The sequence below is a fragment of the Tenrec ecaudatus genome, chromosome 1 (genome assembly GCF_050624435.1).
Source record: "Tenrec ecaudatus isolate mTenEca1 chromosome 1, mTenEca1.hap1, whole genome shotgun sequence".
Classification (NCBI taxonomy): Eukaryota; Metazoa; Chordata; class Mammalia; order Afrosoricida; family Tenrecidae; genus Tenrec; species Tenrec ecaudatus.
Window position 1 is genome coordinate 322,006,557 of NC_134530.1, and position 144,179 is coordinate 322,150,735.

Sequence of the window (144,179 nt, forward strand, 5' to 3'; positions counted from 1 at the left end):
AATTGTGGTGTTGGTGAAGAACATTGACAGCCCTATGGACTGCCAAAAGGACAAACATATCTGTCTTGGAAGAAGTACAGCCAAGATGCTCTTCTACTTCATCACTGTGGTAATTACATAATCTGGTGTCAACTTGCAGAGGGGTGGAGTCCAGCCTGTCAATCAGGTCGCAGATTGATGACCTCATTTGGAGGCACCACAGAGATAAATAGCTCACTGGAGGCCAGATACACACAGACTCTCTGCTACACATTCCTGTTGACAGGCCACATGGAGACACACTGATGGCAGCCAGAGCCCTGAAGTTGGAGGAGTCATGTGGAGACCCATACCAGTGCTGAGATCTTTCCACTGCCACTGGATCCAGAAGACTTTCCACCCACTGGCCTGTGAGCTTCCTGAATTTGGCGTCATTGCATGTGTTATGTGAGTCTAAAGAGGACTTTATAGATTGGTATCAGACATATATATGGCCTAATATCAGACTTATGGACTTGCTCTAGACTGGGCTGGGATGTTTTCTCAATATCCAATTGCTCTTTATACAAAACTCTTCCTTATACACATATGAGCATCTCTGAATTTGTTTCTCCAGTCAACCCAGTCTAACACAATCTCATGTACTTTGGACATGTTGTCAGATCAGTCCCTGTAGAAAGACATCATGTTTGGTAAAGTGGAGGGCCAGCAGAAAAGAGGAAGGCCCTCGACAAGATGGACGGACACAGTGGCTACAACAATGGGCCCGAACCTAACAATTATGAGGAAGGTGCAGGACTGGGTAGGGTTTTGTTTTGTTATACTTCGGACCACTATGAGTTGGAACCAACTCGACTGCAGCTAACAACAACAATAACAACATGTTTTTAAAATTTTTTAATGTTTTTTGTCTTAAATATTATTTTATAGAACACATGAGAACATAGTTAATGAGAGTGTAATGCTTTGTATCCTTCAAAATACTACCATGGCTATGTCTCCTTTCCCCTAAAATATCAACAAACAGTGAAAAAACACATTAACTTTTTAGAATTTCGACCCTATTTTAGGCTGCTTTATTCTCATGGACTTTTTCCCATTGAGAATGAAGTGTGGAGTAGATTGAAAATATACAGACAAAAACTCCTATTAGATTCACATTGAACGATTCACCGTGGACTGCTAAAACCATAAACAAACTGGTCTTGGATGGAGTGCAACCAGACTGCTCCTGAGAAGTGAAGATGGCAAAATGTGTGCTACGTAGTTGGACGTGCTAAAAGGAATGTTAGCATTCTTGCAGAACGATATCTTGCTTGGAAAAGTAGAGGGGCCGTGACAGAGAGAATGACCCTTCACAGATGGGCTGACACAGTGGCTGCAACAATGGGTTCAAACGTAGCCACAATTATGAGACTGGCGTAGGACTGGGCAGTGTTTCCTTCTGTTGTGTATGGGGTCGCCGTTAGATGGAACCAGCTTGATGGCACCCATCCAGATCAAGAGCAACAACAATTTCATATTATATTTCCAGTGAAATTCTTGGTAATAATTATGTGAAAAAATATATGGAAAACTATGGAGCACTATCCCTCGTTATTTAATAAAATCGTAATGTGCTTGAAGAAACATCATAGCAGCTTCATCACTGTGTGTTGGTAAAGCAAAATAGACAAATGCCATTTCTAAGTTCTTGGCAGACGAGGCCTGGTGGGCTGCTAACGGCAAGGGCAACATTTTGCAGTCCCCAGGGGAACTGTGGGAGAAAGACAGGCTTTCTACTCCTGTAAACAGCGACAGTCTCGTGAACCCACAGGGGCAATTCTCCTCTGCCCTGTAGGTCGCTGAGTCAGCATTGACTTGGTGACCGTGAGTCTAGTTGTTTTAATTTCTTGGAATCATCACCTTTAACTATTCCTTTGGTCAGGATTTTCTTGCCATTTGAAGGCATATGAAGGCTATTTTTCTTTTTCATAAGTTTTGTTGGCACATCATGTACATACCATACAATTCAATAGTTCAGTCGTTCTGAAGGCTGTTTTCCCACCCAAGTTAGGCTTAGACTGAATTACATTCCATTTTGTAGTCCGTGACTATCCCTCATCTGCTAGAGAAGGATCAGCAGCCTGTGTATTGTCTAATTTATAATTGGCAAATAGAAAACAACACAATTTCTTGGGGTTGAAAATAGCGAAACTTCCAGCAGTTGCAAAGACTGGCTTTAAGTTCAAGAAAGGAGAAGTTGACTGAAGCTTGTTTTTCAACCTTGGGTATTTAAAGGAGGGATTCCTTTTTTTTGCACCATTTCTGCACCTCAGTCTTGTACCATTTCTGCCACTTGCTAGGTCCTCAGAGGATTCTTTTTTCCTCTGCTAGTGGAATTGTACTGTTTTTGTTAACATGGCTTCTCCCTGACTTCCCTACACCTAAGGGTCATGCTGGGGTACCCTTCTTCCTACAAAGCACCCTCTTAGCTCCATGCGAAGATGGAATTCCCTGCTTTCTCAAGTGACCCGGATTGAGCTCTTGGAGTCTGATCGCTGTAATGACTATAGCATCACAGGCAAGCCAATTTCCATTCTTGCTAGCGATACGGTTTGACCAAGAGCTGAACACTGTAGTCTGTGTGGAGGCTATCAGAGAGCAAAAGATGTTTCTATAATTCAGAATTCTTAGTTGAATTGAAAAAAAAACATCTTTCCAATAAAAAGTACTGTAGCACGGGGCTTCTTCAATTAACTATCAAAGTGGCAGAGTGATGGCAAAGCAAGCGATGGGCTTTGGGTTAAAGAGTAGAGAAATCATTTCAACAATCGGTCTGACCTTCATTAGTGCTGTAATTGTTTTAAAATCACCTATGTGCCCCGGCTTCAGGATTCTTCTCAGGCTTGGTAGTATAATATGAACATCTCTATCACATAATCACTTTCATAGGGATTTACTCCTGATGTTCAGGAAGGCCTTGTGAATTTGCACTAAATACATTTGAGCAAACTAGTTTCTGAAATTAAGTTGTTATGCCCCCATAGAAAACAAATGCATTCAGGTCAGACCAGGTTATAGAAACTGGCTTAGTTGTAACCATTGCATAGCCAGTCAGGAAATGACAGGCTACAGAGATTGCCACAGGTCAGCTCTGTTCTATGTTACCCAAATCTCTGCTATCAAGTTGACTCTGACTCTCATCGTTTATGATCCCATGGGATACAAAGAGTAATGTCTCATACAGATGTTAGGGGATTACCTTTCATCAAGTATGTAGAGTGCTTGATTGTAAGCACTAAGTACTACTTACCTCCTCTTCAGACACCTGTTAATTCCTAATATGGCGGGAAGGAATTAGTGATCCTTCTATGCCACTTGACGTATTCCCTGTGGTAGTTACAAAACTTCGTGTCAACTTGTAGATATAGAAAAGTGTCAGGGTGGAGTTTAGCCTGTCAATTAGACCACCGCTGATGACCTCTCTTGGAATTGCAAATAAGCCAGTCTCTCCTTTCTCCTCTCCTCTCCCCACCTCTCTTTTCCCCCCACCCTCCTCTATCTTCCCCCACCCCCTGCTTCTTTCTCTCTTCACCTTCCTGTTGGTGCCTGAGACCTGCCAGAGCCCTGTGATGCCACCTTCATTGGATCCACACAACTTTGCACCCACTGGCCTGTGATCTTACTGCATTCTGCATCATTGCATGTGGCTGTGTGAGTCTGAAGAGGGATTTATGGAGTAGTATTGGACTTAGGGACTTGAGTTGGACTGGGCTGGGCCATTTTCTTGATATATAGTTACTTCTTGATATAACGCTTTCATACATATATGAGTGTCAACCTAGCCTAACACATTCCCCCAGTTTATACATAGTATCTCTTAGAGAAATGCTCGATATTTATTTGTTTGCAGGTCTGAATGGAAGCAGATCCTTTCTTATCATTTTCCTTAAAGTTTTAAAATAAAAATAATTTATGACAACCCATTCTATTATTAATTTCTAATTGAAGGATGCATTCCAAAAATGGGTGAGGGGGTGGTTTGGAACTCTACATTTCAGAATGGAAAGAAGCACGCATAAGGAGTTACCTTATCTCATATTGTGTCTGATACTCTGGGCAGGGGGCAGATTTGAACCCAGCTCCCCTTCCGTCCCATATTCTGTGCCTCCTTTCAAACTGCCAGTGGGAAGTGTCCGAAATCGCAGCCACGTGAGTGTGGGACTAATGCCTATGGTTACCCAGGTGCTGCTTGACATCAGTGGGGTAATGTGAAGGTGAACCAGGTGAAACAGCAGAAATGAATTTGGATTTCTCATCATACCTCCTCAAATCGTACTCATCTTCTCGTGTGAAGTTTGATTTACGTTTGGAGCAACTCTTCTGCACAGTCTCTGCTTTCAAATCCTGATGTGAAAGCTGTTCTGCATGTCAATGAACAGCTTCCAAGAAAGACCTCATTTTTGAGCCCCAGCCAGGCCACAGAGCCAGGTAGAGGGAAAGGTAAAAATAGGATGTACAATGTTCTTTATTATGTAGCCTGATTAAGAGATTCATGTAGAGCTTCTCCATGTGAATTGGTGTTAAGAAGTACTTCACCCTGGTTTGTCAAATAAGTAGTGAAGGCTGAGGAAAGAAGAGGACTTCAGCATAGGAAGGGAAGGCACCTGAGAGAAGCCATTAGCCGTAGGAAGGTTGAGGCGCCGAGCAGGCAGACCTGGAGAGTCTAGCAGACAGTTAGGGGCACTGAAAAAGCGGAAGATCCTTGAGGAGATGGGTAGACTGCAGTGGCTGCAACAAAGCGCTCAAACATCCGAGCAATTGTGAGGATGACGCAGGACCAGACCCTCATACGTTGGGTTACTATGACTCAGAAGCGACCGGATGGCACCTAACAACATCATCATCAGTCAGGCTGCTAAATACAAACACTGAACTCTGAGCTTTTTTAACAATCTCCATCACATAGTTGTAGCATTCTATGTACATCACAGAAGCGAGATTGTAAAATTAAATGTATAATTGTAGTAGGTTTTAGCACTTACAAGAACTGTACTGTGCAGGCATAGGTTTGTAAAGCAAATGGATTTCAGGGGTGGGGGGGCTCCAACAGAAATAGCCAAGACTCAAAAAAAATTGCCGAACACTAAAACCTCAACATTTAATCTACTTCCCTGTCCTAGCCACATGCTCCCAAGCCATGCAGTCTAAAAAAAAAAACACCAAAAAACAGGCTCCAAAACACACTGCCAGCGAGTCAGTTACAACTCACAGCGACCCAATGGGACAGAATAAAATGATGCTCCTCAAGGGATTTCCAAGATCGTAACCCTTTCTCCTGCAAAGACACTCGAGGTTTCAAGCTGTTGACCTCGAGTTAGCTGCCCACCTCATGACTCCATCTGCTACCAGTGCTCCTTCTGTCCAGCAGTTACTACAAACTAGCTATTATACACATAGAAACTCCTTTACCATAACCACCATCTTGTGGAAGTGAACATTCATTCTAGCTGCCAGAGAGGAAACAGGCATATACAGTAGCTACAAAAGCAGATGCCTACACTTTATTCTATGGAGTCCTGGTGGTGTAGTGGTTCCGCTCTGAGCTTCAGTCTGGGTGGTCTGCAGTTCAAAACCACCAGTAGCTCTGCATGGGACAGACTGGGCTTTCAATTCCCATAAACAGTTTCAGTCTCGGGAACCCACAGGGGTGGCTATAAGTCAGCATTGACTCCATGGCAGTTAGTGCACTTTCTCTTGGATTATGAGCTCTAGGACAAACTTTTCTATTGTTAGCTTGGCAGCACTATTTTTTTTTTCCTGAAAGGGGTGATAGGTCAAATAAATTTGAGAACTTACAGGGTAGATTTAAAATGAAGACAAATTGACTTCAAAGTATGTAAGCTTTACAATAAATCACTTGTATCAAAATGGAAAACCAAGTCAAACGTTTTTTCACCATAGAAAAGCTGCTTTTAAATCATCGATTACCCTCCAATCTTATAGAAAAGGTAGGTTAGAGTTCTGACTTGGACTGCCCAGCTTCATGACCTTGAATGTAACGCCTGCTTTCTTGTGGCTCTGTGGTGTCCATTAATAGGGATGATGGCCCGCAGGATCATCAATGCCCTTCTAAGTACCCTTTTAACCCTCACCTCTTAGACTCTCTACACTGGTATGAACTCAATCTTGGGCCTCTTTACTTACGTTCCTGAGGGTTAGCTTTATTTGGAGTACATACTTTTATTACTGGAAAGATCTCGTGTACTTTCAATGGGAGCTGGGTCGGTAATAATAGCTACCACATTGTAGCTCTAAAAGTTCAAAGCCATCAAGAGGAAGCCGAGGCTCAGAGGTTCAGATTCGCCCAAGGTCAAACAGCTGGGGTGGAGTTGTCAGTGACAGTTCAAGCCCTCGGGTTGTTGACATCAGTGCCCCATGTTGTGGACTGGAACCTCAATGAAGCTGTCTGTCTTTTCCAATTCTGCTTTCGGCCTACAAATCATGGACAGGGCTATTTCCACCGCAGGGCTTTTTGCTGTTGATGAGAGATCCTGGCTCCCGTCCCTGATTTCATCCTGTTTACTTTCTGCCGGACGAGGAGAAGCTGGGCTGAAAGGTGGTTAGTGTTTTACAGTTAAGCGAAGGGCAAACACTGAAGCAGAAGCGCTCGCTTTGTGCCTCTGCGGAGCTCTGCAGGTCCGCGGTGGGCCGCCTTTCCCAGAACCCGCGTTGTCCCGCGGAACTACGTTTCCCAGCGGGCCGTTCGGCCGAGAGCGCGGGCTCGGCCGGCTCTTCCTTCCTCCCCGCCTCTCAACTGGTCGCCGGAGATGACGATGCACTCGCGTCGGGCGCCGGGGAGTGACGGCGGTCGGGCTCGCGACCGCGGCGGCCTTAGCAGCGGCAATAGGCGCAACAGCGGCGGCGACTGCAGGGACGACGACGGTGGGGCGGGCTCTGTGCGCCGAGGGGAGGGGTGGGCGGGCGGCGCCGGCGGCCTCAGCTGCGGCAGCGACGGAAGAAGAACCTCTCCCAGCCGGCGGTCGAGTTAGGCCTCAGCCGCGGCCGGAGCCGCTCGCACTGGCCTCCGCGGGAGATCTCCATAGAGACCGTGACACACACAGAGACGAGGGTCCGCGGAAGGCTGCCGGACCAGAGCCAGCTCCGCGGCGTCTTCCCCCGCCACCCCCTCCCCCTCCCGCCACCGCGCACCGCCTCTCGGCTCCAGCCCGCAGCCTCGCGGGCCCCGGCGTGCCTGCGCCCCACCGTGTGGGCACCGCGGGCGGACTTCGGGGCTGGGACCGGGCGGGGGGGGCTCTAAGGCCGTTGCCGCTGCCTCTCCCGCCCCCCTTCCCCGCCCAGGAGCGGGAATCCGCGGAGGCTCCGCCATGGCCTCAGGAGCCGGAGGAGTAGGAGGGGGCGGCGGCGGCGGCAAGATCCGGACGCGGCGTTGCCACCAAGGGCCAGTTAAGCCTTACGCGCAGGGGCGACAACAGCACCAGGTACTGGACTCCGTGCCGTGATGGCCTAGCGGGTCGGGGACTCCTGGCCGCCGCCGCACGTGGATCGGATGGGAGGGCCAGAGGAAGGCCCGGTCGAGGCGGCGGGAGTTCAGGCCGCCGGGGTGGCGACGGGAAGTGGACTGATAGGCCCCGCCGTGCTGCGCACACGTGTGGCTCGGACGCCTCTCCCCGAAGCGTCGGGCCCGGGGGCTTCCCCCGGCAGGCTCAGGGCGGGAAAAGACATTCTAGGCCCACGGTGCGCGCGTTTCTTTCTCCTTTTTTTTTTTTTGGCGGGGATTGGGGATATTACTCATGGTCGCTCGGGGAGAAAGGAAAAGAAGCGGCCGGAGCCCCTTAACGCGTGTTGAGCGCTTTCTAGTCTCCCGCGGTCCTGTGTGGGGAGGGGCTGCCCGGAGGCATCGGTCTCCGGGGTGCACGGAGAAGGCGGGGGGCGCTGTAACCCGGAGATTGGAATACTTTAGACTCAATCGATTAATTTCCCATCTCCTGCGCCCTTGCCCGTCACATTCTGAGCGCATTGGTGTATTTATTTTTTGATAACCCAGCTATAGTGACCGTGCCACTGGGTCATTTTGAAAGTCCCTCTCCACCCTGACGCCTTTTCTCCGCTACCCTGCACGCCCCTCCCCACCTGTTCTCTACGCCCCCCCCCCCCCGCCCCCCATCCTTTTATTTTGGAAGCTAGGTTTGGTTATTCTCCACAGTTGACCAGGATTCCAGCGCATGCACAAAATATTTTAATATTATGGGGCGTATTCTGAAAGTTTAAGGTCTTTTGACACGCGAGGAAGGAATGTTTGTGGTCATACAATTTAACCACCATCTTCATTCGTAAATGTTAAAAGTTATAAAAAGGAGCTTCGTGTAAACAGGTATGAGACTTGGACTCTTGCGAAAGTTTTATTTTTAAATGTTGGTCGAGCGGGGAAATTGTTAAAAGTCCCGTTTTACTAAAGCTTTTCAAACGCAGTGAGACTATGGTGGGAAGTGTGTGTCTTAAAACTTGTCTGAAAACAAAACAAAAACAACGGTAAAGCCAAAGAGTGCTAACTTGTTGCATACTGTCAATGATAGGCTTCCTAGATTGCTTTATTTTGCTTGGTGGTGATTATTAAACCTTCTCATGTTATTTGTTATTGCTGTTAAATTGTATCATTAAGAACTAAGTTGATTAAAAGTACTGCTTGCAGGAGAACTTTGAACCCTGGCAAAAACAAAACTGGCTTATGTATCAAGTAGTTCTCTCTGAAGGCTTGCCATTGCTAAATATATGCAGAAAGTGTTTGGTTTTTGAATTTCTCTGTAGGGTGCAGGGATACTTGCAGATTTCAGATTAGAATTCAGGTCACAAAGTCTGACCACTGAACCAGTTTAACAGAGTGAAAGTTAGACACATACTTTCTGTATCTCCTCCTGAAGGATATATGCCATCCACGTGGGCTGCTATCTTCTTGGAGGAAAATTATGTATAGGAATTTTGTAGGAAAATAAAATGTGTTGAATACAGATCAATATATGGTTTGTACAGAGTTGAAGGAAGTTAATGGATCCAGTGGCAAAATTATCAGTGTATTTTTAAGTTTACTTAGGTGAAAGTTGAGGGGAGATGTCTCAGCAATTTAACACCTATGAACCAAATTAGCTTAGAAGTGATTTAATTTCAGGCTGTATCTTTTAAAGTTCAAGGTTTCATCAATTTTCAGTGTTCCCCTCCCTATAATACTTTAAGATTCATGCTCCATCTGAATGTAAAGATGTATTTTTAGATTTTGAATTTGGATGAAAGATGTTTGGGGGTTTCTTGATCAACACTCAGTATTATTACATCTTGGCAGAAGCTACCAAAGATAAGTGTTGCTATATGTCACCCTAAGACTGCTTTCTCGTCTGTCGTGTTTTTTGAATCTTACCCTAAGGTCCTTCCTAGAACTAATGTTGACTGCCTGTTTGCTGTCTCTGCCCTAAACTGTCAATAGGATGTTTTTTGGCTGTTGCTGAGTCATCATGAATAGCCAGGAAGTTCATGACATAGCATGTTTTATACCAATATTTTTTAAGTGTTCACGGGCTTATGGGCAAAACGGAAGTTCGATGTGTAGTGGAAGGCAGCAACGAGGAGAGGACTGGCACAGTTAGTGACTGTTTGCTGTTGCCTGTCAGGCCAGTTAGCACTCCCGCATGTGTTCATTTGGCTCATAATTTCCTGTTTTGATCTGGTTAAGTGCTTCTGGGAAACACCTTGGTGGTGCAGTGAATTAAGTGCTGACTTTCTCATCCAAAGGGTGGCTTGACTCCACCAGCCCAGACCCTCTGCTAGACAAAGATGAGGGATGGGCTTTGGTAGATTCACACCTTGGAACTCCTTTGCAACACAGGTAGTTAAGGTTTTTTGTTTTGTTTTGCAGGTGGGTGGGAAAGTGGTTCTCCCCCCCTTTTTAACTTCTGATCTTTAAAATATCTTGTTTGAAGTTGAGACAAATCCACTGAGTCTTGATTAAGTTTATTATTTTTTTCATAGCCTTTTTTTTTTTTTTTTAAGTTGAGAAAGATTTTATTGAGGCAGAGAAAGAACTCCCGGTGGGAAGGGAGAGCAGAGAAGGACGGGGCATCTTGAGCTCCCGGGCGGATTCCGAGATCCGAGGAGTTAGGTCCGGGAAATCGCCTTTCATAACCTTTTGACTGCACCGGAAGACATGTACAATTAAACCGTTTCTCTACATATAATTTAGTGACATTGATGAGATTCCAGTTATGTGATTATTTTAACCTTCACTCTTACCTTGATTTTTAAAAAATCATTGGGGGCTTGTACTATTCTTATCACAATCCATACATACATCCATTGTGACAAGCACATAGGTGCATTTGTTGCCATCATCATTCTCAAAACATTTGCCTTCTACTTAAGTCTTTAATATCGGCTGCTCGCTCTTACCTTATTATCATAAACTGACTGCCCTCCAAGGCACCTGTCGTTTTTAGTTGCTTTTGTCAATACAGTCCCACAGACTAGTTCTTAAGAGCATACAGATTGGGGCTGACCTTTTTGCTAGTTAAATTCAACGATTGTTAGGTTTTAAGATGACTGCAGAGTATATTTTTGGTTTAAGGTTTAAGGATTTATCTCAGGGCAAGAGTTTTCAGAGGTACACCTACCTATCATATTTCCAAAACATGCAGAGATCATGAGGCTATGCGATTCTAAATTGATCATTTTATTGGCCTTCTCCCCCCAATCTTCCCTCTAAACTCTTAACCCAGCGGAGTTTAGGAAATAGTGGTTTTTGTTAGGAGTGAACAGGTCCCCAAAGAGGATGTGGTTATAGCGTTCTTGTTGCCTTTTCAGTCTCCTTTCCCATTTTCTTTTGGTGCAGATTGTCAGTCCCTGAGAGTCAGCTCTGAGGGGAGGTCAAGCTACTTCTCTTAGTAGCCACTACAAAAAAAAAAAACAAAAACGAGCTGGTGGGCAAACCAGACATTGTCTCTTGAAGAATCTACTGCCACCTTGTGGCGAGAGGGAACTACTTACTTTGCCCTTTTTTGGTGGGTATGCTGCAGCAGTGCTGTGTTCTGGTTTGCAATGAAAGGAATCTATTTGATCTCATATAGTTTGTGACTGCAAGTCAGTTGCTTGTGTCGATTTTTTAATGGGGATACCAATAGCTTAAATTAAGGTTCAGCCTTATTTCTTTATTTTTTCATTAAAGATCAGATAGTAAATATCTTAGGCTCTGACAACATAATCTTGGTTACATTTTTTTCAATACTTAAAAAAAAAAGTAAGACCACTATTAACCCAAGACAGGTTGAGGGCTACATTTGATCTACTGACCATGATCCAGCTCACATCTGGACAAGTTCTAAGAGTAAGTTATGTAATTGAAGGGAAGAAATTAAGAGACAGACAAAAGTTTTGGGGTGCTCCCCTCTATGTTATCTGGAACCAGGTCCAGGAGAGAGAGAAAATATGGTCTTACATCAACTTACATAGTCTCAGAGCATGCAAGCCGCCAAAATTACAGGTAACCACATATGAAACAAATTGGCTGTACCTTAACCCTAGGAGGTCCCTGAGTTCATTGGAGGAGTAACAACAGCGGTGCTGGGGGAATATGAGGGAGTGACTCCCCTGAGAAGGGAGAGCAATAGCAATCAATGTCTGTTCCTATAGATAAAGCTGCCGGCTGTATAGCAATCAGCCATGTGCTTTTTTTTTTAAACATTTAGCCATGTGCTTTTAAGAGGTAATTTTAAGCTAGCACTGTTTGGGGAGCATATTGTCAGGAGTAATCTTAATTATGAGAATGTGATTGGTACTCATCTCTTAACACAAGTGTGATGACCTCTCTCCTCCAGAACCCTGGCCTCCCAGGCTTCTTAAATAAGGAATTAGCTCACATACACTCTCTTACCGTTCCTCAGTTTCCCACAATGATGGTTTGCCTAAACCCTGTTTTTATGAGTATGTAGTTTGTTGATTTGTTTGGGTAGCTTCTGTATGATATTTTGTCCAAAATAAGTAAGTCTTTCCACTCCAGTGAAGAGTTACAGTCTGGGAAACCCAAGAAGGCAGTTCTACCCTGTCCTAGGGTTGTGATGAGTCAGAATTGACTCGATGTCAGTGAGTTTTTTAGTTATTCTCTGATGCTGCAGTGCCCTTAGTTTTAAAAAGAAGAGATCTTTAGGGGTTAGATATTTAACTCACTCCAGAAGTTACTAAGAAGTTTTCACGTTTATTTTTGTCTTTTCTTTTTTCTAGCCGTATAATGCTTATAATACCAGTTGAGATAGAAATGGAAATAGTGGGTAGGCAAACTGCACAATACTGTAGTCAGACTTTGAAAATTTGAATCACTGTTCTGTGATTTGGACAAGTTATTCAAATCCTACTTACATAAATTACTCCTTGTTAGGTGGACGTTGTTGTGAAGGTTAAGTGAGATACTCTAAGGAACACTCTTAAGAACCTGATCTGGCATGTATGAGAGCATATTTAAAATTGTAATGACATAGAACTGCCTGATTTAAATGTCTTTAAGTTGTTTCTGGAGAAAGCATTGTTTCCTTTTAATAAAGATTTTGTTTTGCTTTTTCCTTGTATGTATCAAAGCTCAATCCTTTCAGGCACATTTTGGATTTAAGGAATTTCTCTATTGAATAATGAAGGCAAACTTTAAACTATTACTGACCTCTTAAATATTTTTTAATTAAGATGATTTCTTCACAGGACTGTTAGTCATAAAGTGGATGGGGAGGGCCCTCTCCAAGTATTTCTCCCCGCCCACCAAGTATTAAATTGTTAATGCAAAGTAGATTTTTTTGGTTTGTTTGTGATGACAAGCCCTTATGGTGTTTTGGTCTATTTAGCAATCCGATTTTCTAATCAATTAAATGGTATAAAAATGCCCAACCAAGTGGTGTCTCTGTTTCCTGGAAAGTCTCTTGGTAAGGTAGTTTTCTATTAGCTTGAAATATAATGAAGACTTTGGTCTAATGTCACTAATTTTAGTCATTTTCAGTTGGTACAGAAGATTATGTGATTTCCCATCTAATGACCATATTTTTGTTGATATTTAACTTTTGGTCATGATTTTTTCTTTTTGTATCTGCACTCCTTCCCCCATCTGTGTTGGGAAGCCAGGATTAGAGTCTTGCCACAAGAGTTAGATGTTTTGATAGAATCATTGTCATGATGGAATCATTGTCATGGATTGGGCTTACTGTCAAACAGGAGAATAGAATGCCTTTCCTATGTAGACATTTCACTTTGCTTGAGTATCTTTTTCATAATGTGGTTGTTAGACTGTGTTGGCTAGAGAAACAAATTGATTGACATATATACATTATATCAAAGAATAATTGTATATCAAGAAAACATCCCAGCCCAGTCCAGATCAAGCACATAAGTCTGATACTAGTCCAAAAATCTTCAGACCTATGCAGTAACGTGCAATGATGCAAAATACAGGAAAATCACAGCTGGTAGGTGCTAAGTCCTGTGAATCTGAAGACGGTTGAAGCATCTCAGCACTGGTTCAGGCCTCCACTTGGCTCCTCTAGCTCTCTGAGTATGGCTCTTCAGCAGGAAGGTGAAGCAGAAGGGGGGAGAAGTTCCCAGAATCCTCATGAGAAGGCCACACCCACAAGGAGGCATCATCAGATTGTGACCTGATTGACAGACTAGACTCCACCCTTAGACTTCAAGTTGACATGAAATTCTGTAACTACCACAGTGATCTAAGAGGTAAACAATATTTTCGAATACTTGTGAATATGTATATATATATATTATACCTTTTAGGTTAAACTTCTTTGGACTTTCACCAGGTTTTATATTGCATTTTCTTGTCCTTGTTTGGTTCCTAGCATTTATTAATACTTCTACTTTAGAACTGGTAGCTAGAAATAGGAGAAACTAAATCTGGTCATGTTTCTCTTTACTGTATTTGTGGCCAAAAGCTTTGAAGACACTGAAGAAGTTGAAATTGTGTTACCAGTGTAGGTTTTTCATTGTTCAGCTTGACATCTTTTTATGATCATGGTTTTGGCTAGGCTTCTTGAAGTGGGCAAAGGCAATGAAAAGAGTAGATTTTAAGTGCATGGGGAGGACACGGTCTCCATGGATAGTGAACCTGCTAAATGGCAATATATGCAGCTTGTAAAGTGTAACACAGTCAGGATTTATAAAGTGTGACATCAAGATTTGGAAGTTAAATTCAGATTACGGAAACTGGTACAATCTAAGTGCATTAAAATCTGAACCCCAATTTTTTTTTTCTCTCCTGAAAATAACTGAAGGCTGGAGATGCATTGTTAAATAATAGTAGAATGGATGTGGGGGATCTGTCATTGAAAGATTAGAATGACATCTAGGTTTTTAATATTTAGTGTTGGCCAGCTGACAAGAGATCTGTATTTGTACACTTTCCAAAGAAAGGTGACCCAACAGAATGTTCAAATTATAGACAAATATTGATATGCAAGTAAAATCTTGCTGATGAGCGTATAACAGTGGCTGCAGCAACCCATTGGCAGGGAGCTGCCAGAGGTTCAGGCTTGATTCAGAAAAGGACGTGGAACAAGGGGTATCATTGCTGATATGAGATGGATCTTGACTGAAAGCAGAGAATACCAGAAAGATGTTTACTTGTGACTGAACACATTTTGATTGTTTGGAAAGCAAACTGAATACCCTGAGAAGAATGGGAATTCCAAAACACTTCATCGTGCTCCTGTGCATGAGGTACAGTTCTGGGAAAGGAACACGGGAAGACTGCGTGGTTTAAAATCAGGAAAGGTGCTTCAGAGGTGTATCTTCTCACTGTATTTATTTAATCTGTAGGCTGAGCAAATAATCAGAGATGGTAGTTTATATGAAGAAGCATATGGCATCAGGATTGGAGGATGCCTTAGTAACAACCTGCAATGTGCAGATGACATCACTTGCTGAAAGTGAGAACTTACTGATAAGATCAAAGATTGCAACCTTTAGTATAGATTACAGCTCAATGTACAGAAGACCCAAAGCCTCGCAAGTGTACCATTGGATAACATGATAAATGGAAAAAAGGTTGAAAGTTGTTAACGGATTTTGTCTTGCTTAGATTCCATGATCAGTGCCCATGGAAACAGCAGTCAAGTCAAATGACTGGTTGAATTTGGTAAATCTGCACAAGATCTCTTTAGAATATTGAAAATCAAGGATGTTACTTTGAGGACTAAGGTGTACCTGACCTAAACCAAGGTGTTTTCAGGTGCCTCATATGCATGTGAAAGTTGGACGTTGAGGGAAGAAGACCGAAGAAGAATCAATGCATTTGAATTTTGGTGCTGGAGAAGAGTATTGAAAGCGCCATGATTACTAAAAGGACAGAATGATCTCCCCTGGAAGAAGTCATGTTAGAGTGCTCCTTAGAGGCAAGAATGGTGAAACTTTGACATACTTTGGACATGTTGTCAGGAAAAACCAGTCCCTAGAAAATGATATCATATTTGATAAAGTAGAGGGGCAGCGAGAAAAGAATCTGCTCTAGGAGATAGATTGATAACTTGGCTACAACAATGGGATCAAGCATGGCAACATTTGAGAGGATCGTATAGGAAGGAGCAGTGTTTTGTTCTGTTGTGTATGAGGTTGCTATGGGTCGATGGCACTTAACAGCGTTCCATATAGTTTTGTAATTGCATATTCTTTTAAGTCTTACCTTCAGTCTTCTTAGTCCTTTCATTTCTTCACTTGGGCTGGAGGGAGCAAGGACGAAAACTCGTTAAGCAAACAATTGGAAATAAGGTTTTCCCTGTGGTTAGCAAAGAAGAACATAAGGGCATGAGAGATTAGTGAGTTAGGGGAGTGCCTAGAATCCTGGGGGAAGCAGAAAGGGACCCAGTTTGTGAGGCTAGGCCTAGAATCTTTATGGGACCTCTACCTAATTCACAATAACAAATTCATTTAAAAAACAAAACCCCAAAACTTGATGGGAGCAGAGAGCCTCATTGTTTCCCCAGGAGTGGCTTATGGTTTTGAACTGCTGAGCTTGGGGTTAGCAGCCCAAGACTTACTCCACTGTGGCACCCAGGACTCCTAATAGAAATAGAGAGCAGAAGGAAGGGAAGATGGCCATATTGAAAAATTGTGTGGTTACTCTGAGGTGACACATTTGCAAAATGTTTGTAGGCAATCCCAAGCCAGGCACATCACAGTTGATTTTGATTCATAATTGACCCTATAGGACAGCAGAATTTCTCCATAGGATTTCTGAGACTAACTATGGAAGCAGTCTCATCTTTCTCCCATGGAGTGACTGATGAACTTAAACTTGTGGTTAGACACAAAATGCTGAAAGCACTGTGCCCCCAAATCCCCTTTTATAGGGAAATGATGTCTTTGTAAGTCAGCCTTGAGTTACTGTTACAGAATACTTCCCCTCCCCTCAGGACTATTCCCTTAATTCTTGAACTCAAATCCAGTAGAATTTGTAAAGCTAATATATTCATGGGGCCTTAACACTGAATATGGTTGGTATTGAATGTACTTCTGACCATCCATTTGTGTACTTAGCCATTCTAAATCTCAGCATTTTTGCCACGTTTTGCCATGTGGAATTAATTACCTTACCCATAGTTCTTGGCTCCTATAGTAATCAAATAGAATTGACATGGGGGGCAATGAGTTTTTATTCCCTTTTTTGTTGTTGTTCTTGAAAGGAGTAAACACAATTGTTGAAATTTAAAATTTTCTTTCCCTTAATACTTGGAAGTTAACTTCCTTGTCTGATGTGTAAAGGTTGCTCTATGGCTACAGGGAACATTTATCCTGTTGACTTTTCTAAGCCGCATGTTAATTGTTGGCGACCTTTCTACTTCTCATTTAGTTTGCTTTGTGCTATTGGTAATTCGAGAGGATGGCTTTAAGTTCTTGTTCTTGGAAAGCTCTACAAGTTATTTTTGGGGATAAAAGTGTGTTTGTTTAAGGTCAAACTATCACTTCAGGAAAGCTATTAAATTTTGAGTTTCAGAACTATCGATGCCCCTTTTAGAAGCAATTGTCACAAAACATCTATACGTGGGACCAAGGTGCACACTACAGACCAGGCCCTGCCTTTAACAGAGCTCTGTGCTTCGCGAGACCACATACTGATAACCAGTATGTGGGAAATGTAGGTACTCTTGGTGTAGGAGTGACTGTCCTAGTCTTAGATGATCGGAGAGTGCTTTCTGTATGAATAATGGCTGATGAGTTACAGTGAGGGAAGCTATGCTTGCTCTGAAAGCTCTGAAGAGTAGGGAGGAGGTTATCTAGTAAGTACCCCAGAAACTCACCTCCATTGAGTCAATTCCGACTCATAATGATTCTGTAGAACAGAGTAAAACTGCCCTTGCGGATTTCTTTTTTATTATTTTTTTTGTTTTAATCATTTTATTAGAGGCTCATACAACTGTTATCACAGTCCATACATAACATCAATTGTGTAAAGCACATTTGTACATTCATTGCCCTCATCATTCTCAAAACATTTGCTCTCCACTTAAGCCCTTGGCATCAACTCCTCATTTTATCCTCTTCCTCCCCGCTCCCCTCTCCCTCATGAGCCCTTGATAATTTATAAATTATTATCTTGTCATATGTTGCCCTGTCCTACGTCTCCCTTCACCCACTTTTCTGTTGTCCGTGCCCCTGTGGGTTTTCTAAGATGAAATCTTTTAAGAGAGCAGAAAGCCTGATCTTTCTCCCATGGAGCAGCTGGTGGTGTGAAATTGCTGACCTTGCAGCTAGCAGCCCAGCACATAAGCTACTATGCCCACTATCTGTTGAGTCACGCTCTCACTGCCATTGAGGGAATTCTGATTCATAGCAACCCTATAAGGCAGACTGGAGCTCTGTCCCCTTGAGTTTCCAGGGCTATAAATCTTTGCGGGAAAAGAAAGGCTCCTTCTGCTGGGGAGCAGCTGTTAGTTTCAAGCCACAGGCCTTGCAATTAGCTGCCCAGTGAGTAGCCCACGGTGCCACCTGGACTCTTAGCTATCTCCTAAGTAGGATTTGAGTATTCACACCCATACAGACCTTGGGAACCCTCCACCCCCTCACCCCCACTCCCCAAGCAGGGTTAGAAAGACCCTGCTTTTATTGTGATACTTACCCTCCAGCAATACCCCCAGGTCTACTAGCTTCCTAAACTAAAAAGATGGAGATCAGGTTCATGGAAAACTTCTGGTATCGTTTAATTCTGTTTCCCCATGAACTTTCAGCCCCCCTCAAAATGAGTCTTTTCTGTTTTGTTGGAAGTTTTTCTTCTGCAGTAGCACTGGATAGCTGAGACAAGGGGAAAATGGCGCAGGGTTCTGTGAGCTGCACCGGTGTCAGTGCAGTCCAATCTTCGCTTCCCAGGACTGTGGGGAGCCACAGAGAGGGCGGTTTAAAACCACAGAAATGAATTTTTTTCACGGCAGTGCCTGGATGCTCTGTTTGAATCCAGGTGTTGGCAGGGCCATGCTCTCTCAGAAGAGTCCAGAGGCAGATCTGTCCGTTTCTAGCTTGTCCCTAGGAATTTCTTAGTGGTGGTCTTCATATGGAATCTTTCTGCCCCCAGTGTGACTGTCTCTGTTCTCTTTATACGCCATCCCCCTGAGGGCTTAGGACCTTACTTTATGCCAGTGTAACTTCCTCAGTGGCGCTGATAACTTCCAAACACACCTTTTTTCCAAGCAAGGTCGCTTTCACAAAGGACCTAAGCCTTCACGATATCTCTGTGTGGGGAGTGGGGCACCCAGTGCCAGTGCCAGTCCATTCAGCTGCTGTAGCATTAAATTCATGAGAATTTTTATTATAATGCATTTTAATTATTGTTTGGACAGTGTTCAGATGTTTTCCAGACAAATGAAGCTTAAACCTTTCAAGTATGCACAATTTCATGTACCTATTTCAGATGGACTTTTTCTTAAAAGTGTTGTCTAATTTCCTGATCTCTAACTAGAGCACTGGTCTCAATAATCAAACTCACTTGAGAGGGAGGGTGGAGGGTTTATAATTCATTTACTCAAAGAATTTGTCTCTAAAACCTTAAGAGATTTCTTCAGTGATTGAAGTCTCTTTGTTATCTAAGAAGACTCCAGACCTGACACTTTATGTTTATGAGGTGACTCTTGGGTTAGGGACTTGTCAGGCAAAGAAAACTTAACACTGGGGACTAAGACAGCAGGAAGGTAAAAGCGCAGGACAAGAAAACGCCTTGAGCTTCCTAGTTGGTGGTAGGCCTTGGTGCACATGGAAGTGTGGTTAGTTGTATTTGAGTCAATTGCAAATCACACCTACAGCACAACTCCATGTGGTGTTCAAAGACTGACCCTTCGGAAGCAAATTTCCACGCCTGTCTACTGAGGTCCTTCTGGGTGAACTCAAACTGCCAGCCTTTGCTCTAGTAGTCTAGCCAAGTGTTTGCACCACACAGGGGCTTCTGTGGGTGAACAGTGCATCACTTTGTGTGACTTTTTGGGAGTGCTCCCAGATCTGGCCTTACACATCTCTTCATTTTGTTTTCGGTTGCTATAATAAAACTGTAATCATAAGTACAGAGCGTTCCTGCATTTGGTGGGTTCTGGCAAATTCTCAAACAGTAGTGGGTTGTAGGAAACCCCTATATGTGTAGATACGAAGTGAGAATGTCAGGGTTACCCCCCTAGCTGTGAGACTGGAATCTGGGCTGTTGGCAGACCTAATCCTTTCAAGTCTAAAAGATACATTGGAGAACTGTGCCCTGGTGGATAGGATCAGAGAAGGAAATACTAGTAATGAACAGCAGGTGTCAAAAAATTAGGACAGAAGTGAATTGGATTGATTTGATGGGTCTGATTCAAAGGGCTTGTTAAAACAGATGGTGCCTGGACTGAGTTTCTTGTTTCACAGGGCTTGAATAGGGTCTGAGATGTTGCTGTCAGTGGTATTGATAATGCTCTAGTACAGGAAGCTGCTAGAACTAGAATGTCCAAACCCCAAAACAACTCATTGCTGGCTCTGATTAATGACCCTGTCCTACAGTTTCCAAGACTGTAAATCTGAGGTAGTGTATTGTGCTGACCTGGCTGATAAACACATGGGGTTGGTTAATTGAAGGGTGGAGAGATAGATGACTCGGTAAGCCTTGCCTTTCTAGTTTTCGGGTCTCGCTTTCTGATGGTCGGACCAGGGTGCAGCTGCTTTATCCAGTTCCCTGCTTCGGCTGGCCAGGCTCATTTCCTGCCAGACATCCCCAAGGAGAAACCGCGTGGACCTACCCTGATGCAGCCCTGGGTGCTGGAGCAGCCATGTGGAGACCCCTGCCAACGCTGAGATGCTTACACATTCACTGATTCGGCTTTCCTCAGCAGTTGGTGTCAAAGTGTGTGTTTTGTGAGATGGAGGAGGACTTTCGGGCAATATGGCTTAATGTTGGACTTGTGGGCTTGGGCAGCACTGGGTTGGGATGTTTTCTTGATGTGCACTTACCCTTTATATAAAACTCTCTTATACATGAGTGTCTTATACATTTGTTTCTCTAAAGTACCCAGACTAACACAAAATCCTTGTAAAAGCAGACTATCACATCATTCTTCCAGGGAGTGGCTGCTGGGCTTAAACCCTTTACCCTTTGTTTAGCAGCCTAGCTAGCACTTAACCATTTGCACTCCCAGAGCTTCCGAACTAAAGATACATGAGAACCAAAAGCCAAATGAAGCTCACTGCCGTTGAGTTGATGCTGACTCACGGTGACCCCATAGAACAGGGTATAACTGCCACTGTAAGTTTCCAAGACTTAACTTCCCCCTCCCCTAACATGTTTATTGGCATATAATGCACATTTCTTACAATTTAATAGTTCAATCACATGAAGAGGAGTTGTATAATCACTACAATCAGCTTTAGAACATTTTCTTCATTATTGCACATCTTACCATTAACTCCCCATTTCCTCCTCAACCTTCCCTGCTATACCCACAAAGAGCCATTAATCCAGTTACTGTGTGTAGATTTACCTAACCTGGATTTTATGTAAAGAAAAACAAAGAATAGAAAAGTAAAACATAAAAAACCTCAATTGAAAATAAACCAGAAAATATTGAAAACTAGAACAAATTTAAATCGATCACAAGAGATCAGCTGAGAAGAGTGGTTTTAAGCTAACTGCACCCTGTGCAACAATCCACTTTTCCATGCATTCTCCATGGTTCCCATCCCTGTTCCATGGTCAGAGGGGATTCACCAAGGGCTTAAATCCAGATGTATTTTCCCTTCAGATTTTTTTTTTTAACTGAGCTTTAAAATGGGCCAAAGGGGAGATCAAGCCATAAGATACATTTTGTCTTAATTACATTTACCATAATGGACTTTACAGTGCTCTCTGTCTGATAACAGGGCTTTTCCACATTCCTCAACATGATTGGAGGGGATTCACAGGAGACTTAATCCATGTGTGGAACTTGCAAGTGGATTGTGGAGTTCCACTGTCATCCACAACCTTCTGCAAACCAGGTGTTCACAATTTTAAGTTCTGATACCATTATCCTTAGATGTGGATTAGGTTATTTACAGTCCTGGAATCACAAAGGCTGGTGTGCTTCCTCTATGTCTTGTCGACCCAGTAGACATCTACTTAGTAGGCTGTTTGAAAACAAGCCTTTATTGTACTCATAGCTGGGCACCATCTAGTTTCTTCACTATGCTTTGTGATAGCATCCATACCTTTACTGACCATTTCATTTCATGATCATCTTATCAAGTAGGGCTATCAAGACTAACTCTACAGGAATAGAAAGCCCCATCTTTCATGGAGTGGCTGGTGGTTTTGAACTACTGACCACTCTGTCACCAAGGCGCCTAGGTATATGAGAGGGTGCCAGAAATCATAGAAAAATTCAGTTACAGTTATCTGTTAGTTCCATTTACCCAGGAACTTCCAGGTCCTCTCATACTGGGCTTAATTTAACTATTTTCATGACTTAGAATTATTTCACCACTACTATTGCTGTAAAGATAATTTAGCTACTGATGTGTAAGAATGTTTATTTTTCATATGGTTCCAAATTTTGGGACTTTTAAAATAGTTTGGGCCAGTTTTATATTCCATATTTATTTTCTGAATGTCATCCTTTTGACCATTTAGTAAGTTCTTGTGCCTCACTGTACTAAGCGGTTATGGACTGAGATCTTGATAGATTGGCTAAATTTTAGTTTAGAAAAGAGAAGATTTCTAAAGTGCATGACCAAATTGTATGTCCATATCCAATCTGACTTATTTCCTGATTTAAACAAAAATTTTTGCAAGCTGTCTTAAGACTGTCATACAAGCTGTCTTAAGACTGGTTAAGTGTTATGTTCAGTTTTAAGTTAGGTTTAATTGACCCTTTTTGATGAGTGGTCCTTCTACATTGACGCCTCATTTCTGTCTGGACCTGGGCCTGTAGTAAGTTTCAAAATAAAATGATCATACATAGGAGAAAGGGATAAACCGTAAACTAGTATTGTAAGTATGTTTTAATATTTTTAAGTCTTGGATGTAGGTATAGAATGTTTACTCCCTCCATAGTAATAAATAGTATGTAACATTAGCACCGAAACAGGCAACGGTGCACTTGGTGGGTTTCATTTGTGAGTAGTGGGTTAATCATAAATTGGCTAGAAAACTTACATGACAAAATTGTTGAAATTTTGTGTGGAGAATACATGGGAAAGCAGTGAAGAAATGCCCGAGTTGTTACTGAACTCTTTTGAAGCCTTAAGGGACATACTGCTCCTGAAGTGCTCCCATCAGAGAGGTACTCCTTTTCCAGCTGACAGGACTTTACAAGGCCTCTGCGTTTGCCTCCTGTGTCAGGTGCTTTCTGTACCGCCTTAATTTCCTTGTATGTGCCTACAGTCATTCTTTCTCTTCTGTGACTGCTTCTCTAAAATCTGGCCAGTGCTACTCAGTGCCTAAAATTGGTAACTTTGCTCTTAATTTGTTTCTATTAGGCCTTCCCCCTATTTGGTTATAACACCACCATTGTAGATTTCTGTTTTGCTTTGCAAAGTGTGACATACTCACATTTAATTTTATCTTCATATTTTTTGTCACATTAAAAATAGGAGGATTGCCAAAGTGCAGAAGAGTATTCATATTTGATTTTAGTTTGTACTACTGCCAACTGTCAAAGCCCATGCTTTATGCTGTCCCTTGGCTTGGAGGTAGGGTGGTGACCTTGAACAGGTGACCTACCTTTATTGTCTTCATCCACACCAGTGGTTTCCAAAGTGGAGGCGCTGAAAAGATCCGGGGTGGGGGTGGGGGCTGCAAAAGCACATCCCTACCCATACTTTATCCTGGATTATGGGCTCTGGTACAAAAGTTTTTAGTTGCTAGGGGAGCACTAGGCTAGATAAATTTGACTAATGTCAGAGCTATTGTCAGGATTAAATTGAGAAATACCAGGAGTTTTAAATCCATGGAAAAAACACAAACTCATTGCTATCAAGTCAATCCTTACTTGTCGTGACCATACAGGACCAGGATAGAACTGCCCCGTTGGGCTTCCAGGACTTTAAGTAAACAGCCTCATCTTTCCCCCGGGGAACAGGCAGGTGGTGCATGTGAACTGCTGACCTGGTTTCTGGTTCATAGTTCAGTGTGTAGCCCACTATCCCACCAGGATGCCTTCATTGATCAGAACAGTGCCTGACAGATAGCAAGCTACAGCCAATGTCAGTAATTCTAGTAGTTAGTATGTCAGATTGCTTTCTTTAAAGTTTCCATAATAAAGTTAATTCAAAGATACAGTGAAATTTCCCTATCACAAAAGACCTTAGATTATTTCTTGAATTTATTATGTTGGATTAGTTGTCTTTAAAATATAACTTGAATTTGTCTAAATTCTCTTTCTTAAAATGTGAGATACAGTAATTCGGAAGACTGTTGAAGCTAAGTTTTTTTGATATACTGGTATCAAAATGGGTATCTTTTCCCTGAGATTAAAAGATTTTCAAGCATAGGCTGTTGTTAAAATCTAAAAAAAATCCCACCACACCGAGGCAAATCACTGGGGGAGTGCAGCGGAACAGCAAGGGAATGGAGTGGCAAGGTCCCCAGGGAATGCTGAAAGTGGACTTTGGGGCCAGGGCGTGGTGCCCCAACAGACTGGACTGGAAAACGCTCCTAAGGGCCAGCAAATGATCACTGAACTAACTACAAGCTTAAAAAAAAAAAAATCTAAAAAAATATATTGCTTATATGATACCTGATTGGGGTTTTGTAATAATTTGAATAATATGGCCACTTGGGGGTTATTATTGGCTCAGAGATGTCTACAAAGAGGTGAAAGAAAAAGTACACGTTTTCTCTTTATAGAATGTATAAAATACCGCAATAGTGGCATGAACTCAAAAGAAGTGAGTTAAGCTGTTGGATGATAAACAGTCTTGTCCTCTGTGACTGAATCTTGTCAGGACCAGTTGGATCTTTCCTTGAGATAACCTTCTGTAAATGGGTATATTTTTTTAATGGGTATTTTTAAAAGATGGTGAAATTCTAAAAGTTTATGTGTTTTTCCATCCCAGCAGGGCATTCTTAGCAGAGTTACAGAATCTGTCAAGAATATTGTTCCTGGATGGCTACAGAGATATTTCAACAAGAATGAGGATGTGTGCAGCTGCTCAGCAGACACAAATGAAGTGCCACCCTGGCCTGAAAATCGCGAGGAGGACCGCCTCCTCTATGCAGAGGAGGAGAGCGCTCATGTAAATGATGGGAGGATCACTCCTGAGCCAACAGCCAGTAATACAGAAGGTAAATGGATTTTGGCTATTTGGTTATGGATGATCAATTTTCATTTCTTAATTTTAAAGACATATACATTATGTGGCCTGTGTTCAGTCTAATCAGGAGACCGTGCTGTTCAGATTCATATGGAAGATTTTATTTTTTGGTCAACTTTTTGTTTCCTCAGGGAGGCTAACATACTCTAGCAGTGAAGGGTACAAAGCCCTGGTGTCAGACTTTAGGTTTGAATTTTCACACCAGTTACTAGTCATGTCACATAAAAAAATTAAAAACTTAATTGTTTTCTCCTCTGTACCCTCCTGTTGCCAACATGTGGAGCCCTTAGCATGGGCCCTCCGTCTAAGTGCGCGCTGAGTACTGTGAACTGTCAGAATGAAACCTAGGTCATGCGTCCACAGCACTGCCGTGTAACTGAACAGGTGCAAGAGTGTCCTCTACCTGCAATTAATTGAACCGTCATTTTAAAGCATTGAATATTTTTGGACTCACCATTTGCTGGGACTTAGATTATTAAATTCATTATAACCCATGGATATGGCTTATTTGAAATAGTACTCTATCATTTCATTATACTCACATGAGGAAGCTTCAACAAGTTTATGGAAGTATAATGGGATTTTTTGTGGTAAAATTAGGTGCCTCAACTGATAGTTGGGTCGGCTTATACTCGTGTATATATGGTAGATGACACAAATTTGTAACCCAGTTTTTGTGCTCCATTGGGACTAGTTTGGTGGGAGAAGGAGCTCTGTAAGGTAGTAAGTACCCTTCCTCACGCAAAAAAGACATTTCATGAAGAATTACATCATGTTGGGGCTCTTTTTTCTCTAACTTTATGTACTTTATTTCACTGGTATTTGCCAGTTGCTAGAAAGATACCTGATCACTGTTATCCTATAGGAGAAGCTGAGTCAGGAGTGAGAGAATCAAATAAGTAAAAAGTATTTTTTATGTTATAGTAGAGCTCATCATTAACTCCCATCTTTTTTGAACTGCTGACGTATGGTTAGCAGCCCAGCTCAATAGCCACTATGCCACCGGCTCCTGGAATGTGTAATACATGTAACCTGTGTATAGGCGAGTTGACATAATTTTAGCCTGTATGTCTGAAACATACATAAATTTCTCCTCAGCCTCAAGCAGCACATGCAATGATGTTGAATGCAGGAAGATCACAGGCCAGTAGGTGCAGTCTTGTAGATCCAGTGGCGGTGGAAGTATCTCAGCACTGGCTCCTCCAGCTCCATCAGCTTAGCTCCATGTGGCTTATAAACAGGGATATCTCACAGGGAGACAAGCAGAGAGTGTATCTGGCATCCAGTGAGCTATTTATCTCCTTCCCACCTCCACATGAGGTCATCAAAGCTGCAACCTGATTGACAGGCTAGACGCCACAATTTTGCAAGTTGACAGGAGATTATGTAACTGTCACAGGGCTATGAGAATGTTCTAGTACCAACGTATCCAGTAGGCTCCTAATCTTCAGCGAGGAGCTCTGTTAACTTGAACTCACGTGATGAACTATTATATATAAATGTAATTTAGATATTCTGTTACATTTTTTCAATGGAATTTTATATGAATAGTGATTTCCAAAATAATTCTTCAAAACTAGTCTTTGGTTTCTGTTTGTATCAAAGCACTTCGTAGGAATTGAAGACTGAGAAATCAGAGAAGTTGGAGACTTTAAGGAAAGTGGCTTTCATTGAGTTGGTCAAGACTAAAGCCTCTGCGGTGTGCATTTAAGAGCAAACAGTGGCTATGAAAGTCTATTAACAAACATATTCAAACGATTCATAATTAAGAGCAGCACGAATTTTCCTATGTGTACAAGTATCAAAATCAACAGAATTTTGTCCAAGTAACGACTTGAAAGCTCTAATGCTGACAGCATCTGATGTGGCTGAGGATAAACCTCTATCATTGGCGAGCTAAGAGCAATACCTGAAACACCAAATCTAGTAACAGAGCCACAAAGTGTGCCCAGTGAAGGACCCATGAAAAAGATGAGGGAGGAGGAGTCAGAGCCCAAGCATTACAAAACTTAAAAATGATCTCAAAGACGACATTTCCAGCCTTGTAGCAATTATCACAGGTCTTACACTTAAAAATGTTGAGAAGTTGGATAAACTGTTGTCTGATGTCACCTCCTGGACCTTTTGTATGGTTGAATACACTCCTACCCCTATGCTAGTTACTCCATTGGAATCAAAGCAACGTCCTTGTGATATGCCTACTGCTGCTTCTACCAGCCCCAGTGAGTGATTTGCAGGATGCTGTTTACTAAGACCAACACACCTTTGAATACCGTGTCAATACAACTAACTTTGACAATGTAACAGCACCTTCTCATGATTTTTGTTGAGGATATAACATATATGTCCATGAACATCTAATAGCATTGTTAATAAAGTGCTAAGATTAGTTAACATTTGTATATAACTGCATAGATTGAAGCAACTTTTTTGGTCAGTACCAGGAAAACCTGTAACTAATCACGAATTTTGTGCTATGATTAATGTGCACCTGTTTCCTAAAGGACTAGACATAATTCTTTCATCACCACACCTACAACAAAATGCATGTACACAGATGCCACTGCACAGCAAAGGGAAAGGACGCTCCTACTCTGACTACATTGGCTGTTTCAGAGGAAGCTGCTCCAGTGGACCATTGCATTAAACCATGACCTTCACAGTGTCAACAAGTTGCAGGACAGCAAAAGTCTCTTCAGAAGCAACCTAGACACTAGCCCATGCGGACACTACCAATGCTCACACAATCGACCAAGGACCATCCACCAGCAGACCCACCTTTTGGTAGCGGCTCCTTAAAGTCTCATTTTGCTAACATGCAACGTTGACCCTGCTCACGGTGCACAAGAACCTCACACCAAATCTTAAGTTGTGCTATCCTGGTGCACTGGATATTGACTGCTCCCAACTTCCACTGAATTTGGTTGTGTGGCGTAAGACGCTGCATCTTGGACAGTGTGCCTAGAAGGCGTGCTCATTCATTCCAGCCACATCAAGCCCCCTTCGAAGTGTGCGAAATTGAGTTAACTATAGAAGAACTTTTAAAGTTCACCTTTTTATTTAGTACAGTGAAAGAACCATGTAATAATGCCTTAAAGATCGGAGCTTCCATTTTGGCTTTGCTGTTTATATATTACCTTGGTGATCCTGAAGGTAATTCATCTACCTAAACTTTTGCTTTTTCAAGCATGCTGACCGTCCTTCATAGGACCAAAAGGAGACTTACGTGAGATAATAGATACAAACTAATTTTTAAGTTTGAAATTACAGAATTTAAATAAAAGAATTTTTGCCACTGTTTAAAAAATGCCAGAATTAAATAGTTTACATATTTCATAGAAGTTTAAAAACAAAACAAAACTGAGATAGCACATAAAAGAAAATTAGAGTAAAAAATATAATCAAACCACATTAAATTGCAAGGGTTAGTCCAAAAGTAGTACTACAAAAAAGAAAAAAGGAAACCTTTGTTACATAAAAATAAAAATGTTAAGTGTTTGTTTCTTGACGTATCCGCTGTCCAGGACTAAACACGTGTGATGGTGGCATTTCTAGGTCTCTAACACTTCCCTGAAGAATTAGGAGCATGCTGATTTGCACCAGGTCAAAACAGCAGTTCTACCGTTCTTGAACTCCAGTCATGTTTCTTTGAAATGCTATTTTGAGTTTGAGGAAACGAAAGAAATCTAAACAAAATGTGGGCTAAAGGGTAGATGGAGTATGACTTTCCAACCAAATTTCCATCTGGCAGCTCTTGCTACCTTCAGAGAATGAGCAAGCACACTGTCATGATGCCAAAAAGCATTTCTTCAGTGAAACTTGACCTACATTATTCTCACCAGTGCCGTTTGCAGTGGTCTTTTTTTCCCCCTGTTCCTCCCCAGTCCCTTCCACTGTGCTGAAAACATCTTTTAATAAGCTCCTGTGATAACTTTGTGACTTTTGAGAAAAATCAATGAATGTCAAACTGTGCCACAAAACAGCTGAGGCTGATTTATTTGTTTATAACCATTTTGTTGATGTACACCTCACACAAATCAGTAGTTCAAATGCCACTGTGGAGTCAATTGTCACTATTTTGGAACGCTTTCTTTATTCTTGCATCCATTGTTACTGGCATCTGTTGCCCTCCGCCAACCTCCCTTATGATAACCCCAAGGAACTATTGATCTGGTGGCTGTTACTGTCGTTGACCTATCATGGATTCCAGGGTTGAATCTCTTGAAGGCACTGTAGAGACTCCTCAGACAAATGTATTCCTGGGAGAAGTTGTCTGCAGCCACTCACTGATAGCAGAGACAGGTTTAGAGTAACCCAGGCAGGTATGAACTGGAACTCTAGTAACAGTTCTTTCTGACTTCTGCTTATAAGTTGAGACACCACAATTAAATGATCTTTAGCATGTCCCCTTTTGGGAGATTCTAAATGGCCTTTGGCTAAAACCATAAAATTCACTCCTCTTTATTTCTCTTGGGAGATTTTGCATTGTTTTCCTTAGTAAACTTATGCTTCCTTGACATTACAGGTTCTAAAATGAAAACCTGAGTTATGGCGATGGAAGTGGTGGTGGTAGACCATGTCCATTTGGCTTTGACTCAAAGCAACTCTATGCACAACAGAACCAAATGCTGCCTGGTTCTCAGCCTTCCTCACAGTTGTTTTCTTTGAGCTCATTGTTGCATCCACTGTGTGAGTCCATGCTATTGAGGGTCTTCTTTTTCACTAACCAAAGGACAGAGGTTCAAGCCCACCAGTTGTTCCATAGGAGAACAGTGAGGCAGTCTGGATCTGTAAATATTTAAGAGTCATGGAAACCTGTGGAGCAGTTCCTCTCTGTCCTATAGAACAGTTAGAGGGTTGCTGTGAGTTTGAATCGCCCCAAAGGCCATAGGTTTGCCTTGAATCCGTCTTTAGAAGGGAGAACTTCAGGCATAAAAAGGGTCGAATTTCTCATTCTCATTTTGAAATTTGATTTTTCTTACAACAAATTAATTTAGTAATTGTGTCATATTCTTGGACTTAGAGCATTGTGTTTGTCACTGATCCTTTACTAAGCATGATGTCCTTTCTTAATAACATGTCCAAAGTTTGTGAGAAAAAGTCTCACCATCCTCACTAGCAAGAAGCATTCTGGTTGTACTTTGACAAAACAGATTTGTTTCTTCTTCTGGCAGTCTATGCTACATTTCATACTCTTCCAACATCATAAGTCAATGCATTAATGCTTCTGTTGTCTTTCTTATTCATTCTCCAATGTTCACATGCCTATGAAATGATTAAAAATGCCATAGATTTGGTTTGGGGGGCCGGCCCCAATCCCAACTCCTCTTAAGTGGACACCTGCCCCTCCCCCCAGAAGAATTTATTTCAAAAGATGGCATCGAATCTGCAGCTCTGTGAGAGGCACATAACTGATCGAAGCACACAGGAGCAGGTGAAGGGGGAGGAGGAGAGAGTGAAGCACATCCTGGCCCACCAGGCCGTGAGGACGATGACCCCAATTAGAGCAGCCAGTCCACAGAGAGGACCACATGGCCAACCCGACTATGAGACATACGGCCTTCACTGACCCATAGCTCTGCAGAGGACAACATCGGAGACACAGTGTGGGAATTGCACCCGATCTGATCCCGCCACACCGAGGCAGAACACTAAGAGTGCAACAGACTAGCAAGGGGATGGAGCGGCAAGGTCCCCAGGGAATGCTGAAGGTAGACTTTGGGGCCAGGGAGTGGTGCCCCAACAGACTGGACTGGAAAACACTCCTAAAGGCCAACAAATGATCCTTGAACTAACTACAAAAACAAAACAAAAAAGAAAATGCCATAGATTGAGTCAAGTGCACTTTAGTCCCCAAAGTGACATCTTTAACACTGGAAGAGATCTCGTGCAGTTGGTTTGCCTGATTCAGTTCATCCTTTGATATTGATTTTTGGTTCAAAGTAAAATGAAATACTTGACAACATCAGTCTGTTTGCCGATGTTCTCTAGTAGTCCAGGTATAAAGATGGTTAATGGTGATAAATGTATTTGTATTAAAGCTGGTAATAAGAGTCATACTTGATGGGGGAGGCATTAGAAAAACTGATAAAGTCAGAAAGGAGTTAGAAGTCCATCAATGCCAACTCTAGAAATTTAAAATTCAACTCGATATAGGTGTTGAGAGTAAAGTGACTTGCTTACACCGGGTAAATGGCTATTTTTTTGGGGTGGGGGATGTTTTCTTTCTTTTTTTATATTTAAATCCTTTTATTGGGGCTCATACAACTCATCACAATCCATACATACATCAATTGAGTAAAGCACCCTTATACATTCATTGCCCTCATCCTCAAAATTCGCCTTCCACTTGGGTTCCTGGAATCAGCTCATTATCCTTTTTTCCCTCCCCCTCCCTTCCCGCTCCCCACTCCCTTCCCGCTCCCCCCTCCCTCACTAACTTAATAACTTATAAATTATTACTTTATCCTATCTTACACTGCCTGGCATCTCCCCTCACCCACTTTCCTGTTGCCCATCCCCCAAGAGGTTACATGTAGATCCCCGAGATCGGTTCACCCTTTCTAAACCCCCTTCCCTCCCTGTGTTGCCATTCTCACTGCTGGTCCTGTGGTGTTCCTCTGTCCTAGATTCCCTATGTTTCCAGATCCCTACTGCACCACTGTGCTTCCTCTGGTCTAACCACATCCGCAGGGTAGAATTGGGATCATGATAATTCGAAGTGGGGGGAAGCATTCAAGAACTAGAGGAAGGTTTTGAGTTTCATTGTTGCTACGCTGAACCCTGAGTGACTCATCTCCTCCCCACTACCCTTCTGCAAGGGATGTTCAGCCGTCTACAGATGGGCATTGGGTCCCCATCACGCCCTCCCCTCATTCACGTTGATATGATTTTTTCCCCCCGCCTTTGTTGTTTGAAACCTGGTCCCCTCGGCCCTTCATGATCACACATGTTGGTGTGCTGCTTCCATGTGGGCTTTGTTGCTTCTGGGCTAGATGGCCGCTTGTTTACTTTCAAGCCTTTAAGTCCCCAGACGCTATTTCTCTCAATAGCTGAGCACCATCGGCCTTCTTCTTTGGTGTCTGCTACCTGATCCCTTCAACACCTCGTGTTCACTTAGGCTGTGTGCTTCTTCTCTGTGGGCTTTGTTGCTTCCGAGCTAGATGGCCGCTTGTTTGCCTTTAAGACCCCAGAGGCTATATCTTTTTGATAGCCAGGCACCATCAGCTTTCTTCCCCACGTTTGTTTATGCACACGTCTGTCTTCAGCGATCATGTCAGGAAGGTTGGTATCATGGAATGACGGTTTAGCTGAGCAAGGTGCTATTATATTGAGGGAGTGTTCTCGAGGAGGCCCAATGTCCACCTGCTACCCTACTACTGAACCTATAAATATATGCACATAGGTCTATTTCCCCCATAATCATAAATATATTTACATATGTACATGTCTGTATTAAGGCTTCTATGTATGCCCTTTGCCTCCTACTCCTTTCCTCTGTTTCCTTATGCTTTCCTCCTGTCCCACTACCATGTTCAGCCTTCATTCTGCTTGTAAATGGCTGTTAAACCTGGTACAATTGGCCTTGTAATACTTAGAATAAGAGAATTGGAGAATTTTTACCATAAAATTATATAAAATCCAATAACTCATTTAAGAAATAGCCAGTGAAAAAGAAAGAATACCATTATATTAAATGGAATGGAATCATGGAAATATACTTAACACATGTACAACATACCATAAGCAAAAATTCTTACTACTCAGGAATATAAAGGAGATGGGAAAACCGTCTTGGGAACAGTCAGTTCATTTTAAATCTTTTAAGTTCCAGGTGACTTCAGTGAAAATAATCTTACCAGGTCTCTTAGGAATTTTAAGTATATTTCTAATTGCTAAGTTGACACTAAATCCAGCATCTTTGACATATTGCATTCAATTTCCTTTTTTTTAATATGTTGAATATGCACAGCGAATGTACACCAATTTTGCCATTTCTACATGTACAATTTAGTGGCATTGATTCTATAACTTGTGTAGCTATTCTCACCCTCCCTTTCCAAGATTTTTTTTTTTCTCCAGTTAAATTCATTCACTTCCCCTTGTCTGGTACCATACAGGGAAACCTTAAAAAACCACTCCACTAAAGGCAGGCAGTCTTGACAAGTTTAAGTTAACTTTTGTTTGGGTTTTTTTATTTTTTATTTATTATTTTTTTATTTTAACAATTTATTGGGGCTGATACAATTCTTTTCACAGTTCATACATATACATACATCAATTGTATAAAGCACATCTGTACAGTCTTTGCCCTGATCATTTTTTTCTCTTTTCTTCTTTTACATTTTATTAGGGACTCATACAACTCTTACCACAATCCATACATATACATACATCAATTGTATAAAGCACATCCATACATTCCTGCCCCAATCATTCTCAAGGCATTTGCTCTCCACTTAAGCCCCTTGCATCACATCCTCTTCCCCCCCCCCTCCCTCCCCATTCCCCCCTCCCTCATATGCCCTTGGTAATTTATACATCGTTATTTTGTCATATCTTGCCCTATCCGGAGTCTCCCTTCCCCCCTTCTCTGCTGTCCCTCTCCCAGGGAAGAGGTCACATGTGGATCCTTGTAATCAGTTCCCTTTCCAACCCACTCACCCTCCACTCTCCCAGCATCGTCCCTCACACCCTTGGTCCTGAAGGTATCATCCACCCTGGATTCCCTGTACCTCCAACCCTCATATGTACCAGTGTACAGCCTCTGTCCTATCCAGCCCTGCAAGGTAGAATTCGGATCATGGTAGTTGGGGGGAGGAAACATCCAGGATCTGGGGGAAAGCTGTGTTCTTCATCGATACTACCTCACACCCTAATTAACCCATCTCCTCTCCTAAACCCCTCTATGAGGGGATCTCCATTGGCCGACACTTGGGCCTTGGGTCTCCACTCTGCACTTCCCCCTTCATTTAATATGATATATATATACATATATACACATACATATATACATATACACATATGTACACATACATACACACACTTATATCTTTTTTTTTTTTTTTGCATGATGCCTTATACCTGGTCCCTTGGGCACCTCGTGATGGCACTGGCCGGTGTGCTTCTTCCATGTGGGCTTATTTGCTTCTGAGCTAGATGGCCGCTTGTTCACCTTCAAGCCTTTAAGACCCCAGACACTATCTCTTTTGATAGCCGGGCACCATCAGCTTTCTTCACCACATTTGCTTATGCACCCATTTGTCTTCAGCGATCCTATCATGGAGGTGTGCAGTCAATGATATGATTTTTTGTTCTTTGATGCCTGGTAACTGATCCCTTTGGGACCACTCGATCACACAGGCTGGTGTGTTCTTCCATGTGGACTTTGTTGCTTCTGAGCTAGATGGCCGCTTGTTTATCTTCAAGCCTTTAAGACCCCAGTCACTATCTCTTTTGATAGCCGGGCACCATCAGCTTTCTTCACTACATTTACTTGTTCACCCACTTTGGCTCCAGCCGTTGTGTCGGGAGAGTGAGCATCATAGAGTTCCAATTTAATAAAAGAAGGTATTCATGCATTGAGGGAGTATTTGAGTAGAGGCCCAAGGTCCTTCCGCCACCTTAATACTTGACCTATAAATATAGACACATAGATCTATTTCCCCATCCTCCTATATATATTTGCATGTACATGTCTTTGTCTAGACCTCCATGAATGCCCTTTGACTCCTAGCTCTTTCCTCCATCTCCCTTGACTTTGCTCCTGCCCTACTACCATGCTTCATCGCCACCTGGGCTAGAGTATACCTCTTCTCTAAGCAACCTTACCCTTGATCATTTCCCACCAGGCCTGCCACTCCCCCTTCTCTACCATTTGGGGTCCCATGTTTTTCCCTTGTCCCTGGGTTTGTTAACACCACTTCCTTACCCCCCCTACCCCCCCCACCCCAAGTCCCCCCGGAACTGTCGGTCCCGTTGTTTTTCCTCCAGATAGTTCATCCAGCCTGTCCTATTCAGACAGACCTGTGGAGTCACTAACATGCACGAAAACTAGACAGAGGAAAACAAAGCAACAGTATGCAACCAGACAACAAAACAACAAAAACAAACCACTGACAAAGAGCAGAACAAAACAGTTCGCAAGAGAAAAGCTTGTAGTTAGTTCAGGGATCGTTTGCTGGCCCTTAGGAGCGTTTTCTAGTCCAGTCTGTTGGGGCACCACGCCCTGGCCCCAAAGTCCACTTTCAGCATTCCCTGGGGACCTTGCCACTCCATTCCCTTGCTGTTCCGCTGCACTCCCCCAGTGATTTGCCTCGGTGTGGTGGGATCAGGTCAGGTGCAATTCCCACACTGTGTCTCCGGTGCTGTCCCCTGTATCGCCCTTAGTCACTGAGGGGCATCATGTCTCATAGTAGGGCCAGCCATGTTGTTCTCTCTGGACTGGCTGCTCTACTCAGGAACATCATCATCACGGCCTGGTGGGCCAGGCTGTGCTCCACTCTCTCCTCCTGCCCCTTCATCTGCTCCCGTGTGCTCTGATCAAATATGTCCATCTCCCATAGCTGCAGAGTCAATGTCGTCCTTTGGAACAAATTCTTTTCGGTGGAGGGGCAGGAATCCACTTAATTTACGGTGCTGGGGCCAGCCTCCCAGACCTCTCCACCGGTTCCCTCCTCCACGCCGGGATATTGCATTCACACCTTGCGGCACTGGGTTGAAGTCTGGTCCCACTTTCCCTGTGGAGATATAAACAATACCCTCCCTTGTTTGGGTTTAAGAAAACATCAGCAGGTATTTTTCTTTAGTTTTTAACTTTTTGTGGATTTGGTGAAAATGTAGAGAGCCATACTCTTGTTTTTCATTCAATAATTTCTACACATACTGATTAAACTCATCCCTTGCAGTTGCTGTGTGTATTGCCACTTACCCTATTTCTTTCCTCTAATTCCTATTTCTGTTCCTTTTTCTTTACTAACTCTATAAACTTTTTTTTGGGTACATGCTGCCCTTTTGATCCTACATTTGTCATATACGTAAGTTCTATTCCTATTTTGATGGGTGTTGGATTTTGTCAGATGCCCTTTCTGTATCGAGTGATGTGATCACTTGTTTTTTTTCCCTTTACTTATGTGCTGGATTACATTGTTTATTTTAGATGCTGAACCAACTTTGCTCACCTGGTATAAATCATACTTGGTAATAATGTGTTATTTTTTTTATACGGTGTTGTTTTCTATTGACTAGAATTTTTACAAAATTATTTCTTTGGGGGCTCATACATCGTTTATCACAATCCATACATCTGTTGTGTCAAGCGCATTTGTACATTTGTTGCCATCATTCTCAAAAACACTTGCTTTCTACTTGAGCTCTTGGTGTTAGCTCCTCGTTTTTTCCCTTCTCTCCTCCCTCCCTTCCTCCCTCCCTCCCTCCCCCTTGATAATTTATAAATTATTATTTTGTCAAGTCTTACACTGTCTCCCTTCACCCACTTTCTGCTCTCTGTCCCCCAGGGAGGAGGTTATATATAGATTCTTGTAAGCGGTTCCCTCTTTCTACCTCACCTTCCCTTCCTCCCAGTATCACTACTCTTCACTGGTCCTGAAGTGATCATCTGCCCTGGATTCTCTGTGTTTTCAGTTCCTGTCAGTACCAGTGTACATCCTCTGGTCTAGCCGGATTTGTACGGTAGAATTGGGATCATGATAGTGAGGGGGAGGAAGAAGCATTTATCGTTGCTACACTGCACCCTGACTGGCTTGTTTCCTCCCCGCGGTGACCCTTCTGTAAGGGGATGTCCAGTTTCCTACAGATGGGTTTTGGGTCTCCAATCTGCACTCCCCCTCATTCACAATAAGATTTTTTTGTTCTTTGATGCCTGATACCCGATCCCCTTGACACCTCATGTTCACACAGGCTGGTGTGCTTCTTCCATGTGGGCTTTGTTGCTTGTGAGCTAGATGGTCGCTTGTTTACCTTCAAGCCTTAAGACCCCAGATGCTATATCTTTTGCTAGCCGGGCACCATCAGCTTTCTTCACATTTGCTTATGCCCCCATTTGCATTGACTAGACTTTTGTTGTTTATTTTTGCATCTATCTTCATGAGAGATGGCCTATAATTTTAATTTTTGGTAATAGGGTTATGCTTACTGCATAAGATGAACTTGGGAGTAATCCATCCTTTTCTATATTTTGGAATAGTTTGAGTAGAGTTGGTGTCAGCTCTTTTTTGAATGTTTCGTAGAATTCCCAAGCGAAGGCATCTGGGCTTGGATTTTATTTGTAGAAATTTTTAGTAACCTGATCATTTTCTTTTTTCGTGAGGATTCTGTTTAGGTTTTCAATATTAATGTGTGCTACTTTAGGTAGGTAGTGCGGTTCTAGAATTTTGCCCATTTCTTCTAGTTTTCAAGTTTGTTGGGAGCACAATCCTTCATAAAGCCAAAATCAAAACTCACTGCTAACTCATAGCAACCCCCTCTGGGTTTCCAAAAATAGTATCTGCTTACAGAAGTTGAAAGTTCAGTATTTTTCCCAGGATGTGCTGCTGGTTTCAAACTGCTGACTATGCAGATCACAGCCCAATAACTACTACGCCATCAGGGCTCCTTGTATGTAACATAGGATGCTCAGTATCACATGTAAATAAAGCGGAAATAATGTTAGCATCTGATATATTAGATTGATAAACATCAGTTAAGGTTAATGTTAGTGTTGGAAACTGTTTTGACATTTGTTGTTTGTGACATCTTGGGACCACAGTGTAATGAATCTATGAGCATTTACTTTAATCCAGTAAGACAGAACAATTCCAAATTTAATCCTTATTCCATTGGTTGTGAGACTATTTGGGACTCAATGGCAGTGAGCTTTGTTTTGGCTTTTAGGCTAATTTATTGGCTCAATTTCACGTATCATTGTGACTCAGGAATATTTGGTTAACAAATCATCCTCATAATTCTCATACACACTTAAAAAGAGCCACGGATTTATCCAAAAGAATACCCTTAAAGTGAACAAATATAAATTTATGTATCTTTAATGGAAAAGAGGAAGACAGACCCTCAACAAAAGGATTGATGCTGGCTGCAGCAGTGGGCTCTCAAATACAACAGTGAATGTGCGGATGGTACCGGGCTTGTTTTGTTCTGCTAGCCCTAGGGTTTGCTACCAGTTAAACTGCACCTGCCACCACATAACAGCAACAACAGACTGCCAAAACTTGAGCCCCAGAGGTGTAGTGGGTTACTCGTTAGACTGTTAACCTAACAGCTCAAAATTACCAGCCCGTTCTTAAGAGAAAGATGAGGCTTTCTATTTATTCTCTGGAAGATTTACAGTCTTGGAAACTTCGCAGGGCAAGTTCTGCTCTGTCTTACAGGGTTGCTATAAGACAGAATTGACTCACTGGCTGTGGGTTTTTAAAGGTGACATGTTTGATGGAGTATTAGGAAAATAAGTTCTTAGATGCAGTAATACATTCATACAGTGGAACACAAGGTGGATTTTTTAAAAGGAATGCCCTTTTTTTAGAGATAAAATCAGGAGGACGAATGAACAAAACGATATACCGTGATTATATTTTTAGGGTAAATGTATATTGTATATGAATATAAACTGTAGAAGAATACAAATATAAGTCATTTATGACTATCATGACTTTAATTTTATATATATATATATTATTAATTTGTTCGGGGCTCTTATAAATCTTACAACAACCCATCATTCAATTGTATTAAGCATATTTGTACTTATATTGCCATTAATGTTTCCAAAGCACTTTCTTTCTAGTTGAGCCCTTGGTATCAGGTCCTCTTTGTTCCCCCCCCCCCCCCCCCTCCACCCTATGTTATTGTTATTTCATGTCTTACACTGTCCGTTGTCTTCCTTCACCCACATTTATGTTATTCGCCCCTTTTGGGGATTGGGCTATATATCCAACCTTGTGATGGATTCCCTTTCTCCTCCCCCACCCCCCCATCCCTCAACCTTCATGATATTGCTACTCCCACTACTGTTTCTAAGGGTTTTATCTGTCCCCAATTCCATGTGTCGAGTGCTCTTGCCTGTACCACATTTGTTTCTGCACCCATTTTAACTTCCGTGATTGTGTTGGGAAGGTGAGTATCAAACAATGCCAAGTTATTAGTACAAAGTGTTCTTGTATTTAGGGAGGCCTTGAGTAGAAGCCAAAGTCTATCTGCTATCTTAATACTTAACATAAATATATGTTCATTGACCTCTATCCTTTTCATTATAAGTCAATATATTTACGTATATACATGCCTATAGCTGTATGTCTATAAAGAGCTGTTACCTCCTACTTCTTCTATTTCCGTCACCTTCCTCCTGTCCTATTACCATGTTCACCCTCCATCCGGCTCAGTAATTTCTCTGGAATACATTGCACTTGATCAAACCCCACCATGTATTATATCCTCTCCTCGCCATCAAATTTAGATCTCTCGTTGTTCCCTTATCCCTTGAGTTTGTTGGCCCCCCCTCCCTGCCCCCACCTCTGCCATGTCTCCCAGGACTGCCAGTCCTGTTGTTTTCTCCTCTGGATTGTTTGTCTTGCCTATCTTATATAGATAGACATGCGACGAAAGAGGAAAAAAACAATATAGTTCTAGGTCTGTCTGCTTATGAGTGTTTTCCAGTCAGGTATGATGAAGTGCCAAACCCCATCTCGAGTCAGAAGTCTATTTTCAGGATTCCTCAGGGACTTGGTTACTTTGCTCCCCTTGCTGCCCTGTTGCACTCCCTTCATGTTTCACCTGGCCGTGCATTTGGCAGACCGGGCACATTTTCCGCACAGTGTCTCTCCAGTGCTGTCCCCGTAACTACAGGTCAGTGAGGGAACGTTGTGTCTCATGGTGGGGCCTGCCTTAGGGCCCTCCCTGTGCATTGGCTGCTCTGAGAAGGGATGATGTCCCCAGAGCTTGGTGCGCCATGATGAGGTCCACTCGCTTGTTTCCTCTTAGTTCGCGCTTGTGGTCTGGACAGACTGGCTACTCTCAGGCAGTTGTTGCAATCATATTTTCAAAGGGAAATGAACTGTGAACTTTTAAAAGTTGAATGTGATCACTGAAGTATATTTTGGCCCTTGGTTAGGTATAACAATTTCAATTAGTTTTTAAAATTTTAAATGTTTGTCTAAAAGGACATTAAACTGGGCTATCATAGGGAAGGCCCAGGGACTCGAACTGAAGCTGTATTTATTGTATAGAGTATTGTATTGTGCTATAGTGTACCCAGCTTTTTCTAAGTTGTATATTTACAATATTAATGCTTTTCTTTTAAGAACCCTCAACAACTAGTTCTGCTTCAAATTATCCAAATGTATTAACAAGGCCTTCTCTTCATCGGAGCCATCTGAATTTCTCTCTGCTGGACTCCTCTGCACTGCACTGTCAACCATCCACCTCTTCAGCGTTCCCAATCGGCAGTTCTGGGTTTTCTCTTGTAAAGGAAATTAAAGATTCTACCTCTCAGCATGATGATGATAACATCTCAACTACTAGTGGCTTTTCCTCGAGAGCTTCTGATAAAGGTATGATGATTGTGGTAGTAAAATCACATTTCATGAAATGATTTTTTTTCTCCCTTAGTTGTAATTTTTCTGTTCTACTTAAAAATCAAGGGCTTTGTAATTAGTGCTATTCCTATGTATTACCTATTTTTGTTTTAGATATAGCTGTTTCAAAGAACACTTCAGTGCCACCTCTGTGGTCCCCAGAGGCCGAACGCTCTCATTCACTCCCACAACACACTGCCACCAGCTCAAAGAAACCAGCATTCAACTTGTCCGCCTTTGGAGCACTTTCCCCTGTGAGTACAAGTTACTGGACTGAATCACATTGGTTTTGAGTGCTTGCTGCTTAAAATTTATCACTGTGTTTCTATGCAGTCTCTTGGGAATTCTTCAATCCTTAAAACAAGTCAGCTTGGAGATTCTCCTTTTTATCCTGGAAAAACAACATATGGTGGGGCAGCAGCTGCTGCAAGACAGTCTAAACCACGAAATACACCTTACCAGGTTGGTTTGCATTAGGAAAATTGCTACCTTTTGTTTTTTTAACATAGAGAAAGAGTAAATAGATACTGGCATTTAAAATGTAAAGATTTATTTCCTTGTTTTCCTTTGGTAATATAAAACTGAATTATAAATGACTAGGGGTTGGATGAGCATTTATTTAGACTTAAGTGCACATTTTGTACATTAGATTTGTGTCTCCATATCGGTACATAAACACATCTGTGCATTTGTCTGGGCTTAGTACGTGTTTTGAGTATTTACTTTTTCCTCTGTTTTTTGTTGATGTGTAATTATATACAGTAAAACTTTTAGAATATTTCTATTTCTAAATTATACAGTTATAAATTCATCTCTGCAATCAAGATATTAAATGAGCAATTCCATTGATTACCCCGGAGCATTTTCTTAGGCATTTTAGTCTCTCTCGTCACTTTTACCCTCTGGAAACCACTGATAGTCTTGAGTTTTTCATAATGTCAGTTAAATGTAATCTTTCTGTCTTTTTTTTTCTTTCTGTCTTAATCTAGTGCATCTGACATCAATCAGATCTATATTTTTGCATATATCGGTAATTAGTTCATTTTTTGCTCAATAATACAGCTTTAACATTGTTTATTCATAACCCATGAAAGGACACTTAGGTGGTTTCTCAATTTTGGCAATTATACACCAAGCTTCTGTGAACATTTTGTATGAGCATTAATTTTCATTTCTTTTGGATAAATGCTTAGGAGTTGGATTGTTGGGTCACATGGTAAGTGTATATTTAACTTCATAATAAAATGCCAAACAGAGTTGCAGAGTGGCCAACACTTCACTCACCAGTGATATTCATCTGTGATGTTAGAGGACTCCAGTTGGTCGACCTCAGGAGTCCTCAAACGACGGCCCGCGGGCCACATGCAGCCCGCCAAGGACATTTATTCAGCCCGCCGGGTGTTTTATTACTTCAAAATAAGATATGTGCAGTGTGCATAGGAATTTGTTCATAGTTTTTGTTTAAACTATAGTCCGGCCCTGCAACGGGTCTGAGGGACAGTGAACTGGCCTCCTGTTTAAAACGTTTGAGGGCCCTGGAACATCCTTACCAACAGTTAGTGATTCACGGAATTTGTGTTTTATTGCATTTTCCTAATGGACAATCATGTGGACCATTTTTGTGTATTTATTTGCCATTGTTATGTCTTTTTTGGTGTTGTGTCTCTTCAAATCTTTTGCCTATATTTAAAAAAATTTTATTGGGGCTCTTATAAAAATCTACACATCAAATGTATCAAGCATATTTATACATATGTTGCCACCATTTTCTAAACATTTACCTTCTGTTGAGTGCCCCCGCCCCTCTCCTGACCTCTTGATAAATTCTAAATTATTATTTTCCTATCTTAACATTGGCCTCTCTGTCTTCCTTCCCCTATGGTTTCTGTTCATTCATCACCCTAGTGGGGCGAGTGGTGGTTTTATTTAATCCATTCCCCTTTCTCTCTATGTTCTTTTGCTTATTTGTTAATTATGTATTTTCATGTTAATGAGTTTTGAGGACTCCTTATTTAGGGGATAGAACCCTCGTGGCCTAGTGGTTACAGTTTGGGCAGCGATCCTCAAGGTTAGCAGTTTGAAATAACTAGCCACACCTTGGGAGAAAGACTGGACTTTACACTTTCATAAAGATTTCAGTTCTTAAAAAGAAAAATAACGATTTCAAGGTTCAGGAACTCACCGGGACAGTTTTATCCTGTCCTATTGGGTCAGTGTGAATCAGCATTGATGTGATGACCGTGAGTTTTTGTTTTTTAATTCAAGGGATAGGTCTTTTATTTGTAGAGCAAATTTTCTTTTTCTTGGGGTTGTCTGTCATTTTCTTAAGTACTCTTTATAGAGTAAAAGTTTTTTCTTTTGGTTGCGTCTAATGTGTGGTTTTACTTGCCCTCCTTTCTGTCATGGTATCATATCTGAGACTTCTTTGCCTAAATGTCGGTCACACATTTTCACGTACAAGTTTTATCGATTTAAGTTGTAGATTTAAATGTAGACTTCTTAGTCATTTTGTATATAACATGGGTTAAAGTTATTTATTTTTTTCTTGTGAATGTTGTAATATTTGTGGGAAACATCCATTGAATTGCCTTTACACCTTTGTTGAAAATCAGTAGATTATCTAAGTGACTCTGTTTCTGGACTTTTACTCTTTCCCATTGATCTATGTGTTTTGTTTTTTTGCCAACATTACAGTGTCTTGATTACTAAGCTTTATAATATTTTTATCAGTTAGTATGAGTTCTTTAACTTTTTTCTTCTCTTAAGCTTGTTTTGTCTTCCTATACCATTTGCTTTTCCATAACATTTCAGAAACTGCTTGTCAATCTCTACAATTTCTACTGGGAGTTTGATTGGGATTGCACTGAATCTAGAGATATGTTTGGGAAGAATGGACATCTTAGCAAAACTGAAGTTTCCACTCCATGAGCATTGTGTACTTCTACCATTTATTTAGACCATTTTCTCCCTGCTCAATGTTTTTGCAGTTTTCATTATGTAGATCTTGCACTTGTTTTGTTATATTTATGCCTAAGTATTTATCAACAAATAGTGATAGTAGAGAAGCAATAGGTAACCTGAGTAGTCCTGTATTCATTAAACAATTCATAACTAAAATTTTTTAAAACAATTTATTAGGGGCTTATACAACTCTTATCACGGTTCATACATTATACATACATCAATTGTATAAAGTACATCTGTACATTCTTTGCCCTGATCATTTTTTTCCTCCTCTTTTCTTTTTTTACATTTTATTAGGGACTCATACAACTCTTATCACAATCCATACATGTACATACATCAATTGTATAAAGCACATCCATACATTCCCTGCCCCAATCATTCTCAAAGCATGTGCTCTCCACTTAAGCCCTTTGCATCGTCGTCTTTTTTTAATTTCCCCTCCCTCTCCTCTCCCCCCTCCCTCATGTGCCCTTGGTAATTTATACATCATTATTTTGTCATATCTTGCACTAAAATATTTTTTATAGTAATTCTACACACGTATCTATATTCTAACTCACTTTGGAAGCCAAAATTATCCTTTTACCCAAACTAGACATTACAAAAAAGCTAAGGGTCAATATTCCTCATGAATACAGGTAACAGGGTGATTACAAATTGAATCTAGCCTACAACAAAAATCCCAATACTGTATTACTGTAGGGTTTATCCTGGGAATGCAAGCTTGACGCAGGATTTTAAAAAATAATACAATCCATCATGCAAACTGATTAAAGTAGGGGAAAAAAGAATATTAGATACAAGAAACCCCACACAAAAACATTCATTCATGATAAATGATAAGAATTCTCAACAATCTTAGAAAGAGATGAGACCTTCTTTCTCAACCTAGTCCAGCACATCTACCAAAATTCTTTAGCATCCGATTTAATAATGGAAGAAGTCAAGGGTGAGTGCTCCTACTGGACCTGTTTGCTGTAACAATTGTTTGTAGCTAAGACAGCGAAATATAAGGTATATAGATTGGAAAGGAAAAATTATTCCTATTTATGACAATGTATTTAGCTATGTAGAAAATCTCAAGACTTCACAAAAAATTCTGCCCACACTAATAATGAGTAAGCTTAGCAAACTCAGGATAACAAGGCCAATATACCAAATCTTTGTTTAATGACATAGTTAGGTTTCAAAGACGAGGTCATCATATGACAATGGAGTGTGGCCATGGTAGATCACAAAATAGAGGGTTTATACAGTATTTCACTACTGCCCAATTACTGGACATGTAACCTTAATTATCACACCCGTCTCACACTCCACACCCCACACTGGGAGTTGATTACCGCCAGATGTACATTGTATATGCACAAAATCGTCAGATACACTGGATTTTGTTCCTTGTTATGCTTTTTACATGGGATTTTAAAAATTAATATTTTAAATGCAGACTATCAGATGACCGGGTAGTGGATACATAAGGAGTAGATGTATATAAAACCTTTTGCATTTATGTGTATTAGCTGTGAAAGATTGGAAATTGATTTTTAAAAATACCCAGCAACATTCAAAACAAACTGTAGTACTCTTATGTTTTGTCCTAATAGTTTCATGAAATTATAAAATTCAATTTTGGGTGTGTACATTGTTATGGTGCTTCTATTTTACACTACAGATTTTTTACATTTTAAAGATGGGGAAGTAATACTTCAGCATGTTTCAGAGAGAATTCTGTGTAAAGATGTCATGACAAAAACAATGTCATGACAAACATAGATTTGAAGGCTACATTTTTCTTGAAGAGTGCTTGCTTTGTTAGAGGATGTCACTCACAGAGATTGTCGGGAAAATTTCAATGTGTGCTTTCATGAAGGGTAATACTGTGTTAGAACGTGTCGACTGAATGTTGTAATTGCATTTTTCTAAAGTTTATGCTGGCTTTCTCAAAAACTCTCTGCCGACGAGTCCTTACTGCCTCACAGTGAGCCCTGTGGGTTCCTGAGACTGTAACTTTTACGGGAGTAGAAAGTTGAGTATTTTTTTTGTTGGGGGGGGGGGCGCGGACTGCTGGCTGGTGGTTTCAGCTGTTGACCATGTGACTCATGAGTAACCATTACACCAGGGCTCCCATGCTGGAGCCTCAGATAACTAAGGAATTTTCACAGTAAAGAGAGAAAAAGTTTTTTAAACCGTAAAAGTAGCTAGAAGTAGAAGAGAAGAAATGCACATGCCTGTGATTGGTGAACTATCCTAAACCAGAGATGTTTCTGCTACTTCCTCTGTTCCATTGCTCCTTGGAGTCTCTCCTTTGAATGCTAAGTCTTGACGTATGCCCTTAGGGTCATTTTCAGCACAGGCTTCCACGTGATTGTACTTGGCATTTGGGATGAAATTTAATTGCTAGATTGTTAGTCCTTTTTTTTTCTTAAAGTATGTTTGAGTTGGTAGGCATATTAAAGAATTTCTAAATCTGTTCCATTTTAGTGATTTGTGAACTGAGGCCCTGAGAGGCCAGTAAACTCACTCCAACGATAGGACAGACTGTCAGATTTCCCGGGAGGATATTTTGATGTTGCATCCTGCCACAGTCTTTAAAGCCTGCAGCCCAAACAGCAGTTCCTAATGGAGCGTCAGATTCTTAAGAAAACTAATGTCTAATGTTGCAGCTACTGTGAGGATAATACATGCCTGGTATTAGATAAAAATTACTTGTTATGGTTCAGTTTTTCAGATATTAGCACGTTCTAAAAACTGGGTTATATTTTGTAATACTCTATTTTCAAAAATAATCATTTCCATATAGAGAATCAATGGTTCCAACCAATTACTTTCTTTTGTGGCAGGCACTTGATTATTGAGATGTTGTAATATACTAACAAAAGGGAGCTATTTTTAATACAATATTTGTAAACATTGCCTTTGTGCTAGTGGGTACCAATCATTTGTTTTTAAGGTATTTTTCCCCTGACCCCCACCTTAAGAAAGTTTAAAAAAATCATTAATTATATAAAAGCCTGAGCATTAGAAAATTTATTTTTGTTATATAATTTTAGAAAGAAAGCAGTAGTATTAAAAATTTTAATTTCCATTGCTGTCTCTTTTAGCTTGGGTAAAGTAATTTTGTTTGGTTATGTTAGTGTTTACTTCAATTGAAATTATGTAGTACCTATGATAATGTTTAAATACAGTGCTACTTGCTAATTTTCTTTCATTGAAACATTATGGTAAAGGAATTCAGGAAACAGAATTTTTGCTCTTGCCTCATTTTTCCTGTTTAACACAGCTGACTGATAGATCTTGAAGAGTGGCCTATGCCACTTTTTTCTGACTCTAAATTTAACTTCTCAGTCATGGAATTGAATTTTTCAAGAAAGCTTTGAGGGAAAAAAAATTTAAACTTGCTCTGAAAGGCAGCACCTAGAGATCAATTACTGTTAATTTTGGATATCCATTCATTTTGGTATATTTCTCATGGCTTAAAATAACATACTTTACATTTTATATTCCAAAGAAATAACACAGGGTTTATTTTACAGGCACCAGTAAGAAGACAGATGAAAGCCAAGCAACTTAATGCACAATCTTACGGGGTGACTAGCTCAACAGCCCGGCGGATATTACAATCTTTGGAGAAGATGTCAAGTCCTCTAGCGGTAAACTTTTTAAAATCACAAATAAAGTAGTGCAGCAAATTCTCTTTGACTTTAGTGAAATACCTTAATTTTGTTATGATTTCAACATTTGCAGGACGCAAAAAGAATTCCATCTGTTGTCTCTTCATCCCTGAATTCTGTAAGTTGACTTTGAAACCTATCGGTGTATTTAAACACACACACACACACACACACACACACACATTTTGCTTATTAGTCATATTTTTCAGTTTCCATCGACTCTAACGGTGTTTTAATTTTTCAGCCTCTTCATAAGAGTGGGATAGATATCACAGATTTTCAGACCAAAAGAGAAAAGGTAAGGGGGATGACTTTATTAGTATTTATTTAAAGTGTTATATAGTGTTTATTTTTTTATACTTGATCTTAGCCAGAAGGCTGAGAAGTACTCATTGTGTTACTTTTAATTGAAGATTACTGTGCAAATTAGAGTCAGTACAAAATTAATGTACAAATTAGAGTCAGTAGATAATCATCAATCATCAGGGGCCAAGATTTTAAAAGTAACCATGTTTTCTCTGTAGAGGTAATTATTTCTCAGAGCCTCTATTACACCAGCAGTTCTCAACCTGGGGGTCGAAGGACCCTTACACAGGCAGGGTCGTCCGGTTCATCACAGTAGCAAAATGACAGTGAAGAAGTAGCAACGAAAATCATTTCATGGCTGGGGGCTCACCACCACATGAGGAACTGTCTGGCAGGGTGGCAGCATTAGGAAGGGGAGGACCGCTGCTCTACACAATGTTGTATAGATGGTAGCTGCTTGGTGTTCTTTGTTATTTGGCATGTCCGTTTACAGGATCTTGACAGCCTTTAGGAGAAATGATAATGTCACTAATATGAAGTGTTAGTTGAAGTGTTTAATAAATAGTTTAGATAAAGTTCATAGTAAACATTTCAATCGTAAAGTTTTCTCATTTAAACCAACATCAAATTTACAATAGCTTAAACAAATTTGTAATAGATTTTATATGGGTGGGCACATTTTCTATTCAGTCGGCCAAAATGTTGCAAAATGTTGAATTTCGTAAAAATACAGCGTAACTTCCACCTTGGGTGCTCTTTTAGTATATTCTGTTGATGGCGTCAGTGGTTGCGTGCTGGGCTGCTAATGGAAGAAAGGCCAACACCGCAGACTCTCCAGCTATTCCACGAGAGGATGCTGAGGCTGTCTGTTGCCCTAAAGAGGCACAGCCTCCAAAACCCCTGTACAAAACCCTGGACAGGGTCTCTGAGCTGGTCAAGTGGACCCAAGGGGGAGTGGGTTTGGGTCTTCGGATTTGGTTAAAATTAGCTTAGGAAAACAAACAAACTGCTTGAAAATTAACAGGAAAGGTATCTTTGTGACCTATATTTGTGTCTAGTTAAGTATCCTTTAGGAAACAGATTCTTACATGCTTACTTGCAAAAGCATTTGTTAAAATACCAAGTTCTCCAAAAGTAATTGAATAGAATTTTATTTTGTGTGTTAATTGTGGGAACTGTATCTAGCTCATTGTATTGCTCTCACTATTATTCTTTTGTAGGAAAGAAAGATAAATTTCCATTTTATCTAGGAGTGCAAAGGAGTTTGACCTTTGCCGTTGTTAGAATCCCCTCAAAGAACAACTCAGTGTCACCGAGTCAGTTCTGACTCATGGGGACCCTGTAGAAATGCCCCTGTGGGTTTCAGAGGCTGTAAGTCTTTACAGGAGTAGAAAACTTCATCTGGTTCCCACTTGTGGTTATCGGTTCAATGCCCCAGTCAGGAAGAGAAAAGTCATTATTCGCTGCTATAAAAATGTTTTAAATTTAAATATGTTTTCATCAATTTCATTAAAGGGTGTTTGAAACGTCAATAAAACATATTGATCTGTGTTAGGAAGGCCAAGTCCAGAATGCAGTATTGCAGTTTATGTTTCAGGGATATAATTAGTCAAAATATTCTACAAAGTAGAGGCCTTTGTAGTTTGTAGGGTCACACTTGTGATGAGGATTTAGGGAAGAGCTTAAAACTATACTGAGACTCTTTCCCTGGAAACCAATGCTGCTCACAGCTGCTGCTGAGCGAGAGGACTTTATTGAGAGAGCGTCACAATCTGTGGCCAGGGCGAATCCCTTGCTGGTAGTCATCTTGCGCCGACAGGGTTGTCGTTGTGCTTCAGTGACAAAGCGCTGTGTGCTTAGATTAAAAGACCAGTTTGTTTTGTGATCTGGGAGTCTTCACAGCTTTTGCCAACTTGTGTTCAAATAACTGAAGGAAAATCATCTTGAAGGGAGATTGGCTAACTTTGGAGGGGTGGTGGTGGTGGAATTATGTGATTGTTTTAAAATACTTTAATTTTTTGAGCAAAGTTTTGATAGCATTTTTGGAGAAATATGGCAAAATATTTTAGTGACTTTTTCCAATTCAGTCTATGAAAGCTTAGATTTGTGAACCCGCTTTGAATATAATTCCACATTTGCATATGTTGGTGAAAAGTCACAAAGTCTGGAAAAGCATACAATCATTTGTGAAACATTTTAGAATTATATCTCCAAGTATGTAAATAAGTAAAATTTATATATTCCCTTGGTGTTATTCTTAGCAGTTTTTCTCTCAGCATTTGTTTGTATTTACTGGATATTTCTCTAGGTCACATTAACTAATGCCAAATAGTTTTAGATATATGTCATTGATTCATAAATGACCACAATTGTCTTGATTTCTTTTTCCTGTCAGGTGGACTCTCAATATCCCCCTGTTCAGAGACTGATGACCCCAAAGCCAGTTTCTATAGCAACAAATCGAACTGTTTATTTTAAACCATCTCTTACCCCATCTGGAGAAATGAAGAAGACCAATCAAAGAATAGATAAAAAGCACAATGTGAGTGTGTTTTATTTTACCAGAGTCTTTGAATTGATTAAAATGAATATATTAAATACTGTAACATACCAATGTTCTACCACTGTTGTGACACCAACTGGATAATGAGGGCATTCTGTGAATTAGTTGCTATGATTATCCGTTTCTAATGCCTTTAAAATAGCTTAAGTTGAATAGATAAGAAAGGAGTGTTCACCAAGACTCAGTAGTTGCATGTTCATTTTCTAGATGAAATAATTTGTTTTGTTGTTGAAGTCTTTTGAAGTGAATTTATGAAATTCACCCATGTGTACTTTCACAGCATTCTCTGAGCACTTCCTCCTGTATTACCATATCTGTGGAAATTACGCATTCCTCCTCCTATGATCTGATTCATATGAAGACCCCTAGTGGCACAGCAGTTAAGCTGCTCACACTTGGAGCCCACCCAGCACTCCACGGGGGACAGATGTGGCCTCTGCTTTTGTAGAGATTTATAGCTTTGGAAACCTTGCGGTCGTTCTTCAGAACTGCTCAGTGGTGCAGTGGTTTGGTCATGAGTCTAATATATTTGTGGAATTTTTGGATGGCACAAACCGCTGTGTGTGTGACTGTTAGCTGAGAGGTGGCAGGTTGAAACAGATGCCTTGGAAGACACGCCTGCTTGGAATCTTTCTGTTTCCATGCTACCGTGTAGTTCTGCTGTGCATATGTGGGGTCACCATGAGTCAGGACACACTCCCCAGCACATCATACCAGGAGGCACTTGCTACCAGTTTCTCCCACATGGCAACGTGACCATTAGTTAGCGTTGTGCCTGTGTGATTTCACCACGGTCAAGTCATTGTTTCCTTTTTGTATCGACAAATGTCATCATGAGAATATAAATGCACTCTTAGTGTTACCGACTCAGTTTTGTATTAATGGTGTTACTACATGGTTTTCTATTTTGACCATCCTGCCTACATTTATTAGTTGCCATTTCTATTAAAAGGAAGAATTAACCGTTGTCTTAAAATAGCTTTTTACCTACTTGTGTATTTAAGTCTTTTTATCATTTTGAATTCTTACATGCAGTGGGCTTCAATCCTTTATTAACACCATTTCTTTTGAATCTTAAGTCCTGTCGTTGGCCTTCATGATTACTCTGTGCCCTCTCACTGGATCCTTATCATGTTCCGAATACCTTGTTACTGTGGGTTTGACAAGGGGCCACCTCACAAGCTCACTACTCACTCTGAAGGAGAGACCATAGGCTGTTTGCTTCTTGTAAAGACTTACAGTCTCAGAAACTGTATAAAAGGTTCCCGGGAGTGAGATTCGATTTCAGTAGAAGTAGGTTTGGGTTCAAATTATTCCTTGATAAGGGTTATACTTCTCACATTATATCATCACAGTTCTCATTGTTCTCTTCTAGGTGAGGAGGGTTTTATTGCCCTAAAGAGTTGGCCTCACAGGGCAGTTCCATTCTGTCCTGCAGGGCCACTTTGAGTTGGAATCAGCTTGATGGCAGTGAGTTTGGAGTGTTTGCTCTCAAACTGGAGGATTGTTAGTTCCAAAATCATGAAACTCTTGATTCTAAAAATTTAAATTTGTAGATAAAGGGGTGCTCTTCAGAAAATTAGAGAAAACAAGCAAGTGTGTAAATACGTATACTTTCTTTTCAGACTGGATTTGAAAACAATGTGGCACCACGACAAGCTAGGGAGCGAGAAAGGTAATGCCATTTTCCATGCCGCCGCTACTTTATAAGGTCCCTTATTCGATGTCATGCACCTACGTGAAAATCAGCAAGATTAACAAAGAGAGACTTTATATACCAAAAATCGCCTTCAGCTGTATATTTACAAGGGGGCATCAACGAGTTTGTCCCAAAATTCCACTACCTTTCAGTTTCTTTTTTTCATGAACTTTTCAAAGTCCCCCATGTGTTTACTTTTTTGTTGACAATTCTGGTCTTGAGGTATTTGGTGATAAAACAAGTTATGGATTAGAGTGATATGTCAATTTTTTACTTTCTTTTCATTTGCTAGTGGTTTTTCATACCCAAATTTCAGTGTGCCTGCAGCCAATGGATTATCTTCTGGTGGTGGAGGCGGCAAAATGAGGCGAGAAAGAACACGCTTTGTTGCATCTAAACCTCCAGAGGAGGAGGTAGGGGTTGCATCTTGATACTCTTGAAGTTTATTTAAATCTTTGCTGTGATGATGGGTTTGGGGCCTGGGGAGAACCCAGCACAAGAATAATGTGCTTGCTTCTTGCTCTGCTGGGGAATTCTGAAGGGCGGGGAATGTATTACTTATATTCTAGCATTTTGAAGGGAAAATGAAATCTGTGTATTAAGTTTTAAAGCTTTCATAGCAAACCAATTTTCTTGTTTAAAGTTATTTATGTGGTCTTTATTATTTAAAAATGAATTATCTTACCTTGTTACATAAGCAAATTAGAATCTGTTTGATGTACTTCAAGCTTGTTCTTCAGACAGCTTTATATTTCTTAGTAAACTCTGTGCCTCTCCCTTTATTATTCCTGAATAAGGAAATCATGTTGGGGTTGAATGTGTTTGTCAGATGATAGGTTTGTGTGGGATTTTTTAAATTATTATTTTATTGGGGGGGGGGAGGCTCGTACAAGTCTGAGGACAATCCATCATTCAATTGTGATAAGCACACTTGTACATATGTTGCCATCAACATTTCCAAAACATTTTCTCTCTGCTTGAGCCCTTCTTTTTTCCCCTCCCTCCACCCTTATGAATCCTTGGTCAACTATTTATTATTCTTGTTATTTCATGTCTTACACTGTCCGTTGTCTCCCTGCACCCACATATCGGTGATTTGCCCCCCTGGGGGTGGGGTGGGCTATATATCCAACCTTGTGAATGGTTCCTTAAAGATTTTTAAAAAAAATTAAGCTCAAGTTGATAAGGTTGATGATGGCAGCTCAGTTCTGGCTGTCTTGTAGATGTTTAAACTGACTTGGTTTATTGAGTTGGTTGCTTTTACTAAGGTGTTCTGAATTAAGTGTTGGGCTGTTTAGCCAAAAACTTCATGGTTCAAACCCACCAGCTGCTCCCCAGAAGGAAGATGAAGCAGTCTGCTTCTGATGAGATCGATAATCTCACAAACCTTGTGGTGGACCCATTTTACTCCTTTAGCGTATCACATGTTTAGGTCGGACTTATCTTGGTAGCTGTGGGTTTGTTTTGTTTTTGCAGATCGGTGGTTAGTATGACTTTAATAATTTTTTTAGTTGTCTGATACATACTAACTGTCAAGAGGTGTACTTCATATAGACCTCCTCCTTTCTCTGCACAACCCCCGGTGCCCCTATTCTCACCATTCCGGCCAACTGCCAACTTCACATCCCAGAATGCCTCACCCAAACCCTCTGTCCCTGGCTCTAATTCTACAATGTGGAGTCTGAGGAAAGAGGTGTGTACTTTAATGAGTGGTGAGGGAAAAAGGTACTAAAGGTTGACTACCTTAAATCTCCCCAAACCCACCCACCCATAATTTTTATCAAGGTGTAGAGGGTAGAGGTTTGTGTCAAATGAGTATTTTGGGTGTTTTTTTATTATGTTTTTGTTTTACGGTTTACTTTTTATAAATAGGCCGCCTTTGAAATACTCAGATTCTTTCAGCTACTGCTGCTAGCAGGAATGGCACTTCGTGTGTGCTCCGAGGTCCTTTCACTTTGGAGACTAGCTTTGCCGCAGTGGGTTTGAAAATCAAGGTGGTGGTCTTCATGTCAAATATCATATAGAACATTACATTGATATCTAAAGTGTTCTATAGAATACGATCCCCACCCCCCACCCCCCACCCCCTTGTTTACTTTGGTTCTCAAATTTACATGGCTGGTTAGGTACCAGCTCTGTGATTAAAAAGATTTTGTTTTCTCAACCCATATGAGCCTTCATCCTTAGTACATGGTACTAATTCTTCACGTACTCAAAACATAAGACAGCAATAACACAAACAGCCGAATTCACTGCCACTGAATGAATGCCAACTCAAAGCAGCCCTTTGGGAACACATGCCTTGTTGAACTGTCCCTGTGGGTTTCCCAGGCAGATAATCTCTAGGAACAGAAAACCTCCGCTTTCTCCTTGGGTTAACTGTTTACCTTGAGGGTAACAGCCCAACAACCGGTAAACTACCATGCCAGCTGGACTCCTATTATGTTGTACTCTTATCTGTCAGTTCATCCGGTATACCAGACAATAAGTAATTATAAAACATGTTGTGCTTTAGGAAATGGAAGTACCAGAGTTACCGAAAATTTCTCTACCCATCACGAGTTCTTCACTGCCTACCTTCAATTTTAGTTCTCCTACAGCAGCAACTTCCTCTCCGTCACCCATCAGTCCTTCACAATCATTAACAAAGAAGGTATACAACCTTTCCTATATTTATTTCACTTAAAATTTTACCTAGAGAAATGATTCATTTTCACTACCAAAGTTAGAACTGTAATAAACAGAAAAGTTGAAATGTTAAGATTTAAAAAATTTTTTATACATGATAGTGGGTGTGTTATTTTTTTACTTCTTAAATAGTGCCGCCATTAGAGAAAGATACTGTTAAAAATGTGTTTGCAAACTGTGTAAGGTATACTTAACACTGACTTCTCTGATAGAATGAGCACCTTGATTCCTTCCTGGCTCTTACTTTGCTTGACTTATTCTTCAGATACGTTTCCCTCCTTTAGTCTAATAAGTTGAGATCCTTCCCCCTCTTCCGAGGAAGCCAGATGGCAGAGCTGTGTGTGCTCAGTGCTTCAGAAGTTAAAATGACTTTTAGTTCTGAAGGAAAAAACAAATGGTTTGGTTTCTTTGAAATAATTAATTTGCTTAAGATCAATTCTGTTGTGAATTTTTTCTTTTCTAAATAGCTCTTTCTGTGTCATTTCTTAATAATTTGGAAAATCAGGTACAAATGACCTCTCCGAGCAGTGCTGCCAGTCCCATGTTTAGATTTTCATCTCCAATTGTTAAGTCTACTGAGGCAGATGTACTACCTCCGTCATCTGTAAGTAGAAGCCAAAGGATGTCTTTTGTTCACTGACAAGAATGAAAGGCTCTGTTGTGTGAAGTTTATTTCTTTTTAAAAATTAAATCTAAAATGTCTAGTGGTAAGAAGCACTCTTTTGTCTTCCTGTATATTAAAAAAATCTTTAGTCTACAGAATACTGAATGAAGGAATACTTATGTGTCATTTAAGGCATGCGCATTTAACCTTAAGAGTATGCATTCTCTCCTGTACCATTGCAAAATGAAGTACAAACACTATGCTCTTGTAATATATCTCTGAATCATCTGAAAATAGATGCTTTCTTTTTTAAATGCCGGTTTACAATATACTTACCTCAAATTTAATACTGATTCAGATTTTTTACTTGGCTCCAGACTGTCCTTTAATAGTGGTTTTGCTTGTCTTAGTTCTAGATTCAGTCAAGAATAATGTTGCATTTAATTTTGATTGGCTCTTTAATCATCTAGGAAGTTCCTATGCTATTCTTATGTCCCATAAGGTGATTCATTGTTCATGAATAGATCTTTCTGTGTATACACAAGAAAAGAGTATATTTGTCATTTCTTTAAAACAAAATTGACCTCTGTTTTTCAGATTGGATTTACATTTAGCGTGCCCTTGGCTAAAACAACAGAACTTTCTAGCTCCAGTAGTACTTTCGAGCCAATAACAAGTAGTTCAGGTAAGTTTAAAATACAAATTCTGATAAACGTTTGCATAAAAGATAAATTTAGATAAATCGCATGCATATATTAACTTACTCTCTAGGCCTACAAGCCACAGAAGTTTAAGGTCATGTAAATGAACTCATGCTGAGGGGGAATGGCTGGTTGGATGTTTAGCTGAAATTCACCCTCTGATTGTCTATATTTTCCTGTGAATATAACAGGTAAAAAATATTAGAGTAGTAGATTGGGTTAGTATTTCATATTCTAATCTTTCACCTTTAACAATTCTTGGCATTGTCTTCACTTGAATGAAAAGCAATCAAGAACTAGTGTCTTCCTGCTGACAGTGCATTTTGGTAATTTGGTAGACAATACTCAGCTTCCTCTCTATAAATGTTTGAGAGAGAATCTCACCCACAAAATTATTCTCATTAGTCAATGGACAAAAGTAGGCATGTTGTTACAACTGGAATCTCCTAGATGGCTGACACAAGATTTGTAATCAGTTACTAACCTAATGAATGATTTGTCCTTTTAAGAAGGCCAGCGTGGGAAGAACTTCATGATTATATGAGAGAGTAGCATGAAATAAGAATGACTGGCATGTTTTCAATCCCATTTATTTTTACTGTATAAGAATTTTTGAAATCCTTGTAAGATAACAGGAATATTGTATGTTCGCTTCCTAGGAACCTACTCTCCCCCCCCCCCCCTAGTATGAACGCAAGAGGCGTAAACCTATTCAAAAGACTAATTTCCTGCCTGGTTCTAAGAAAAGTTATTTAAAATCCTGCCCAGTATTTCTTATTGCATTACTCATGGTGACTGAAGGAGTAGGAGTCTGTTGCAAACAGCTTTGAATTTGATCATATCTGGGGAAATTCCTCCAATCTGTAAAGACGTAGTTTTGCGTGGCATCAAGACAAGCAGAGCAGCCTCACTCTGATGCTTGTGTTCTCACCACTTATGTCGTTTTGAAGCCTCTTAAAATGTGGAAGTCATGAGTAATGAGTATCTGAGGAGAGGGAATTTCCCCACTATTGTCTCTTGTCCATTCAGGGTATAGAATGTGATAAAGTGTGTCTTTTCTTTCTTTTGACACATGTTAGGTGTAGGTAGGTTTTTCTTTTGGCTTTTTAAATGGTGTTGAAAAATATTGAGGTGAAATTGATGACAGCAGGAAACCACCTTTCAATTCAGTCACATTGAAAGAAGCCACGGTGGCACTTTGGGCGAGGTGTTGGGGTGCTAATCTGAAGAGAGAGGAATGAGGCTTCTGCTCTCAGAGATTTACAGCCTCAAACCGATGGAGCAATAGAGAGTGGCTGTGAGCAGACTAGGTTTGACTGGGTGTGCATGAGTTCAATACAGCGGTTTGCAACCCCTTTGAGTTGGGACCTGTTGTACTGTCCAGGGTTACAGTAGGACTACTGAAGGATCATCCAGTCATACAGCGAATTCCTTGGAGTGGAATAACTCTTGAAGGCTGAAGTATTGCTAAATTGTCGAAATCAAAATGCCTAATGATATAGTTATCCTTACCTAGTATTTTGGCTTTAATTTTCTTGATTGCCAGTGAAATTCAGTCAGTGGTAATTATAGTTTATGTTCTTTGCCCTTGTTGGGAGACTGTCAGGATGAACAGCATGGGAAATAGTACTCTTGCCTCTCTATATGGCAAATAAACTCTTAATACTCATTTTCTTTGAATTATGGTGGCTTTTTTGGGTGAAGTTTTAGAAATTGATCTCAGTAAGGTTGGCTTTGAGAGACATTCTTTTTAACCGTTTCTTGTTTTTACGTAAAACATAGAACATTAGCTGTTTTAGCCATTTTTATATGTACAATTGAGTAACGTTAATAACCTTCTTTGTTGTGCAGCCATCAGTCCTTTCCATTTTCAGATGTTTTTAACCCCATTAAGCAGAAACTTGGTATATTCTTAACCAGTAGCTCCCCTTTTTTTCCTCTTGCCAACATGATCCTGGGAGCCGCTGTTAAATTTTTGTCTATGTGTTTGCTTATTCTAAGTATTTCATATAAGTTGGGTCCTACAGTATTTGTCCTTTTATGTTTTACTTTTTAAATGCATTCACCTTGAGTCCAATGCTCTTACTTTTGACTTACTGTTCTTTTTTTTTACAATGAAAAAATGTGCAGTACAAGATAATGCTTCAGTGAACAGTACAAGCTGTACAAAGAAGCAAGATGAAGATTGTGAGGGCCCTTTTAGACCCGCAAAAGTCCTGAAGGAAGGAAGTGTTCTAGAGATTTTGAAAAGTCCTGGTAAGATAACAGCTGTCCTCGGGATAGTCTGAATTATCCGTTACAAACTGAAGCTCGTTTTATTGTCATCTGTATGTTTTACAAATTGTGACTCATCTCTTATCTTTTTATAGGAGAGGGTGACTTTTGAATATAGGTATAGTCGGATCTTGTAAGAAATGTGTTAGAAACCCTGTTACAGTACAGCAAGATAGAGATAGGCCAGTATGGAATACAAGTAAAGAAATCGGGTGATATCACCGTGAATGAGGGGAGTGCGTGATGGGGACCCAATGCCCATCTGTAGACAGCTGGACATCCCTTCCAGAGGGGTAGTGGGGAGGAGATGAGTCACTCAGGGTTCAGTGTAGCAACAATGAAACTCAAGACCTTCCTCTAGTTCTTTTTTTTTTTTTTTTTGCAAGGCTGAAAACGTAGGTCCACTTTATTTACAATGATCAGTTGGTGACACAGATCTTTGGGCTTTTTTGTGACCTTGTTGAGAGACATCTGAGCAGGGGCCCCTCCCTCTATCAGACCCACACCCTCCTTCCAGCTGCGAGGGTCCTCCTGCTCTGGGAGCACCTGACTTTCCGGGTAGTTGGTGCTCCATGCACTTGCCAAAAGTGCTCCTTACCTCCTTCAGAGGCCACATCTTGGTCCTGGTGTGGGGCACCTAGTGAGGGACCACACACATCTGTCTGCAGAGAGATGGGCGGGTGGCAAGGAGTCCTGTGGGGGTGCAAGGTGCCAGTTGGGAGGGCAGACAGAGGCTGGGGCAGCTGCTGGTGCAGAGGGCTGTTACCTGGTTTAAGCCGGCCTTCGGAATGATGGCAGAACCAGTCCAGCTCCTCCAGAGGCCGAGCAGTGAAGTCACAGAAGTCCTCCAAGGGGTAGAGAGACCAGGCCGAAGGTTCACAGCGTTCCTGTCCTCAAAGTCGGGAAACTCCGCAGCTTCTAGCCAGAGGCCTGCCTCAATTCTTCAAGGCCCCTTGATGGTTTCCCTTCAAGAAAGCCTCTCCGCCTCCCAGTGGGGAAGGCTTGGCGCCTAGAGCGGGTTACTTGTCTCCGTCTTGGTCAGGATCCATGCCCACCGCCCTCCTATTTTTCTGGAAAACTCTCATCCATTCGAATGAGAACATGTTTTAGGAGGCAGGGTCTGAGCGGGAGACTTGGTGTAAAGCTAGGCGGCAGGCCCACGATAGAGGGTCCCCAGGAAACTACGGATGGGGGTGGAGACATTCCTCTTGCCCCACGCCCAATAATCAGGGGCTTAAGAAGGCGCCACCCTGAGCCAGGATGAGGTGGGGCAGCCAGGACCCCTGCCCAAGCGAGCGCGGAGGGGCAGACAACAGAGATCACGAGAAAGGTGAAGGCGGTGGGGGGCGCTGGGGGAGCCGAAGCGGGCCGGGGTTGGAGACAGCAAGTCCGGAGGGCCCAGGGCCGGTCCTGCCCCTGGGCAATCAGCGAGCCTGGCCCGAACGCTCCCTGCCAGCCTTCCAGCGGCGGGGCTGCACGGGCGGCGGCGGCGGGGCCGGGACCCCACGCAGGCTGCACGTCCTCAGCTCCCGGGCCAGGCTGAGCACCTCCGGCCGCTCGCGCTGGGGGCCTCCGCCCTCGCGCCCCTCGTCGTCGTCCTCCTCCTCCTCGTCCTCTTCCTGGATGCTGCTAAGGCGCGGCGCCCCGCGGCCTTGTTTGAGCCGGCGGCCGCCGGTAGGCGCACTTGGCGTTGAGCAGGCGTCGCAGCGGGGCGCGGGGCACCGAGGCGGCAGCGCCCCCGGCGCGGAGGTGCTGCTGGCGCACGTGGCGCGCGTCGCTCTGGCGCTGCAGGCGCTTGAAGTCGCTGAAGGCCGCCAGCGCGGTCTGGCGGAGCAGGCGGGCCAGGGCGCGCGCCTTGTGCGCCCGCGCCAGCAGCACGGCGTGGCAGCGCAGCACCACGGCCTTGTGGCGCGCCTGGTGGCGGTAGACCCAGGCGAAGACGCGCGGGTGGCGCCCGTCGGCCGTGCAGTAGGTGATGCGCGGCAGCAGGTAGGCGTGCGCCGGCCTGCGGGCCCCCGAGCCCCCCGAGGCACCGCGCTCGGCCGGCTGCATGCGGATGCCGTGCGGCCCCAGCGTCAGCTTCATCTTGGTGCCCCCGCCCGGCCCGCAGCGCGCCCAGATCTTGCCCACGGCGTCGTCGGTGCAGCCCTCGCCCTTGGCGTGCAGGGTGACGGCGTTGCCCAGGTACCACACGGTGTAGGTCGGGTCCTCCTTGTTGAGCTCCACTTTCTGGCGCCGACTGCGGAACACGCGGCCCAGGCGTTCCAGCGGCCAGTCGGGCAGCAGGTCCGGGCAGGAGCGCAGGAAGCTGGAGAGCAGCGACGTGTAGGCCAGCCCCGGGCTCAGGCTCTTCGCCTTGTACTTGGCTTCGTCCTCCACCAGCACAAATTTGTTACGTCGCCAGGGCAGCATCGCGGCGGTGGTGGCCCGAGGGGCTGGAGGCGCCCGGAGCAGCCGGGCGTCGTGCCCTGGGGAGGGGAGGGCGCGCGGAAATCCGAGGCCTGGGGGTCGGCAGAAGCCTGGCGGCGGCGCAGTCGCTCAATGTCGGGAGATGCCCAGTAAGTAGCGAGGTTGGCTTCGCAGATGCCCGGTGCCCCCCTGGCTGGCAGCTGAGATACCCCGGCGGCCGCCGCTGGACTGGCAACAGCTTTCCCTGGGAGTCGCTCCAGCCGTTCGGGAAGCCAGGAGAGGCAGGGCTTGGGGGAGGGGGATGCAGGCGCCCCCCAGGCTCCAATGGGGGAGATGCCGGTCCCTGCCCCCCGGATTGCGGCGGCAGGGCGGGCGCCGGAGCCGGGGCTGGCAGCTGCCTGGTGGGGTGGTGGAAGAGCGCGGCTGCCCCTTCCTCTAGTTCTTGAACACTTCCTCCCCTCCGATTTATCATGATTCCAATTCTACCTTGCGGACCTGGTTATACCAGAGGGTCTACAGCGGTGCAGTAGGGATCTGGAAACACAGGGAATCTAGGACAGACGAACCCCTCAGGACCAGTGGTGGGAGTGGCAACACTGGGAGGGAAGGGGGTGTAGAAAGGGAGAACCGATCTTGGGGATCTATGTGTAACCTCCTCTGGGAGATGGGCAACGGGAAGGTGGGTGAGGGGAGATGCCGGGCAGTGTAAGATAAGATAAAATAATTATTTATAAACTATTAAGGGGGGGGACCAGGGAGGGAGGGAGAGGGAAAAAAAGGAAAACGAGCTGATTCCAGAAACCCAAGTGGAAGGCGAATTTTGAGAATGATGAGGGCAACGAATGTATAAGGGTGCTTTACTCAATTGATGTATTGTGTATGTATGTATTGGATTGTGATAAGAGTTGTATGAGCCCCAATAAAAAGATCTATTAAATTAAAACGAAAGAAAGAAAAACAGCGGGGGGGGAAAAAAAAGAAATCGGGTGATTATCCTGAAGCAGCAAACTGCTGTGTTTCCCTCAGGTTTTTCCCTACTTGTGGTCTAGATATCAGTAACCAGGCCAGTTGGAAATTATTTGCTGGATGGAAACATGGATGGTACATAGGGTACAATATTCAGTTGCAATGAAACACATTTTAATGGCTTGCGGGTAATAATTTGAAGGGAATGGGGTCAATTTTGAGAGAGATGGTTTTGGTTTGTAAACAAATTGGATGTTTCAGAATTTAAATGGAAATATTTGCTGAAAGAATATAAAACTATCCGTTATATAACCCTCTAGTTCAGAAATAATTTAGATTTAACAAGGTAGGTGTATTCATGTAATTATACCTCTCCTCAATTATCGACCACCTAATTATCCGACACGTATTTCTGAAACTTTGGAAAAATTGACTAGGCAGCGCCTCTAATGATCTAGATGTGGTTTTCTCTCTCTGGACTTAACCTGAATGGTAATACTGGACAGTAAGGCCATATGAGAAAGAGCAGCCAGCCGTCCGTGGGACACCTCCTCCTGTTCATCCGTTGACTCTTGGTCCAGCCAGGAGACTCCATGCAATAGCAAGACAGTGCAAGGTCACAGACAGTCACAAGGAAGCCTGACAAGAGGGAATCGGACTGTGAGGGTAGATGGTGGATAAGCAGGTCCCTTTCCAGGGTTGGTGGCGGGTAACTCCTGATGACCACCATCATCCCCAAACAGCATGGGCTCAACAGTGGCAGAGAAGGGGCGCCTTGCAGTACCTTGTGCAGCCTGGGATGTATCCAGGGCCCAGGGAAAGAGATTGCACACTGACTCACATAGCATGCGTTTTGTATAACAAGCTGGTCTTTGAAATCTAATCACGTCAGTAACTGAGGAGTGTAGCTTTATGTGTTTTTATTTTTTTAATAAATAATGCTGGCTTTATCAGTAAAATTTAATAATTGCTACTTTCTTTCCTTTGGGTTCAACTCTTGCACTTTACAGATGAGCATACAGTCTATAGGAATTCAATAATTAGATCATTTCATATCGCTATGGCACAACTGTAGAATATCTGTACTAGCATTAACCAAGAATTAGGTAACTGTCAAATGCATGTGTATATCTAGGGTGACATTTTGCCAACCTCCTTTTCTTTCTTTCCATTTAAAAGTTTTTTGGTCCCCGCCTCCCCCACCCTTTTTTTAAAGTAGAAACATTGAGGGGGAAAAAGACATAATTATTTTATGGATATTGAGAAAAAGTGCCAGGGCAGGGAAAAAGATGGATTGACACAGGCTAAAACAGTTGGTTCAAACAATTGTGAGGATGACGCAGGACTGGGTGGTGTTTCATTCTGTTATACATGAGGTTGTTAGGATTCGGAACCAACCAGCCAATAGTTGAGCCATTACCTGACGTCAGAAGAAGGGCTTCTGAGCAGACTGTCAATCAATATTGGAGCAAGGCTAAGTGTAGTAAGACTGAGGTATGATAGCATCTCAATAAATTAGTAACAACTGAAAGTATTAAAGTAGCTATTAGTTGAAGGGTAGGAAGAAAATTTTTGAGGGATAAGATAAGACATTTTTGGTAGAATTCTAATGAGGTATGTTATTATTTGGTAATTAAGTGATTAGTGAATATGATTGCTTAGATATAAAACAACTCTTTAACTTTTTCATCTTGGATTGTGGTAGCCAATCTGCCACAAAGTAGTAACCTATGTTTTTCCCCACTAATAAGACTTCTGTTAATGTTTTGTTAGTAGGCTTCCTCTATTTTATTTATTTATCTATCTATCTATCTATCTATTTATTTGCATTCTCTCCTTTCCTTGTAGGTTTCATGCCACCGAAGGTAGATTCTTTTGCTGTTCAGGCAACCACAACAAGCTCTGCCATTTATACAAGACCGGCAATAAGTAGCTTTTCTTCTAGTGGAATTGGGCTTGGAGAAAATTTAAAAGCTGGGTCATCGTGGCAGTGTGACACTTGTCTACTCCAGAACAAAGCTACAGACAGCAAGTGCATAGCCTGTCAGGCCACAAAGCTGCCACCAAGAGATCCTGCCAAACAAACGGGAATTGGGACACTAAGTAAAAGTGGCAAGCCAGCTCTTTCTGCGCCAGGGACAGGCTTCGGAGACAAGTTTAAACCAGCAGCAGGAACCTGGGATTGTGATACATGTTTAGTGCTAAATAAACCCGAAGCAGTAAAATGTGTAGCTTGTGAAACACCCAAACCTGGCACTGGTGTGAAGCGAGTCCTTACTCTCCCGATGACTTCAGAAACCACTGTGACTGTGACAGCGTCGTCCTCCAGCTGTACTGTAACCACTGGTACCTTAGGATTTGGAGATAAATTCAAAAGGCCGTTGGGATCTTGGGACTGTCCTGTGTGCTGTGTTTCTAATAATGCAGGCGACCGGAAGTGTGTCTGCTGTCAGTCTGAGAAACCAGGTATGTTTCAGGTGACTTAAAGTCATTGTACTTATTACTTGAGTAGTAGAACATTGGAATTCTTTGTCAGACAGATGAGAAAGACTCCAGCACTTCACAGGTTGCAGGACAAGTATTTTCTCGTACCTCTTAGCTTTTTCTAAACTAGCTTGCGGTTCGAATGCCTTGCTTGGAGCAGCATTATCTCATTCTCTACTTTTTGTGTGTGAATCCAGCATATACTTCATCTTGTCAACATGTATCCAGTTCTGTCAGAAAGTTGTCTTTATTCATGATCATTTTAAAATTTACCTAGTTCAGATGCTGAAAAATACTAGCATTGGGCATCTTTCACAAACCTATTTTTAAACAAAAGTTTTTTTCTTTTAATAGAAATGAAGTTGGCCAGTGGTCGTTTACAGGGATGGTTTTTGCGAAGGGTGTGCACATCAGTGTGTTATGAAAGGGCTGGGCTGGATGTTTATGTTGGCACCTGTACCTAATTTATATGTATGTTGCTTACTGGAGTTAATTGTAATCATAGCAAATTACTGAAGCATTTATGAAAGAATTCTAATTTTGCCAGAAAAAAAATGGAGGTAGGTTCGAATTTTTCTTTTAAAATGGAAGAATTACTGAATGATGCACACAGAAGTGTGCCTCTGCTGTTTTAATAATGCTAGTGAACATTGGCACAGTGTTAGGTGTTAGACTGCTAACCTGAAGGTCAGCAGTTCAGACTCACCAGCCCTTCCTCAGGAGAAAGATGAAACTGCTCCTACAGAGCTTAATAGTTCCAGAAACCCTCTATAGCAGCGGTTCTCAACCTGTGGGTCCCGACCCCTTTGGGGATCGAACAACCCTTTCACAGGGGTCGCCCGATTCATAACAGTAGCAAAATGACAGTTATGAAGTAGCAACGAAAATAACTTTATGGTTGGGGGCTAGTTCACCACAAGATGAGTTGTATTAAAGGGTCGCAGCATTAGGAAGGTTGAGACCCACTGTTCTACAGGGTTGCTCCGAGTTGAATGGACGTGATGGCAATTGGGTTGGGGTTTAGATACTGATATTGGTATATGGTAGTAAGGGGACTAAATAGAACACATGGAATATGCAGTCTGGGGATTGCACTTCATGACTGCAAAGGTTTATGTCTGCAACATGAAGCCCTATTATTTATTAGCCTAGACCCCCAACCTCAAATACCAGAGCCATATTTCAAATTCTCGTGGACTTCACCATGTCATGAAGATTTTAAAATCTGCATTCTGGTAGATTTTCCTCTTCCCCATCTGCCATCCCTTCCCCTCCCCTAGAAGTAGAAAGACTTTGGTGGTAATAGATGCAGTAAACTTAAAATTCAGTTCTGCATTGGTGGGAGAGTAAACTTTGGAGTCCACATAACCATGATGAAAGAAGGTTACACATGACTGAAAGTTCTTAAGTGAATTTAAAAACTTGGGCTTTGCCCTGTAACCGACAAATCACTATTTTTAACATATGAGGGAGGTTATGCTCTTTTTTCCCCTCTTTTTTTCTTTTGATCATCCAGTCTGATGGCAATTTGAAGGCTAGATTTAGTGTAGTCCACAGTTGGATACATGTTTATTTCAGGATGCGGAAACGGATCCAATAGATGTGAAGTCTGTGTGTACATTGCTCAGAACCTCTGGGCTGGAGGTCCAGATTTGGGAGGGGTGGGGTGTGTGTCATCTGCCCAAGATGACAGGAGCCTTACGGTGTAGGGGTTAGGAGCTGGACTGTTAACACAAGGTCAGTGGTTTGACAGCACCTGCCCCTCCTTGGAAAACATGAAACTGTCCGCCCATAACGTTAATCTGGGAAACCCTCCCACTCCTATAAGGTAGCTGTGAAACTGCGGCCACTTGGTGACAGGAAGTTTGGTGTGCTTGGAGCCCCTAACACGACATTCGAAGTCATGGTTTAGAGCTGATATAAAATTCAGAGAGAGCCTAAAATGGAAGCCTGGTAGTGTCTAACGGAGTTGACAAGAATCACACTTTGGAATGCTTAAGTTAGTTGTTTGGTTTTTCCTTATCATTTTTTTGGGAGCGCTTACAAATGTCATAACACTCCATAATTCAAATAGATCAGGCATAATTGTACAATTGCTAGTACAGTTTCAAAACATTTTCTTCTTCTTGAACTTTTTGATATCAGCCTCCCTTTCTATCTCCCCCGCCTCTTTCCCCTCAGGAACCCTTGTTGTTTTTGTTATATATTATTATTGTGTGTGTGTATGTGTGTGTGTAGCTGAATCTTACCCCTTCCAGTATATCCATTCACTTACAATTCTGTTACTCGCTTTCCTCAAGTGGGGTTATACAATCATCATTGCTGTCAGCTTCCACACACACACCTTCCCAGATCTTCCAGGAATCATTACTACCGTGGCTATTTCTAAGGGACATCCATCCTGGCATTCCTGCATCGAACAGTATTAATGATGCTTTGTACCTCTCCTAAAATCTCACCTAAGTACAAGAACTGTTTGTTCTACTGTGGCAATGCATGATATTCTGCTTCCCGTAACAATCACTCACAGAAGACAAAATAGGCTCATAAGCAAATGTGGTGAAGAAAGTTGATGGTGCCCAGCTATTAATAGATACAGCGTCTGGGTCTTAAAGGCTTGTAGTCACACATGCAGCCTTTGAGCAGGAAAGCAACAAACCTACACACCAGCCAGTGTGATCATGAGGTGTCGACGGGAATAAGGTCAGAAGCTCAAAAACAAGCAATTAAATTGATGTGAAGGAGCGTGAAATGGTTAGTTTTTTAAAAAAGCAGTATCTAGAGAAAAATAAAAAGCCACATGCCACTGAGGATGGTAGATTTTAAGCGCAGACTACCAAACAGATTTATCAATAAGTCCAGAGATGCGGTAGAAGCGTATTGAAAGATAACAAGAATAGCATCGATCTAAAAAAATGCCTAAGGGTGGAGGACTCAGCTAGCCACGCTGTGAGTAGTGAAACTCCTATCCCACTAAGACGAGAGGGATGGAGCTCAGCAGATGACAGTTTGTGGAAAGAGGTCCACCAAGGTTATATACTTCGTGCGCAATCCTTTTGGTAAGGTGGAAAAGAATGTTATCAGTAAAATGACAGGATTACAGAAAACTGAGGGAAGGGACAAAGGTGGAAAGTTCACAGAGGTAGGTGAACTGGAAGGACTGTCTCAAACTGCGGCTTTCTTCATCTCCGTGGAGTCAGCTCCTGTGCCAGCTTCCTTCTCCCTGGCCTGCTCAAAATAAATAAAAACCAACTCACAGTGACCGTAGGGGATGGTATTTAAACAGGTGGTTTCAAACTACTAATGTTGCAGTTAGCGTGACCCCTTTTGGTGGGGAGGGGGGGTGTCAAACAACCCTTTCACAGGGGTTGCCTGATTCAGAACAGAAGAAAAATTATAGTTATGAAGTAGCAACAAAAATAGTTTTATGGTCCGGGGGGGTCACAACACATGAGGAACTATATTAAAGGGTCGAGGCATTAGGAAGGTTGAGAACCACTGCACTACACCCTCTGCGCCCCCCCGCCCCCAAGATGTTAGAAGACTACCGCTGCGGGGTGGGGTGATTGCTGGAATGATCCATGATGGCTGCAAAAGCAGACGCCCACCTACACTTTGTCCTCTAGTAAGGGCTGCAGTACAAACAGAGCAGATAAGTTGGGAAACCTGTGATCTAGTTCTGCTTGTAGACCAGTGTTCATATTTAACTCCTTTGAACTTACTCTCCCTGAGTCTTTGATAATTGTTTATTCTGCCTAAGGATTCTAGGACACCATGTTTGTTGTTGAGACAAAATCTTGCCATTTAAAAAAAATCAATTTATTGGGTACTCTTAAAGCTCTTACCACAATTCACCCATCCATCCGTTGTGTCAGGAACGTTTGTGCATTTGTTGCCATCGTCATTCTCATACTACTTGAGCCCTTGGTATCAGCTCCTCATTCCGTGTGGTTCCCCCCCCCCATGAACCCTTGATAATGTATAAATGATTATTTTTCATGTCTTAACACTGACCGATGTCTCCCTTCACCCACTTTTCTGTTGTCCATCCTCTGGGAGAGGGTCCCCACACCTTCACCTTCTGGTATGGCTACTTTCAAAATTGGTCCTGAGTGTTTTTATCTGTCCCGGATTCCCTGTGTGTCCAGCTCTTATCTGTACCCGTGTGCATGCTCTGGTCTAGCCAGATTTTTAAGATAGAATTGGGGTCATGATAGTGGGGGTGGGGGAGCATTAAAGATCTAGAGGAAAGTTGTATGTTTCATCATTGTTAAACTGCACCCTGACTGGCATGTCTCCTCCCTGAGACCCTTCTGTAAGGGGATGTCTCAGTTGCCTACAGATGGGCTTGGGGTCTCCACTCTGCACTCCCCCTCATTCTAAATAAGATTCTTTGTTCTGGGTCTTTGATGCCTGATACCTGATCCTACCGACACCTTGTATCACACCATTTTTGCCAATGCAACTTTCTACAGGTACAATTCACTGGCACAGCTTTTAAAGTGCTCATTTACAACTACCCTTAAAGCCATTTCTTTGCACCGTTAACCCCAGTCCTCCCCAACCCCTGGGGTAACCACTGTTAAATTTTGGTTTCTGTCCTTTTGCCTTTTCTTACCGTTTTCTGTGACTGTGGTGTTTGTCCCATTGAGGCTGGCTTGTTTCAGTTGGTGTGTTCAAGCTCCAGCCACACTGTAATCAAGTACTGGCTTTTCATACTGGCTGAGCAGTAGTGGTTGTTGTATATGTAGACTGCATTTTGTTGGAAAGTGATGGGATTGCCTGTGCCTGTGAAAATAGACCGTCTCGCAAACCGTTTCTGTGTAGAGTTGCTGGGAGTTCGAAGTAATCCATGGCGGTGGGCTTGACGTTAATTTACTTTTGATACTGTATTTTGTTTTCCATTCATCTGACATATGTACCGTATATACTTGTATATAAGCCGAGTTTTCCAGCACATTTTTAATGCAGTTTTTGTGGTAAATTAGGTGCCTCGGCTGATAGGTTGCTTATACTCGAGTACATATGGTAGGTTGTTGTACCTTTTGGCTGTGGTCTGTAGTGCTGCTGAGAACATTGGTGTCTAAGTTTGTGTTGGAGTCTTTATGTTCAAGTCTTTTGGGGCTGTACCTAGAAGTGGAATTGGCTGGGTCACGTGACAGCTCTGCTTGGAAGGAAGCGGCACACTGGTTTCCATATTCACTATCATTTTGCATTCCCACAGGAGCGAGTAAGGTTCTGATTTCCTTATAGCCTCACTAACACTTTGTTATTTTTCTGTGGTTTAAAAAAAATTTCAGCCAACCTATTTGGGGTGAAATGATACCTCATCCTGGTTTTTATAATTGCATATTTCTGATGTCTGTGCTACCCCCTTGTGTCCTGCGTGCCCCTCTTTCCCCCTTTCATGGCAACATGAATCAAGAGTAAAAGTTTGCTGAACATGTATTTTTTGGCTCCTTGTAACATGGCCACTCAATCTAGGGGTTAAGAGGGACCTCACCACTGAGCAAGTTCAGTGTGAGGCTCATTTATAAGATTAAAAGGAGGAAGGGGGAAAAAGAATAATTTTAAAAAGATTCAAAGGAACCTGAGCTAGCCTCTTTAACAACGGATTAAGGGCTCAGTATATTTATGTTTTAATGGGAACAACTAATACAGATGGAAGATTTACTTCTGACAGAAATTGACTATCCTGTAAATTCAAATTTTCCTAAGTGTTGCCATTGCTTTTTAGGAAGTTCAGTACCTACTTCCAGTAGCAGCACGACCCCAGCCTCTGTGTCTCCTGGAGGCTCCCTAGGATTGGAAAAGTTCAAGAAACCTGAGGGTAGCTGGGACTGTGAAGCATGCCTAGTCCTGAACAAAGCCGAGTCCACCACATGTGTAGCATGCGAAAATGCAAAGCCAGGCACAAAATCAGAGTTTAAAGGTAAGGCGATGCCGAGGTAGCTCCCCAAGTGCTACCGTACCTGTTGTGTGCCCCTCCCCACACCTGTGTCATTTTAAAGTGGAGCGTACTTATAAATAGCTTTATTTAAAAAATCGGTCATCCTTCTGTGGAACATTCATGTAAAATGAAGTATTTGCCTCATAAAGTAAATTCAGATTGCTTACTGGTCAGCACTGGGTTTTCTACCAGCTAAGTAAAGAACTGTTCTCTCTTATGAGAAAGAGTTTTGTTTTTAATGGTTTATAACTTTTTAGCATTTAGCTGAATTCCCTGACATCTTTGATGGGGCATTTGAACTCCTGTTGGATCCTGTTGTAAGCCAGACTCACGCTTTAGTTTCCCAGATTGTGGTTGAGAAAAAGAATTTGTGGCCTTTTACTATGTTAAGAGCTTTACCAAATACTCAAGTATCTGGTGACCGGCAATTTTAAGTCTTCATCCACTAGAATGGAAACTCAAGTACTTGTTTCAAAGAAAAGCATGCTGGCTGCAGCCCACGAAACGTATTGCATAGTTAAGGAGTACAGTGGGCAGTTGGAAAGACAGCATTGGGATACTTCAGAAGCTCACTGTGCTTTCTAGTCCTTCCCCACTCATCCTGGACCTGTTTCCTTGTGGCCTCGCCCAGCACTGCAGTCAGTAATCTGACCAGTGGACCTCCTAGAGGAGTGGGTCTCAATCTGTGGGTCGTGACCCCTCGGGGGGGGGGGTCAAACAACCCTTTCACAGGGGTTGCCTGATTCATAACAGTAGCAAAATTACACTTATGAAATAGCGATGAAAATAATTTCATGGTGGGGTGGGGGGCGGTCACCACAGCACAAGGAGAACTGTATTAAAGGGTTGCAGCCTTAGGAAGGTTGAGAACCACGGCCCTAGAGGCAGAGCTGATAACGGACTGTGTTTATGTTGATACACAGAATAATGCATAGGTATTTTGGCACCTCTTCACAGTTCCTGTTTGGAACCAGTCGGGCTTATTTTCTTGTTCCTTCAACAGAAAAGCATTACATAACTTAAACTTTGAGCTTATTAGTATTGTTATTGTCCACATAAGTTTTCTGGCTTTTGGAGGCTTGGTTATGTCATTTTCCTGGCTTTTGAGAGGGAGGGGGAGAGAGGGAGAGTTAGTTTTAAATCCTTGAATAACTAGTACATTTATTTGTAAAATCTTTATGAAAAGATTCACAGTGTAAAGTCTTAATTCACACATCCACCTGCAATGTAGGAATGTACGTTTTGTAGCCTTTGCCAGTCTGGTAGATGCAAGGTGGCATGTCGTGTAGTTGTGACCACCAAGCTGTGTCTGATGCTGTATATTGGTCAGGAAGATTCAGGTTTTCTGCCATTTCTGATACTCTTCAGAATAGGCCTTTCTGAGTAGTTCCTCCGTAGCATTGGCTCTCGAGGCTTGTGCTTCATTAGTGAAGATAATAGGCATTCACTGTCTTAAAAGTGTCCTCTGTGTCTTTGAAGGTTTGGCCACATCTTCATCTTCGAACACAGCAGCCACTTTCACTTTTGGGATCCCACCCTCTACTTCTGGGCCTTCTCAGATGTTAACAAGCACTGGGAATTTTAAGTTTGGAAATCAAGGAGGCTTCAAAATAGGTGTGTCATCAGATTCTGACTCCATAAACCCCACGAGTGGAGGAGGCTTTAAGTTTTCAAAACCAACAGGAGATTTTAAATTTGGAGTTTCATCTGATCCTAAACCTGAAGAAGATAAAAAGGACAGTAAGAATGATCATAATTTCAAGTTTGGGCTTTCTTCAAGTGTAAGTACTCCGGCTCCTTTAGCTCCCTTTCCGTTTGGAGCTTCTAGTCTTGGGCAGCAGGAGAAGAAAGAGGAACTCCCCAAGTCTTCGTCTGCAGGCTTTAGCTTTGGTACTAGTGTTATTAACCCCACCCCTACTGCTCCCAATACTGCAGTGACCTCTGAGAACAAAAGTGGCTTTGGCTTTGGAACCACAGAAACCAAGAGTGGCCCCGTGGCTCCCTTCACGTGTAAGACAGTGGAAGCCAAAAAGGAAGACACACCTACCACCAAATTGGGGTTCACTTTTGGCAGTCTGCCATCTGCCTCAATGTTTGCTTTGGGAAGGACAGAGGAGAAACAACAAGAGCCAGACACTTCAACATCTCTAGTGTTTGGGAAGAAGGCTGACAACGAAGAGCCAAAGTGTCCACCAGTGTTTTCCTTTGGGAATTCCGAGCAAACCAAAGAGGAGAGTTCTTCTAAGTTGACCTTTGGTTTTGGTTTGGTACAGCCAGCTGAGAAGGAGTCTGAGCAACCGGCAAAGGCCACTTTTGCTTTTGGAGCACAAGGCAGTACCACAGCTGGTGAGTATGAGGGTTTTGAGGGGACACTTATACCGGGGGTCTCTGGTATCTTAACAGGTATTGCAAGTCAGGAGGCAGTTGGCACTGAACCTGGTTGAGAGAATCCCAAAGCTCTTAGCTCTGGAAAGGAGCTAGGAGTTCCACACCTCCCTATGCTCCACAACCTCCCAATGATTATGGTAATGTTAGCTACAGATTAAGAAAAAAAAGTTTCTCATCAATTTTTTTTTAAAAAAAGAAAGTGCCAGGAAAGAATAAGTGAAAGAACATGTGAAGTACTTTATTGTTGTAAAAGTTGGTGTTTAGTCACTTGGCATTTTTTGTGGGTCTGCACTTTGTTCAGCTCCCCTCTGATGCGGATTGACGGTCCTCTTGATCACCCCACAGCTAAAGATCACGAGTGTGTCTCCCGAATGACCAGAGAAGAGACCGGGGTGTCTAGCTGAGCTGGGGTGCTAAGCAGAATTTTTCCTTTTGTGTATACTTTTCTAAAAGGAAGCATTTGGGAGACGGCAGGTTTTCTAGTCCATGCTCCTCCCTCAGCAGCTGAGGAAACAGTGAAAGAGGTTTCTTTAAGATAATCATCCCGTGGCTCTTTTCCAGCTGTATCCCATAGGGTCCAAGGGATCCTGGGCACACCGTAGGACCACGAATAAGTGGTCTCCTGTTTCAGCCAGAGCAACCCTGCTTTATATCTGTGTGGGGAAAACAATATGCAGGCAGTACGAAGCAAATGTCCCTCCTTCCCTCCCTCCTTCCTTCCTCATCTTTCGTTTCTAGTCATGCCAAGGTCCTGATTTAAATGCCATACCTGGCTTCCATTCTATGCGTAGGTTACTCTTTTCACCTTTAAGGCTGATTCACTAGCAGCAACAAGCAGACCTGTTGCCGCTGAGTCCATTCTATTGACTCCGTAGGACCGAGTGGAAAGCCACAGTCCCACGGCTGTCATCTTTACAGAAGCACACGGACACCATTGCATTTGTGTCACAAGCTCTTTGGAGAGCAGTCACGGACTTAGCCACTGAACTACCAACTAACCCATTCATTTAGCTATAGAGCCTTGGGGTTGGGGTGGGAGCTGTGGAAGAGTTGTCACTACATCAGGGACATCCCTACCTGAAGGAAAAAAGTCAAACCAAATTCCCTGCCATGGAGGCGATGCCGACTCATAGCGACCCTATAGGTCAGGGGAACTGTGCCTATGGGAGTAGATAGCCCAGTGTTTATCCCAGAAGGAAAATTGAAGGCGCTCATGGGGCTCCTGGAATAGAAAGGAGTCTGATGGAAAGGAAGCTAATGTGAGTCTCGAGCCAAGAAGTTGAGAGGCTAATCGCCCCTGGGAGTGATAGAGCAGCATTGATGGAAGAGTAAACAGGACTCTCCAAGCTTGCACAAGGTCTTCAGCAGATACACATAAAATTCTGAGAGATACAGTTCTCATGCAAAGGCCACAGTATTATTGCACATTTACCCATATCTTTCATCCTTTGGATGTTTATAGTCATAATTGACATGTACTGTCTAAGAATATAGGAATTTTTATTTAAGTTGATGAAATATTTCCTGTTATAATCATGCTTTAAAATCATGGTTTACAAACATGAAGAGGCTCTAAAAAGGTTGTGGGAAAATGGAATTTTAAAATTATGGAATAGTCCCACAAATGTTTTGAAACCCCTTCGTATGTGTAGATACTAGACATTACCAGATATTTCAGGAACATAGATAAAATTAACCTCTGAGAAAACAGGTGATTATTAAAAGTAATAATCCTAAAGAAAGAAAAATAACATTAGAGTCATAAAAGTATCATTGGTGTATGATTCTTTGAACAGATTGGTTAACTGGAATTTCCCAGAACACAGTGCAAAAGTAGTAAGAGATTGATTGCTCCACTCTAGCCACAGTATTATTTAAATAGTTGTACTTAGAGACCAGAAGCCAAAAAAAAAAAAAAAAAAAAGTCAAAAACAAGCCAAACTCTGCCATTGAGTCGATTCTGACTCATTGCAACCCTACAGGTCAGGTTAGAACTACCCCTGTGGGATTCTGGGGATGTACATTCTAACAGGAGTAGAAAGCTGCATTGTTCCGACGGAGTGGTTGGCGGTTTCAAACTGTTGACTTTGCAGTCCAATGTGTAAAGCCACGATACCACCAGAGCTCTTTAGAGATGGGACTAATATGGAGGAAATATCAATGAAATGACAGAAGAAAATTTCCTTGAGGAGACAAACATGCTGATTTTAAACATGGGAATGACCTGTTCTTAAGGGAGACCAGTGACATTTAGAAGACCCCAAACCTTCAAATCCTGTATCCTTCTGCAGAGAGAAGCTGCATGCCGTAAATTAACAGGTGTCAGCTTATAGCACCTGCCTTTGGTTTGCAGCATCCAATGCTAAAAACAGGGCAGTGCTCTTAAAGTATAAATAACCTTGAATTCTATAACCAGTGCTGTTACACACAGTGCAAACGCTTGGCTTTAGATATCGGAGAACCCGAAGTTGAATATGATGAACGCTCTGGAGTAATTTGGAAGTACTCAAAGCAAAGGGAAAAGAACTAGAAAAACAACAAAACTGAAATCCAACAAATAGATTCAAGCAGGTTTTTCCTCATTAAATTTTACTGTGGGTGGAGAAAAGCTCCTTAAAATACTTAAAAGAAAACCAAAACTAAAATCACATAATGTTGAAAGAATAAAAAATTGAGAGTCTGATCATGTTGAATGGTTTCCCTAACCTGGAGGTATTTGCTTTGCCAACCTCCCTTTGACTAACGGGAAGTAAGTCAGCACCCTCCATTTTCCAGAAACTGCTCATGCCCTTCACACAGTGACCAGCCCTGTCCAGTAGGCACGATTGGAACAGAGACACTTAAAGTCATCAGGTAGCTGGATGTAGGACTATACTACAGCAAGCAATTGTTTTCCCCCAAATCAGCTGTTACGTAGGGGTCTAGCATATCTCATTTGTATTTTCTAATATTTTCTCATTTCTATTTCATGAAAAGCAACAGAACACAGGTAACCTATTGAATAATTAAAATAACTCAAAGGACCTACTTAATTTTTATTCTGGAATGAAATTATTTCTTCGCTCCCCTTAGCCATATATAACTTTAGTCTTAGAAGAATTCTGGTGGAACTCGACAAGCTATAAATGGATTCTAAAATTCATACAGAAGAGACAGTGTGTAGTGAGTTTGGGGGAGGTGGATAGGCACACAGTTAGGCTTCTCTTGCCGTTATTAAAGCACACTATAAAGGTACAATAGCTAAAACAACCTAGGGACTGCTGCCCCCTAACCCTGACAGTGTCTTTGCTTATGCATTGGGCTGCCGATCTCAAGAGAAGCAGTTCAAAACCATTAGCAACTCCATGGAAGAACTATCATGAGTTACTGTCTCAGGGCAGTTCTACCCTGTCCTATAGGGTCACTGTGAGTCAGAATAATCTTTTTTTTTTTTTTAATACTCTATTGGGGCCTTTGACATCTCTTATCACAATCCATACATTCATCCAGTGTGTCAAGCACATATGCTGCCATCATCATTTTCAAAGCATTCTTTTCCCACTTGAGCCCCTAGTTCCCCATTTCTTCCCTCTCCCTCCTCCACTCACCCTCATGAACCCTTGGTAAGTTTAGACTATTATTTCCACATATCACATCTTCCTCCGTCACCCCTCACCCACCTTTCCATTATTTGTCTCTCTGCGAGGGGGTTATATGTCGATCCATGGGATCGATTCCCCCTTTCTCCCCACCCTCCCCTAATCCTCCTGGTATCTTTGCTCTCATTGTTGGCCCTGGGGTGGTTTATCTATCCTGGAGTCCCTGTGTTGCGGGCTCTTGTCTGTAGCAGTGTGCGTGTTCTGGTCTAATTTGATATGTAAGATAGAATTGAGGTCATGATAGTGGGGTGAACGAAGCACTAAAGAGTTAGAGGAACGTTGTGTGTTTCATTGGTGCTATATACCGGCTCATCCAGAATAGTCTTGATGGCAGTGAGTTTTGTGTTTTGGTGTGCTTTTTTTTGTTTGTTTGTTTGTTTTCGTTTAATGACAGCTGTAACAGTGTAAATAAATGCGTGTATGTTTGGAAATATAGGCTATCATGAAAGTGACCTGGTAAACTCATGGTCATTAGTGAATAAATGTTGCATTAAAAAATCATCTGTCCATTAGGAAAAAAAGGTAAAATCCTGCTACATACTATAATACACATTGCAATGAACATTTCTTGTAAAACTCAAGATTTTGAAAGCGTGTCCATCTCCCAGGAGCTGGATTTACCATCCAAATGCGGCATCTACGTAATTTTGGATTTAAGGGGATTTTAAAGTTTATTAAATGCCAGAGGATCCTCCTTTGAAGTAGAGAAAATCTGTAGACTATCGAACTTTACTATCTGACAGAGGGGGCTGTTTGAACTGTGACCTAATAGGAAATGTCTACTGTTCTGTTTTCTGAACTCTGATTGTAGGGCAGGAAAAAACCTGAGATGATTCTCTCCCCCCCCCCCCCCCCTAATTTTTGAGACTATTCTTAAGGGTTCGGATTTGTTTCTTATTTGTCTTACAGATCCAGGAGCAGCAAAGCCAGTTTTCAGTTTCTTGAACAACAATTCCTCTACCATCAGCACGCCAACCACTTCTGCTGGAGGTGTTATGTTTGGTAGTTCCACCTCTTCCTCCAATCCGCCTGTGGCTGCCTTTGTGTTTGGACAGGCCAGCAATCCTGTGAGCAGCTCTGCCTTTGGTAACTCAGCTGAATCCAACACATCTCAGGTTTTGCTGTTTTCTCAGGAGAGCAAACCAGCAACCACATCTAGCACAGCGGCAGCTGTCACCCCATTTGTCTTTGGTCCAGGAGCCAGCAGCAGTACCACAGCAGCCACGGGTTTCAGTTTTGGGGCTACTACCACTTCTAGCTCTTCAGGTATGTTTTTGTTTGCTTGGCTTTACAAGCATGCTGGCTTTTAGCAAATAAGTCATCCCACACTGCCTGGCTGCCTTAGGTCAGCTACACCAGGCATGTTGTAACTACGTACCTTGTTTTACTGACATTTTTTCAAACATGAAAGATTTGTGGCACTCCATTACCAGCCTATTAGCAGCGCCATTTTATTGACATTGTGTGCTCACTTCGCATCCCCGTGCTTCATTTGGGCTATTTGAACAGCATTTCAAACTTGCCGTTTGAAGCTTTTGCACATCCGAGAGACGGCAGTAGAGTGTAAACCTCATTGTAATATGCACGGCGGCCCTAAAATGTCTGCGATTCACTGCAAGGTAATGTTTTTTGCTTTAGGTTGGTAGTCTGAAACAGAGCTTGAAATATCCCCATGGCATTTCTTACCCTTACTGATTTCACTCTTGAAAGCAATTTTTCCTTTTCTTTGTAGAGTAAAAACATTTTTTCCAAGTATGGTTCTTGTTGTTTAAATTGTAATTGAAAATAACCATGCACTAGGAGTTGTTTCCTCTGAAACATCTCCCATGATTCATTATATAGCCTGGCTGTATCCTTTTGTGCAAAAAAAAAATTGTTGACTGGAGGTGAGATGGGAAGCCATTTCAACCGGTTTCTCTTTATATTTGGTTCTGCTTTTGGCACTGAAATGGTATTTTCATACTCATTATTCCAAACTCCCCCTCACTGTGCTGTCATAAGTTCAGCCAGGTAAGCAGCTACGCTAAGTATGCGTGCAGTTTGTCTGTGGGTGTGGAAATGGCTTGAGGGTTCCCCGCTCTACTAATTAAGGAGATTAAAGTATTTGCTGGCTTCCAGGATCCTCATTTGTATTTGGCACTGGACCTTCTTCAACACCATCTGCCAGTCCAGCATTTGGTGCTAGCCAGACCCCGACATTTGGGCAAAGTCAAGGTGCCAGCCAGCCTAATCCTTCGGGCTTCGGATCTATATCATCTTCAACAGCATTGTTCCCAGCTGCTGCTCAGCCTGCACCTACTTTTGGGACAGTGTCAAGCAGTAGCCAACCTCCGGTGTTTGGACAGCAGCCCAGTCAGTCTGCTTTTGGCTCTGGAGCAGCTCCTAACTCTAGTAAGTGTGGACAGGGAGGTGGGTTTGTATGTGTATGTGTGCTGTTAAAAGGGATTTTTAGATTGGCCCATAAACCACTCTCCTAGTTCTCACACATTATATTACAGTTGAAAGGTATTAACGTTTATGTAACTTAGGTACTTAGGTCAGTGCTATTTCTCCCAAATCTAGCTTAGATTTCACCCCCGTTTTCTCACCCTTTGCGTCTCTGTGCAGTCCTGGAGTGTGCCCTCCTGATTCTGTTGGGGGTTCACCCCAAGATTTTGAAAGCCTCTCAGGTACTCACAGTCCTCAATCCTTCCCAGCTTTAACACTCCCCTTGTCTTGGCTGTCAACACCAAGTTTACGGACATTCCTCCCACACCTACATCTCTGTAGACACATGTCAAGTGGACTCGTTGACCGAAGCCACACGTTTTCTTTAGAAAGAACGGATTCTACTTTAAACAACATAGTTATATACTATATAAATGCAAATATATGATCCTGTGTATACATTATATATACACACAATTTATAATAGTTAATATTGTACAACATGATACTGGGTTCATTGTATTGTAAGGGTCACTGGGATCGATCAGTCAATCTCCCCTTGGTCAGAGTAAGTTATGTCACTTGTGGGAGACAACTTCATGGAGAACATTAATCTTTGTTTTTTTCCTAAAGTGACTCTACGGGAGCTTAGGCCGACCGCATTTTTGTCTGTAAACTCGGAGTCAGGATTAGACCTGTTTTGCCCTACTGTATCCACACTTTTGAAGGACTTTTCCTTGAATCCTATAGGCTCCGTTTTCCAGTTTGGCAGCAGCACCACAAATTTCAACTTCACAAACAACAACCCATCAGGAGTGTTTACGTTTGGTGCGAATCCCGGCGCACCGGCAGCCTCAGCCCAACCTTCAGGCTCTGGGGGATTTCCATTCAGCCAGCCATCAGCAGGATTTACCGTGGGGTAAGAGTCTGGAATTTTCTGTTGGGAAGGAGAGCTCACTTACCACAAGACTGGGTGTCTGGTTTTCTGAAATCACTCAAGTGTGCCGTTCAGTTTGGGTAAAACATCAAATGCCATCCTAGAATTTTGGTACAGTAATTTGTGCCTGAGCATCCCAGGCAGCGTGTGGCTGTGTAAGGTTGCCTTCTCTTGGTTGCTGGTCACATTGCGTGTTTCGTGCCAATTGAGCAGTACTTGTCTTGGATGTGGTGTGACGTGAAGGTTCTCTCTCTCACAGGTCAAATGGGAAAAACCTGTTCTCTTCCTCCGGACCTTCAGTTTCTGGCCGCAAGATAAAGACTGCTGTTAGACGTAGAAAATAAAGGTCACAAAGGTGTTATATACAACAACTTTACCAACAGTTGGTGCCCTGCTTTCAGATACTGGATTGTACTACGTGCTGGGCTGGTCTGAAGTCAGATCCGCCTAAGAATGTCTTCAATTTTGGAAATCTCTTTCTTTACTGAAACCCAACCATCACCCCACCCACCCCACCCCTCTTTTATAAAATAATAGGTAGCCTGGTGACTGATCCTTCAGCAAAAATATTTTGTGATCCAGCAAATTATTCACTAATTGGCATGGTCTGGCTGAACCCAGGAAGAGCAAACGGCTTTGTATAGAACCTCATCGTCTGCACCACTGTGTGAGTTGATATGCGTCTAGGGAATGCTGGAATGTAATTGTACCGGAGGAGCTCTGTACAGGCTAGCGGATGTTGAAACGACTGGTTTCTATGCTGTTTGTGTTGGTGTGTGTGTGTGTGTGTGTGTGTGTGTGCAGTGAGTGAGTTAGGTGTCCTGTGCACTAAAATGTTCTGATAGAGGAAGCCTGATTGAAGAATGGTCCCTGCTAAAGGACTTGTTCGATCCAGTTCTCCATTTAATAATTATATGCTATTTCTATATTTTCATTCTTATGACTATCACCTGTCTTGCCTTCATTATTTTATTATGAAACATGTGTAAATACAATTTTGTTTCTGTACTTTTTTTGGCATCACATAAAATCTGTGAACTTGAAATTTTGTGTTAGAAATTTTTTTGTTGTTTGTTTAGTATCGTCTCAGATTTTATTATGTAAATTCCATTATTCAAAGTTGCCTAGATCCATTTGGAAATCTTAAAAAAAAAATTGGGGATTCTTAAAGTGAATTTATTGGCTTTTCTGATCCAGTTTTGTTTTGGACCAAAACCCAGTATTGTACAAAGTATTAAGCATATATTTTTATATTTACTGAAATGGACAGTGGTGACTTTGGATAATAAGGAAAAGTTTAATATTAAAGCCATGTTTATTACAGTATAATTAACATGTTAAACCATGGGACAAACGCATCAATAAAAAATTATGAAATATTTTTGCTGTAGTTTTAACTCATGCTGAAGGTACATGGGTACCAGTGGGTGGGAGTCCCCCTTTTGATGAAGGTCAGTAACTGACGGTCAGAAGGTAAATACCAACAGGATACACGTCAGTGACTTGGGGGAAGGCAGAGGATGGCGGACTGCTGAGATACAGAAGGTACCCTGTTGCTTGCCTGGGGCTGAGAAATCATGCCCAGTTTGCATATAAACTTACATGCCTTTTTTTAAAAAGTAGAAAATAAACACATGCAACCATTTCTGCTTGTTCTTGTACCTTCCTTGATAAATGTGTGGAGTTGATTACAGTATTCGTAGATTGGGCGGGGGGGGGGGGGGAGCCAAAACAAACAAAAAAAAAACCCACCAGTACATTTTTACACTTTCTTTGGATTATTGCACTGTTAGGTGTTTTGTTTTTTAATGTAGTCCTCTGAGAGCTCTTAGGACAGAAGTTAATTTTATGTCCATATTAATTTGTTGAACTGCTTATTGGTTTGAATCTGAAGTGTTAGCAGCTTTTTTGTGTGCTCACCACAGGTATTTTGCACTTACAACATTCGGCACTGAATTGTTGGGGGAGGCGGGCCTCGGTGATAGCGCACGCGGTCTGAATCTTGAGAACCCTAATTAAGGCCCTGGCCAGTCCTTAGCTATTCTCTAGGCCAGTGGTTCTTAACCTTCTTACATCGCGACCCTTTAATACAGTTAGTTCCTCATGTTGTGACTCCCCAACCATGAAATTATCTTTGTTGCTACTTCATAACTGTAATTTTGCTGTTATGAATTGGGTGACCCGCGTGAAGGGGTCGTTCGACCCCCCAGGTTCAGAACGGCCGCACAAGGCCCATGTGGATGGCGCCACATTAAAAATGCTCCAGAAGTAAACAGCATTCAGGCCTTTACTATTTTTTTCAGGTGACTGAAAATCACTTTCTTTTTTTTCTTTTGCTCTTAATAAAACATTTCACTTTTTTAAAACAATTTATTGGGGCTCATACAATTCTTATCACAGTTCATACATATACATACATCAATTGTATAAAGCACATCTGTACAGTCTTTGCCCTAATCATTTTTTTCTCTTTTCTTTTTTTACATTTTATTAGGGACTCATACAACTCTTATCACCATCCATACATATACATACATCAATTGTATAAAGCACATCCATACATTCCCTGCCCCAATCATTCTCAAGGCATTTGCTCTCCACTTAAGCCCCTTGCATCAGGTCCTTTTTTTTTCCCCCCTCCCTCATGTGCCCTTGGTAATTTATACATCGTTATGACTGAAAATCACTTTCACTGGCTTATGTTAACTATGGAAAGGTGTGTCGTCTTTCCCCTTACCACACCCTTGCCCCCAGTTGAAGTCTTCAGGGTTGGAATTAACACTTTCATTGCTTGCTGCCAAGGGCTTCGAATGATTCTAGACTTTAGTCGGGTGCAAACCCCCACACCGTATTAGACTGACCCAGGCTACAGACCCAGCTCTTACCCACCTCTTGGCTCTGTATTGTGAAGAATTCTCTTCTTGAAAGTCCTTAGAATTTCAGTATTCCACAGAAATGTGTTGTGTCCACTGATACAACTAAACCGTAAACGTCCAGGTGTAGCCTACAAAGAATGTACACCTGATTTTATTAGCATATCATTTTTGAGGCCACTTTAAAAGCTAATTGGAAATGTTACAAAGCTGGGCTGTGTTAATGGGAATGAACAAAGCTGGTACAATATTGAGAAACATGCACCAGTGGTACGACCCTGCCAATCAGAACCTTCATTTCCTTTAAATGTGGAAGAAGTTTCTACTGTCGCTCAACCTCACTGGATTAGGCCATATTTTAGCTAATTTTATGTTTGCCCTTGAAGAACTTGTGTCCTGGTCCCCCCGCCCCCCCTTGTAGTCTTGCTCTGAAGAGGCCGAAAGGCTTTTTTCAAGGTCACAGGCCAGCTGAGGTTTTGAGCGTTCTTCATGTATGACACTTAGAGCACTTGATATGCTACAAATGCTTATGTGGGGGATTGCTCTTAATTCTCTCATGACAAGCTCTTCTCCCACTTTCAGCACAGCTGTCATCTGGTTGGGGCCTATGTAACCGCATGGATCTAATGGAAAGGGCAGACTCAGACCCAGAGACCCCTCGCAACATGTGCCCACCATTGCTTCCAAAGTTACTTGTTTAATGCAGAATGCCTTCCAGTACTGCAAACCCACGGTTTCAACAACAGTTCAAAACTGAGGTGGTCCAGTCTTGACAGAGGGTTTCACAGTAAGATTTATTCATTAACTTGAGTCCTATTTGGTCTGGCATGCTTTTTCGGTAGCCCTGATTATAGAGTGTGCTCCAGTTCGCTGCTGGCTACATATAGCCCCGATGCCCGTCACATGCAAATCTCAAGACACTAGAAAATCATTTAGAACTAAGGTGTCTGCAAGCAGGTGACCCAAGATCAGGAGTTAAATTAAGAGCAAACATTTTCAAAGAAACGCAGAAAACAAATGTATCATGGATGAGTATTTATTGAGACAGAATACAAATTGGTGGTGTATAAATTATTAAAAATAGAAAGCTAAATTTTATATGCTGGCCAATCATAAACTTGTGGATCAAGCAAGGAAATAGTTTGAAGTGAGGAACTTCTTCTAGGCAAGCACTTGTAGACTTTGGCTTTTGGTTTGGTGGGCAGGGGTGGTGGAACGAGGTGGAGAGGTGAAATGACAATTGTAATGCCCCTCTCCCAAGCTGTGCTGTTTTAGAAATACTGTCATTTTGGCATATTTGCCAAAAGAAAGCAAAGTTCCCGTTTTAATAGGAACAAAAGTCAAGTGAGAAATCTTAATGCTCTTATCCCTAACAATATTTACAAGTAGTTTAGTTTTTCAACTCATTTTGTCCTTTTGCTGCAAATGCCTAGACCCAAGTGAAACGCCTAACCAAGTCACTGAAGGGACCCACCACCCCTTCCCCACTTCTAAGAAAGAAACCATTTTTACCATCATTTGAAATAAGATCTTGAAGAAAAAGGGAATTCGCTTTGGGTAAATTTGGAAGGTAAATGTTTTAGGTGGAAAGAAGTACTTATGAATGAACCTGCGCTACCAAAAGAACCACCCGTTGGGCAAAACTTGTAAACATTGGTGGGCTTACGTCCGAAACTGTTTTTATGACAGGACGGTTGGAAAAGCAGGCCTTGTGACCATCCCCCTTACAGACTTGGGGTTGGGTTCAAACTTTTTGAGGATGCAGTAGCCCTTCGGGCTACTTTTAGTGATGGACACAGCTTTCCAGATGCAGAACAACCAAGTCTGTAACCATGTGTTTCCAGGTTTTAATTTGTATTCTCACTCAGCTGATGCCAGCATTTGCCTTTCTAAGCCAGACCTTTCGCATTAAATTTAAGATTTAGAGGACCGGTATTTCTAAAAAAGTAAAGCATTCGGTTGACATGAGTGCTTGGAAAAGGAGGAGATTCTTCTTGCAGCCTGGAGAGAAACTATTTGGGGCTCAAAATCCCTTTCCTTAAATGCATTCACAAATAGGAACACACTTGGGATTTTATGGTAAAGAGTGAAAATAACACCTCTATGTATAAAGGGGCATCAACACACTTGTGAAAAATTCATTAACTCCATTTTCCCATGACTTTTGAACCCCCTTTCATATTTTATAGGGCTTTGTTAATAATGTGACTTGAGCCCATAGTTGGATTGGGATGAAACTGTTGACATTCATCTGAATGACTCCAGTACAGGCAGGTCCCACCTTGAGAACAAGTTCTGATCCCAAGTCAGTCTGAAGTCAACTTTGGATGTTAAACTGGAATAGGTACAGTTCACATCTAAGTCGTCAATTATTTCCTTCGTATATTTACAGTAATGTAGCATACCATTCTGTACATAGAAAACAAACACTTCCAGATACAATAAAACACATCTTTAGCTTGATAATACAGTTATGCTTTGAAGCACGTCACAAAGTAGCACCCATTTGTTAATATGAACCCACTGTGTATACCTCAAACTCTAAACAGGGTCCTAGAGGGTGGTTTGTAAGAACAGGTTGTACACAAGTGAACATCAGTGAGTCAGGGACTGGCTACATGTAGCAAATGTGCAATATTTTACTACATAAATAAAAATGGCTGCGGTGGTGAATCAATCTGATGAATTACAAATGACAAAGATGTCCTTTAAACACAATGCCCTGGAATATATTCCAACTTGAATTCTCCAGTCAGTCAGTGGTAACAGCAGGGCACACCCCAATGCTAATAATGTATGCATGATTACCTCATGTTTCCGAATTTCTAGTCTAAGCACAACATTTTGCTTTTTCTTTTGTTTACAGTGAAGGGTCATAACACTTGTGTTTTCCAGTGCATCCAAGTGCTTTAGCACACTAATTGACTTTCTGTGGCGCTCTATCTACTATAGAATGGCATGGTTTATGATACTTTATAATGAAAGGATACCAGTCCCCGGGTCACAAGTATCTGACTTAGCACATAACCCACAGTGAAAGGCTAGCTACTTCAAGGGCTTCAAAAACTTTGTGGGAAATTCTGTTACCTTTTAATTACATTTTTCCATGAAGCTATTGAAGCCCTTTGTGTAGTACATTGTTAAAAGTTTTTATAAACAGCAAATTAAAATGTGCATTGTCACATTTTTAGATGCCAAAGAAAAACAAATACAGTGATTGATAATAGAGTAGAATCTTATACTTGTTCTACGATTTCAGACCAAGGCCCAGATTGAATCCTAAAACAAAAGTTTAGTGTTTTTGGGGTAGGGTGGGGAAATGCCTAAGACCAAAATATTAGTAGAACAGGTTTATCTCAACAGAGTTATCTGGGCATCTAACTCAAATGTGCGTGCAAACACACACAACTTGGCTTCAATAGAAGAATACATTAAAATGCAAAATAGAAAGTATTGCTTTGCTTAGTATTTTCCCTCAAACTTCATCCCTCGCATGCCCAAATAACCGTTTGGCCCACAGAACCAAGCAGACGAACAAAATTGTAGACGTGAAAAATTTCATTACAAAGGGAACAGTTCAAACAATGGGAAATTTGTAAATATTTCACAGGCTACTAGAACTTGGGCATCTACCAAACGGTTTGATGTTTTCAACAGTCATGAAACTTTAAAACAGAAAAGGAAATGAATGTACTGCGCGTGAGAAGCACTAGTACTGGCTTCATGCTGTGCACACATACAGTAAACATACCAGTTAGACGGACGTAATTCCCACATACTTATCATTCGATTTAGGGCGCTGAAAATACTGGTACATTACTACTTTTAAGGTGTGTTTAAAGTGAACATTTACACCCCACCCCCGCCCTAATAAAAAATCACTTTTCTTTAAAAGCAAATCAGTATATAGCAATATGATACTCTTTCATCATGCAAACCCTGTCCCCAAATACATGTGTAAGCACTAAGAATAGTTTGCAGTTATATCGTTCCCAAAGTAGACGGCAGTACAGATGAAAAAACTTCAGGTAGGGGGACTTGCTCAGCTGGCCTCACGGGCCTTCCCCACGTGGTGCCCTTCTGCTTGCAGCTCAAGTCACGCCCTCTGGGTGGTGGCAGATACAGCGGCGGGAGATAAGATCACGATCAATTTTGTTCTGTCTCCCCAAAACACAATTTCCCAAAGAAGTGTTTACAAAACACAGCTAGAAGTTTTCCATAATCTTGGGATTAAGCCAAAATAAATTTTCTAAAATGCATTTGGAAAAAAAAATTCATTTGGAAATTTCAAAGCTAAAAATGCTTTTAGTGAATTCTAAAGCCTTTCATCTTGAGAAAGTACCTATTGTCCATTGTTGATTATGAAATCATTTTCTTTCATTCTATCCCAGAGTTTTAACACTTGAATTTAACAGATACTGTTTTTCTTCTGGAAAAATTCTTTGGCATTCAAGTAAAATCAATACTTTCAGAAGTCACTTGTATCACACCGGGGTGAGTGACTGCTTTAATTACTAAATCAGCGATTAATGTTACCCCAGACATACTGACAGCCTCAATACATAATCTAGTCTGGTTGACATTCCAAAGAACACGGAATTGAAGGCTATTTTTGGCATCATCTGATCCCATTTCTTTTTACCACAATGGTTCCTGCTACAATGTCGTAGGCTGTTCGATTGTGCTGAAAAAACAGCAGTGTGATGAAAGCAGGGAAAAAAGAAGCAATAGAAAAGTTCTTGATCAAAGCGCGTATGGTAGACCTGAAAATTAAAACAAAAAATATCACACGTTGTACAACAACCACATGCAAATAAATGGTAGTCTATCAAGTTTAACACACATATTACAACATATTCAGCATATACTTAACCTTTTGAAAAAAAAAACCTGAGTTATTTTTAGATAGCATAATCAAATCAATTGGGCTTCATCTACATAAAAGATTACAATTTTTTCACATTAAAAGGAAACACGTTGCCAAGGGCTAAGTGGAGAGCAAATGTTTTGAGAAGATGAGGGCAATGAATGTACAAATGTGCTTTACACAATTGATGTTCGTATGGTTTGTGATAAGAGTTCTATTAACCCCCGATAAAATGATTTTAAAAAGGATACATGTTGTCGCAGCACAACTATGGATTTGTAGGATTTTTTCTAATATTGTCTCAAAAGAATAGAAAACCTGTTCTCTTCCATAGCCACTCTTACTGTGTGTTCCCAGGATCTTCTAAATTGTTGACTGTAATCTAATTTTCTGGGATTTAAAATTATTTTCTGTGTCCTGTTTTCAGCTCCCTTTATGAGATTCTGGGAAAGATTTACAGTTTTTTCAATGGTGGTTCAGAATGGAGAACTATTCTAATGCTAGACATCTGCCTTTCTGTGCAGTGAGAAGCTGTAGAAAACTGCAGTTACTATGAGCGTGGAATTTGAATCCAGACACTAAACTAAACTTGCTGCCATCAAATTGATTCCTACTCCTATCAACTGTGACCACGGAAAATATGTATTGAAAGTTCTAACCTCTTTAACCTGCATAGTGAACTCTGGTGGTTTAGTGCATTAAGCACTGGGCTACTAACCTCAAGATCAACAAATGAAACTCAACAGTTGGTCCACGAGAGAAAGATGAGACTTCCTGTTGCCATTAAGATTTATAACCTTGGGCATTTATAGAAGTCTAGACAAAGGCATGTACATATACAAATATGTATGATGGGGAAATCTGTGCCTATATTTATAGGTTTAGTATTAAGGTGGCAAAAGGACCTTGGGCCTCTACTCAAGCACTCCCTCAATGCATGAATACTTTCTTCTATTAAATTGGCATTCTATGAGGCTCACTCTCCCGACACAACCGCTGAAGCCAAAGTGGGTGAACAAGTAAATGTGGTGAAGAAAGCTGATGGTGCCTGGCTATCAAAAGATACAGCATCTGGGGTCTCAAAGGCTTGAAGATAAACAAGTGGCCATCTAGCTCAGACCCACCCACATGGAAGAACACACCAGCCTGTGTGATCCAAAGGAATCAGTTATCAGGCATCAAAGAACAAAAAAATCATATCATTGGGTGCATACCTGCATGATATAATCGCCGAGGACAAATGGGTGCATAAGCAGATGTGGTGAAGAAAGCTGATGGTGCCTGGCTATCAAAAGAGATAGTGTCTGGGGTCTTAAAGGCTTGAAGGTAAAAAAAGCGGCCATCTAGCTCAGAAGCAACAAAGCCCACATGGAAGAAGCACACCAGCCTGTGCCATCACGAGGTGCCGAAGGGATCAGGTATAAAGCATCATCAGAAAAAAAAAAATCTTACCATAGTGAATGAAGGGGGAAGTGCAGAGTGGAGACCCAAAGCCCATTTGTCGGCCACTGGAGATCCCCTTGCAGAGGGGTCTAGGGGAGGAGATGAGTCAGTCAGGGTGCGATGTAGCACCGAAAAAGAATACAGCTTTCCTCTAGTTCCTAAATGCTTTTTCCCCCCAGCTACCATGAACCGAATTCTACCTTGAAAGTCTGGATAGATCAGAGGTTGTACACTGGTGCAGATAGGAGCTGGAGGCACAAGGAATCCAGGGCGGATGATACTTCAGGACCAGGGGTGTGAGGGGCGATATTGTGAGGGTAGAGGGTGAGTGGGTTGGAAAGAAGGAACCAATTACAAGGATCTACATGTGACCTCCTCCCTGGGGTATGGACAACAGGCAAGGAGGTGAAGGGAGACGCTGGACAGGGCAAGATATGACAAAATAATAATTTATAAATTATCAAGGACTCATGAGGGAAGGGGTAACGGAGGGAGGGGAAAAAAGAGGACTTGATGCAAAGGGCTTAAGTGGAGAGCAAATGCTTTGAAAATGATTAGGGCAAAGAATGTACTGATGTGCTTTATACAATTGATGTATGCATGGATTGTGATAAGAGTTGTATGAGTCTCTAAGAAAATATTTTTTAAAAAGACTTATAACCTTGGAAACTCATGGGGCAGTTCTACTCTGTCCTTTGGGTTGCTATGAGAGAATGAGAAGGGTTGGCTTTCATTTTGTACCTGCAGATGGAATCCATTTGGGGAGTGAGTTTTCTTTATGATATTAAGAGGGCCTATCAGCATGGAGTGTTTTTTGAGATGTAAAAAGGGCAGATGCACAGAGAAACAGCAGGGATGGAGAAAGACAGATGCCCCACATGAAGCTCACCAAGGAAGAACGAAAGAAGGACCTCCCCCAAGAGCCAGCACTTGGATTAGGACTTCCAGCAGCCTCATCATGTGTAAGAGAGGAACTTGCTTGTTAAAAGCCACCCACTGGCAGCATTTCTGCTAAGATTTACTAGTTGTGTTACATAACTTTTAAAAAGGGAAAGGCAGGCCCCATTTCATAATATTGTCAGGATTAAATGAAAACATCTGAGGTTAATTTGAAAAAGTATTGCTACAAAAATCAGAGAAAGTTTAAACAAAATACCACAATGTGGAACTATTGTTTTTCCTTGAAATAACCTCCAGGTAGGCCCATATACTTCTGATGGCAGTGTTTCCATCCTCTAAGCCAGTGGGTCTCAACCTTTCTAATACTGTGACCCTTTAATACAGTTCCTCAGGTGGTGGTGACCCCATATGTGGCTGTATCTGCATGTGGGTAGACCCGCCTGGAGATGGATAGAGGAATGGTGTTTTGGTTTCCTAAGACTAATTTGAAATATGATCTTACTTGACCCCTGTGACAGGGTCATTCAACCCCCCTCCCCAAGGGTTCACAACCCCCAGGTTGAGAACTGCTGCAGTCTAAGCCTTTTCTGAAGGAGCCCTGGTAGTGTAGTGGTCACGTATTGGGCTGTGATCTGCATGGGTCGGCAGTTCAAAACCACCAGCAGTTCCTTGGGAGAAAAACTGGGCTTTCTACTCCCGTCAGGAGCAGTCTTGGAAACCTACAGGGTGTCACTGAAATGCGCACAGCAGTGAGCCTACAGCAATGAGTTTGATTTGGAGCCCTTTCCTGAAGCATCCTACGCTCTCCTGTTTACACCAGGTCAAAACAGCAGTTTTGGCAGCCTCACAGGACTTTGAAATGTTCTTAGTTTTAGAAAAATGGGGGCTATACAATAAATGGGGCAAGTCTTCCCAGTGAAACTCTTATAGACTTGCCCTTGCATCCCTCCGAGGATGTGCAAGTGTACTGTGCCAGACACTGACCCCTTGGTGAAGCAAAATATGCCATGGTGAGCATCAATTGTTCTTGGAGAAAATCCACTAAGATGACTACTTTGGGATCTCTAAGAGCAGACACTGACACTTTCTGAACTGACCTCCCTAGTTTTGAGCTTGATGCAGATTCAGCAAATCCCTTAGGGAGTCACAGTTGTGATTGGGCCTTGCCCTCTGGATCTTACTGTTAAGTCCAAGATATGTCCTCAGTTACAATTCATTGCATAAAATTGTCATTAGGTTCGATCTTGCTGAAGAGACCAATGGAGATCTCAACTCTTTGAGTTTATGGATCTTTGTGCAATATTTTTGGCCCCAATCAAAGGCATTTGATTAAAACTGCAAACACCTAACTAAACATGAGATCTCAACGCCAGTAGCTGTCACACAGATGATAATTACATGGTCATCTTTTACTGGTTTCTGGACTTTGACCACTTTCATTTACTTTGATCTCGGAGGTCTTGCCAGTCTTCCTTAAACACCGGCTCCATCTTGAAAATGGTGCTTTTATATGGGCAGCATTGACATAAGTTTGTTGCAAAGCTTTGATGGTTGAGAAGCTTGTCCACTTTGTTAAGAAATTTATACTAGCCCTGATTTCACAATCACTTTTCTAATGGCACAAAACAACCCCACACACTCAATGACACAAAGACAAATGTATTATGAAGAGAACTAGTCTACTGAGAACCTATCTGGAGCCATGCACTGATCACAGAGACATGTGCAAGCATGTTTTATTTAGAATAGGCCCATGCATAAACTGGAACTCTGATAAAAGTACTTCTTGACTTAACTTCGTATACACTGCTTAACAGTTCCCGAGATATAAGAAGTATACTAACACTAGCTGTTATTTTTGCTCTCCTTTGATTTTAAAAGTCGTACATAAATATTAAGTAACCACGCAATTTTATGAAAAAGTTCACGTTATCAGCAAAATCAAGGCTTGACTGAGTATCATACACATTTCTCTTTTATAGCAATCTAGCTCTGTATCATTCTGGCAGCAATTCCAGTCAGTCTCACGTTTTGGGCAACTGATTGCCACCCCTTCAACCCCAAGCTTCCATTACCATTGTTGGACCTTCCCCGCGACCAGATGCCACTAGCGAGGAAGATGCATGCCCGCTCGGCTGTCGCAGCCCTCATCTGTTTACTCAGGATGGACAATGACAGTCCACTAACTGTAATGATTAGAAAAGGCTGGGTAGGAAACAACCGATACAGCATCATCCTCTCAGTGTCATGACCTGCATTCCATAAAATACTCGTCTTGAACAAGTATAGGGAAAGAGGTCTATAATCAGTTAACATCGTTGAAATAAGCACTCATGATTCTTTTTTTAAAACCCCAAACCTTGAATGTATGACATTAGGGAAGGATGAAAAGATTAAAAAACAAAACCCCACCAGTATTCTAAAAACATTATGCCGTGTGATACTAACATCAGAAATGTGCAGACCACCACTATTCAAATTTGCCTACGTAGCACCGTGGTGAGGGAGGATGAGAAAAGGCCTTACGTGGTAATGCTGACATTAGAGGAAGGGATCACTAACACCCGGCTGGGTGCGATCAGCACTGATGTGTCACAGGTTACCACTCGAAGACCCAGCAGGAACTTCCCAGGGGTAGCGCCCCCTGCTCCCCAAATGCAAATGATCTACAGAGAGAAGGATGGCGGTCAAATAACTCATTGGCTCAACAAGGCCAATTTTAAATTGAAGCCACACTATTTCTATGCTTTAGAATTTTCAAGTTGAAAGAGTAATTATTTCAGAAAATCCTATAATCAGGCTACTTAAAGGTTAACCTCATTGCATTTCTGCAGCTCTCTTAGTATCTTCAATACCACAAGACAGCTATAATTTCGTGATGACTCATCATATTAGCAAGTTCTTTCTAAGGTAAAATACACTTCAAGCTCTAGAACCATGATCATGAGTTACGAACGCCCAAGCTCTAGAACTATGATCATGAGTTATGAACGACTTACACATAAAATTTTAATTTTTAAGGAAGACTAAAGTATATTACAAAATAATTAGAAAATTTTCTCATCAGCTATATCCCCACCCAACTGAAAATAACTATATATACCAATTATAGGAAATTTGTCAAGAATAAAGGACTAGGAACATCTGACAATATGAACAATTATAAATAAACAAACATGGTAAATTTCCCCTACGTTTTTGTCTTGGGATGGTAAACTGCAATGAGATCATTAAATATTAATAATTGCTTTTATCAGTACTTACCTCATAGAAACAAACTAATAATCTGTATATAAGAGCCACAACCATCATTTTCTGCAAGTCTTCCATTGATGTGTCTTCATCTATTTCTTCTATAATATAATGCATAGCAAACTTAGAGATATCCCTTTAAAAATAATAGAATAGTTTTGAGTTACAAGTGCAGTTGTACTGAATTTTTTTTAAGTGTTAGGGCATAACTTGAACTGAAATTTTAAACTAATCTGTTGAAATGTTCCCAACCATCAAATTTCACAAGAACATGCATTCATTCATTAGCTTATTCAACAAATCCTAAGCACTCTCGTGAGCAAACCCTGGGGAGATAAAGGTGAGTGCCTTCCACATGGACTCTGCTGGCAAGGAAATTCTAACTTAATAGGCAAAACAGTAAAAACAACAAGGTAGGAACCCTAAAGTAGGATGAGAACTACTAATGACAGGGAACTATGGAAATGTAAACCAGGTGCCTTTGATCTAGTTTCCTAGAAATGACATCAGCCAGACTTCAGAGGGTTTGGAAAGTTACCCAGAGGAGAAAGCCTAAGGAGTTAGGAGCTGATCATGAAATATGAGCTTGAAGCATTCAGTCCACTCCAGGGGGAAATTCTTGAAGACAATGAAAAATGATCCAAGAGTTTTGAGGCAGGCTAAGAATCGATGGTCACTTTCCATCAAGGAGGAGACCTGGTGGCACCGAGCGATTAGGGGTTGGGCTATGAACTGAAAGGTTGATCATTCAAGCCCACCAGCCAAATTCAGGAAAAAGATGTGGCTGTCTGCTCCCATCAAGGTTTCCAGTCTCAGGAACTCCATTTAGGGTTAGGTTGAGTCGGAATCAGCTCCGTGATAATGGGTGGTGGTTGTCGTTTGGGGGTGGGTGTTAGATTATACGTCAGAGTGGATTGAGGTAAAGCAGGTGACTGGAGGTGACAGTGATTAGGGAGAATAATGATGAAAAATAATCTGGTGGAAAACTATTGAAGAGATTATGTGTATAGCATAATAAGGATTAGGTTGCTGAGCAAGAAAGCATAATGATTAGGTTACTGAGTTTTGAAATCTGAGTACTAGAGCTTGTGTTTAACTGTCACTTACTACCTCTATAACTTCTCTAAGCCTAAACTTTAATCTCTGTAAAACAGAAATACTAGCCTCTACCTTTAATAGTTGCTGTGTGTGCCATCTATTAAAATCCCCACTCAGAGTGTTCCCTTAAGATAGTGCCCTTGGATTTTCTACAAGGCAATCAGTTCAACAGGTCTTTTCTCCCTGGGAGCTGTTTCCGTTTGAACTGTTGACTCTTCAGTCAGCAACAAGCATTTAACCAATGCCACACCCACGTTACTTTCTACCTCGTACTTCACTTGTACTACAATGCCCCACAGAGAGGGCTGAGCTCAATGAGGAGAACACAAAAGTGAGGCTGACAGGTTGTTACTAACCTGAAAGGAGGATTATTCAGATAATGGACCACCCTCTAGTACATTGGGACTTGAATGGACAGTATAAAACAAGCAATCCCATTTGGAAATGTCACATAACCGATTAACAATGATTCATATACCAAAGTTCTTTATGCATTTGTCTTTAGCAACTTCATCTGAACATGATTGCTATTGCCACCACAGTGGTTTCGAACTCTTAGTTGAACCCATGCATGACAGCACAAAACACTGTCTGGATCTATATCAGCCTCATAATCATGTTGGAGCCCACTGCTGCAGCCACTTTTCTGCTGACCCTCCCAATAAAACAAGATATAAGAGGAAAATGAATTGCTGGCCCAAGAGAATAATAACATTAATCCAAGCCAGGTTGGAAGGTACCTTTTATCTAAATAGGTGGGATTCCCACAGTTCTTCCAGCATTTAGTAAGAGCATTTTCTCTTGTAGTGTTTCTTAAAACCAAAGACCGGGGTGGGGGTGGGGGTGGGGGAACAACCTTACTAAGCCCCTACAGAGAAATCCTGGTACAGGCAGAATATCCACATAGTTTGTATGCATGAACTTAGCAAGACAAGATCTCTAAATAGTAGATCTTAAAATCTTTTGGAAAATGATAACTTACTTTATCCCACTGAGGTGCATAATGCTTAAGACAATGGTTGCTTTGATAAAGAAGAGAATAAAGAAATCCACCATCTCTGCCATAAATCTGTGGGCCAAGGATGGAATAGCATACTCTCTCCCTGTAATTAAAAAAATAAACATTAGGAAAACCAATGCCATATAGGCTTTTGAACACAAGGTATGAAATGATGGGGTTATAAAGTCAAGGTACAACTTGATAAAAATCCATTATAACTTTGCAATGATCATTGGTAATAATTCCATAAAATATTTATTTAAATATAGCAACACTATTTCCTAAATTAAAGTTTGTTTCTACCACTGTAATATTTAAAGACTCATTTCACACATCAATTTTGTTAATTAAGGGTACTCAATTAGTTTCACAAATGAGAACTCAGTTGACCACAAGTCTATGTCTAAAAATCAAACTTTTTAGGAGAAAGGACGATGGTGGACAGGTGAACCGCACACTTTGAGGGCTCTTTCAAACAAGGCGGGTTTAGTGTCCGGGTAGCCGAGTAGGAGGAGTCCAGTGATGGATTCCCCGGGGACAGCACCCTACCCCCACCCACACATTTGTCCTGAGCCAGGATCCAATTCTTGGGACATCTGGGCTCATCAGGCCGCCGCCACCGTAGCCGCACTCCACCCACAGTCCAGGCCCCGCGCCCTGGAATCGCTTGGCTGCTCTGCCGAGACATTCGCAGCTGTGGCGGGACCCCCAATAACAACTGCCCACTCGTGAGACCTCACTAGGAGAGAAATTTCCCTTTCCCACAGTTCCCCTCTCCCCATGTGGCAGCGATCCACTCTTGGACTCGGGTCCCTCCCTCCACTCACCTAGGGCCCCATAATTGACCTGCAATCTACCAGTGGCTGTCTGGGCGACCTGCACTGGGGACCTCTCCACCAGCACCGTTTGCCACCCGTCCCCTCCCATCAGCTTAGCTCCTGCTCGGCTCCCTGCCTGGGAGGCTGCGCTCTCAGCTGCCAGCATGCACACTTCCGCTGCTACCCATGGTGCTGTGTTTCCACGTTTCCACCAGAGCCACTTCAGGCTCGCCGGAGTCACCGTGGAGCCCTGTGCCCATGGCCAGGAGCTCTAAGCCTGCCTGCCACCGCACGGTCCTCCCAGTGTGGAGGGCCGGCGCCATGCCCCAGTTTCCCGCAGGAACCGCAGCTATCCGTTCCAGGTTTGGCTCACAGGGGTCACTGTGGAGCCTGCGCAAAAGATAAAGCGTTCCCACCTGCTAAGGCTTTGCGGTCCCGCCAGAGCAGTCTGTCCGCTCTGGCGGGCCCACGGGTCCCTAGCACTGCTTCTAAGCCTGCCTGCCTGCCCCAGCCCGTTCCTGCCAGCATAGGAGGTGGGCGCTGCAGCCAGCGTCTCCCTCAGCATCCCTTGCAGCCCCAGCCCTTTCATGCCGGCATAGGAGGCTCACTGCTGAGGTGTGTCTCCCGCCGGTGTAGCCTCTGCCTACTGGCTTAACTCTACAGGCCTGCAGGGACCTGGGGAGTGCATGCTTGATCTGAAAAGCATTTTCCCCTCACATAGCCTGGCTCCGGAGCCCCAGATCAGCACCACTTCCCGTGGCAGCGAGGCCTTGCCCACCTCCGCCTTCTATTAGGCATCTCTAGAAACTGGAGGGAAAAAGAGGGGGGGGGGTAGGAAATTTATATATTTTATATATAAATTTTTGTCCTGCTGGTTTTTCTTTCACATTGTTTTCTTTCCTCTTTTTTTCTTTCTTCCTCTTGTATAGGTTTTCCCATTTTTGCTCCTCGTTTATAGGTTTTCCTTTTCTCTTTTTCCCTTTTTCACTATTATTACTTTTTTCTCCTCTTGTTTAACGTTTCCTTTTTCCTTCCTTTTCCTCCTAAATTTTATTTTTTATTAAACAAAAAAAAAAAGGGCTGCTAAGGGTGCCCAGGTCAAAGCAGCCTAGGGGCACTCATTTAGGTTCTAGCTCCCACTCCAGTCACTGAAACTTCTCAACACTGCTGGGCACTAAGCCATTGGGGAATTCGGACTAGGGCAGTTTGACCCATCTCTATAGTAGGTCATAGGCAGTTACCTGAAAGAATCCTTAACAGTAACAGAGATAAGGGGCTCCTGGTCTCAGAGAAACATGGGGCCTATGAAAGGATGAAGGAAAAATCAACAGACCACATCACTCCCAACAACAACAAAAAAAACAGAGAGACAAAACACAGTATCAGAGCTAACGTCTCTCATGAAAAATCAGATACAGATGTGTCACAGAAGAAAATCTTCAGAAGTCTGCTGGCAGTAATACAGGAGCTGAGGGAAGCAACTCAGAATAAGGATGCAGTGATAGAGATGAAATTCATAATAGAGGGGATGAAGTCCACACACCAAAGGAAACTACAGGAACTAACAGAGAAGATAGCAGAAGCCACACACAAGGTCACAGATTTATGATTAGGCTTGAGGAGGCAGAGAACCGTATCAGTGATCTCGAGGACACTCAAACAGACCTAAGCAAGCGGGAAAGACAATCAGATCGGAAAATTAAAGAAGCAGAAGATAACCTGAGATCAATTACAGATGCTATGAAGAGGAATAATATTCGAATAATTGGTTTACCAGGGCACAACACACCACACAAGACGACAGCCAAGATAGCAAAGGAATTTCTGGAAGAACACTTTCTCAACCTAACAACCACGTGTTCATACAGGAAGCAGAAAGGACACCAGCTAGAATAGACCCAAGAAGAACATTCCAAGACATATAATAATAAAAATATCCAACTTTGAGGAAAAAGAAAAAATTTTAAGAGAAAGGAAGATAGTCACATACAAAGGAGCCCAGGTAAGAGTATGCTCAGACCTATCAGCAGATACCATGAAGAGGAGGAGAGAGTGGAGCAACATCTTCCAAAAGCTGAAAGAAAAAAATGCCTTCCCCAGAATCCTTTACCCTGCAAGTTATCCATTAAGATAGATGGTGAGATAAGGAAGGGTCTTCCAGGACAAGGAAAGACTCAAAGAATATGCTGCAAAGCACCCGACCCTGCGGAAGATACTGGCTGACTTATGCCCACAGGATCAACCTCCACCAAGAACAAACAGGAGACCACCATATAGCCAATCTCCATCTAGAAGCCAACATGCCAGCAACATTTACGAGGAAAACAGGGTCTCAGAGGGAAGAGACAAGACAGAAACTCTCCACTCAAACACAGCACACTGATATGAAAGGAGCTAGGAAAACACCCAAAACACAAGACAGGGTATGACAACTATGAATCCACAGATTGTGATAATAACTCTGAATTCCAATGGACTCATACATTAAAAGGAAAAAGGCTAGAGGACTGGCTCAGAAAATAATCCATCAATCTGTTGCCTGCAAGAGACACATCTTAGGTGCACAGACAAAAATATACGAGGAGTAAAAGGTTGCCAGAAAGTATACCAAGAAAATGGCAACTTGAAAAAAGCAGGGTGGCTATCTTAATCTCCGACAAAATGGACCTCAAGGTTCAAACCATATAAAGAGACAAGGAGGAATACTACATAATGCTCAAAGGCTCAGTAAACCAAGAACAAGTTAGCATATTGATTATTTATGCATCCAATAATGCTGCGGCGAATTTCATCAAACTATTAAAAAGATGAAAAATGAAATCACGGATTCAACAGTCATAGTAAGTGACTTTACCACTCCGCTATCAGAGAAAGACAGATCATTGGGAAAGAAGCTCAGCAAAGAGGCCATAGAGCTAAACAATGTAATTAGGCAACGGGGCCTAATAGACATTTAGAGAGCTTTCCATCCAAACGCAAAAAAAAAAAAAAAAAAGTTCACATTCTTCTCAAGCCGACATGGATCATTTTCAAAACCAGACCACATGCTGGGACACAAGTCAAGCCCGAGTAAATTCAAACACATAGACATTATGCAGACGTCTTCCTAAGATCTCCATGCCATAAAGCTGGAGATTAATAATAAGACATCCAGAAAAGCAAGGGCAACCAATTGGAGGATGAACAACGATCTTTGACATGAATGGGTACAGGCCCAGATTAGAGAGGATATTAGGAAGTTTCTAGAAACTAACGAGAACAAGAATACAACATATCAAACTTATGGGATACTGCGAAGGCAGTTATCAGAGGTAGCTTGATATCATTAAATGCATACATGAAAAAAGATGTTTATGATGGATACGTTAATATAAAACATCCAACAACTAGAACAGAGTCAGCAGAACAAACCCTCCAAAAGCAAGAGAAAAGAAATAATAACAATCAGGGCAGAGTTAAACCAGTGGGAAGACAAGAGAACGATGCAAAAGATAAATGCAGATAAAAGCTGGTTCTATGAAAGGATCAACAAAATAGACCACTGGCGAATCTGAACAAGGATAGAAAGGAGCAAACATCAATAGCCAGGATGAGGGATGAAACAGGGGCAATTACAACAGACCCAAATGAGATTAAAAGAATAATCACAAAGTACTATGAAGGTCTGTATTCTAATGAATTCAGAAACATGGAAGACAAGGGTAAATACTTGGAAACACAGTCTCACTCTAGATTATCTCAGACAGAGGTCAAGAACCTCAACAAACCCATAGCCAAAGAAGAAATAGCGAGGGTTATCAAGAAGCAGTCAACAAAAAAAGCCCCTGGGCCAGATAGCTTCACAGCAGAATTCTACCAAGCATTCAGGGAAGAGTAGGCACCGATTCTCCACAAAGTATTCCATAGCATAGAAAAGGATGGCAAACTCCCAAACTCATTCTACGAAGCCAGCATAACTTTGAGACCCAAACAGGGCAAAGATCCCACATGTATAGAGAATTAAAGACCGATATCTCTAATGAACATAGATGCAAAAATTCCTTAACAAAATATTGGCCAATAGAATACAGAAGTATATAAAACATATCATCTACCACGACCAGGTAGGATTCATCCCAGGGATGCAGGGATGGTGGAGCATCTGAAAATCCATCAATATTATACACCACATTGAGAAGAAAAAGGATAAAAACCATATGATAATATCCATAGATGCAGAAAATCATTTGACAACATCCAACACCCATTCTTAATTAAGACATTCATGAAGATAGAATTGGAAGATAAATTCCTCAAGCTGATACAAGCTATCTATGAAAGGCCAACGGCCAGCATCATAGTTATTGGAGAAAAGACAAAAACAATCCCACTGAAAAAGGGTACAAGACAAGGATGGCTCCTGTCCCCACTTCTATTCAATATAGTTCTCGAGGTTCTGGCTAATAACATAAGACAGCGGAAAGACATCAAAGGGATGCAAAAGGGAGAGGAGGAGGTCAAACTATGGCTATTTGCAGATGACATGATCCTGTACATTGAAAACCCCAAAAGCTCCACAACAGGAATAATTACAGTAATAGAGGAACATGGAAGAGTGACAGGATACAAGATCAACAAACAGAAGTTGGTAGGTTTTCTACACATATCAGACAGGAACATGGAAGAGATCTAGAAGGAAGTACCCTTCACAGTCGCTAAAAACAAACAGAAATACCTAGGAATATATTTAACAACAAAAAAACTAAAGAGCTATACAAGGAAAACTATTAGACCCTACTACAGGAAACCAGAAGCGACCTCCACAAATGGAAGAAAAGTCCCTGCTTGTGGATTGGAAGGCTTAACATAGTAAAGATGACAATCTTACCTAAAGCACTTTACAAGTTCAGTGCTATTCCGATTCAAATACCAACAACCTTCTTCAAAGAATTGGAAAAACTGATCACCAATTTCATATGAAGAGGGAAGAGATCCGGAATTAGCAAAGAACTCCTCAAAAAGAAGGACAAAGTTGGAGGACTCGCCATACCTGATTTTAATGCCTATTACACAGCTACAGTGGTCAAAACAATGACAGACACTCAGACCAGTGGAAAAGAATAGAAAGCCCAGTAATAAAACCATCAGCATATAGACAACTGATCTTCAACAAGGGTCCAAAAACCATCAAGTGGGAAGCAGCTGCCCCTTTTAACAAGTGGTGCTGGAAACAATGGATTTCCACATGTAGAAAAATAAAACAAGATGTTTACCTCACCCCATGCACAAGAATAAATTCAAGGTGGATCACAGACTTAGAAGTTAAACCCCAAACCATCAAGACCATCAAGCAGGGAATCAGGACAAACCTGAGATCACTGGCCCAGGGAGCTCATAGGCTCACTGCAATAGGGAAGGGTACACACACAGGTGAACTGGAAATTGACAAATGGGATTTGATAAGAATAAAACACCTGTGCACCTCGGAAGACTTTACCAAGACGGTGACAAGACAACCCACAGACTGGGAGAGTTTTTTTAGAAATGACATATCTGACAAAGGGCTCAATAACTAAAATCTATAACACCCCATGACCTGCCTGCAAAAAGAGGAAAACAGTTAACCCCCTAAGGAAGTGGGCAAAAGAACTGAAAAGAACTTTCACCAGGGAGGAGACCCATATGGCCAACAAGCATATGAGCAAGTGTTCCCGATCATTAGCCATAAGAGAAATGCAAATCAAAACAACCATGAGATACCACCTAACTCCCCTGAGGCTAGCCCAAATCAGTAAATCAGAGAGCAACAAGTGTTGGAGGGGCTGTGGTGAAGTAGGGACCCTCCTCCACTGCTGGTGGTTGTGTAGATTTGTACAGCCACTGTGGAAAGCAATCTGGAGATACTTAAAGAAAATAGAAATTGATCTACCTTATGATCCAGTCATCCCTCTACTGGGCATATACCTAGAGGAGGTAACAAGTAAAACACGACCAGTCATCTGCGCTCCAATGTTTATTGCAGCATAATTCACAATCGCAAACACTTGGAAACAGCCTAAGTCCACATCGACAGACAACTAGATTAGTAAACTGGCACATACACACGATGGAGTACTATACAGCACCAAAAAAGCATGGACGATCACATGAAACACGTCATTTTGTGGTAAGAGTTGGAAGGAATCATGTTAAGCGAGGTAAGCCAATCTCAAAAGGACAGGCATTAACATGAGTCCCCTGAGGTATAAGTACAATCAGCACGGCAGGAATAGACACTTATCTCACAATAAACAGGTGGAAGCATAGGTAGTTGGGGGGAGGGCAGACGACACCTGGGGAGGTACATGTGAGTCCAACATAAAGAAGAGGAAAGGGGGGAGGAAAAGGGAGAATCGGGGTGGGAAGAAACTGAGATGATGACGTGGGGAGAGCAGGGCACTAATCCAGCCAGGCGGGAGAATATAGGTTGTGGCCCCACAGAACTGGAATATCCGTACAGACCCCACCATGACGCACCAAACCAGGAAGGAAACGCAACGCGCAGAGGAACCCATAAAAAGACTAAACTATATAGTTGGCCCCAACCAGCATCAGCCTGACCCCCACCATGGAAAGGAGTGCCATAGAAAATGAGGGAAAGGAACAGACCTACCATACCCAGAAGGAAGCTGAAGCAAATAAGGAGGAGGAAGGGAGTGGAGCACACCAGGGCCCACCAAGCTCAGAGGACAATAGCCCCGCTCGGAGCGGCCAAAGCACATAGAGGACCATATGGACGGCCCCACTGTGAGATGGGGCCCTCATCCTGCACTGGTCCATGGCCCTACATGGGACAGCACTGAAGACACAGATGTTTGACCCAGCTGACCCCACCATACTGAGGCAAAACACTAAATGAGTGCAATAGAATGACAGGGGGAGCAGAGCAAGGAAGTCCCGAGGGAGTATCAAATATAGATTTTGGGGCCAGGGCGTGGCACCCCATCAGACTCATCAGGAAAACACTCCTAAAGGTCAACAAATAGACCTTGAACTATCTACAAGCATTTTTTCCCCTTTTTTCTTCTTTTAGATTTTGTATGTCAGTGGCTTTTTTGTTTGGTAAGTTTGTTGGTGTTGCTGCTATCGTCGCTGTGTTCTTATGTGCCACTTTGTTTGGTTCTGTCAAGGCCATCTACAATTTTATGTGCATATTATTATCTCTGCAGGTCCATCTAGATAAGATAGGCTGGATATACAATGTGGAGAAGAAAACAGTCGCGGGGGGGGGGGAAGGGAGGGGGGCGCATGGGAGAGTGGGAGGTGGGGGAAAGGAAGAGGTGTTGGCCAACCTAGGGATAGGGAAAAACGAGTGGTTCAAAACCAGTGGCAGGGAGGAGGTGGCAGGACAGGTAGTGAGTGATCAAGGGCAATATAACCCAGAGGAATTACTGAAACCCAAATGAAAGCTGAGCATGGTAATGGGACAAGAGGAATGCAAAAGAAAATAGATGAAAGAAGTAGAAGGCAAAGGGCATACATAGAGGCCTAAATATAGGTATGTATATATATAAATATTTATGATTATGGGGGAAATTGATCTATGTGCATATATTTATAGGTTTACTAGTAGGGTAGCAGATGGACATTGGGCCTCCACTCATGTACTCCCTCAATGCAAGAATACTTTGCTCAACTAAATGGTCATTCCATGATACCCACCTTCCCAATACGATCGCTGAAGACAAACGTGTGCATAAGCAAATGTGGTGAAGAAAGCTGATGGTGCCTAGCTATCGAGAGATACAGTGTCTGGGGTCTTAAAGGCTTGAAGGTAAACAAGTGGCCATCTAACCCAGAAGCAACAAAGCCCACATGGAAGAAGCACACCAGCCTGTGATCATGAGGGGTTGAAGGGACCAGGTATCAAGCACCAAAGAACAAAAAGTCATACCATCACGAATGAGGGAGTGCGCGGCATGGGACCATATGCCCATCTGTAGACAACTGTACATCCCTTGTAGGGGGGTAGTGGGGAGAAGATGAGTCACTGAGGGTGCACTGTAGCATTGATGAAACACACAACTTTCCTCTAGTTCTTAAATGCTTCTCCCCTGTCCCGCCCTCCTCCCCCACTATCATGATCCCAATTCTACCTTGCAAACCTGGTTAGACCAGAGGATGCACAGTGGTGCAGATAGGAAATGGAAACACAGGAAATCCAGGACAGATGAACCCCTGAGCACCAGTGGTGAGAGTGGTGGTACCAGGAGGGAGGAGGGGAGGGCGGGTAGAAAAGGGGAACCGATTATAAGGATCTACATGTAACCTCCTCCCTGGGAGATGGACAACAGAAAAGTGGATGAAGGGAGACGTCGGGCAATGTAAGATATGATAAAATAATTTATAAATTATCAAGTTTATGAGGGAGGGGGGAATGGGGAGGGAGGGGGGAAAATGAAGTGATTCCAGGAGCCCAAGCGGAAAGCGAGTGCTTTAAGATTGATGAGGCAATGACTGTATAAGTGTGCTTTACACAACTGACGTATGTATGGATTGTGATAAGAGTTGTATGAGCCCCAATAAAATGATTTAAAAAAATCAAACTTTTAAAAGTACAAATCAAGATTAAATATAGACAACTGGTACAGTTCGGTGTTCCTCACTTCTCCCCTTATTCATTTAATTAATCCAACAATTGTCAGTTTAGCATCCTAAATTATAACTGGGATACAAATTTAGGCATCAACAAATTCCTGTCCCATTTATCTGATTCTGAATAACTAACCCCAAGTATTCTAAACACCATATACAAGGGCAAGTAAAATAAGTACTGCTCCAAACACATAGAAACCTCGATTAAATAAAAATATGAAGCCAATGTTTTCCAACATATCTTCTTTCTAGGACTCTCCACTACTTTTTGTTTTTTTAAATCATTTTACTGGGGCTCATACAACTTTATCACAATCCATCCATCAATCAGGTCAAGCACATTTGTACATTTGTTGCCATCAACACTCTCAAAGTATTTTCTAATTAAGCCCTCGTATCAGCTCTTCATTTCACACACACCCTGCCCTCCCCTACAACCCTCCCTCCCTCATGAACCCTTGATAATTTATAAATTATTATTGTTTCATGTCTTACACTGACTGATGTCTCCCTTCACCCACTTTTCTATTGTCCATCCCCCAGGGAAGAGGTTATATGTAGGTCAGTTCCCCCCTTCTTCCCCTACCTTTCCCCATTGTGATCGGTTCCCCTTTTTCTCCCCCAACCTTTCTGTTACCCTCCTGGTATTGCTACTCTTATTATTGGTTCTGAGGGGTCTAACTGTCCTGGATCCCGTTTCCAACTTTTATCTGTACCAGTGTACATCTTCTGGTCTAGCTGGATTTGTATGGTAGAATTGGGATCATGATAGTGGGTAAGGGAAAGCATTAAAGAACACAGGAAAGTTGTATGTTTCATCATTGCTATAATATACCCTGGCTGGCTTGTCTCCTCCCTGTGACCCATCTGTAAGGGGATGTCTAGTTGCCTACAGATGGGCTTTAGGTTTCCACTCTGCATTCCCTTTTCATAATGTTATGATTTTTTGTTCTTTGATGCCTGATATCTGATCCTACCGACACTTCGTGATCACACAGGCTGGTGTGCGTCTTCCATGTGGGCTTGGTTGCTTCTCAGATAGATGGCCGCTTGTTTATCTTTAAGCCTTTAAGACCCCAGATACAGTATCTTTTGATAACCGGACACCATCAGCTTTCTTCCCATTTGCTTATGCACCTGCTTTGTCTTCAGGTGTTGGGAAGGTGAGCATCATTGAAGGATGGGTTAATAGAACAAGTATTCTTACATTGAGGGAGTACTTGAGTAGTAGCCCAACGTCCATAAAACCTATAAATATATGTGCATAGACCTATTTCCCCATGGTCATGTATAAATATATTTACATATGTACATGCCTGTATTAGGGCTCTCCACTTTTTAAAAATCATTTTATTAGGGGCTCATACAACTCTTATTACAATCCATACATACATCAATTGTGTAAAGCACATTCGTACATTCATTGCCCTCATTCTCAAAACATCTGCTCTACAGCTACGCCCCTGGCATCAGTTTCTCAATTTCCTCTCCTTCCCTGCTCCCCCTTCTGTCATGAACCCTTGATAATTTATAGATTATTTTGTCATATCTTGTAGGGCTCTCTGAAGATCATGTTCTCATCTCTCATGGGAAACTTTAGGGAGCAATTCCACTCTATTCTACAGGGTTGCAGAGTCAGCACTGATTTGAAAGGCAGTGAAAGAATTTGACACTTCGATTTACACCACTTTAAGCCACAGTTTGAACAGCCTTGGGGGACTGAAGTCATGTCCTCTGAAATGTTCTTGGAGTCTAAGGAACAAAAAGAAATCTGAAGGGGCAAGATCAAGACTCTTAAGGTGGATGGGGTAGGGTTTCCCAAGAAATTTTCATAGGACAGTCCTTGCTCCCCTAGAAGAATGAACAGGTGCATTGCCATGATGGAAAAAACACGTGGTCAGCACACCCTCCTGGCCTTTCCTCACTGACGCTATTTTAGATTTTCATAATAAGTCCCCAGGACTGTCCTGTGTCCTCTAAGAAAATCTATTAAGATTGCCCCTTTGGAAACCCAACCAGCAGCCAGCACAGGGCTCGAATGATAAACATCAGAGCTGACCTCACTCCTTGAATTTACGTGACCCAGTAAATCCCTTTGGAAGCCATTGTTTTAACCAGACCTTTAAAGGCACGCTAAGGAGACTGAGCCAAATGCAGTAGACAGCTGAGCGAAGTTAAGCCACCCCAGATCTGAGAAAAACGAACTGGAATCCTAGCAGCAATATTTTTGACTCAGTCTAGCAGAAGTCAAACATAAAAACGTATGCAAGATTTAACCAGGGCTTAATTCCATTTGCATTAATGCACACCTTTTAAATCGATTGGTTGGTTCCACCGTTCGTAGGACACCACTGCACACCTGCCATGGCCCATTAAGCCCTACCCAAGGTGGGTTTGCCATCTGGGAGTTAAGTTTTGGGTCTCAGTATTTTGATCGAAAGCTAAGAGGATACTTTTGAAGCCAACCCGGCATGGTAGGGGGAGGAAATGCAGACAGCAAAGACCTCTTCACATGCGACTACCCAAAGCAAACTCACTGCACTGTCATGGAGTTCACGCCTACTCGGGGGAACCAGTCCCCTAAGGACGGGAATCAATTCGGTGTCTCAAGTTTAATGGAGGAAGGCATACTCTGTTAGCTCGTTGTCCACTTTGGGGACAAACGGTACCTGATGGGCTGGGGGCGACAGGGACACGATCTGTGCCAGCCTGGCTTCGCCAAGGACTGTCTGGACCACCCCCCACCACACCCCCATTCTGCCCAACGCCGACCACAAGCTGCTCACCTGCCTGCCGCCCGACGTCGCTGGCAGTTCTCGAAAAGGTGGCGGCGGGACCTGCTCTAGTCACCGGGGTGGTCCTGACAGACCCTTGCACGTGAGGAGCCCGGGGCCCCAGACCGGCGACCGGAGCGGGTGTGGCGACACTGCCCGCAGCCCTCGGGTCAGGCGCGGCGGCGGCGGCGGCGGCGGCGCTCAGGAAGTAGAAGGGGTTGTAATAGGCCAGCTGGGGGGACGGCACGGCCGCGGCCGGGGGCGCGGCGGCGGTAGCGGCCGCCGGGGAGGTGGCTGGGGGCGGCTGGGGGCTGCAGTAGACGGGGAAGGCAGCGAGGCCGCTGTGCCAGGTGAGGTAGCCGCAGTAGGACTGCCACAGCCACTCGTGAACCTGCCGGGAGTACTCGCGGGCGCTCAGCCCCGCCGGCTTGTCCCGCGCAGCCGCCGCCTCGCAGCCCGCCGGCCCCGGCAGCGCCGCGTCCGTAGCGGAGGCCGCCTCCCCGAGCTTGCCCCGCTCCCGCGGCGGCTCCGAGTCGGACTCCCGGGCGGCGGCAGCCGAGAGGCCGAGGGCTGGGGGCCTGCCTGGGGCCTGCGGCTCAGCTCCGGGGCGTGGAGCGGCGGTGGCGGAAAGGCTTTTCAAGACGGGGGCTGGCTCGTGGTCCCCTCCGCCATCGTCTTGCGCTGGAGGGCGGCCTCGGGCTTCCTCTGGCCCCTCTGCCATCGTCGCTCAGCAGCACCCGCCGCAGAACCTGTCACTGCGCAGCCTCCCGCCCCTGAAGGTCCCTCCCCAACTGCGTCGTCGCCACCGCAGCAGCCACAGGCGTCAACAATCCGCCACCGGAAGCGGAAACCCCGCCCCTTGTAAGCGTCGCCAGCGCGTCCTAGGAGTGGGTAGGCGTAGGGGAGGACCTGGAGACGGAGCTAAGTTACTGAGCAATTGTTGGGCCGGCCTGCTCCCTGATCCCTATAGTTTTAAACAAAAAACACAAGACCTGAGGCTTCTCAAGATAATCCCACGGGAAGTAGACCCAGGATGTCCGGGAGAAATTGCAGAAAAAAGAAGAGGGTACTGTTTCCATCGCCGGGCACTGTGGTTCTTCGCATTCCTTCAGACTTATCCGTCTTTGGCCATTTGTAACTGAGAAGGTGATACAAGACACATAAAAGAGATTTGTTGCCGTTTTAAGGACTGCACTCTGTCCCTACCCTGGAGTTAGCCTGAGCCTAAAGTAGATGAAAGAGATCCCCGATCTTAAGTGTAATTTTTAGAGACACATTTGTTAAGTTTTATGCAAAACAAAAACAAGACATCTGGTCGAGGGAGACCATTGACCCAAGGACATGGCATCTAAGGGTTTACAGAGAGCTCTCGTGGCGTAGTAAGTAGCTTTGGGCTGCTAGCCTCAAGGTGGGCAGTGCGAAACCACCAGTTGCTCCGAGGGAGAATGATGGGGCTTTCTACTCAGGTAGAACAGTTACCGTCTTGGAAACGCACAGAGACAATTCTACCCTGTCCAATAGGGTCTCTATGAGTCGGAAACGACTTTATGACAGTGAGAAGAGGGTTTACAGAGAGCCAGGACCTAAGGATTTATGGGAGCCATGGTGGTGTAGTGGGTTATGCATTCAGCTGGTAACCACGAGGTCAGCTGTTCAAAACCATTAGCCCCTCTGCAGAGAAAAAGATGAGCCTTTCTCCCCTGTCTTATAGGGTGGATAGGAGTGGACAGAGAGTGAGAGTGGCTTTATTTTAATTTTTTTTAGAGTGGCTTTAAATGGACACAGAAAGACAAAGTAAACTGTCATGAAGGTATGATAGGCAGCAGTAGGTCAATACCCCACAGTAGCAGGTGGGACTACAATAGTGGGAATGGACCACGCTTAGGACAGGTACATTATGCTAGATAGAAGAGCCTACAAGGTTGGTGCTGGGTATGACTCAGGACCATGCCACCTTAGTTCCTCAATTCCCATTAAAGTTCTCTTCAATTCCCATCCAAGAGACCCCCATCTCAAATGTAGTTTAAGGAGAACATTTATTAACTCTCAAAAGACAGCACACAGGCACAAATGAAGCATCCAGATGAGGGAGGCCATTAGCAGGAGGTCAAAGTTGTGCCCAAGGGTTGGTTGAGATACAGAGCTTTCAAAAGAACATGGGAGGGCAAAGGAAACTCACACAAGCATGAGAGGTGGCAGACCAAAACATCACAATTATAGGTGGGTCCATTGAAGCAGAACAGAACCATGATTGAGACACATACCAGGTTCTCTGCAGGAGAAAGATTAAGCTTTCTACTCTTGTAAAATGTTGTAGTCTTGGAAATTCACAGGGGGAAGTTCTCCCCTGTCCTTTAGAGTGGCTATGAGTAGGAATCAACTTGGTGGCAATTGAGTTTGGTCTGAGCACCCTTGTGAATTGAATTAATATCTTTTTTTTCGTGATCCAAGTGAATTTTTTAATTTTTAACAATTTATTGGGGCTCATACAACTCTTATCACAATCCATACATATACATACATCAATTGTATAAAGCACATCCATACATTCCCTACCCCAATCATTCTCAAAGCATTTGCTCTCCACTTAAGCCCCTTGCATCAGGTCCTCTTTTTTTTTCCTCTCCCTCCCCTTTCCCCACTCCCTCACGTGCCCTTGGTAATTTATACATCGTTATTTTGTCATATCTTGCCCTATCCGGAGTCTCCCTGAATTAATATCTTAGTTAATGTTTTAATATTATGAAGACAATGAAAAATTCAGTTGGTCAAATTTTTGTAGGTGTATATCAACCTTAGGACCTAGACCTTCGAACATGATAATGGGACAGGAGGAGGAAAGTAAAAAGAAATAGAGGAAAGGACTAGGAGGCTAAGACATTTATAGAGGTATAAATATAGCCATGTATATATGTAAATATATAAGGATAGGAATTTAGGTATATGTATATATAGTTTTATGTTAAGTATTGAGGTAGTAGATGAACACTGAGCCTCTACTCAAGTACTCAATGCAAGAGCACTTTGTTCTAATAACCCCACATGATCACTGAAGACAAAATGGGTGCATACACAAATATAATGAAGAAAGCTGATGGTGCCTGGCTATCAAAAAGCATAGCATTTGGGGGTCTTAAAGGCTTGAAGATAAACAAGCAGCCATCTAGCAGGGAAGTAACAAAGCCCACATGAAGAAGCCCATAAGCCTGGGCGATCACAAGATGTCAACAGATCAGATACCAGGCATCAGAAGGCCCAAAACAAAAAATCATATTAAATGTAAAAAAAAATCTTATTGATGTGAGTGAGGGGTGTTGGAGTGGAAACCCAAAACACATCTATAGACAATTGGACATCCCCTCACAGAAGGGTCATGGGGAAGGACAAGCTAGCCAGGGTGCAGTAAAGTACCAATGAAACACACAACATTTCTCTAGTTCTTTAATGTTTCCTCCCACCACACTATCGTGATCCCAGTTCTACCTTACAAATATGGCTAGACCAGAGAATGTAAATTGCTACAGATAAGAGCTCTTGACATATGGAACCCAGAACAGATAAACCCCTCAGGAACAGTAATGGGAGTAGGGATACCATGAGCGTAGGGGGAAGTTGAGGGAGAAAGGGAGAACCGATCTCAAGGATCGATATATTAACACCCCCCCCCTAACCCAGGGACAAACACAAGTAGGACGTGGGTAAAGGGAGACAGCAGATGGTGTAAAATATGAAAATTAAAATAATTTATAAATTATCAAGGGTTCACAAGGGTGGGAGGGTGGAGAAGGGGGAAAAATGAGCTGATACCAAGGGCTCAAGTAGAAAGAAAATGTTTTTAAAATTATGATGGCAACATGTGTACAAATGTGCTTGATACAATTGATGTATGGATTGTTATAAGAGCTGTAAGGGCCCCCAATAAAATTATTTAAACAAATTCAAAAAAGGAAATATCTTTGTAAACCAAAAGACAAAACAAAACAAAAACCTAGACCTTTACAGTTACTTGAATGGGATCTTACAGAATGTGTTTCACTACAAAAGGCGGGGAGTGGGAGTGATTAATAAGCCAAGAGCATCACCTTTTCAGATTAAAGTCTGTCAGGTTAAAGATATTGAATAACTAGCCTTGGTGTGAAATTGTGGCCCACAAGGAAGTGAAACCTAGTATGTCTTATGGCCCCAGGGTAGTGGAAAAAGACTTTTCTAAAGGAAAAAAGTCTTCCCAAATTTAGAACATAAAGAACCTCAGGGACACAGTGAGTCAAGTGTGTCTGTCAACTAAAATGTGAGCAGTTTGAGCCAATGGCCACTCTCTAAACAATTGATCAATCTACTATTCATTTTTACAATTTCAGAAACCCGGGAAAGCAGATTCTACTCAGTCCTAGGAAGTTGCTGTGCATCAGACTTGACTCGATGGCAAGACATTGTTGTACCCTAAAAGAGTAGGAATATGTGTTTGTATCCCTAGCACAGTACAGCGTTGCTCCGAGTCGGCAGTGAGTTTGGCTTGGTTTTGCGATGTTAAGTAAACCAAACCCAAAGCAATCCCATTGCATTAATTCTGACTCAACCTACTGTTTGACAAAGTAGAACTTCCCTAAAGGGTTTCCAAAACTGTAGTCTGTAAAGAAGCAGACTGCTACATCTTTTTCTGGTAGTGCGCAAGAGCTGGTTGGCTGAAACCTTTTGGTCAGTAGCTAATTTCTTTGATAACTACTTGGTGGCAGGGGCGAGGTTAATGACTCTCAGAATCATTCTTCACATTGTTTTGTGAGAATGCAAAAAGTAAAAGATAAAATTTTCACCTCGTAAGAAGGCAATGATCCAGTTATAAGAGAAGGATTACCTGACAGACTTGATGACCCGTTCTAGGCGATACAGCTATTCAAAATAAGGGAACGATAATGATTGCCCTTGCAAATGTGATTTTAAGTCAACCGTGAGGAAGTTAAAATACTAAGCCAACAAGTAATCTATGTTATATTATTGAATAGCTATATTAATCGGGATTCCTGGTTGCAATGGACAGAAGACTCAAATCCTTACAACTGGACCAGTAGTTAACATCATGATAAATAGATAAATGATTGAAGTTGTCAAGGATTTCTTCGTGCTTGTATTCACAATCAGTGCTCATGGAAGCAGCAGTCAAGAGATCAAAAGACGTGTTTCATTGGGTAAATCTGCTGTACAAGACCTCTTCAGAGCATTGAAAAGCAGGAAGTTTACTCTTAGGAGTAAGGTGCACCTGACCCAAGCCATAGAATTTTCATTCGCCTCATATGCATGTGAAATTTGGACATTGAGTAAGGAAGATCGAAGAAGAATCTATTCATTTGAATTGTGGTGCTGACAAGAACAGAGAATACCACAGACTACTAAAATCTGTCTTGGAAGACGTAACGCCAGATTGTTCCTTAGGAGGTAAGGAGGGAAAGACTTCCTCTTACATACTTTGGACATCATGTCTGGTAAAGCAGCGGGACAGTGAAAAAGAGGAACACTCTCAAGGAAATGGATTGACACAGTGGCTGCAACAGTAAAATGTTGAAAACAGCATTACGCTTGAAGTGCATCAGAGGGGATCAACTGACAGGTTTTAACTGCTCAAGTCAGGCCTATCCTTTTGACCTTCTGTAGCCATCTCTCTAATGCACTCTGTCTGTAACCACTTTCCTCCCTACCCTCCATTATGGATAGCGGGAGATCACCAGAGGTTTATTTCCTACATAGCTCCCACCAATGTATCTTAGGCTCCCACTGTCATCCATAGCCTTCTGCAAACTGGAGTTCCACATGTAGGCTCTGATACTATTCCTCCCTTGACTTCGGATTATATGATTTACAATCCTTTGGTGACTGATGTTGGTGTGCTTCTTCTATGTCAACTTAGTTGACATCTCATTTATAGGGCTGTAGTTTGGAATCAAGCCTTTAAGACATTCTCTAATAGCTGGGCACCATCTAATTTCTCTATCACATTTTGCTATAGCACCATTATCTTTTGTATTTCCTTCCTGAGGTCAAGTATCAAGCAGGGCCATGATTTAAGAACTAGTGGAGTAGGGAACCAGTGGAGAGGTCTGGGAGGCTGACCCCAGTATCAAATATTAAGTGGATGCATGCCCGTCCCCCCCCCCAGAAGAATTTATTTCAAAGGACGGCATTGAATCTGCAGCTCCGGGAGAGGGTCATATCTGATCTGGGGGAAAAAAAAATCTTAACATAGTGAATGAAGGGGGAAGTGCAGAGTGGAGACCCAAAGCCCATTTGTCAGCCACTGGAGATCCCCTCACAGAGGGGTCTAGGGGAGGAGATGGGTCAGTCAGGGTGTGAAGTAGCACCGATGAAGAATACAGCTTTCCTCCAGTTCCTAAATGCTTCCTCCCCTCCAACTATCATGATCAGAATTCTACCTTGCAAGTCTGGATAGAGCAGAGGTTGTACACTGGTGCAGATAGGAGCTGGAGGCACAGGGAATCCAGGGCGGATGATACCTTCAGGACCAGGGGTGTGAGGGGCGATACTGGGAGGGTAGAGGATGAGTGGGTTGGAAAGAGGGAACTGATTACAATGATCTACATGTGACCTCCTCCCTGGGGGATGGACAACAGAAAAGGGGGTGAAGGGAGATGCTGGACAGGGCAAGATATGACAAAATAATGATTTATAAATTATCAAGGGCTCATGAGGGAGCGGGGAGTGGGGAGGGAGGGGAAATAAAAGAGGACTTGATGCAAAGGGCTTAAGTGGAGAGCAAATGCTTTGAAAATGATGAGGGCAAAGAATGTACAGATGTGCTTTACACAATTGATGTATGTATGGATTGTGATAAGAGTTGTATGAGTACCTAATTAAATGTTTTTTTTGAGAGTGAGTGAGTGAGAGAGTGAGTGAGTGAGTGGGAGAGTGAGTGAGTGAATGAGTGGGAGAGTGAGTGAGTGAGTCAAATGTTTGTTTTTTTTTTAAAAGAACTAATGGTAAGAAACGAAAGAGTTGGAGCTAGGGGACACTGTGTCTCGTGGTGGGGCCGGCCCTATCGTCCTCTCTGTGCCTTGGCTGCTCTTAGCAGGAATAGTCTCCAGGGTGTGGTGGGATAGAATGTGGTTCTCTCTCTCTCTCTCTCTCTCTCTCTCTCTCTCTCTCTCTCTCTCTCTCTCTCTCTCTCTCTCTCTCTCTCTCTCTCTCCTTCCCTCTGAATTTGCACCTATGTGTCCTGAGCAGACCCACCCTTCTCCTCAGACTGTACTATATCTTCAATGGTCTCCTCTGTAATACATTCTTCTGGGGAAAAGGTCCACGTAGTTGGGCCAGCCCCACAGACCTCTGTTAGTTTGCTGCTTCGTGCTGGTATGTTGCCTTTACGTCTTGGCACACCAGGTTGAGGTCTGGTCTCTCTCCTTTTCCTGTGGAGACATAAACAAAGCCCTCCCCTTTGGTGAATTAGTGTCCTCTTCCACCACTACTCCCATCTTAGTTTTTCTTTTTCGTTCCCCTCCTTTTTAGTTGGCGTGCCCTCACTGACCCATAGCACTATGGGGACAACATTGGAGACACAGTGTGGGAATTGTGCCTAGTGTGACACCCCCCCCACACACACATTGGTGCAATACACAAATGGAACTGCCACAGAGCAGCAAGGGGAGCAAAGCAATGAAGTCTCTGAGGAACCCCAAAATAGACTTTGGTGGCAGGGCTTGGCACCTCATCAGACTCAATCAGAAAACATTACTAAAGGCATAAAGATCAACAGACAGACCTGGAACTACTTAAAGGCTTTTTTCTTTTCTTCATGTCTATTTATGTAAGATAGACAGGATAAACGTTCCGGAGGAGAAAACAATGGGGCCAATGGTCTGGAGGGACATAGGAGAGGGGGAGGAGGGAAAAGGACGGGGAACATCAACAAACTCAGGGACAAGGGAACAACAAGTGATCTAAAATCCATGGTGAGGAGGGCATAGAATGACTGGTGTGTTTGACCAAGTACAATGTAGTTGAGAGGAATTACTGAGAGCCAAATGAAGGTCAAACATGATAGTGGGACAGGAAGACAGTGAAAGGACTAGAAGGCAAAGGACACTTATAGAGGTATAAATACAGGCACATACACATGTAAATATTTCAATATATAACGATATGGATATAGGTCTATGTACATATGTTTATATGTTAAGTATTAAGGTAACAGATGGACACTGGGCCTCTACTCAAGTACTTCTTCAACATACGAACATTTTGTTCTAATAACTTGGCATTCTGTGATGCTCACCCTTCACCACATGATCAGAGAAGACAAAATGGGTGCATAAACAAATGTGGTGAAGAAAGCTAATGGTGGCCAGCATCAAAAAAGATAGCACCTAGAGTTTTAAAGGCTTGAAGATAAACAAGTGGCCATCTAGTGGGGAAGCAACAAAGAAGAAGCACACCAGCCCATGGGATCATGAGGTTTCAACGGGATCAGGTATCAGGCATCAGAAGACCCAAAACAAACATTGATGGGAACAAGGTCGGGGAGGGGCAGAGTGGAAACCCATATGTAGACAATTGGACATCCCCTGACAGAAGGGTCACAAGTAAGAGACGAACCAGCCATGGTGAAGTATAGCACTGATGAAACATACAACATGAAACTAGTTCTTTAATGCTTCCTCCCCTCCACTAACATGATCCCAGTTCTACCTTACAAATCTGGCTGGACCAGAGTATGTGCACTGCTACAGATAAGAGCTCTTTACACACGGAATCCACAGCAGATAAGCCCCTCAGGAACAATAATGAGAGTAACAATACCATGAGGGCAGGGGAAAGGGAGAAAGTGGGAACCAATTGCAATGATCAGCGTATAACCCCCACCCCACCAGGGTGACGAACAACAGAAATGTGGGTGAAGGGAGACAGCGGATGGTATAAGATATGAAAATACTAATTATTTATAATTTATCAAGGGTTCATGAGGATGGGAGGGAGGGGAAAATGAGAAGCTGATGCCAAGGGCTCAAGTAGAAAGAAAATGTTTTCAAAAGTATGATGGCAGGATGTGTACAATTGTGCTTGACATAATGGATGTATGGATTGTTATAAGAGCTGTAAGAGCCACCAATAAAATGGTTTATTAAAATATTTAAAGCGGAACCAGCATTACATAGAGGGACATTAAGCTTTGTGATGAGCAACAACTGTTACATTTGAATTGTGGTGCTGGAGAAGAATATTGAAAGTACCATGGCCATACTTCTAGTTTGTCCTTTTAGCAGTCCATGATGCTTTCAATATTCTTCTCCAGCACCACAATTCAAATGTAACACTTGTCTGTTATGGAACCCAGTAAGAGATACTTGCACCCAGAACTAATTGAGCTGTGAACACATCTATGGTGTGGTCAACTGGACTACTATCAAGTTCGATCCAGCATAATCAAGATTACAAAGGTTTCCCCCTGATAGCCAGGCGGCATGAGACTCTTGTTTGTGCCTAGCGTGTATCTGCCAGTGGCTCAGTCTGACTGGTGACTCTGCAGATGGGTCTAGGCCCCCCCCGCCCCCATAGCCAAATTGGATGTTAATCACTGTAGCTCTGATGCTTTTCTCCTCACCATATTCCAGTTTTGTAATGGTCATCTTTGCACCACACAAGCTGGTGTGCTTCTTCCATGTGTGCTTAGTTGACTCCTCACTTATATGCCTGCCCTTTTGAATACAAGTCTTTAAGACCCCAGACACTATTATGATTGATAGCCAAGCACCATCTGCTTTCTTCACCACAGTTTGCTGTAGCACCCTTCTCTTCAGTGATCATTTCATGAAGGTGAGTATTGAGCAGGGCCATGATGCAAGAACTGATTGGTCTTAAGTTGGAGCTAGGATTTAGTGCAAGCCCAAAATCCATTCCTGGATCTATGTCTTTTTAAAAAATTGCTGTACCTTAGGAGTTAGTACATAGGTCATATAATTCCATAGTTCAATCATGTCAAATATAATTGCACAATTTCTTCCATAATCATAATCATGTTTTACAAAACATTTCTTCCTGGACTTCTTCACATCATCTCCTTTTATTTCCTCCACCCCACTATATCCCCTCCCCCCAAACCCTTGTTATAATTTCTTTTGCTGTAAGCTCAAGACCCTGGGTTTCATTTACTGAAAAATAAAGAAACAAGTAGTACAACTTCAAGAGGATGAGCCCCAATGGCGACTCACCTCTGAGATACACCCTAATACAAACAAGCATAAGAAGACTATAAGAGAATGGCCATCACCGGATTGTCAGAATAATATGCATCTCAATACAACATACAGCGTGTTGATGTACCAAGACCTAGTTTGTTAACCAATCAACAGTATACTGTTCTTGGCATAGCTGTCTTCTACTCCAGACACTGTGTGTTTTCTGATTTAAGTGCAGTTTCCATCTGGGGTCTCACCCATGCAGCCTCTGCACCTCCAAGGTCTGGATTCAGTGTCCCAGTGTTCTGTGGCACCCGGCCTGAGTTCCTGGGATACCCCCAGGTGCCCTAGGTCAATTCTGCCTTCCTGCTGCATGTTACTAAAGACCATCCCCTTCTAATGACACCAAGAGAATCTTCAGTCTCTCCTCCTCTACTTGGCATTTAGCTCTCCCTTCACTCCCCCCAACAGACATGCACCTATGTTTGCCCAAACTTGACCATTCCCTCTCCGCCCCATTTCCCCTGACCATTTGATTCTGTTAGTTTTATGGGTGGTTTACCTCGGTTCTTGCTTCACAGCACTGAAGAATCCACGGCAGAAGCACTTTTGTAAATTCAAGTGATTTATCTGAGGGAAAGAACATTTCGGGTATCACAGTCTGGAAAAGTACACGCTATTTCTGGAAAGCACACGAGGCCGCGCAGGGACTGCATGGGAGCACGTGACTGAAGAAGGCCACTTCAGTAGAATGCAAAAACAATACCAGAAGAGGAGCAGGAAACCACGGAACCAACAGCAGGAAAATCCCCAGAGGCCAAGAGAGTGCGGGGGCACGGGGGCAAAGGGCCCACAGGTGCTTTTGCACTGCACACTCAGGAGAGATTCCCACCCTTAGCTTGCAGCAAGCTCCTGAAAGAGTAAAATAGGGGCTTGGCCTGCCCCTGAGTGCTTTTATCCCCTCCTATCCCCACTGGCTGTGGAGGCACTGTTGAGGGTATTGGCTGATCTTGTTGGCTGAGTCTAGGCGCACCTGTGTGATGTAATATTGCTAGTGCATAAGGTGGGTGTGCTTAGGTGTACCACCCACCTGGGCGTAAGCCACTTGGGTCTGAGCATGATCAGTTCTGCATATTCTCATAGGTGTCTAATTAATGTGCCTGATTCCTTCCAACCCCCCACCCCTTTTTGTGGTCCTGCCAACATTCGGGAAGACAGCCCCCCTTTATCCCTAATCTAGTGACCTGTCAATCCCAGATGTCCTGAGATGCCCTCTAGCCAAGTGATCTATGCTATATTTCACTAGAGCAGATGATGTGTGGTTCATTGACACTGGTCTGGCTCTTTACCAGGCTGTCTGGTCCCCCACCAGAAGACTGGACGGCCGGCAAGCTTGAACTTGTGCCCGCTCTGCTGCTAACTTCGCTTAGCATAATGTGTTCCAGATTCCTTCACGACTTGAGGTGTTTCATGGTTTCATCGCTGTTTTTTAGGGATGTGTAGTATTCCATTGAGTGTATGTACCGGACGGTTGTTTTATTTTTCAATCCACTTTTCTACAGATGGGAATTTAGGCTGTTGCCAGCTTCTTGCTATTGTGAATTGTGCTAAGATGATGATGGGGAGCAAATGTCTGTTCCTGATCTGTTTCTTCTTTCTTTGTGATGTATTGGTAATGGTATTACTGGATCATATGATAGTTCAATTTTCATCTGTTTTAGGTATCATCATATTGCCTTTGACAGGGGCTACATGTTTTTATAAGTCCACTATCTCTCCACTCCCTCTCCAGCATTTGTTGTTTATTAGCCAATTGGGTACCATCCTTTGTGAATCATCTATCCAGGTCTTTTGCCCACCTTCTCAGAGAGCTACTAGTTTTTTTTCGTGTTTAAACTTGTAAAATTCTGTAGATCTTATTAATTAGTCCTTTGTCTGTTATGCCATTTCCTGATATCTTTTCCCAATCTGTGGTCTCTCTTTTTATTCTTTTAATGAAATTGTTCTATGTACTCAAGTGTTTTATTTTTAATAGGTCCCATTCATCTATTTTATCTTCCACAGAATGTTTCCTTTGTTAATTCTGATATCCATGTATTTCCTGAACTGGGGCTCCTACTTTTGTCCCAATGCTCTCATTGATGAACCTGATAGCTTTGAGTTTTACATCTAGGTCTTTGATCTACCTTGAGTTTGTTTTTATGCATGGAATGAGATATGGATCTTGTTTCATTCCTCTTAATGTGGATATCCAGATTATCCAACACCATTTATTGATGAGGGCATCTGCTTCCTATTTAATGTTTTGGAGGCCTTTGTAAATAAATCAATTGTCTGTCTGTGAATGTTTTTATTTCTAGGTTTTCTGTCCTGATTCATTGGTTTGAGTATCTATCATACCAATACTAGGTTATTTTGACAACTGTGACTGTAGGGTAGGTTTTGAGATCAGGTAGTGCAAGGTCACCTACTTTTTTCTTCTTGAATTCTCTGCCTATTCTGGGTTTCTCCTCGCTCCATATGAAGTTGATAATCAGTTTTTCCATTTCTTTGAAGAATGATGCTGGAATTTGGATCAGAATTGCATTGAATTTGTAAATTGCTGTAGGTAATATTGACATTTCTAAAGAGTCATTATTAGGAATGGGTGTTGAATGTTATTGAATGCTTTTTCTTGTTGATGTGGTGGATTACATTGTGTTTTTTTTAAAATGAATGTTGAACCATTTGTACATCCCTGGCATGAATCCCACTTGGTCATGATATATTATCTTTTTTTGTTGTTGTTTGATATGTTGTTGGATTCTGTTGGCCAGATTTTTGTTGAGAATTTTTGCATGTACTGTATGTTCATGTGAGATATTGGTCTGCAGTGCTCTACCTTTGTGTGGTCTTTTCCTAGTTTTGTATTAGGGTTATGCTGGCTTCATTGAATGAGTTTGGGGGTTTGCTATCCCATTCTATGTTCTAGAAGAGTTTGTGTATGATTGGTATCAGCTCTTCTCTGAATACTTGGTAGAATTCTTCTGTGAAGCCATCTGGACTGGGGCTTTTTTTAATTGGGAGTTTCTTGATGACCTTGTCTATTTCTTAATCTGCTATGTGTCTGTTCAAGTTCCTAATGTTCATATATGATGATGTCGGGGAGAGAGTGATTTTCCAGGTATTTTTCCATGCCCTCCAAGTTATTGAATTTGTAGAAATACAGTCTTTCATAGTACTATGTAATTAATCTTTTTATTTTGTTAGGGTCTGTTGTCACTTCCCCTGTTCCATCCCTAATTCTAGATATTGACGTCTGCCTCTTCTTTTCATGTGTTAAGTTTGCTAGCAGTTTTTCAATTTGGTCGATCCTTTCAAAAAACCAACTTTTGCTGTTGATTTTTGTCATTGTTCTTCTATTTTCTAATAGAAGTTTATTAACCTTCATTCTAATTTTAATGATTTCTTTTGCTGTTAGGATTATGCTGTGTTCTAATTGCTGGAAGTAATGAGTTAAGGTGCTGACTGCATTCTTTCCTCTTTTTTCATATGTGCATTTATTGCAATAAAGTGACCTCTGATAACTGCCTTTGCTGTGTCTCATTGATTTTGGTGTGTTGTATTGTCATTCTCATTGGTTTCTAGGAACTTATTAATTTCCTCCCTAATTTGGGCTAATATCCATTCCTTTTTCAGAAGTGTGTTATTAAGTCTCCAAGTGTTTGTCTTTGTTTTTTTAATTCGTTCTATTGTTGTTTCCAACTTTATGGCACTGTGGTCAGCAAAGGTGGTTTCAATGTTCTCTATAAGTTTGAATTTTCTCAAGCGTTCCTTGTGTCCCAGCATGTAGTTTATTTTTGAGTATGAGCCATGTGAATTGAAGAAAACTGTGTATTTTTTTATGTTGGATGGAGAGCTCTGTAAATGTTTATTAAGTCGAGTTGTTGATTGTGTTGTTCAGTTCTTCAGTTTCTTTATTGAGTTTCTCACCTGTTGATCTATCATTCATTGACAGCAGTATGCTGAAATTACCTACTATAATTGTTGATTCAGTGATTTTTCTTTTCATCTTTTTGAGGATTTGCTTGACGAATTTCAAGGGTCTCTTGTTGGGTACATATATGTTTATTATGTTTATGGGTTCTTGATCTACTGATTCCTTGAACATTATGTAATGCCCATTCCTATCTCTTGTTATTTCATGTACCTTGAGGTCTATTTTGTCAGAGATTAGTATTTTCACCCGTTTTTTTCATAATTGCCATTTTCTTGGTAAATTTTTTGCTATCCTTTGACTCTCATTCTGTTTTTGTCTGTGTCTTATTCTATATTTGAGATGTGTCTCTCGAAGGCAACAGATTGATAGATTTTGTTTTCTAATCCAGTCTGCTACCTTTTGTCCTTTAATAGGTAGGTTTAAACCACTGTCATTTAGTATAATTAAGTCTAAATATAGATTAATTGCTGTCATCTTGTACTGTTTGTGTTTGGTGTTTTCCTTTCGTCTCCTTTATTGGACGGTGTGTGTGAGAGGAGTTTATTCTTGTTTTCGGGTCTCCGTTGGATCTGTAATGTTTTAGGTACTGTTTTCAGTGTGTTAGTTTCTGGGTGATGCTACACTCTGCAGTAACATCATGCCCCATGTTTTAACATCATGTGTGTGTGCTGCAGTTATTGGTGTTCTGCCCACAAAGAACTGGAAAGTATTATAATGCTAGTTTTGTTTATGCAAATTCTCTAAATGCTTCTTTATTAGAGAAGATGTTAATTTCTCCTTCACATTTGATAAGGAGCTTTGTTGGAAACAGAATTCTTGGATTGCAGTTGTGGGTTGTTGTCTTTGAACTTTTGGAACGCATCACTCCAGTTTCTTTACAGGTAGGATTGGTGTTAGCGTTCAGGTCGTGGGTGGACACGGGTTCTGTTTCGGGTTGGGTTAGGATTAAGGTTACACTTAGGGTTAGGGTCAGGATTAGGATTGGTGTTAGAGTTAGTGTTGGGGTTAGGGTTAGGGTTTGGGTTAGAATTAGTGTTAATTAGCATTAGGATTGGTGGTAGGGTTACGGTTGGCATTATGGTTAGGATTAGGTTTAGGGTTAGGGTCAGGTTAAGGGATAGGGTTAGACTGTGGGTTAGGGTTAACGTTGGTCTTAGGGTTATGGTTGTTGTTAGGTTTAGGGTTAGGCTAACAGTTAGGTTTAGGGTTAGACTAACATCTTCCTGTTCAGGAGCAAAGCTGAGACCTGCCCGATGCATCCACTTTCACTGGATCCAGAAGACTTTGCACCCACAGGTCTGTGATCTTCCTGCATTCTGCATTATTGCATGTGGCTGAATGAGTCTGAAGAGGGATTTATGGACTAATATCAGACTTATGGACTTGATTTGGCCTGGCCTGGGAGGTTTTTTATTGATGCACAATTACTTCTTTATATAAAGCTCTTTCTTACACATATGTGTCACTCGATTTGTTTCTCTAGTCAACCATGCCTAACAAATACTCACACATAAACAAAAGGCTAGTGTGTTAATTATGTTTTCAAAAATTATTTTAAGGCTATCAAAACCACCCCTCACATGACATCTGCTGGAACTTAAGCTCTCTTACTAAAATGAAAAATTGATTTCTTTTGTTTTAAAAATTGGAACCCACAAGGTGGCATCAGGATCACTGAGGAATTCCAAGCTCTCGTGGCTTATACCATTTTCTGGAAGGGGAACTGAAAAAAATTCTCCAAATATCGACAGCCTGGAATATGACAGAGTATTTCCCATAAGTCGGTTTCTAGTGTGAGGGCAGCACAGGGCCTCATGGGTGTGGGAAACAGTTTGTCTGACAGGGGAAGTGCAAATCCTTTAGTCTTCTAGACTGAGGGGTCCGCTGGATGATTACAGGATCCAACCAGAACAAGAAACAGCCTGTAGCTGGGTGCGTTTCAGGCTGTTCCAAAGGTCTAAAGCAGATGGAATCAAATTATATTCTGTGTGGAACTCCCAGCTTAATTTTAAGAGATTTAACTGAAGATTCTGGAGCTAGAAACCAGAGTATTCAAGCAGTGTGAATAAGTCCTTTTGCACTAAATGCGGCTCAAGTTCAGTTAATGGGCAGAGATATAACAAGGCTCATGAGGAACCACTTACCAACACTATGAGTCCAGGAGTGATCTGACATCAATGAGAGGTAGGTAGCCATACTTCAAGGAAACCGCAGACCAATATTGATTATAATCCAGAGGCAAAAGTCTGCATAAAACACTGGTGAACTGAATCATACCACATATTAAAATAATTAATTACCACGATTACTTGAAACTTGTCTCAGGATTGAATAGGAATAAGAAAATTAGCCAAAGGAAAAAAAATATTCACATTGACATCTCAATAGATACAGAAAACACACTAAACAACATTTAGTATTTTATAAGAAAAATACTCTAAGTATATAATACAGAACAGGAATAACTGACATGCTAATATGCATTCTTGGGAAAAAATTCAACAAATGTTACACTTTGTGGGTAATGTGAAAATAGACACAATAGCATTGCCACCTCAAAAATAAGACACACCAATATGTCCACTTTCACCACTGAAGTTCTGTTTGTAGTGGATGTTCTAATTAAGGCACTTAGAGGAAGAAAAGGAAAAGAAAGAAGAGGTGTTCAACTAGAAGAAGAAATAAAAATTAGTGACCATAAATAAATCATATTCACTAATCTCTAGAATATATGTTATATATAAGTCTAAATGTGCCACAAAGTCTATAGCTAATAAATATATGTTAAGTTGTAGGATATGTTTCAACGTACAATATTCACTTTTAGTTCTAATCATCATTGACTGCTAATCACCATACACCCTAATCCTAACCTAAGGAGACTATCCCAATTCCTTGATACACTATAAAAACCTTGAACATATTCTGTAACATTAATTATCATTTTAAGGCCCTAAGTCTCAAACCCAGGAACTAAACCCCCAACATGTTAATCCGTAAACCATAACTCTAAATCCTTATACCTTAACAAATACACTCCTGAATTACTCCAGTCATAGCGTGTTAGGCACCGAAATGTCTAGGCATGTAGCTCTTTACTCTGTCAACTAACACTTTGACTCTGAATTTGTGACACTTAGCTCCTGGTTCTGTCCTTTGACTCATTCTTGAACCATGACCATTGATTAAACCCAGGGCCTTGATTCTGATCTTAAGTACAGGTTCTGACTCTAGCATCCAACAACCCTAAGCCACCAAGAAACTCACTTTGCTAATTATGTGTGTGGAGCTGTCTCCTCTCTTAGAGTTTACTTAAAGGCAGCCGACTGCCATAGTTAGACACACAAAACCCAGAATAACAAATACATCTTCTGTCTTCAGTTTACGTGTAAATCATTTGAATATTGCCCATGGCACTTGGCAAAATAAAGTGCTACATACATGTTTAAATATGGCAAACAATATCGTGTTAGTCTGGGTAGACTAAAGAAACAAATCCACAGAAACTCATATGTGTATAGGAGAGAGTTTTATATAAAGGGCAAGTATACAGAAAGAAAGCATCCCAGCCCAGTTCATCCCAAGCCCATAAGGTCGACACCGATCTACAAAGTCCTCCTCAAACTCACAAAGCACACTCAATGAGGCCGAATGCAGGAGGAAAGCGGAATCAGTGAGTGTGTAAGCAGCTCAGTGCTGGTAGGGGTCTTCGTGCGGCTTCTCCGGCACCCAGGGCTATACCAGGGTAGGTCCATGTGGCTTCTCCTCAGGGATGTCTTGCAGGAAATAAGCCTTGCCAGCTGAGGGAGAGAACAAGCTAAGGCAGCCACGCACTGGTCTGACCATCACAGAGCAAGAGACAAGACAGGCGAGGCTCCCCAAGCCATTTATCTGTTCGCCCTTGAATTAAACAGCAAGAGATAGGTTGACTAATAAGCACGGTGCCCCTTGGATTCATTCTACTTATTTACAAATCTGTAGCTCACCTGTATTCCCCATGAAGATATGGTGAAGCCCATGATAAATAAAGCAAGTTAGTTACTGGCTATTCTATCATAGGCCCCCTCCATACCCTCGTTCCTAGGGGACCCTCATGTCACAGGAGATAGAGGAGGCGGCAAATTAAAGGCGCTTATATTGGAACCATTGTCTCCATTTCTCCAGAGAAACATTGGCCTTCTTATCAGACTAAGGGAGGAGGCTCAGAAGATTTTGGACATCACTGTGTTAGCATAAGCAGGTGACCATGGTTCCTTGAGATACTTGTAAATCAGCAACTTTGAGTTAAGCCTTTTCCCCCAAGTTTTTGTAGTTGTTGCTTTTAAGCTCTTAAGACTAATTGCAAGAATTTGATGCCTCTTCACTCTCAAACTGGAAAGATGTCCATTTCAGGGGCTCTTTGTGTGTCTGGTGCCAAAAGCTCCCTCGGAGAGCACACTGGGGATCCCCATTCATCTAGAAGTCAACTCAGTGCAATAACAGTGGGCCAGTCCCTCTCTGGCCTAATGGCTTAAATGCTGACCACACACCTTGGGTCCTTGGATATCTAAATGCACCCTGGAATGAGAGTGAGACCTGGGTGTTGGCAAAACAGCAACCAAGAAGTTCTTAGTGCAGGTTTCATTGTCAGGTTGAGGGCTCAGGATAGTATGTCTTGGAACTCAACCCCACGGGCTTGCAGAGGCAAAGGGCAGTGTTCCTCATTGACTTGTCCTACGTACCTACTAGCTGGGGACACCTGGCCTGGGATAGGTCTCCCTGCCTATCCCTTCCAGAAAGCACAAAACACCCAAGCAAGGAAGATCCTCTGTCATTTCATGCACTATCGCCTGATTTGTGATTCAGATCTGCTTCAATTTCAGAACCTTGAATTATTTGCCTCCAGGCTCACTCGGGTCTTGAGGGTGTGCTGGGAGATAAAAGACGGAAGGCCAGAGACAGGTTAAATGAAAGTCACCTTTATTTAATTCTGCATGATTAATAAATCAGCACAATTTTTCCTCCAATTATCTTGCTTTATTGGAATACCCATGAGTGGTTTAGTCCGGCTGAAGGCATAGTAGACCCCATGTGGAGCATGTTCTATTGCTGCAGCAGGGACATCTGCCAGCCCTAAGGTCATCTTTACTCACACATACACACGGGCACACACTCATTACCTGCAAGCAAACAAGGACTCAAAACCTAAACAGAGCAGACGAGTGAAGGTTAGAGAACTAACATGGTTCATATTTAACACCCAACAAGGGACCACCCACAACCTAGAACTTAACAATTTGTTCTGCATATTTGTTCCATTACAAAATGTAACAGTTGATGACAGCTTTCCTGTTCATCTCAAATAGCACACTAGATTTGCGCATCAATGTTAAGTTTGTTATGCCAACATGGCACCAGAACCAACATGTTTATCCTGTCAGTCAGGTTGCAGCTTGATGACCTGTTTTGGAGGCCCAACCCAAGATAAGTGGATCTTCAAGGGCAGCCCCTTCCTCTGTCTCCCTGGTGGTCAGACCAGAGTGCTGCCTGAGTTAGCTGCCTTGCCTCTACAGGTGAATGGTGCTCCCTGTGGGCCAAGCCAACCGTGGACTGTGGTGGATTGCATCACTGTGCTGTGCTGTTCCACCATGGTGCTGCCCCATCTTGCAGTGCCTGCTGCCTGTGGGCCAACTCCTCTCCTCCTGCTGCAGCTCCAGAGGCCACACCACTTCATATGGCTCCACCTTGAGGTTCCACCGTGATCTGCTTCCCTATGCTGAGCTACTGGCCTATGCTAAGCCTTGACATCTCATCTTCCTACTGTCTGCTTCCTCAGCTCTGGACCAGCAGCCGGCTTGAGTTGGAAGGACCCGTATATACTTGTGTATAAGCCGAGTTTAAAAAACTGGGGTTCGGCTTATACACGGGTCAGTGGTACCCCAGCGAGGTGTAACATCTCACTGGGGCCCCCGAGGTAATGGGATGAGCGAACATTATCTCGTGGGTGATTGTTGTTTCTCCGCTGTTCATTGAAAGCCCCGCTGACACTGCAGGGCTTTGAATGTTTGTTTACTCATATCTAACCAATCAGAGCCATCCTATGACGTGTATCTTTGAATAAGCCCTTTAAAGACCATGTGCGAAGGATGTGGCATGAATGGATGTCATGTGGTCAAGCCTGACTAACAAAAGGAGGAAATCTCATGAAGACTGACATAGAATTAATAGCAAAGTGGGTTCGAGATGCATGGGAAGACATTCCAGAAGACATGGTGCGACGTGCCTTCCAGAAATGTAGTATTAGTAATGCTCTTGATGGCAGTGAAGACTGCGCTTTGTATGAAAACAACAGCAGTGATGGTGATGACGGCAATCTCAGTGAGGACAGCGTCTATGATGACCTCACACCAGCTGAAGCTCTGCATTGGGATACGGATGATGATGATGAGGAATCCAGTTTTGAAGGATTTTAACTCTTTACATTTTAGCTTGGTTGCTGATCGAGCTCAGGGAATAGTACTCTTAAGGTATCATTGTTGATACCTTATTGGTTTTTTTTGATACCTTATTGTTTTTGTTGAACCTATTTTCAACTTACTGTGCTGGTTTACTAATGTTAAATGACTTGTTGTCATTTTATTTCTGTTTTTTATTTAAAACAAATATTGAAATACATTACCCCACTGATGTCTCAATTTTTAGTAATTTTATTTTCATTTGTTTTGAGCTTATAGGGAAAGCAAATAGAACAAAGGTTTCAGGGGGAAGGGAGATAAGAGGGAGATGATATCAAGGAGTCCAGGAAGGAAAAGTATGCTTGAAACTGATTATGGAAGCAAGTGCACAATTCTGTTTGATGTGACTAAACTATGGAATGATCTGACATATGTATCAACTCCCAAGGTTGCAGAAAATTAAAAAAACAAAAACAAAAAAACATAGCTCCAGGAATGGGTTTTGGGCTCACACTAAATACGAGCTCTGACTTCAGAGCAATTCGTTCTTACATCGTGGCCCTTCCCAGTACTCTCCCACAGGAAAGGAACACAGATGAGACAGATACTATAGCAAAATGTGTCAAAGAGTTTAGATCAGTGTTTCTCAACCGGTGTGCCACGACTCCTTTGGGGGTTGAACAACCCTTTCACAATGGTCGTCCGATGCATAACAGTAGCAAAATTACAGTTATGAAGTATCACGAAATAATTTTATAGTTGGTGGTCACCACAACATGCGGAACAAAGGGTCATGGCATTAGGAAGGTTGAGGACCACTGATTTAAATGGTCTCTGGCTATCAGATAAAATTGCATCTGGGGTCTTAATGGCTCATCTAAAGACAAGCAGCCTTCTCAGTGAGATGCCCACTAAGTCCACATGGAAGAGGCACACCATCATCAGTCACTGAAGGACGGGAATTCATAGAATCCAAAGTCGAAGGAGGGATCCATATCACAGCCTCCAGTGTGTGCAGAAGGCTATGCCTGAGAGTGGGAGCCCTCGATTCTCTGGTGGAACGACATGGGAAATAAGCCTCCAGAGAACTCCCTCCATCTACAATTAAGGGTTTGGGAGAGAGGAGTATAGAAGATCAAAGGCATAAAGCTGACCTGAACCTTTATAACTTTGTCAGCACATTCACCCTATGATGCAGGCTGGACCTGATCTGGTTCCCAACATTTTCTGTATTTTTTGTTTGTATTGTTTTCTTCAGTTTTTGCTTGTTTATATGAGTGTATCTCAGAAGTGTTGTCGATGCAAGTCACCCTGTTCAAGTTGTATTACAGGCTTTTCTGTTTTTTGTAGATGAAACCTAGGACCGATTCACCTATAGGGACAGCAAGCCGAATAAAGGGTTCTGGGGAGGGAGAGTACAGTGAGGTGGGGAGGAGGGCAAATGGTAGATGATGTCAAGGAGTTCGTGTAGAAAAAGATTGTTTGGAAACTGACTGTGGTAACAATTGTACAATTCTACTTGACATGTTTGAAATATGGAATGATATGATAGATGTATTAAATCCCAAATATATATATTTTAAGCTTTGTGAGGACTCACTGGCCCCTAACCATGGCCTTGCCCCTAAAGGAAAGGAGGAGTGTACTGATTGCTCATTCAAACTCACCACTCTCACGGAGGACGCTTGTCCTGGTAGACAGCACTGTCATCACTGCCCGTGATCTGAGAACGTGCTGCCTGAGCATGTGCTGGGCCTTCCAGGACTCCCATCAGTAGTTAGACGGTAGCCTCAGGAGGAGAATGCAGCCCTGCATTTATGCAGCCCTGCATTTATGCCACACCACTCCATTCATTGCCATTGGGGATGACCACGTCAGGAAGACAGGATTGCCCAGGCAGTGGCAGCCCCACAAGGCCTGAGGTAAGTGTCGCTCAACACCAATGGCTTCCCCATCTCCCCCCTACCCCTAGTGGCTCCTGAGGTGACGTAGAAAAGATAGCAAGTCTGCTCTTGTAAGACCCTCTGGTAGGCCCCAAGGGTAGCCAAGCGGACAAAGGACCTTAGTCCTAGAAAGGGACAGCCACAAGCCAGGGTTCCTCGGGTCACTTAGTTGGTCAGAGAAATCAGGACATGGGGTGTGCAGTACCCGGAAGTGTCAAAGACCTTTTGTCTCACTCTTGACTTCATCCATCCTGATCCACCCCCCTGGGCCCCATGATGCTCCACCCACTGTGTGTGTGGAGGCAAATCATGAAAGGCTTCTCCAAAAGTGGGCCTCCAACTTTGCCCTGTACATGTCAGTGTCATGGACTCTGACTGTATGGTGAACTAGGGCAGCAACTTACCACAAGGATGATCATAACGATCAATGACGCCAATGCTGCCCCTTGGACTTGTGGTGAGGAAAGTCTCACAATTACACTCCATCCCCCAGAATGTGCTGGTCTTATGTGCCTGAAAGGTCTGCTCCCATTCCACTTGTGCTCTATGGCAACTGAAAGATGTATGAGAGTATAGGGCTGGAATCCAACCTCTCACTCAGCTCATAGGTTGGTGGTGCCTCCTTGGGGACATGGCCTTCTCATAAGACGGACCCTGAGAATCTCCTCTCTCTCCCTCTCCACCTTTCTGCTTGCTAGAGCTCTGCCACAGACCCTGAGAGCTACTGGAGTCCAGCTATATTTCCACTGATCTTGGATCCACATGGTCCTGCACGCACCAGCCTGTGATCTTCCTGCATTCTGCATCATTGCATGTGGCTCTGTGAGCCTGAAGAGGGACTTATGGACTAGTAGAAAGCTGATGAACTTGAATTGGACTGGGCTAGGATACCTGCTCGATATGTAATTACTTATGTACATGAAGCTCTTGTGTATGTGTGTGTGTGTGTGTGTGTGTGTGTGTGAGAGAGAGAGAGAGAGAGAGAGAGAGAGAGAGACAGAGACAGAGACAGAGACAGCAACTTACCACAAGGATTTGTTTGTGGATAGTCAACCCAACCTAACACATTGCTCCTCATGAAACTGTGCAAAACCCACATTCTACAGATGCCCATGATGAGGTAAGCAAAGCTCAGACAAGAAATTCACACCAGTCCTCACTCATCAGCAGGCACCAAGGGGCAGGACAAAGAGCCACATCATTCAGATGGAGGGGCGTCTCTTTCTGTTTCTTTCCCTCCCTTTTACTTTTTCTCATTTTTCTCTCTATATGTGTCTCTATCATCTCTTTCTTTGTCTCCCTGTCTCTGTCCTGTTTATTTGTCTATCTCTCTTTGTCACCTTCTGTCTTTCCAGCTATGCCTCCCTTTGTATCTCTTTCCTCACATATCTCTCTGTCTTTCTGTGTCTCCATCTCTCTGTCATTGTCTTTCTCCAACTGTGTCTCTCTCTACTTCTATAGCTCTGTCTCTCTGCCTCTCCATCTTTCTGTGTGTCTCTCTGTCTCCTCCCAGTTTCATAGTTCATCCAGACGAGGCTTCCTCAGGCATCGATGCTGCAGTGGCCACCAGCAAAGCGTCCACCTCTCTTATCATCATCATCATGGCAGAGTGACTCAGCTCCCTTCATCCGGGTCCTTGATCACATGTCCAGGTTGCCAATGCCGCATGCAGGCTCCACTTTTAGAATGTTGGATGTCTTGACTCACAGAACCTGCAGTAGAGCTCCTACAGACAGGAGGGTTAGCAAACACCGGGAGCAATCATTGGTACGGAATAATGACAATCCCTATGACTTAAATTGCTCCAGGCTCAGATGGGAATTCAAGTAAATAGAAATTGAACAAGACAAGCTTAAAAATGAATGGGTAATTAAAGAAATAAAGAATGAAAAATTCAAATTCCTGAGAACAAGTGAGGATGAAAATACAACATAAAAAACCTCTGGGAAACAGTAAATCAGTATGCAGAGGGCAGTTTATAGTAATAAAACCTAACATAAAAACAATGGTGTGGGGGGAGAGCGGGGAGGGAGGGGAAAAAGAGGACATGATGCAAAGGGCTTAAGTGGAGAGCAAATGCTTCGAAAATGATGAGGGCAAAGAATATACGGATGTGCTTTATACAATTGATGTATGTATATGGATGGATTGTGATCAGAGTTGTATGAGCCCCTCATAAAATGTTAAAACAAAACAACAACAAAAACAATGGTGGATGGAGCATTTTGGGTAAAGTGGCTCAGACCCCTGAGATCCAAGCCATGTTGTCCTGGAACACTAGGAGAATGTGCCCAGTTCTGTAGGACAAGAACATGAAGAGCATGAAGAGGGAGCCCCTGATCTGAACTGGAGACCTGGAGTCAGGGATATAGAGCGGGGGTGCCTCCAGTTTTGTGTAGAGATGAAATTACTACTTCAGACCTTTTCTTTAAAAAATTAAAAATAAACCAATTCATAAGAAAATGCTCCAGCCAGGTCAAATTTCAGAAAACTTCTATACATGACCCCAATTCCTCCAGAGTATAAATAACAGAAAAACAAGGAAAGTAAAGACCATTACAAGCCAACTGCCCAAGCAAGCAAAAGTTATTTTACCAGACCTCTAACCTGCCAGGAAGCCCTGGTGGCATAATGTTCACATGCCGGGCTGCTAACCGGAAGGTAAGCAGTTCAAAATCAGTGGTCTTTCCTCAGGAGAAAGACGGGCTTTCTGCTCTTATATGGTATTACAGTCTCTGAAACTCACAGGGCAGTTCTACCCTGTCACTGACAATGAGTTTGGGTTGGCTTTTTGTCACCTACCAGCAGAGGGCGCGATGGTATCAGGAATACAAGGAAAGGAAAGGCAAGGCAGAGATCAAACAGTGGGTCAGGTGAGTTAGTCACTGCTGGGTAAGTAGCTGTGGTCCAGATCAAGGCCAAGGGAAGGTAAACAATGAGGAGAAGACCCAGGAGAATGGGGTCTTTCAGACAAATCTGGGGCGTGGAGTAATCCGATCAGGTCTCTGGGAGCTGGAAGAGCCATTAGTTCCTGAAGTCTCCTTTCCATTCACTCTCATGGATCACATTCTCTTCTACGCAGGAGGATTGTGTGTGTGTTGGGGGTGGGGGTGGCACAGACCCTTGAGGAGAGGGACAAATAAATGCCCCTTGCACAAACAGCTTCTGTAACACAATGCTCAGCTGTCAATCTGCAGGGAAGGCAGTGTTTTGAGTGTGGAGGGAGTTCAGTGTCCCTCCCCCTCCCCTCTGCAGTCCCAGAGCAGCCTCAAACACTAGCTGCACAGAGCTGAACTTTGCTTAGTCCACAGCTGCCCAGTTCCCAAGTCCAGAGGCCTGGGGGGCAGGGTAAGGACACTTCTGGGGATTTGCTTGGAAGGAAAGAGAAGAAAGTAGGTGTCAGTTTGCAGAGGGCCTGACACAGAAATCCTGCATCCTAGGCAGAGCCAGCATCCTGGGAAACCCTACAGATAGCTGGGCCCAGCCATCGTCTGCAGTATTCTCCCAGTGACTTCTGAAGTTCCTTTCAAAGGTTCAGTTCTTTGGCTATGTTAGAGGCAACGATTTTTAGGTCTGTGAGTGTACCAGGTTGAACTGCATTGAGAAATTGCCATGGCGGTTTGCTTACCTTCCAAATCAAACTCACTGCCATCGAGTCAATGCTGACTCATAGCAACCCTACAGAGTAAAGTAAAACCATCCTGTGGCTCCTGAGCGTATAATCATGGGAGTGGTCTGTGAGTCTGGGTAAACTAGAGAGACAAAGTCATAGGCACTCATATGTGTGCAAGAGAGAATTCTATCTCACAGAGCAATACTACATGAAGAAAACATCCCAGCCAAGTCCAGAACCAGTTCATACATCTGATATTACCCCATATGTCGATACTAGTCCATAAATCCGTCTTTAGACTCACACAGTCATGCAATGACACCAAATGCAGGAAGAACACAGGCCAGTGGGTGGAAAACTTGTGGATCCAGTGGCAGTGGAAGCATCTCAGTGCTGGTGTGGGTCTCCACATGGCTCCTCCAGCTCCAGGGCTCTAGCATAATTCCATGTGTCTTGCCATCAGGAATACCAAGCAGAGTGTCTGTGTCCCTCCTCCAGCAGGCTATTTATCTCCGAGCGCCTCCAAATGAGGTCATCAAGCTGCAACCTGATTGGTAGGGTAAATTCCACCCCTTCACTCTTAGTAGTCTCAAGTTCACACCAGATTACATAACTACCACAGGCACCGTATGCATTGTATAGCAACCACATCTCTTGCAGTTTCAAACTTGAACATTCAGAAACAGCTCTGGCGGCCCTCTCAAAGATGGTGGCCAAACATTGGGCTTTGAATGCATGTCGGTCTCCACAGTTCTGTCACTAACCCAGCTACTGTACCACGCTCCTTGAAGGACCCATTATGTCTATCCAGGGACTCTCATGACAGGACTTCAGCCTCTAAACTTCCCATTTTAGTTACTGTATAGGTTCACCCAAATTTTAAAAACTTGTGTATGTTCTGCTTTGATTTGTCTGCCATGACCGAACCAGTTGGAACCAATTCCAAGCTCTAATTTGAACTGTAAATCTTTTCATGAGTGGTGTTGAGCACTCAACTCTTTGCGCCACCCAGGAACTCCAGTTCCATATACTTCCTGTGTTAGGCCAGGTTGACTAGAGAAACAAAGCCAGAGACACTCATATATGTGTAAGAAAGAGCTTTATATCAATAAGTGCTTATATATCAAAGACACATCCCAGTCCAGTACAACTCAAGTCCAAAAGTCTGATACTAATCCATAAGTCCCTCTTCAGACTCATAAAGTCACATGCAATGATGCAGAATGCAAGATCATAGGCCTGTGGATTCTAAGTCCTATGGGTCCAATGGTGGTGGAAGCATCTGCAGGGCAGTGGTAGCAACCAGGGTCAGCCAGCAGGAAGGTGAAGGCAGAGAGGGAGGGAGAAGGCCACGCCCACAAGGAAGCACCATCAGGCTGTAACCTGATTGACAGGCTCCATTCCACCCCTAACGTTTATATAGCTTCAACTTGGCATGAAATTATGTACCTACTACACTCCCTCACAAACCTTAGAAACTCAGGTGTTTATGATATAAAAGCAAAAGAGAAGGGCTCAATAGAAAGTAGATGTTTAGAAATTTATGATGGCAACATGTACAAATATGCTTGATGCAATTGATACATGGATTGTGGTAAAAGCCTTAAGAGCCCCCAATAAAATACCCCAAAAAAGCCCCCAATAAGAAGATTTTTCATAAATAAAAGTGAAAGAGAAACACAAATAGAACTATCAAAGAAACTAAATAGAGAATTACAAATATAACTAAATGGGAATCACAAACTACTGACGATCCATTTGGTTGATATTGTTTCATAGACGAGAAATGTTGTCATGGTCGTAGAAAGAGGTGGACTTGAACTGCTTACTTACCCAGGTACAGGCAACAAGCTTTTGATCCTCCTTCCACAGAGTTGATAGAAACATTTTTCCTGTATTATAGTTGTGTTTTATGTGAAGGTTTACACAGCAAGTTTGTTTTCCAATCAACAGTTCCCACACCGTTGTTGAGTGACCTTGGTCACACTTCTTGCAGTGAGGTAGCAGCTGCCTGTTAACTCCCTGGGCTCCCTATTTTCTTTTGTCCACTTTCCCTGTCTCCTCCTCTTGGGTTTTCGGAAAATGTTATCCTTTTAGTTTTGTAGTGTGGATTGTCCCCAGACCACATTTTTCACTGGGTTTGTGGTGGGTTTTAGGAAAGTTGACTTACAGAGGTGCCTTGGGTTTCAAGTTAGAAGTTGTACTCTCAGGGCAACAGTCTTCCAGGTTCCTCCAGTGTTTTCAGTCCAGTAAGTCTGGTCTTTAACTTTTATTCTACATTCCCACCTATTTTAACCGGGTCCTTTGATTATGATCTTGGTTAGAGATCCTTGATTATGATCTTGGTTGGTAGTTGGTATTGGGGTCCACCTAATTATTCTCTTCTCAGGTTTCAGGAAGCTGTGGTCCACGGGTACTGTTATTCCTTGGGGCTAATTGCTTCCTTGAATCTTTGTTTTTCGTTGTCCTCCTATGTTCCAGGATGGAAGGGTCCAATACTTGCTTCCTAGAAAAAGTAACATATTCTTAAGAGAAATGGCCGTTATAGCCAACATCATTTCCTAGACAAAGGACGTGACCAGGGTGAGTTGACACAACCCCTGGATCCGCAATATGATGAATTTGGGCCACTTTTCATCTGGATTCCATGTGACCCGTTTAACAACCGAGCTGTGCTTAATGTGGCCCTGCTATCTGTGGGACAGAGGAGCTTATTATCTCTAGTTAATCACTCAAATGAAACACAATTGACTGTTCCATTTCACTCCCTCAGCTACGATGGATAGATTTGAACTGAGCAGCACTGGAAATTCTTTGACTGAACAGAGGGAGACTGCAGTGGGGAGGAGCTCCTCGGGACCCAGGCAGTAGTCCCCAAGGACTCCCTGTCCAGAGGAGATGCCCCTGAGGAGCTGGCTCCATTTCTAGTGTGAATGGCCCAGGTCCTGAAGAGATGAGCTGCTCAGGGCTGGACAGCTGCGCCGGTTTGCTCCAGAGGACTGGGGACTGAGGTGTTCTGCTCTGCCTGAGTGATTGCAACATCCCCAAAGAACTCGGGGGGTGGGGGGCAGTCAGAACTCACTTGTTCTCTTGACAATGTGTATTCACAGGAACTTTTTGGATGTCAGGGTCAAGGAAAGTGTGGCCCTAGCTTCAGAGGTCATGTCTGTGAGATATTCATGGAAAGAAGCCTTTGCTGGGAGGTTGGAAGTGTCCTCTGGCTGGGAATTCACAGCGTTTCCACATGGGAAAGCTGCCCAAGAGGAAGCTGAACTGGGTTGGCTTGATGGGTCAAGGTCAGAGCTTGTTGGGACAGAAGGCCCAAATGATATGAGTTCCCTGAAGAAGACCTCTCTGACCGTCTTCCAGCCCAGTGAGTCAGTGGCCGTCCCCTCAGAAGGTTCATCTGATGGCTGCTGAAGCAGTGGAGCCACATGGCGAATGGCTGTGGGGATGGACGGCAGGGAAGCAGCACAGTCTTGGGTTCTGATCACTGCTCCTCGGGTGGCTGCCAATGGGCTTCACTGGGTGCTCTTTCCTGCACAGGAACAATAGCTTCTAGACATGTCTGCTGACAAAATTGACCCCTGTTAGGGGCTGTCCCTGGTGGCTGTAGGAGACAGAAGGCCACGCTGTGGCCAGGAGCAAACAACCTGGACAGTAGCCCTGGCTGGGGCAGGGACATCTGCAGTGTATGGTCACACCCTTTCCCAGGCTCTGTTACCCCTGCCCCTCCTCACCCCTTACATCATCCACAGCCTCCTGAGCTCCCACCCCATACCCACCCCTCACCTTGATGGCAGCTGTCCTTATCCCACTGAGTTACTCCTCTCCACGCCCTTCTGTTAACCACATGACCTGCCCTCCCCATGCCATACTGCTCCTCTCCCCATGCCCTTCTGTTAACTATATGACCTGCCCTCCCTATGCCACACTGCTCCTCTCCCCATGCCCTTCTGTTAACCACATCACCTGCCCTCCCCATGCCATACTGCTCCTCTCCCCATGCCCTTCTGTTAACTATATGACCTGCCTTCCATATTCCACACTGCTCCTCTCCCCATGCTCTTCTGTTAATTACATGACCTGCTCCCCACCCCACCCCCCCCACCCGCCATGCCATACTGCTCCTCTCACCATGAACTCCTGTTAACTACATGACCTGCCCTCCCTATGCCATACTGCTCCTGTCCCCATGCCCTTCCGTTAACCATATGACCTGTCCTCCCCATGCCATACTGCTCCTCTCCCCATGCCCTTCTGTTAACCATATGACCTGTCCTCCCCATGCCATACTGCTCCTCTCCCCATGCCCTTCTGTTAAACACATCACCTGCTCCCCATCCCACCCCCTGCCCGCCATGTCATACTGCTCCTCTCCCCGAGCACTGACATCACTGAGCTTCTGCTCTTCTTCCCCAGGACTCCCTGCACATTCCCTGCCTCAGACAGCCTGCACATCAGCCCTCGCCACCTTGTGCCCTCAGGCCACTCAGGACCCCTGGGTAGGAAGGTGGACACTGAACATGAGCGCCACAATGAATTATGTTTGAAGAAGCTCAAATGGGCCCAGCCTCATGTAGCTCTTTGTGGCAACTTCTTAAGACTGGAAATCAGGAGAGTGGGCTATGGTGGTGAGGGTCAGGGGCAAGAAACCTTAAAGGTTGAGTGGAATGTCCCTCAGAGTCATGTTGGGCAGGTTATACTGAGAGCCCAAGCATCAGAGTCCACGGTCCCACCATCTCGGACCCTCAGAGAAAGCTCATGGTGTGAGGTGCTTGGTCATTTACAAACTGCTTCCAGCTTGTCCTCCATGACATCTCAGGGAGGAGCGTCAGCCTGGATGAAATTAAACAGCTCACTGAGTTGGGCCTGGGCGTTCTGCCTGCCAATCCCCACGTTCCCTCCCAGGAGCCTGCTCCTCAGGCTGTTCTCCCACAGCTATGTGCTCCAGGAAGATGGCAACTTGGCAGGCACTGAGAGATGACAGGATGAGCAGGGAAGGTAGCAGGCTAGTGGTTGAAGTCCAAAGATCCAGAGGTCGATGAGACAGCTGCAGGATTCGTACCAGGAGGAAAAGGCATGGCTTCCCCCAGAGTTTGCTGAAATAGGAGAAAACTGCCTGTCCATTGCCCTCCACCCTCATCTGACCACAACTGCATAGCTGCTCACCATGCAATTAGATTACATCCTACTGAGAACCCTGGCCCAGCCAAGTTGACACCAAACGTATCGGTCACACTCCACCTCTTGTCTATTTGGCACCTACACACTTCTCTGTAAACCAAACAGAATCTCCAAACACAGACATACTCGCATGTAACATGACACAACTAACACGAGTACAACTGACAGCACACAACCCCATTTCATCTGATATTGTGTAAATGAACCCCAAATATTGGATGTGTACATGCAAAGAGGAAGCCCTCATAACAACTGTAGTCCTCATCTCTGTAACTGATCATGTGGCTGGTCTGCTCTTTGGAGCTGCCTTCTTCCACCACCCACTCTGTATTCCCTTTGCCCTCACAAGTCCTGCAGCTGGTCCTGGTTCTTGGCCTGACTCAGTGACCGAATCTGTCACTCCTGAAGAGTCTGTGCCATTAGTAATCTTGTCAGAATTGTATTGTTGTAGTTTACCATGGACTCTAACCACAGGACATGGTAATTCCAAGAGACGACCTTGATACCTGCCACCATGGCCCCTTTGTTCCTGTGCCCACTGGGCAATGACAGCAGTGGCTGGGGAGAGATGACTGGCTTCCACAGAAAGGTGGTGCTCAGGACTCATAGTGAGTCTACATGGAGACACCAAGTCTGTGAATCTTTATGTGAGCAAAAAGGCTCATCTTTCTCCATCGGAGGGGCTGGTAAGCTTGAACCACTGACCTCGGTGTTAGCAGTTCAATGTCTGCATGGAAGAGCAATTGACAATGATGTAAGAGAGGACAGTTTGTATTTTAAACAGTCTTTTAGAGATTTAATTTACAATTTTTTTGCTTATCAAACCATTGGAAACAAACATATAGGGACCAAATAAATAACAACTATTCCTAAAGGGAAACATGATACCGTGTAGAACAGAATACAAAAATTTCACTCACTGCCATAAGTGCATGTCGATTTATTGTGACCCTATAGAACAGGGTAGAACTGCCCATGAGTTTCTGAGATTGTGACTCTTTACCGGAGCAGAAACCCTACCTTTCTCCCATGGAACGACGGGTGGTTTGGAACTGCCTACTTTGAGGTTAGAGGCCCAATGTAGAACCTCTCTGGCACCAGGGCTCCCTTGGAGCTAGAGATGTAATGAAATACTATAAAACAATGAGAATGAAAAAAAATGACACAATGATACCTATCAACTGAAAATGAACAACGTATCGCTACACACAGTTGTATAGGTATATCACCAAGAGCTCAGGACCAATATATGGCAAAAGAAGTCAGACATAAAAAGAGCTCACATTGTACGAATTCACTTAATTAAGGATCAAAACTAGGAAAAACAGATTTCTGATGTTAGAAGTTGCAGACAGAGTCGGTGACTGGGAGGGGTTTCAAGTGGGAGTCTGCAATGTCGTTAGGTTCTCTTTTTCTATCTGTGAACTGGTTATGCATGTGTGCTCCTTTTGTAAAAGTGTTATGATATGTCCACATTTTTGCACATATTCTATAGGAGGAGAATGTAGAAGCACTGTATGAACTGTTATGAACAAGAGCTATCTTATGTGTAAAACCAAGGTATGAAATAGTATGAATCAAATATCAATTGGGTGAAATGAAAGGGGGAAAAAAGAAAAAGTGGAGATTCTAAAACCTTAAACCCAAAACATCCCCTAAAGTCCTTTTGAAGAGCACTATTGGTGTAGTGATTACATGTTGGGCTACGATCCACAAGGTCAGCAGTTTGAAACCACCAGCTGCTCTGCAGGAGAAAGGTGGGCCTTTCTACTCCTGTAAACAGTTACTGTGACACTGTGCCCATAACAATAACAGGCAGGTCACACCCACCCCTCACGGGTCAGAAATGGAAAAATTTTAAAGTACAGCCTGAAACAGGTGTAGTCCAGCCCAGGATGTTTACGCTCCAAGAAGCAGCCTAGCCTACCTACAGTATCATTTGGCAGATCACAGGGGACAAACTGACCTTAAATGTAGAAGTTACTTTATTAGACTTAAAAACTGTTTTGTTTCACTTTCCTAAGAATGCTTTGCCAGTTTCACACAAGAACTTGCCTTCCCCCTCCCCTTGCTTGGCAAGACGCCCCACAAAGAAGTATAATAACTTCTCTTTTGATGCTGTTCGGGGCTCTCGTCTTACAGACTGAGCCTCCCACGGTTGCAGGTGAGAGCCCAGATTCGAATCTGTTTCAATAAAGCTTTACTGTTTCCATCTCTGTTTCAGTGAGTGGTCTGGGTGAGGGTCTCACTCGCCAACAGCTACAGTCTCAGAAGCCCATAGCGGGTATTCACTATGAGTCAGCATTGACTTGATAGCAGCAGGTTTGATTTTTTGGAAAGCCTTTTTAAAGCCAACCAATAGCTGAATCAGTAAAGAAGATCTGCTTTAGACATTGTGTTCTTTTAAAGAATAATCTGTCTGTGATCAGATTGACACAGGAACTTGGAAGGTTAGGTGAAAAGTTTAAGGGGCAGTGAGCTTATGTGTATGATGGAAATTTGGAATTGGAAAAGGACAATGAGAATGGTTACATAATTTCAGAAATATAATGAATGTTAGCAAATTGTACACGTAGAAATGATTGAATTGGTATATATTTTTGTGTTCATTGTTTTAGGGCAGGGAGAAGACTCCAAGTTCAAATATAATTTACAGAGACACCCTTGTTAAATCTTGATTGGGACAAAGTCCAGACAAAACAAATCATCTGGTTGAGGGAGACCGTAAGCATGAGGCCATAATGGGGCCTAAGGGATCCATAACAGCTCAGTCACATGGAAAACAAATGAAGCCCCTTTAAAAGTCACGTTCCCAGCAGATCAGACCATCACAGTTGGAAATGTGACTACAGAAATGGGAGAGGGACCGTGATTGGAGTAAATACATTATTGCAGATTAGAAAAGTTTACAGGATTGGTTCAGGGCCCTCCAACCATCTTGGCCAGGGCATGAACGTGCAACCTCAGTACCCCAGTTCCCATCAAGGGCATACTCAGGCAAGTTCTTGAGGGCTAGACTACTCCTCACAGGGCTGGCCAGGGGAGTGGGTGGAAGCAAACAAATGCTGCCTGAGGGCAAAGCATTTTTCCTCGCTAGTTGAGAGTCATTGAGCTCTAGTGCCATAGGAGGTTATGGGGTGGGCTGTTAACCACAAGGTTTCACTCTTCAAAACCAACAGCCAGTTCCAGGGAAGAAAGATGAGGCTTTCTACTCCAATAAAAATATATAGTCTGGAGATAAAAAAAAAACCCAATTTAAGTTGCTAACTGGGTCGATTCCTACTAGAGGGATAATGTGTGTGGGTCAGATGCTTGCAAAGTCCCTCAAGCAATGCTGCCAGACTGCAGTCTCTGCTCCCTGCTGCTGGAGACAATGGATTGCTTCTCTCTAAAACTTCCCTACTGATAATGGTTCATATGGAGATCCAGAAAACAGGTCAAAGTTAAGCTGCCATCCTAAATGTAGGATCTGCTCATCTTGTCACGTGTATACCCCAATCCCTCCTCTTCCTATTGCATGTATGCCCCTAGACCACCTCCTCTCACTGCTGTATAACATAGTGCAAGTCCATCCTGTGATGTATGTCTTTACCCTCCCGTTTCCAATTCCCCTTGCCCTCCTTCCCTTCCCCCTCTCTCCACGTGGACCACCAAGTGGGGCTGAGGTGAGCAATGCTACCATGAAATGTGTGTGACTGCATTATTGTAATATCTCTTCTATCGCTCATGCTCTTGATGACTTTAATATTTATATCTCAGCTATTTATGTTTCCAGGGCTTTCAATGACATTGGGCTTCTTTTCAATGTTTATGAATCATGCTTATGAACCGCTCTTCTGTTAGTTGTCTATTTGTATGCATTGCCTGTATTAAAAACACACACAACCGAGCTATTTGTCTTCTAAAATAATTTATAGAAACTCTTTGTTAGGTTGCCATGCGTTTTGCATAGCCAGTTGTTCTTTTAAAACACTGTTCTTGTCATTGTGATACCATGCTAAAAGGTAAACGTATTTGTATATAGTCAAATAGCTTTATCTTTCCTTTAAAGGCATGAGCCTTCCTGTCTTGCTTAGTTTCCACCTTACTAAAGCTAAATTGCTACTCTTGAAAAAAAAATCCCTCTAAGCTTTTAATGCTTTGAATATTTTATCGCTCTAATCCTCCTGGAGTTTATTTTTGAATGTAGTATGCTCCTTCCTTTGATTTCTTGTAAATTCAGCCAATTCAACCACTCATTAACCAAAGTATTCCTTTACCACTGGATTGTTTTGCCACCTTTGCTTTGCATAGCATATAGTTCTAAATTATATCCCAGACTACTGAATTATTTGCCAGAGGGGTTTTACTAATTGTACACTAGCATCACAATACGCAGGAGCTTCGGAAAGTTCGTGGGAGAATGGAATGAAAAAAGAATATAATTTCCCATGAATTTTTGAAGCCTCCTCGTACAGGTGCTTTACAGTAAGTCGACATTAGGGTTTATAATCAATAAAAAATTCAACTCTGCACGAAGAATGAGGGGCGTGACATTTCCTGGTTGAGACAAAAGCGAACAGGAGAGCAGATACGAAAAGGATTGGTTAAACGATGAAACTGCAGCAAAGTGTTAGCTGTTATCACAAAAATGAACACACAGAATAATATTCTTGAACTTGGAAGTGGGAATTTCAGCCTTTCAAGGGCATCCACTCTGCGGGGCAACATCCCCGCGCTCCCACGCTCAGGAAGTGGGGTCTGGGGTCTGCGGCGCCGCGGGGCACAAGTGGGGCGAAGAGCTGCGAGATAACGCCGAGGCAGAGGGGTCCCCGCGAGGCGGCTGCGGGCCGCTCCGGAAGGCAGCGGTCCGGGGGCTCTGCGATCCCTCAGGACCTGCCAGGAAAGGCTCCATAAAGGCGGCTGGAGGCCCCGGCCGGCCGTGCAGCTCGCTGGGAGGCGCGGGCGCGCGTGCTCCGTCGGTCCGGGCGGCGGCGGAGTGGGCCGTGGGCGGGGGCAGGCGGAGTGCCGCGCGGGGCGGGCGGGAGGTGACGAGCGGGGCGGCCGCGGCGGCCGGGGCTACTGACGGCGCACAGGATCCGGAGCGCGCTGCGCGGGGCGCCGGGCAGGTGAGAGCAGCGGCGGGACCCGGATGCAGCGCGGCTGAGGGCGGCCGAGGGCGGGGGTCGCGGCGGCTACGGGGCCCCGCGCTGGCGGGCGGCGAGCTCCTGCAGGTCCCGGCCGGCGGCTCCGGCGCCCGTGCCGCGCTTCCTGCCGGCTCGGAGCACGCGCGCCCGGCGACCCGCGGGACGCCTTGCTGAGGCACGGCAGGAGGTCGCGGGCGGCGCCTCCTGAGGGCGCCTCAGCGGAGAGCGGCGTTGGCGCCATCGCGTCTACGCCGACGCCCCGGACCCGCCTGCCACTCAGGTGTCTCTTCACGCAGAAGTGTGTGTTAGGAGCGGGAAACCTGTGGCGGGCTTCACGGACGTGTTTTTAAATCCCAGCGCCGCCGAGGAGCCCTGGGGCCTCGCCCCCAACGCCTTGCTTTGCCCAAGGGGGTAAGAATGCGTGTCCAAAAGGTTGCCTGGCCAGAGCGCAAGTGCTTGTGAATGGTAGCGACTGGGAAGGCTGCACCTCGCTCCGCTGGCCGAAGCCTGGCTGCCGTGCGGGGTCACGTTTATTTCCCAGCTGCTGTGGTGTGGCTGCAAGCTCCGCTGGAGTAGCTCCGAATGTTGGAGCCTGTCGTCGGCGGGTAAAATAGCATCCCGGGGCCCCTTCCTAGAGTGCTTCCTAGCAGAAGCACATGGCGACTCGGAATACCTGTCCCAGGTACCTGGGGCCTGAGGCAACCCAGTGAACGTAGGATAATTTACGGGAGGTCCCAAACTTGAAGTGCTTTGCTCTTTAAATAATCTTAAGTGTCACTTTATCACTGGTGGCAGACTATAAACACCCAGAAAGTATGAAACACTCTCTCCCCGCACCCCACTTCCCCAACCTCATTGCTACTTCTAAAGGGAGTGACAAGTGCTTTTGTAAACATCATCTTGGGCTGTTACTGTCTGGCGAAGTCATCACAATTAAATTAGATGAGTACTTATTTTGAAGCACTGAATGGCTGTTTGGAAATAGGATTCCTAATAAAATCATCTCCAGAGAGTCAGAATTCTC

The 144,179-nt window shown here is 42.9% G+C and overlaps 3 protein-coding genes across 7 annotated transcripts; 1 reads left to right on the forward strand and 2 right to left on the reverse strand.

Moving 5' to 3' along the window:
• The first annotated feature begins 6,903 nt into the window (after positions 1 to 6,903).
• NUP153 (nucleoporin 153) lies at positions 6,904 to 80,702 on the forward strand. 4 transcript variants are annotated; one of them, XM_075533496.1, is made up of 22 exons: positions 6,904 to 7,463; positions 24,544 to 24,772; positions 40,113 to 40,361; positions 40,500 to 40,639; positions 40,719 to 40,847; positions 46,886 to 47,002; positions 47,097 to 47,141; positions 47,268 to 47,321; positions 49,725 to 49,871; positions 51,518 to 51,567; positions 51,908 to 52,004; positions 54,107 to 54,244; positions 54,785 to 54,883; positions 55,481 to 55,568; positions 57,715 to 57,840; positions 63,082 to 63,699; positions 69,455 to 69,649; positions 71,147 to 72,013; positions 76,603 to 76,959; positions 77,812 to 78,084; positions 78,871 to 79,039; positions 79,317 to 80,702. In XM_075533496.1, exons 1-22 carry the CDS (start codon positions 7,350 to 7,352, stop codon positions 79,399 to 79,401), a joined length of 4,386 nt encoding a protein of 1,461 aa, XP_075389611.1. In that variant the 5' UTR covers positions 6,904 to 7,349; the 3' UTR covers positions 79,402 to 80,702. The 4 variants fall into 4 exon arrangements, with proteins under 4 accessions (XP_075389611.1, XP_075389605.1, XP_075389598.1 ...); XM_075533490.1 differs by having other exon boundaries at positions 6,906 to 7,463; positions 24,547 to 24,772; positions 51,884 to 52,004; XM_075533483.1 differs by having other exon boundaries at positions 6,907 to 7,463; positions 51,884 to 52,004.
• LOC142437658 (protein FAM43B-like) lies at positions 59,283 to 60,422 on the reverse strand. Its single transcript, XM_075540745.1, is given in 2 exon segments — positions 59,283 to 59,513; positions 59,515 to 60,422. Coding segments are annotated over 2 exon segments (987 nt in total). The 5' UTR covers positions 60,271 to 60,422.
• A 2,248-nt stretch (positions 80,703 to 82,950) lies between the features above and the next one.
• FAM8A1 (family with sequence similarity 8 member A1) lies at positions 82,951 to 107,519 on the reverse strand. Of its 2 annotated transcripts, XM_075533523.1 has the most exons (6): positions 106,708 to 107,519; positions 94,473 to 94,593; positions 92,405 to 92,528; positions 91,667 to 91,806; positions 88,250 to 88,329; positions 82,951 to 86,693 (listed from the first exon to the last, which is right to left on the reverse strand). In XM_075533523.1, the coding sequence occupies exons 1-6, from the start codon at positions 107,414 to 107,416 to the stop codon at positions 86,674 to 86,676; spliced, it is 1,194 nt and encodes a 397-aa protein (XP_075389638.1). In that variant the 5' UTR covers positions 107,417 to 107,519; the 3' UTR covers positions 82,951 to 86,673. The 2 variants fall into 2 exon arrangements, with proteins under 2 accessions (XP_075389638.1, XP_075389627.1); XM_075533512.1 differs by lacking the exon at positions 88,250 to 88,329 and having other exon boundaries at positions 106,708 to 107,510.
• Positions 107,520 to 144,179: the final 36,660 nt, after the last annotated feature.

Coding starts and splice junctions, on each gene's coding strand:
- NUP153 (XM_075533483.1), top strand. CDS start 7,350: ATGGCCTCAGGAGCCGGAGGAGTAGGAGGGGGCGGCGGCGGCGGCAAG. Junction 51,568..51,883: donor CAAGCTAGGGAGCGAGAAAG/GTAATGCCATTT, acceptor TTCATTTGCTAG/TGGTTTTTCATACCCAAATT. Junction 76,960..77,811: donor TACCACTTCTAGCTCTTCAG/GTATGTTTTTGT, acceptor GCTGGCTTCCAG/GATCCTCATTTGTATTTGGC.
- FAM8A1 (XM_075533512.1), bottom strand. CDS start 107,416: ATGGCAGAGGGGCCAGAGGAAGCCCGAGGCCGCCCTCCAGCGCAAGAC. Junction 91,807..92,404: donor TATTAGTTTGTTTCTATGAG/GTAAGTACTGAT, acceptor TTCTCTCTGTAG/ATCATTTGCATTTGGGGAGC. Junction 86,694..91,666: donor TCTAATGTCAGCATTACCAC/GTAAGGCCTTTT, acceptor TTTAATTTTCAG/GTCTACCATACGCGCTTTGA.